At 50.3% G+C, this 132682-nt stretch overlaps 5 protein-coding genes, 3 non-coding genes and 1 pseudogene across 10 annotated transcripts; 3 read left to right on the top strand and 6 right to left on the bottom strand.

Moving 5' to 3' along the window:
• Nucleotides 1–1148: 1148 nt before the first annotated feature.
• Nucleotides 1149–1972, bottom strand: LOC129674181 (60S ribosomal protein L7a-like; annotated as a pseudogene).
• Nucleotides 1973–7617: 5645 nt separating this feature from the next.
• On the bottom strand, nt 7618–23893 carry Duox2 (dual oxidase 2). Of its 2 annotated transcripts, XM_055603682.1 has the most exons (33): nt 23824–23893; nt 23467–23556; nt 23069–23233; nt 22420–22607; nt 22039–22240; nt 21730–21896; nt 21344–21404; nt 21127–21223; nt 20651–20741; nt 20119–20221; nt 19554–19717; nt 18886–19061; nt 18570–18688; nt 18202–18339; nt 17808–17921; nt 17462–17664; nt 16995–17180; nt 15948–16173; nt 15775–15868; nt 14032–14219; nt 13427–13496; nt 13008–13091; nt 12208–12386; nt 11836–12066; nt 11668–11767; nt 10962–11011; nt 10589–10716; nt 10191–10344; nt 9057–9289; nt 8740–8898; nt 8292–8447; nt 8064–8192; nt 7618–7816 (listed from the first exon to the last, which is right to left on the bottom strand). In XM_055603682.1, exons 1-33 carry the CDS (start codon nt 23891–23893, stop codon nt 7694–7696), a joined length of 4638 nt encoding a protein of 1545 aa, XP_055459657.1. In that variant the 3' UTR covers nt 7618–7693. The 2 variants fall into 2 exon arrangements, with proteins under 2 accessions (XP_055459657.1, XP_055459664.1); XM_055603689.1 differs by lacking the exon at nt 13008–13091.
• An 874-nt stretch (nt 23894–24767) lies between these two features.
• On the top strand, nt 24768–28121 carry Duoxa2 (dual oxidase maturation factor 2). The gene is made up of 6 exons (XM_055603457.1): nt 24768–24914; nt 25929–25986; nt 26219–26452; nt 26933–27146; nt 27282–27496; nt 27781–28121. Exons 1-6 carry the CDS (start codon nt 24768–24770, stop codon nt 27960–27962), a joined length of 1050 nt encoding a protein of 349 aa, XP_055459432.1. The 3' UTR covers nt 27963–28121.
• A 1103-nt stretch (nt 28122–29224) lies between these two features.
• Nucleotides 29225–38596, bottom strand: Duoxa1 (dual oxidase maturation factor 1). Its single transcript, XM_055603668.1, has 7 exons — nt 38368–38596; nt 32456–32631; nt 32098–32155; nt 31350–31484; nt 30855–31068; nt 30379–30596; nt 29225–29727 (listed from the first exon to the last, which is right to left on the bottom strand). The coding sequence occupies exons 2-7, from the start codon at nt 32600–32602 to the stop codon at nt 29474–29476; spliced, it is 1026 nt and encodes a 341-aa protein (XP_055459643.1). The 5' UTR covers nt 32603–32631; nt 38368–38596; the 3' UTR covers nt 29225–29473.
• A 2496-nt stretch (nt 38597–41092) lies between these two features.
• On the top strand, nt 41093–72620 carry Duox1 (dual oxidase 1). The gene is made up of 33 exons (XM_055623345.1): nt 41093–41150; nt 43286–43369; nt 43777–43941; nt 44696–44883; nt 45063–45264; nt 45407–45573; nt 45872–45932; nt 46032–46128; nt 47933–48023; nt 48720–48822; nt 49051–49223; nt 50970–51145; nt 51424–51542; nt 52060–52197; nt 52818–52931; nt 53590–53789; nt 54347–54532; nt 58212–58437; nt 58617–58710; nt 58957–59132; nt 61126–61195; nt 61575–61700; nt 62451–62629; nt 62804–63034; nt 63551–63650; nt 63857–63906; nt 65265–65392; nt 69236–69389; nt 69753–69985; nt 70247–70405; nt 71438–71593; nt 71693–71821; nt 72383–72620. The coding sequence occupies exons 1-33, from the start codon at nt 41093–41095 to the stop codon at nt 72503–72505; spliced, it is 4656 nt and encodes a 1551-aa protein (XP_055479320.1). The 3' UTR covers nt 72506–72620.
• A 181-nt stretch (nt 72621–72801) lies between these two features.
• On the bottom strand, nt 72802–92678 carry Shf (Src homology 2 domain containing F). Of its 2 annotated transcripts, XM_055623469.1 has the most exons (7): nt 92184–92678; nt 82969–83110; nt 80489–80695; nt 78930–79070; nt 77459–77630; nt 77196–77315; nt 72802–74489 (listed from the first exon to the last, which is right to left on the bottom strand). In XM_055623469.1, exons 1-7 carry the CDS (start codon nt 92676–92678, stop codon nt 74303–74305), a joined length of 1464 nt encoding a protein of 487 aa, XP_055479444.1. In that variant the 3' UTR covers nt 72802–74302. The 2 variants fall into 2 exon arrangements, with proteins under 2 accessions (XP_055479444.1, XP_055479524.1); XM_055623549.1 differs by lacking the exon at nt 78930–79070.
• A 5683-nt stretch (nt 92679–98361) lies between these two features.
• On the bottom strand, nt 98362–98433 carry Trnah-gug (transfer RNA histidin (anticodon GUG)). Its single transcript has one exon. It is a non-coding gene; the product is annotated as a tRNA-His (tRNA).
• A 430-nt stretch (nt 98434–98863) lies between these two features.
• Trnah-gug (transfer RNA histidin (anticodon GUG)) lies at nt 98864–98935 on the bottom strand. The gene has a single exon. It is a non-coding gene; the product is annotated as a tRNA-His (tRNA).
• Nucleotides 98936–99271: 336 nt separating this feature from the next.
• Nucleotides 99272–99343, top strand: Trnah-gug (transfer RNA histidin (anticodon GUG)). Its single transcript has one exon. It is a non-coding gene; the product is annotated as a tRNA-His (tRNA).
• Nucleotides 99344–132682: the final 33339 nt, after the last annotated feature.

Raw genomic sequence — 132682 nt, 5'->3', positions numbered from 1 at the left:
CTATCTATCTATCTATCTATCTATCTATCTATCTATCTATCTATCTACATACATACACTATGCCACACAAATCTGCATATATACATACATAGAGATATAATTTTCAATGTGGTTATATCTCGGGTATATATATTTCTGTTTAAGTACATATAGATCATATTTATTTTTTTTAATGATAATGCGCTATTGTCACACTCGCTGAACGGGGGACAGGTAAGAAGCTCCCCTGCGAGTACTGTTCCTTGTATGCTCATGCTGTGCACCGTTATCTACATATGTGCGTAGATACACATTTACATTTTTGATAGTGTGGAATCAGAAGTTTCCCTTGCACACGGATCTTCTTACTTAAGTGCAAGTATTTTCTGCAGGATTCTCAGAAGTCGGCTCCTGTGCCTAAGACTATTAACACTATCAACCAGCATCGGACAAGCTCCCTCAGGGGAGTGTAGGAAATGCTGCCCTCCTTTCTCTCAAGATGAGGCCGGCCAGCGAATCAGCTGAGCTGTGATTCCTCAGGGCTCCTCTGATTGCTTCTTCCTTCTCAGTTCATTTTAATCTTTCCCTTTAAAAGCTATTATTATTGTTATTATGTGATTATTATTATCATTATTGTGTGTGTGTGTGTGTGTGTGTGTGTGTACACACGTGTGCGCACACCTACGCATAACCAGTGCATGTCTGCCACCGCAGACCTATGAAAGTCGGAGATCAGCTTCACATCACCAGGAGGGCAGCGTCGGGCTTTTTATGTGTGTTGCAGGGGCTGGACTCGGCTTCCTTGGCCAGCTCTTTTGCTAACTGAGCCATCCTGTCAGCCCGGTTTTTCCCTTTGGTGGTAGAACGTTGATTTTTAAAATTTCATTTGGAGCTGAGAGGTGGCGGTGCTCCCCTTTGATCCCAGCATGTGGGAGGCAGAGGCAGGAAGGTCCCCGTGAGTTCATGCAAGGCCAGCCTGGTCTACAAAGAGTCCAGGAGAGCCAGCCCTAGCTACACAGGGAAATCTTGCCTCAAAAACAAACAAACAAACAAACAAACAAACAACCAAAAAAACTAACAACAACAACAAAAAACCACTCAAAACACTAAAAAAATAAATTTTAATTTTTGTAATTATATTTCTGTACAGGAAACTTAGCAGTGTACATTTAACCCAGTTTAGTGGCGAATTCTTTAGCCTCTTTGCCTTTTCCAGCTTGGGAATGCCAGCCACAGATTTAGGAAGTAGGACGTCGCCTCCTCGGTGGCGGCGATGGCGGGGATTCTCATCGTATCTGTCACTAGAATGGGCCCTAATAGCCTCCACCAGCTCAGCCAGCGCACCCTTCCTTGTGGGAAGGCCACAGTGGTGCCAGTCTTCCTGTGGACCAGCCGCCCCAGCCTGGCCTTTTCCTGATGGTGCAGTAGAGGACCCCCATCTTTCCACACAGGGCAGGTAGGAAAACCACCAGCTCAGTGGGGTCCACGTCTTGGGCAATCACCAGCCGCTGAGCCTTCTTGTTCTCCGCCAAGGTGGTGACTGTACTGACCCCTGCTGGAAGGACGGGTGGTCTCTTAGTTGGGACATCTCCTTTCCCAGCGGCTTTCTCCTCAGCACGGGCCAGTAGCCTCTGCTTCCTCTCCTGCTTTGTCTCAGGCCTGAACTTGTGGGCAGGCTTAAGCAGCTGGGTAACTGTTTGCCCGGTCCAGGCCTGGGTGAATGACAGGAAGTACTTTGAGCAATTCATAGAGGATGGCCCTTTGCCACTGCAGCCTAATGTAGCGGGGCCATTTGACGAAGCGTGGGGAGATCTCTTTGAGGCTGGATATCCTGCTCAGGGCGGAAGTTCTTGGGCCTTTTCTCAAACAAAGAATTGACTACTTTTTTGGCCTCCTGTTTCATGACGGGGGAGGGGAAGATTGGGGTAGAGTGGAGGGGGGTGTGTGGGGGCTGGGCCACCTTTATCCCCTTAGCCTTCTTTCCTTTGGGCATCTTGCTGGGCTAGAAGAGAGCTAGTATACCTGCACCTATTAACATTTGTCTGGATTTCTGATTTTCCCCCTCATAAGTTCTCACTAGAGGAATTAATGGAAAAGAAGGCTAAAACGTTTTTTAAGATCCTGTAGGTGTCTTGCCTGACTTACTGGACGTGAGACGTCACCTAATGACTTCTACTGATAATGGATGTATAATATTCCACTTGATCAAAAGTTTCCTTAACTCCTCTCTTGCTGTTGGATTTCAAACCATCCATGTGTGCCTTCTAGAGCTCCTGAGGAGATTAAATGACAGAGCATAATAAGGACACTTGGGCCTGCCTTAAATAGGCTTTTTGTTGCCTTTCTTGTTCAGGTCCACCAGGTAGTAAAATTCCATTTCTCCAGAAAAGTCAGCCCTAGCAGCCTCTTGCCCCATGCAGGGACCTCTCCAGCACCATTCCCCAAGGCCATGCCTTTCTGACGGTGTCCTGAATCCTGGGTAGATGGCAAAGTGAGGGCTGGGAATGCCTTATGCACAGCACCTGTTCAATAAATGTCATCAGAATCATTGGAGAGCAAATAACAAAAATACTGCCTCCTCCCCTTTAGAAGCAGGGGGATGGAAAGAACCAGGTTTGGTGTGGTAGGCCTGCTTTCAAACTTTGATTTTGCCTGTTCCGAGCTGGATGCATTGTAGGTATTTGATGCTCTGACTCTCATTTGCCTCCTTGACTCTAAATGGGGATAACAATGCCTTTCCCAATCCCTTATTGTGAGGAGCAGAGAGGGAAATTATGTTAATAAGTTACAGATTTAATACCCAGTATACCTCCCCGAAGATCATTTAATCTTAGATAAGAGGCAGAGGAAGCTGTTTTCAAAAAAAATAGAGTTTCTGTTTACTTGAGACAATGAGTTCTGGGAAATGAAAGGTTAGGTTTGAAGGGGCTCCAGCTTAATTCCTTCTGTCTCATTTTTACATTTTATTTATTTTATTACATATGTGGCGACAGGTGCTTGCCACGGTGCACGTGTGTATGTCAGGGATCGCTTTGTAGAGTCCCCTCCTTCTGCCATGAGGGTTTCTGGGATTGAGGTCAGGTCCTCAGGCTTGGTGGCAGGTGTCTTTATGCACTAAACCATCTCTCTGGTCATCTCTCTCTCTCTTTATTTCTTCCTTTTTTCTCATTGAGAAATTTGACACTCAGAGAACTCAGGTGACCTCCCTTAGGTCACACAGTAATTTCATGAGCAGAAGTGGAGACAAAGCCTGGGCTGCTTAAGTGCAGCACTAAGCATCCGTCAGGAAGCCTCTCTAGAAGCCCAGAGTTAGCTTCTCAGAGGAGAGAGTGCCTTCATGGTATACTTCACCTGACGTCACTAGCCAGGAGACATAAGGATTCCTGATAAGTCAGATGGGGAAATTCCCAGCCCTTTAATGGCATCCTGTAATCTTGACAGGGAGCCAAAATTCTCACTATGTCACCTTCTGTTTCAGGCCAGACCAGGGTGGAGTGACTTACCAATAATGGGTGGAGGGAAGTCCTCAGAGGGCAAGGATCTCATTTCTCGAGATCCTGGAGGAACACAGAGGATTAGTAAGAACCCTGGGAGACGAGAAGGGAGGATCAGATAAGGCACGGATATGGTCTAAGAACAAGTCATTTCACACACTCAGTCCCACACTCAATTCCTTGGAATACAGAACTTTGATTTCAAACCTTTGGCCTCAATCACTAATAATGATGGTAACTGAAATCTTACTAGATGTCAGACATGAGCAAAATCCTGATTTTGAGAGGCTACAGTAAGAGTTAAGGGTATGGTCTCTGTTCAAATCACTTACAAATCTTGGGTAATTCTGAGCATGTTTAAGCCCTTCTGTATTCCAGTTTCTGTAGCTCCAAATGGAAATAATGAAACTAACTATTTTTGTAGCTCATTCTAAGGGACTAAGTGAGCACTGGACGCATAGCAAGAGCTACATGCATAGGTTGTTACAACCTTACTTTCTTCTTAGGGCTTTTTTCATTTGTTTTACCTAAAGAGAAGAGGAATCTCCAGTCCCCTCCAGTTACACACTTTTATTTTATTGTCTTCAAATCCTTTACCAGCTGGAATCTTCTTCTCCCTCTAAATTGCTTGCTTTTTGTTTGTTTCCTATGTAAATGCGGTTGGTGCTAGGCCTGAGTCTGAGACATAACAGGGCCTTCGCCTACTTATTAAGTTGGATTCTGTCGTTAGACCTTGCTAACTCCTCTGGAGAAAATACTCAAGGCACTATCATTTTGTGGAGGAGAAAGCCGGGGCACCAAAGTTCTCTGTATTTACTCCAAGGATAGGGTGCAAACACAATCTCACTCAAGAGCTGATCACTGTAAGAATCAAGCTGGACTGGATCCTCTCCCTCAAAAGCTGGTACCCAGAGCCCGAAGGATGTTATACCTTGTCAACTTTCTTCTCTTTCAGTTGGACTTAAATGTTGGGGAAAGAGGCAATAGTTAGGCCTTTCTTCTTTAGGTAGAGAGCTCAGTCCCAGAACCTCCTGCCTTCATCCACCACCTTCCCACCTGGCCCCAAAGCCATCCCCTCCCAACTCATCCTCACCCTTCCATCCCTGTCCTTAGTCCCATCACCCTCCATCCCACCTAATGCTTCTTCTTTATCCCTCTTTCAGGCTCATTCTCCTTCCTATTTCTGTGTGTCTGTCTGTGTGTGAGGGGGAACATGGAGGTGGGTGCTTGGGATGAGGTTGGTCCCAGGGATGAACATCAGCATTGGTAATATGGACCAGAAAAAGATTGCTTTCTTTTGTACTGTCAACATAAGAGTTCCGGGTAGTTTCTTCTGAACCATCTTCCTCCAGTCTTCTTTCTCTGGGTCATCTCTGCAGTGTCTTTTGTTTACAGAGTGTAACTTCTGTGCACACACTTACAAGGTCAGTGAACTCATTTTCTCAACCTGAGTAGTCATTGCCTGATTACCTGCCTGATTTCACCTTCTCGCCACTGCCCAAGAAGAGTCTATCAAAAGGCAGACAGGATGATTAGGGTCCGGCTGAAGATAAAGTAACTTTCTTGTTAAGTTTTTGACTTTTATTCCAGTCATTTCTGCAGCTATCTGGAAATCTGTCCAAGATTAGGCAGAATAGTCACATCACATAAATGTCTGCCTAGAGCCAACATCTAGAGCCTGGCTTGGGTGTGGACTCAGACTTTGGCCAGGCAGGCTGGATGCTACTCAGGATTCTCAAGATCATCACAGCGTGTCCCTCTGTCCAGCTGGACATGCACTTAGCATTAACAACTAGTTACTCTCTATCTTAAAGAGAGGCATCTCTGAGGTCACAGACTCCTCAAGAGACTGTCACTTCCCCTAGCATGGAGGAGGGGGAAAGAGGAGGAGAAGGAGGGGACAATGGACTAGGGATAACCCTGGTAGCCATGTTAATGCCATTTTGAAGTCCGGCAAGGATGAGTGGGTTAAGATAAGATAGAAAAATATCTTTGAAAGAAAGAGCAGGAAAGTGCTGATGGGTCAGACCTGGGAATAAAGCTGACATCTGAGAGGCTGGAGTTCAGGACTGAAGACTGTGGGACTCGGTGATTACCAGGAGGTCTGGAGGATGGGGTACACAGAATACCATTCTTAAATACGTTCACTGTTTGTTTGTTTATTTACTTAAAAAAAACCACACTTAGTGGAATTTTAAAAAACTAAGCAGGGAGACTAAAACTTAGCACACTAACTGTAAAATACATTCGTGTATGGGTTTTCTCATCTATATAATTTGTCTGGGACACACTGCCATCTCACCTCCTAATACCTTCACAAGCTGCTGCTGGATAGATATAGAAACTGGCTTCTCCTTTTTAGTGTTTACACTTAGAATTGGTGCCAGACTCCCAGGCCTCTTGAGCCCTGGCCTGGTATGTCCAGCTTTGTCAGAGATGGACTCACTGTAGATATTTGGCTTCTTTTTATTTTTCATTCATTAATTCAATTTACATCTTGGTCATAGGCCCCTCCCCCTCTCCTCCCAGCCCCACCCTCCCTCTCACATCCCCTCTCCTCTATTCCTCAGAATAGGGGAGCCCCCTATCCAGACACCCCAGCTCATCTATTCACATGAGGGTTGAGTTTATCTGTCTCCCCTGTGACCTTGTAGGGAAGTCCATCAGGGGGTAGTGATTAAAAAAAAAAAAAGCCAGTCAAGGTAGTTCATGTCAGAGATATCCCTTACTCCCCTAGCTAGTGGGCCCACATGAAGCCTAAAATGCCCATTGGGGTTATCTTCTTGGGGTCTGTGCATTGTAGTATGTCTAGCCTGGACTGTATGACTAAAATCTGCTTATAAGTGGATATATACCATGTGTGTCTGATATTTGGCTTCTAATAAATCCATCAAGGAAAGGACCCTGACTCAGGGAGGTGGAGTCAGCCTGAAACTCTCCTTGCTACAAACTCCACCAGCTAGAGACCATCGTGACCCAGCAATTCCACTCTTAGATACATGCCATATCCAGAGAAATGAATGTATTATATTCAACAACAACAACAACAAAAAACAACAGAAATGCAAATGTTAATAGCAACTTTATTCACAAGCAGCCAAACCCAGAAACAACCCAACTGTCTACCAGAAGAATGGCTAAACAAACTGTGACACATCTCTATAATGGAATGCTACTCAGCAATTAAAACAAAACAAAACAAAACAAAACTACCAACAGGCACAACGGCAAGAGCGAATCACAAAAGCACGGTATGAGAAAGAGGCCAGGATTGAAAGTGCATTCAGTGTGACCCAAACTTCAGTGACAGAAACCACGTTAGTTGTGGCTTTTAGATGAGGGAGGGTCACTGGAGAAACTGGGTGGCTGACCCAGGTGGTAGACACTTTAAAGATTTATACACTTTATGCAAGAATACCTCAACCGTACATACGTTGCAACTCAGCTTTTTAGTAAAATCCCAGGTGAAACGAAAAAGGGTCTTAAAGGGTGGAGGTGATATTGTTTATTGCAAATGGGTGGCCTCATTCCCCTAGTGTAAGAGGCTTCCAGTGCCAAAATTACACAAACTGGGAAAGCTGTTCTGCTTCTCCTGGGAAGGGGGCTGGGAGGTTTGGGGTGTCTTGCTCCTGGAGCCCAGGGAATGCTCTCCAGGCTCACTGAAGGACTCACTGAAGGGTCAGGACAGCAGACACTGCTGGATGACCTTCGGAACTCAGGGCTAGGGGGGCATCTGTTCTCTGGTGGCCTTATGGCTTGGTGCTCTCTGAGCAGGAAGGTATGGAGCTGAAGCTGAGGGGAGAGGCCCAGGGCCTGAGTTGAGGCAGGTGGGCTCTGCAGTATGTGGCTTCTGAGATGGACTCAGAGAAGATTCTCACTCTCTCCTTAGATGATTCCCCCAAGAAAAGCCCCCAGCAATACACCAGTTTTATGAAGGCAAAGCAGAGAAACAGAAACCTATCAGAGGTGACCCACAGTTGAACTCTCTCCATCTATAGTTGTCAGAAACTGGACTGTCCTCTCCTCACTCTCCATCCCATAACCCACTACAACATGAGGCAGGTATTAGAGAGGCCCTGTCTGTCTGTCCAGAACATGAGATATATAAGGCAATTAGGCGGTGGGGTGGGGCTTCCAGTTCCCTGGCTGTCGTCTCAAGTGACGGAAGCTCTGAAGTTCATGAAGGGGAGCAGACTAGACAGGAACCGAGGAGGTCAGGCTCAGAAGTTCTCATAATGATGCACAAAGTGGGCCTGGTCCTGCCTGTTGATGAGCTGGCAGGACTTCTCCACGTTCTTGGTCATCCCTGGAGGACCACAGCTGAAGACTCCAATCTTACGTACCTGTCCACAGAAAGGCATGTGCCCTGGGGCCTCCAAACGCCCACTGCCTAAGGAGGTCAGCACCTCCAGCATGACCACAGCAGTCAGAGATCTGCCCTGGACCCTGGGAAGAGGCTAGGGCTGGGGGTGGCAATAATGAATCTGGGGTCAGAGTGGGAATTCTCTGCTTGGGTTTGAGCTGCATGGAGCTTGAGGGCCAAGATGAGAGAATTAAATAAGGTTCTGGGGTGGGAGGTGATGGACCTACCTGGGGGTGGACTTCCTGCAGAGAGTTGAAGAAGAGCTCGAAGGGAGGGCGGCCAAAGTGGGTGACAGAGCGTAATCCCGTGAACAAACTCCGGTTCAGCACCTTCTGGAAGTGCCGCTCACAGATGTACTGGGGAATGGAATGGGGGTAGGGGAGAAGGTCATCGCTAGGACCAGCCCTTGGTCCTGACGGTGGCCCACCTGCCCTGCCTGGCTGGCCCTGCCCTACCAGCATGGTGGTCCTGAGGTCAAACTTCTCAGCCAGCTGGGTAATGTAGATGTGCACAGACACCAGGTCCTGGCGGTCATTCTCCTCCACCTCCCGGATGATGTCAGCCAGCCACTCAAACTGCCGCTGGGTCCTTGTCACCCAGATGAAGTAGATCTGAGGACACACACTGGGGCTCAGGGCCAGTTTAGGTCTGGATCCTTACATTCTGAGATGCTACAAAGTCTCGGATGTCCCGTATAGAGCAATACTCTGATCTTGGTTTCCAGGGAACACATGCTAGGGGATCTGTCTTATCTCTTATCTGCCCTCAAGGTTTGACACCTGAACTTCCAGGTGTAATGGTCCCCACAGACCCTGTGGTTGGATGCCAGGATTGCTCTGCTGTGATGCCAGGACTCCCGTCAGGCCACACATTTCCCATGCAGGGTGGAGAAAGGATACTCACCTTCTTACAGAGCATCTGGCTGCCCAAGGACGATTTGAAGACCAGGTCTTTAAGGATGGAGGCAAACGGGGTGACTCCAATGCCCCCTCCTACCAGCACTGACACCTCAAATTTATGCCACTCCTGGTGTCCTTCTCCAAAAGGTCCATCAAGGTACAGCTGCAGAGAGAAGTAAAATGAACCTGGCCCTGCCCCAACTCTTGAGATGACCAGAAATGGGGAAGATTAACAGAAGTTGGGGATAGAGCACCTCAGCAGCCTCTCAGACTAGCTTGTATCAGGGCAGAGGGGCCAGGGGCATTCTCAGGGATGGGCACCTTTGGGTATCTGGCACAGGTGTCACCCGTCGGGGATGAGTAGATCTCCCTGAGGCGGGTGGTCCAGGGTCCCACAGCCCGGATGTGCAGGCTGAGAGTGTCCTCGTGGGGTGCAGAGGTCAGCGTGAAGGGGTGGTACTCATTGGTCCCCAGACCAAGGCAGGCAATCCGCACCCACTGCCCTGATTTGTACTCAAAGCCCTGGGGCCTCTGGAACCGAAGGTGGGTCACTCCTGAGGGGGTCGTAGGTTAGAGAAGAGCCTACATCAGAAACTGGGCCTGAAGACTGACAGGTGCCTGTCCTTTCTCCACTGCTGCGGCCCATAGGGTCCCACACAGTCACATGGTCTAGGCAGATGGTACCCTGGTGCTGAGAGTAGTTGAGTCTCCTGGGTAACACAAGAGTTGGGCATCTCTGACCTAGCCTGGTGTCTCTCCTTCCTCACCCCACAGAGGGTGTAGCACTGCTAGAATAACAGCCTACAGGGTGAAGGGCTCTTCAGATCCCAAAGTCGCCACTTGGGTGTGACTTTCATCATAGGAAATGTCCTCACACCATAGGACCAGCACACTTTGTTACCAAATCTTAGTTGGATGTTGTTTGTTGCCTGACCACAGCTGAGCCTTGGGCTTACTTCTGTTTGTTGAAAAAAAAGGTGAGCAAGATTTGGAGAGTACGGAAGGCTACTTTAACTTTATCCTTAAGCAATCTTAATTGAAGTGAAGCTGAAATGAAATGAAATTCTCTGCGGGTCTTTTTCTCTTTTTAAATATTTGTTTTTTAATGAAGTTTATATGTTTGTCTGTGTGTAGCTATATGCACATGTGAGTGCAGGTGCCTGTGAAGGACAGAAGAGGGCACTGTAGTCCCTGGAGCTGGTGTGAGCTGCCTGACATGGGTGCTGGGAACTGACCTCAGGTCCTTTGGAAGAGCAGAAAGTTTTCTCGACGGCTGTGCTATCTCCTTCGCTCCTTGTCTGCAAATCTTGTGAGGAACTAAGTATAACCTTCCTTAGGATGCTATTTCTATCAGAGAATCTTCAGAGCCCGGGGGTCCTCAAGAGGATGTCAGAGGTAGGGGTCAAGTAATCTGACAAGCTCTACCACATCTGCCCAGGTCAGACCAGGCCTTACCTGAAGGCAGCAGCTCAGCCTTCACCACGCTGATCTCCACCTTCTTCCGGCTCAGGCTCACCAGCTTGTCCCCTCCATAGATAATTGCCGGGACCAGGAAGTAGATGTGGAAACTGGGCAATTGGATGAGGGCATAGCTGCCATGGATGATGAGCTGGAAACATGGCCAGTTAGTATAGCACCACTCAGCCAGGCTCGGAGCTGCTGGCACTTGTCAAGTATGACCCACCGGGCACTGGGTCTGGTCTTGGTAGATGGGCTGGCATAGACCACAGTGTGGGGTGTCAGATCTCAGAATCACAGTCCTTTGGTCTAATTCTTCCTTTTTCCTCTCTTGCCCTCCCTTCTTTCCAAGCTTCCCCCTCCAAAGGCCCAACCCTGCCCAGAGAAGGCCTCACCAGGGCATAAAGCACAACATAGAGGTGATGGGTCAGCCAGAAGCCCCGGAAGCTGCGGCGGCGGAAGTGGTGGGAGGCGAAGACGTACATGATGGCCAGGACCAGGAGCAGGAGGACGCCTGTCATACCTGGGGGCAGGAGGACAGGGTCAGTGTGGATCCTCAGAACCTCATCCTGAGCTGACAGTACAACCCCTTCTACCCAGCTCCTGCTCTGTTCCTTCAGGGCTCCAGAACACCGTATCTATAGGATGCTGGAGCCGAGGCTGGTCCGTAAGAAAGGGGCCTATGGCTATTACAGACCGGTGAGTCTTCAGGAGGAGACAAAGGAGTTGGTACTCGGTTCAGATCCCGCACACAGCCCCACTTCTTACCTGGAACTGTCTCAAAGAACCACCAGTAGTACTTTGGGGGAAGCTTGGACCTGTGGGGTGAAGGCACAGTGAGTCTCTGGCTGCGGCGGAGCCAGGGTATTTCCCACCGCCACACCACAGCCTGATGCTGCCCCTGACTCCTGAGGACACCAGGCCTGCACCGAGATGGCTAAGGGACCCTTCCCAGGAACACGGTGCCCACTGTCAGTTCTACTTCTGCACCAGGGCAGCGTTTCCTGCTGCTCTGTCCCACATTCTCCCCCTGAAGTCAACCCTTGCCTCCCGGAGCACTTGGTCCATTATCCTGTGAGATGAGCGAGGGCAGGGGCTTGTGTTCTGTGTACAGCAATGCCTAGTGCACAGCAGAAGCGTTGAACAACCTCACCTATCTGGAACAACCATGCTCTCTGGCACTTGAATGAAACACCCAGCGTGTGAAGTATAAACATTTGTCCAATGAGTGAGTTGGATACATATACATATATACATATATATATATATGGAAGAGACAATGATGTCATCTCCTAAGGTTCTTTCCTGGCCAATCACAGACAGCTTCCTTTCTGGAGGGCAGGGAGCTTTCCCCACGAGGGGCAGCTTTGCACCTTCATGCACTGAGGAGCTGTGCTTCTATGACCCATCTATTTATTTTCTGTTACGCCCGTAGGCCCACCCACAGGACCCTAAGGGTGTCCCCTGAACTAACCCGTCATTCACAAAGACGTTAGGGAAGACGCAGGCCATCAGGCTGAGGGGACTGACCGAGAAGATGTATATATTGACCGCATGGCCAGCGCTGTGCAGAACTGAAAGAGACATCACATCAGAGATCTTAACTGGGACCAATTCCACGTCCATCCCAGGAACCACATACCAGCCAGGACAACTGCAGCCATAGCAACCCAGCGATGGAAGTCTACCGCGGCGTCAAAGGGGATGTAGCGGTTGAGGAAGGTCTCCCGCAGGAAGGTGATGAGGTTTCGGCACATGGTGAGCAGGATGTAGGAGAACATGAAAGAGATGCTGGCCGCCGTGCCCCTGGACAGGATGATGCCCACGTAGGTGGTTTCCTCAATGTCCGTGGGTGGGGAGGCAAAGGCATAGTCTGGGGGCCAGAGTTGAGGCAGATCAGACAGGGTCCTGAGCCTGAGTCAGCGTACCTGGGCTCTGCCATCCAGACCCTGAGGTACTCCCCATTAAGGTATGGCGTGTTCCCTGCCCACTGCCTGCAGGCTGGCACTCTTACAGTAGGCGCGGTCTGCAAACAGGCCCATGCAGATGGCTGAGAAGATGGCGACACACACGATGTGGCGCCGATAGTTCTCCACAAATCGCTTGAACTGCCTTAGCTTCTGGGCCAGGAAGCCCCGCTGTATTTTCTCCTTCAGCGCCTCTGTGTACAGCCGGGGAGAGGTCCCCACTACCCTGAGCAGTGATAAGACAGGGCGCTGGTAAGGAAGGGGTTCCTTGGCCTTCCCTCAGTGCCACCGTGAATGAAGATCTGGTCGCCATGAAGGACTGGTCATAACAGTGGAAGGACAAACAGCCCCCACTCCCTCAGACCTTTACTCCCATTCTTACTTGTCTCAGACACCTCTCTCTCTTCCTCTCTCTGCACCCCCCATCCTTTGCTTTCTACCCTGACCAACTTCTGCACCCAAGGCAACAGGAGCCAGCAGAACTCTTACTGCCACTACGGTGGTGCTTTGAGCTAGGTGTCTTTCCTGAAGACAAGTTTAGAGGCTGAGTGACACTCCAGCTCTTCATGAGTGGCCCTGAGGAAGGTGGAGGAGCCACTTCCTCCCTAGTGCCCTGTATCTCCTGCTACAGGGCAGTGGTTCCCTCCCTGACGGTACACTACACAGGAGAAGATGCAGCGGGTTTCCTGGCCTAGAAGCGACAGCAGTTCAAGTGTTTCATGGAGAACTACCAGTGTGGCATCGTGTGTGTTGAAGAGAAGGAGATGTGAGGTGGTGTATCAGGGTTCAGAGACCCTGAGACTTCTTTCCAAGAATCCTTGTACTCAGGAATCTAGGAAATACTCACTTTTTGCCAAACCTCTTCTTTAGGACAGTGCTTCCCAGCTCTGGGGTTTCTAATTCAGGGAGTGTCAGTTCCCGGGGGCAGGAGCTGAAAAATAAAACAAACATGGAACCATTTTCTTTTGATTGCTGCAGCTGGGAAAAGAACTTCCATGTCAAGGTTGGGACCGAGTCCAGGGAAGGACCCCAAGGTCAGGTAGGGACAAAGCAGAATGGGTAGCTACATTCTGCCCATCTGTCCTTAGGATGACTCAGGCCCGCAGTGGTAGGGAGGGAGCCACGCTTTTGAACAACTCAGGCTGTAGGACACAATCTGAGCTGACACCGACCTTGTGATGTGGGCAAATATCTGATCAGCGGCTGATCAGCTAGCTCTACCTCCTACATGGATCTAGCCAAGGAGACCACCCGCTCCCTACACACCGGTTCCCAGGAGTCCGGGTGATGAATGAGACTCTAGAGCCGCTGCTGTGTTTAAAGATGTCCCCAGCATCTGGAAATGAGAACGAGAGCCTGGATTGGCTTCTCTGGAAGGGCAGAGGGTGGGGTGGGAGAACCGTCCTCTTCTCCTAGGCCCTGGAAAGTCTGCCTCAGCATTTGGTAGTGACTTAACCATGTCCAGATCTCTGGCTCCAGCCCATTTTCCTCCCTGTACACATGGAGGACCCATCGTACACTGCGCAGACGGTGTGGTGACTGTGCAAGGAGAAAGGGGCCACCCTCAGGGAGACAGAACTCTACAAGTCCTTTGCAAAAAGCAAACAAGGCTACCTCCTCTGGCCAGATACACCCCAGGATAATGCCCATGGCTTGTCCCTTGGCCTCAGTAAGCAACTTTGTGTAATACACAACTTGTCTCTGAATATCCATGCTGAGCCCAGTACTAAACACCAAGGTGCTGAGCTCAGTCCTAAGCACCGAGGACTCAGAGGAAAGAAAATAAGACCCGGGTTGTGTCTACTGGAAACTCCGCTTGAAGACTCATCATCATCTTCCTGACCCTGAGTGTTCCTTCCACACTCACACACCTCCAGCTCCGCCTTTGACACAGAGCTTTGTGAATCGGAGATCGCTGTCGTGGTCCCGCAGCATGAAATGGAAGTCCTCCCAGGTTAGCTCCTCCTTGTCCTGGAAGCCCGACTCCCGGAACATGGACTCCACCACCTCAGCCAGCTGGGCCTTGGACAGGCAGTTGTTGGAGATCTCGATGAAGGACCTGGAGGAGGATAGAAACAGAGGGGCCACCATCCAGCAAGGTCAGGCTTGGGCAGATGTCTAGATTCCCTAATGTGGTTACCGGCAACCTGGGCAATGGGGCTGGGAGGTGTCCATTCAGCCTGAAGCTGACACTAAAGTCTTGTGAGGTTTTGGCCGCAGGCTCAAAGGACCTTGACTGCTTAGAAAAAACACCCCTTCCCCTAAGAAAGGAAAACAACTGCCAATGGGAAGGAATAACACCTGCTGCAGAGATGGCCTAGGCTAGACCGTGTTCCGCTCTTGTGATGGGCTCGCTGCTGACTCCCGAGGAAGCCCACCCACACCCATCCGCCCCTGAGACCCCACTTCTGCCATCCAAAGAGGTGTTCCCACACCCCCCACTACAGCGTGGGAGGGGAGAAGCCACACGGCGGCTGCCTCCTTATGCCAATACCCTAGGGCGTGTGGAGTACCCCCTCAGGCCCAAGTCTGATGGCACCCACAATGCCAGCTGCAGTTGTGCTTTGGGACAAAAAGCATGTGTGCGCAAGGCCAGGCAAGCACTGTCACCATGCCACAAAGCACCATGCCACCGAGGCAAAGCAACACACACACACACACACACACACACACACACACACACACACACTCTCTCTTAATTATAGGATGAAAAAATGGGAGCTGCCATTGATGATGGGACCTCCTCCTGGATGCCCTAAAACACAGCCAGGACTGGACCTGCGGTGACATGCTGATGAGGTAAGGTCTGTAGTCATTTTTACTCTAAGTCTATGTTGGGGACTGAAAAGGTGGCTCAGCAGTTAATGCGCTGGCTGTTCTTCCAGAGGACTCAGGTTGAATTCCCAGCACCCACATGGCAGCTCACAGCTGTCTGTGACTCCAGTTCCGGTGGACCTGACACCCTCACATAGACATACATGCAGGCAAAAGAGCAATGCACATAAGATAAAAAGAAATAAATGAAACCTCTAAAAGAAGGAGAGGAAGAGGAGGAAGAAAGGAGAGGTGGAGAAAGAGAAGGAGGAGGAGGAGAGATGGTCTGTATTGGGAGAGTCAGGAAAAGGGAATGCTAAAAGCAATGGGAAGACATAAAAGGATAGACACACTAAAAGAATCCGGGCTGCCGTGCTCTGTCTATTTGCTCTTGATATTTCACTTTGTCTTTTTCAGTGAACTATGTGCCAAATGCCTACCTGTTAATCTCAGCATGGGAAAAGCAGATTCAAGAATAAAAGAAGAGATATGTCTTGTGGTGCTGGAGAGAGGTTGTTGCTATGGTTCTGTCCTTGGGAAGGAGCAGTTGTAGATTCTCACAGTTAGTCTTTATTGGCGTTTTTAAACTAGGGTGATGTTTCTGGCAGTTTTAGACAGTGGTGATATGGATCCTGCTAGGGGCAGGGACCTGCGTAGGTGACCTTTTGAAGCTGGGTGTCCTGAGAATCCAGGATGCAGTGAATACTACTCAACATGAATGCCCACTCAGCCACTTGTCTGCCCTGCTCTGACCCGAATTGCTTTTTTGTTTAAAATATCAAGCTATTTCAGGATTGTACCGCATCATGGTGAAGAACTCGTCCTTGGAGAGGAAGCCATTTGCATCCAGGTCATACATGGTAAACATCAGGCGGGACTTATCCTCTGGAGAACCTGAGAGAGAAAGGGGATCCAGGCAGCGTCCTTGCTATCAAACTTGTTCCTCAGACTCTCTGCTAACCCCGGCCCATACCTTTCATGAAGACTACCAGGATGTCCAGGAACTCCCGGAAGGAGAGGTAGCCATTGCCATCCTTGTCGGCCAGAGAAAACATGGACTCCACAAACATATCCTGGGGCTTGAGGCCCAGGGAGTCTGCAAACTCAGCTCTGCTCAGCTCACAGGTCAGGGCCTCGCGCACTTGCTGGGATGAGTTCAGGGGAAGAGTCCCCGCGTCTGCCTGATTGATGTCTAACACCTGCATTTAGACAGCCACAGAGAGGGAGAGAAGGAGGTAAGGCCTGGGATGGAAGCAATTCAATGACCTCATATCTTCCCAGCGTGCAGTTCAGAAAACCTACTAATGCTTAGACGCACTGATTTGGGCCTCTACTGTCCTATAGTAGGGGTCAACTGAATCTCTGCAAGCTTTCTGATTTTTCTCTGGACCCAAGCGCTGAAAGCAAAAGTACTGAAAGGGAAAGTAAGTGGCAGGGAGCAAAGTTGGGAAATGAGCAAAGTTAGGGAATGAAAAGAGAAAGAGCCTGTCCAAGAAGCAGCAGATAGCAGCTCTAACGTGACAGTAAAGGGCCGAGCTCATGCGAATTCGGATAGGACTGCCATGCACCTAGAATCTGAACCCCGTTGATGTACAGAGAACTTAAAACCAACACGTCACTGCCATTTGTTTAAGTCCATAACGTACCAGGTGCTTAGGCTAAGCACCGTCTATAGAATAATGTTTTTCAAACTCAAGTCTGTATCAACATCACCTAGAAAGACTTGTTACAATGAAGCATTTGGGGGCTCACCCCAGAAAGAGCTCTTTATTCAGTCTGTTTGGAGAGGATCCTAGGAACCAGCATTTCTAATAGTTTCCAAGAGAGTTGGCACTGCTGGTCCAGAGGTTCCATTAGATGATGAAGTGGGGAATACAGATACAAGAACACACGACGTGCCTAAGGACCTAACAGAGGCTGTCTGTCTCTAGCCTACAGTGTGAGATCTTAGTTCACCGACGTGAGAACCCATCCAGTTAAAGTTGGCTCCACCCTCTGTGCCACGTGTAAGTCATGGCACCTGAGCAAAAAGGTGTCTGAAGAAGATCTCCAAGATGCCTGCCCGCTGCTGCTTGGTCACAGCCTTCCTGAATAGCTCCGTCTCGTCCATCTCGGCCACGCGGAGACGTGGAGCCCAGCCGACACAGTGGTCCTGCAGTAGCTGTACAAAGACACCTCTCTCCTCTTCAGAGTTAAAGAGCAGCACCTGTGTGGGAAAGAAGCCCCCATCGGGTCTGGAGCTGGCTCTTCTGATCCAGTCTTGCTTTGAAGGACCTCAAGATGAGGGGAGAAGAGAAGAAGGCTCTTCCTTGACCAACCAGGCTGTGGCCAGAGAGTGGCCTCAGGGGGCCGAGTGAGTCTGGGAGCTCCTGAAAGGCCCCTTCTCCAGCACCAGCCTTCCCAGGGACGCAGAGCCGAGATGGCTCACTTATGAGAGAGGGGATAGGTATGACAACAGGCCACAAAGGGAAGCAGGATGAGCTGTACCAGGTCGTACTCCTTGGGGATCTTCAGCAGCAGGGTGCGGCGGCCACGGTTGCTGGACAGGATGAGGTTGACCTGCTGTGGGGGCTGCAGCTGGATGGTACGGAGCACGGAGAGCCGTCTGTCGAGGACCCGCAGACACCTCTCTGGGAACAGCTGGAGGGTGACAGGATAGCTTCCCTCCTTGGGGCCTGGCCACTCCATCGCTGAGGAAAGGACAGTTGTGCCTGGGGGCTCTGCAGAGGCCTTCCAGCCCACATCCTTCTCTGATCTGAGCAGTTCTGCTGAGCCTGGCTTCCATCAGGCCCCACATTCCTTTCCCTCCTCCCATTCCTCAGGTCCCCCTCACCTGGTATTCCATCGCTGGCTGGCTCCTTCCTCAGACTCTCTTTGCTTTTCTTGTGTAGTTTCTTGCGCTCTTGGTTCCGGAAATGAGCCACCACCCCGGCAACAAACAGACTCACTGAAGAGGACAGAAGAGACCAGGGAGAGGGAGGGAGAACCCTTCGCCTTTGGCTTCGGGAGGAGCTTCAGATACTGCTCCTCAGTCCCCAAGGCTCCCTGAGCTCAAGCTATACAAAGGAACTAGCCCTTCAAGCCAGCAAGTAATGGGGTGGCAGGGACTGTGTGTGTGTGTGTGTGTGTGTGTGTGTGTGTGTGTGTGTGTGTTGGGGAAGGTCTGGGCCAGTCTGTGAAGAGGACAAGGCCTTAAGAAGAGAGATGGGGTGAGATAAAGCACTTACCTAATGGGAAGCAGCAGAGAACCACGATGAGGATGCCATAGCCAGCACCACTGCCCTCAAAGTAATCAATCACGGAAAGGGGCACGCACTCGGGCAAGCCTTCAGTTGTGAGTTGCTGAGGCTGCGGGCAGGGCGCACCTGAGGGAGTCACAGAAGTCTGAGTCCAAGCAACCTACTCCTTGGGTAAGCCCCTTCCCCTGTCTCAGGAAGGACCAAGTATCTTCTCCCATTCCCAGGCCTCCCTCTCTGGAACCTGTTCCCCTCAAAAGACCTCTTCTCTATCTCATTCTCAGCATCCATCCCAGCTCGATTGCTAGAGATAGCCCACGTGCCAGCCCAAACTATAGTACAGGAAGCAGTTTACTCACCTTCCTGCCAGAAGAAAACGTTGGGCTGCAAGGCACTGGGGTCCACGTTGGAGACAGCTACCAGTACATCCCGCAAAGTGGTGTTTCTGATTTCTGCAATCTCCTCCTCAGAGAACAGCCTAAATGGGAGAAAGGCCATCACTGGGTAAGGGAGGCGCTTTCAGTCCTCCAATGACCTCAGGGCCAAGGACTCACTGAAGAACGAGACTGGAGCGAATGGAAGGGTTCTAGGCCCCTGGGGCGATCTAGGGTCAGGCAGAAGGTCTGGGACCCCAGGCCAAGGTGAATCCTGCAGCAGGGCCCAACCAGGCCTTACCCATTTCTGGTGTTCTCAAACCAGTAACGGTCACCATCCCGTAGCCTCACAAACTGGTCAAGGACGATGGTGCTGAATAGAGGTCCGGGGTCCCCGTGGCTCTCCAGGAGTCCACCCAGGAGTAGTTCCAGCTGGGATAGGTCCTGGTTGTACAGAGAAGCTGTGGCCTCCAGCACCTGGAGCACCACGGGAGGTAACAGATGTGTGTGTGGACTCACCAACAATGTCGTCAGTAACATGGCAACACTGAGGATGACCACTTTATACATTTTTACGTAGATCAAGTGAGTTCGTCTGCGTAGAGTAATTGAAACAGCACTACCATAGAGAGTTTTAGCTGCTGTTATCTTGTGTATGTGTGTGTGTGGGGGAGGGATATTTCATGTTTTTGCACTTAGATGACAGAGGTTGACAGTGGGTTTCTTCCCACTTTATTCTTTGAGACAGGGTCTCTCCCTAAACCTGGATTGAAGGAAATGGCTGACTAGTAGGGTTCAGGGTTACTCCTGTCTCTAGAACTGGTATCACAAGACCATCTCAGACGGTTTATGTGGGCGTTGAAGATCTAAATTCAGGTCCTCAAGCTTCTGTGATAAGCCTGTGAACACCTGAGCCACCTCCCCACCCCCGGCTACAGTTATTATTGTGTTGTTGTTGTTGTTATTGACCTGAGGTTCTACTTTAGGGTTGAGAGCACTCCAGTTCTTAGGAGGCTCCAGTCCCAAGGCCAGCAGAGCCTGGCTGTAGCTGGGCAGCCCCATGTCTCGGCCGCGTTGGATGCTACTAGCCACATAGTCTGTACGAGAGAATCTGTCTGGGCCGGGCCAGTAATCTGAAAAGAGACCAGACTTTGAGTCAGTCACCCCAGCCCTTCGTTGCACTGCAGCCTAATTCCAGCTGTCTAGAACTCTCCCTAGCCCCAGTCCCCAGCACTCCTCTACATGACATCAGTGACCTCGTCTAGCGTGGAACCAGTGTCACCAAACACCAGAGATGGTGTTCACTTGTTTCACTTCCACGCCCACCATCTTGGGGCATAATCGACTTAAAATAAAAGCAACATAAAACTACACACTGAGGTGGGGGAGCTCAAATTTCAATGTCTTCTGACATCTGTTTGAAGTCTCTGAGCATATCCCTGTGTGTCTGTGTCATGGGTACCCTAGGGCTTCCTGGTGACTAACCCAGAAGGATCCTCCGTCTTCCAGCCCTGACTCCCCACTCTCAGCTCACCTCTCAGGTCTTCAGTCACTATCCTGTCCTCCAGCTCCGAAATCTGGGAGGCCATTCCCAGGAGCAGCTGATCCACTTCCTGGGCACTCTTCAGATTGGGGTTCTGGAAGGAAACATTATCAAGATTTGAACCCTGGACTATCCCCGCAGGACAAAAGGCCCTTAGTTACTCTCAGACTTACATCCATATTCTCTCTCTCTCTCTCTCTCTTTGTGTTTCTTTCTTCCCCTTCTCCTCCTTCCCCTTCTCCCTGTCTCCTACTTCCTTTCCTTTCCCCTCTCTGTCTCAGTAGATTGCTTCTGTCTTGAACACCTGGATTCCAGCAGTTGTCCTGCCCCAGCTGGGACAGCATGCACACTACCCTGTGCCCAGGCATTTCCTGACTGTCTCGAACGATACTCCGCAGATGGTTCCCCCTGCCTTTTACTCCCTACTTGGAGCACCACTGCTCAAGAACCAAATCGCTAACTTTTCCAAGCATTTGCGAGCACTGACTTTGACCCTATATCCTGACCCTGATCCCATGCTAACCTCCCGAATCCAGTAGCTGTTGCAGACCCTGAGAGCTGGAGAGCTGCCAGAGCCTTCCTTGGGGAACTTCCGGAAATGACAGCTGGAGTTTCTGAAATGGAGTGCCAAAAGCACAACAGGGGAATTCAGGGTAGGCACTAAGACGGTGAGTTAAGTGAGTGTTTCAGTAGTTAGACAACAGTGAAGGAAGACCCATGAGCTTTCTTGAACATTGCTGGGGGTTTCAGCGTGATCTCTATGGTCTCTGGGCGGTAGGAGGTAAGACCAGCCGCCAGACACAGCCCAGACTCAGCAACGAAAACTCTGCTGTTAGGGCAGCTGGGAGATTTCCCATGGAGCCCGAACCTCCCACCCCAGGGTCCTGTTTCTGCTTCCTTTCTGGATAAAACCGTGGAGGGATGTGCAAGCCCCAAGCCCCGAGCCCCAAGCCCACCTACCTCATCTAACACCTACCTCCAATATCAGGCAGCCCTTACCTCATGTAGACCCCAGGGGGCACCATGGTGGAGAAGAACTGCTCAGAGGCCACCACAAACTCTGGGGAGATGCTGGGGTCCACGAAAGGGTTGTACCCTGAGAGGAGACAGGTGCCTCACCTCACACCCTGGCGTCACACAACCTAACAGTTTTACTTTTATGGATCTTTAGCTTAGGTGTACCCCCAGCCCCCCATCCACAACTCCTTTCCCTTACCCGAATACTCTGGGGGTGTCTTCTGCAGGAAGCTGGGCAGCCATTGGTATAGAGCAATATTCTGAGGGTTAGAGGAGGGAAAGGAAAGGTTAGACTGAGCCTTTAGGGAAGAAAGACTTGGGTGCAGGGATGAGGACCAGGCAAGGCCAGCTGTGGGGGAAGAAGGAGCAGGTAACTAAATTATAATCACAAGCAAAAATCACCATATAAACATTTGCAGGGGCTTTTCATATATTGAATATATTCATATCTACTCATATAATATATATATTCAAAATATGAATATATACATACACACACTTATGGGCATTTAGGGAAGAGGCGTTGTCCAAGAGTCTCCCCGGACCCTGCACACAGGTGGACAAGGGGCAGGCGGCACCACTCACCTGGTAGGTGGCAATGACCCTCTTGCGGGCATGCTGGAACAGCTCCTCATCCCCCCAGTGAGGGTGTTCCTGAGCCAGCCTCCTGGCACACAGGTTGTGGTAGCGAAACCACAGCAGGCCCAGCGCCTGCAGGAAGGGGTCCCTGTTCCCGCGCTGGGCCCCGAAGGCTGCACGCACGGGAGGGGGGGGGACAGGACAGAAGATGGACAACAGCATGAGCCAGGGGAGCCCAGACCCACAGGCAGACCCCGCCCCCAGCAGCCTGGGGCCTCCAGCCGTGCCCCTCCTGCTAGGACCCCGCATTCTCACCATACAGCCCCTGCGGCCCGCCCTGGCCCGTGGCGGGGTCCGGTGCCATCCACATGAGCAGAGAGTTCTGCGAGTCCCGCGGGAAAGCGGGGTCGGGCCCGGAGGCCAGCTGTCCTCCAGAGAAGTTCCTGAGTGCGTCGCTCCAGGAGTGAGAGGAGCCATAGATGGCGCTGCCGTCCAGCCAGCCGGTCACCTGGTTGGTCTGTGGGGACATGCATGCGGGTGAGCAGGGTCAGGGGGGCCAGGCAGGGGCCAGCTGATGGGAGAGAGCCTAACCCTGCCTGGCCCTTCCAGCCAGACCCCAGGCCACCAGCGGGTCCAGCTGCAGACGGCCTCCTCTCCCTCCTCCCTGCCCTCCTGCCTTTGACGTCCTGGCCTCACCAGGTCCCGGGGGTTGCTGGGGCTCTGTCCGGTCTTGGGATCCCAGCGGCTCCTCTGAACGGGCAGCACCACATTCCCGCGCTTGTCAGGGTCGAACACGGGGTCCCCGCGAGGGATGTGGATGTTGAGGAACTCGGCTGGGCAGCCTGGCTTTTCCACGCTCACCAGGTCCGAGAGCACGTGATAGCCTGGGTTAAGAGAGCGAAGAGTTCAGCAAATCCTCCGGTCCTGCTCTGCTTGGGGCCGGAAAGGCCGCTGCGTTATCAGGGCGCAGAGGTCAGAGCACAAGCCTCGATCTGGCGTGCAAAAAGCACGTAGCATCATCCCCTTGTGAACACGCCAACGCCGTGGCGAAAAGCAAAACCTCACCTCCGTGTGGCAATTGTCAGGCTTGAGGGGAGCAGTGACAGGGCACCCAGTTCCTAACAGTTCTGGGGGGACCCAATGACACTTACTGGCTTGGAGTAAGGTGTAAGAGAAAGACAACCTCCCCCCGCCCCCATCACACCCAAGTCTTCAAAGATGACGGCAGAGGCGCTTCTTGGAAAGTTTTTCTTTCCTGTGAGTCGCGGTGGGGCTCCCAGGGTCCTTCCCCTGGGCGCTCAGCGAGCTCCCGGAGGGCCCCCTGCTCTCCACTTTCTACACTCACCAAAGAAGACCCCCAGCACGGTGCGATTGTGGAGCGACGCGAGCCCTGCTCTGCCTTGAGTGACTGCGTCGCTTAGCCGGCGAGGGTTGGGCAGCAGCGGCTCCTCCAGGGCCTGATAAACGCCGTCGGCGTAATTGGCAGGCAAGAGGCGCTGCAGTCGAGAGCCTGGAGGAGGCGGAGAGCTGAGCTCGGTGGAGGCTTCTGGTTCTCCCCCCCCCCCCCCAGAAGCCCCAAGCCGGACCAGCCTCAACTCTCAAGCCCAGGGCTTTCATTGAAAGGATCTCCCCAATCCTACCCCTGCCCCCCACCCCTCCAAGTGGTGTGAAAGCCACCTACCTGGCTCTTCTTCTCCCCTCCTCCCAACCCTTACCTTCCCGAGAGCGGACCCCAGGACTTACCAGCCGCGCCTAGCCTGTGGTACTTGAGGTTGTTGAACCAGCCGTCATAGCGCTGCACTTCCCAGGGCAGCGAGGACTCGCCCTGTCCACCTGTGGGAGAGAGAGAGAGAGAGAGAGAGAGAGAGAGAGAGAGAGAGAGAGAGCCTTCCACTAAGCGCTAAGCTCCCGGAGACCCCTCCATAACCGATGGCCTAGCATCCTTCCCCAGCCCTCCCAACCAACTCCATTTCCAAGGCAGTCGGGACTCTTTCGTCTCACTTCCCCCATCAGAGATGGATCAGTCCTTCAACTGCCTGCGTGTCTCCCTTTCCACGCTTCCACGGGACATCGCTGACCCCTTTCGGCCCTTCCACCTACCTGCTAGACCCAGGGGTCCAGTCAGCAGCGCGGCCAGGAGCGCTAGCGTCCCGGGGCTGGCCGGAAGCATGCTGTCCCTGCAGCTTGGAGACGTGGCTGTGTGTGGACACACGCTCCCCCAGCTGGCACTGGAAGGGGAGCGTGGAGGTACGACTCAGGTCCCATACCTTCACGACGCGCTTTCAGGGACAGCCCCGAGCGGTACTGAGGCTCGTCCCCGCTCCCCCAACCCTGCCCGGTGCTGACTTCAGTTACGTGAACATCCCGGGCAGGGGTCCTTTGGGGCGTCTGATCTCTACCAGGATGGCCTTAGCCTCCCGGGGGCTTCGTTCCCAAATCGACTCCTCGCATCCCAGGTTCCCACCTACTGCTTCTCCGGGGGGGGGAGGGGAGATTGAAAGGGGGGCCTGAGAACCAGGGTCCCGCAGCCAACCTCCTTCTCACCCGCGGTCGACGTGCGTGCCAAAGGGCTAAGAGACCCAGCCTCCGGCGTGAGGCCCCGATCTGGCTCCAAAGTCTTCCGTGTTCTGGGGAGCTTTGGTTCCTTTGCTTCCCGCCCGCAGCTCCTAGTATCCTCCCTCCCCTCTCCTGGATGCGCTTCTGCCCTTCTCTCTGCGTCCCGTCTCCAAGGTGTCAGCTCCGAGCCGGGGCTGCAGGTGTGAAGGAGCGGTCCAGGCGCTCGGCCTCTAATCAAGCAGCCGGGCGGCCGTCATTTGCATGTCCCCGCCCCCTCGTTTGCATGTCCCCGCCGGACGGGACCCTTACACCTCCCGCTGGCGGCCCACGCTCCTATAAAAGAGAGGGTCTGCGTCTCTCCGAGAGCGCGCCCCGGAGCCCCGGAGGCGGGAGAGCGAGCCTCAGGGCGCCCCTCTGCTGCGCGTCTCCGGAGAGCCTCGACGCTCAGACGCTCCCCTGCTCGCTCGCCTCAGCTCCCGCGTGGCAGGATGACTGCGTGGGACGGGGTGCTGCCCTTCTACCCCCAGCCCAGGCGCGCCGCCGGCTTCAGCGTCCCGCTGCTCATTGTCATCCTGGTATTCTTGTCCTTAGTCGTTAGCTTCCTGCTCATCTTGCCGGGGATCCGCGGCCGTTCGGTATGGGATGGAAGCGGGGGGGTGGGGGGGAGGGGGGGGGGGGGGGGGGAGGCTACTCTCAGCTCTCCTTAGATGGGATCTAGAAGCTCGTGTCGTGGGGTCAGGGGACGACATGGAGAGCATTTTTCGGAGACTGGGACAGACAGGACCCAGGAAGAGCAGGAGGACCGGCAGGGGCAAATTTACGAGTCCAGGGCAGTGAGTGGCTCTTCCCAGGGAGAAGGACAGACAGCCTCTGGTCTGGGGCATGCCGGGAGGAGACTCCAGTTGTCTTATTTTGGAGGCTGCTGCAGAAAGTGGGCGCCAGCCCAGTAGAACCCAGGATTGGGTCTAGGCTTCAGGGTGCTACCAGGACACCCCCATCTCCCTCTGAATACCCCAGCACCCCTGTCCTGGGCTTTGGACCTTCTTGCCAAGAGGATGGCCTGCTGGGTTTTCCTTACTGGGTTGAGATAAAGATTTAGAGGCTTCCACAGAGAGTTCAAACGTGCAGCAAGCAGGAGCAATTCCCTCAAACCCTCCCAGCCCCCGGATCCTCAACTGCACACTGCTTCAAGCCTGAGACCTTTAGTCTTTTCGTGTTGATCTTTGTTGGTCTGGGGGAACTGGTAGGTCTAGAAATAGCTGCAGTTCCTCGCCTTTAATTGACTAACCAGGCCCTGGGGCCTCCCTCTTCTGGGAGAGGTGAACCCCTGCCTGCCTGGCACTTCTGAACTCACTGAGCCTCACCAAGCAGTGATTGAATCAGAGGTGGGGGAGAGGCGCCACACAGCTGGGGGTATAAAGGTCGCCAGGCAGGGTAGACCTGGAAACAGGGTAGGGGAAATTTTCGGTCATGGAAGCCCATGGCCAGAAAATATCAGAAACGTCATTGGCTTAGAGGAAATTGAAGGAAAAAGCGTGCATGACATCAGCCTCAAAAGCAGTGGAGTGGGGTCAAGGGGGGGGGGGGGGGTCCTCCAGGATGGGCTGGGCGGTACCCAAGCCTGACCCGGTGTCTGTCTTTTTCTACAGCGCTGGTTCTGGTTGGTGAGAGTTCTTCTTAGCCTGTTCATAGGTGCAGAGATTGTGGGTGAGTGTGTGGAGGGGAGTTGGAGTAGGGAAAGGAGTGGCTCCGAGAAACGGGGTTTCCTGGTTCCACTTTGCACGTTGCTAGCAACCCTCGCTGTTCTTTTGCTGTGGGTTCCCCCCCCCCCCCCCGTTTGTTTTGGGACAGGCTCTCACTCTGCAGCCCAAGCTGACGCTGAGGAGCTGAGGAGTGCTCCCTGCCGCTTTTACTAACGCCCTCTGTTCTGCCTCACCAGGCTCCCAAGCCTTCTTCTTTCCGTCCCATCATCAGGCCCCTAGTCCCATCCGCCCGCCCCCACCCTCACCCACGCGTCACTGTGTGAATCTCCCCGTAGCTGTGCACTTCAGCGGAGACTGGTTCGTGGGGAGAGTGTGGACCAATACATCCTACAAAGCCTTCAGTACGGCCCGGGTTCAAGTCCACGTCGGTCTGCACGTGGGACTGGTGGGCGTTAATATTACTCTCAGAGGTGAGGAGATGACAGGATCAAGAGCTGAGGGCCAAGGGAGGTTAAGCAGCGCTTCTCCACCGGTGGGTCGCGACCCCCACGCCTCTCTCACAGGTGCCGCCTAAGGCCGTCGGAAGACACAGATATTTTATTTACATTCCGATTCCCAACAGTAGCCAAATCCTAGTTATGCAGTAGCAACGGAAATCACTATGTGGTTGGGCGGGGGGCGGAGGGGGGGTCACCATAACCTGTCGAACTGTATCAAAGGGTCGCCACGTTAGGAAGGTCGAGGATGACGTTGAGAAAGGCTCCTTTCACGTCCCTGGGGCTCGGGGAGGCCTGATTCAATCGCGTCCGGGTCTCTCCGCATCACCACCCTAAACGCTTTTTCCCTCCAGCCGCCCCACCCCCTCGTTTCCATCTGGAAGTGGGTAGTTTCCGGGCCCCCCCCCCCCCCGGCCTTGCCCGGGGTCGATGACCCCACGGCTCCCCCCGCAGGAACGCCAGTGCAGCAGCTCAACGAGACCATCGACTACAACGAGCGATTCACCTGGCGCCTGGACGAGGACTACACCGAGGAGTACATGGACGCGCTGGAGAAGGGACTGCCCGACCCGGTGCTGTACCTGGCCGAGAAGTTCACCCCCAGCAGCCCCTGCGGCCTGTACCACCAGTACCACCTGGCGGGCCACTACGCCGGGGCCACGCTGTGGTGAGCCGGCGATGGGGCCCGGGACCCGGGGGGGGGGAGGGGCGCGGCGGGGGGTCCCCCTGCACCCCACCCCACCCGCCGACCCGGCCCGGGCGATCATCCCCGCTCGGGGCGCGCCGCCTCGGTCCCCCGCAGGGTGGCGTTCTGCTTCTGGATCGTCGCCAACGCGCTGCTCTCCACGCCCGCCCCGCTCTACGGGGGCCTGGCCCTGCTCGCCACCGGCGCCTTCACGCTCTTCGGCGTCTTCGCCTTCGCCTCGGTGTCCGCCGTGCCGCTCTGCCGCTTCCGCCTGGGCCCCGAGGCCCTCACGCCTCGCTACGGCGCCTCCTTCTGGGTCACGCTGGCCACCGGTGAGTCCCCCGGGGATGTTCGCTCGCGCGTTCGCTCGGGAGGGGGGGGGGCGGTGTTCGAGCCAGGGCAGGCCGGAGGAGGGGCGAGCGCTGTCTGCCCCTCCCGCCGTGCAGCGGAGACGGGCGGGCGGGGAAGGGTTCGCTAGCTCGACCCGTTTAGCGCGGGAAGTCGAGCCGTGCCGTGTAGCAGTGTGTGCAGGGAATCCCGGGGAGGGGGGCAAGGAGCGCCCGCGCCCCTGGCGCACTCCCCTCCTCCCCGACCCTCTCTCCGCCTCCCGCCGCAGGCATCCTGAGCCTCCTCCTCGGAGGCGCCGTGGTGATTCTCCACCACGCTCGGCCCGGCGCTCTCCGCTCCTTTCTGGATCAGGGCAGCGGCCAGACGAAGGCGAACCCGCCCCTCGTCCTCGACAACCCGCGGCACCAGCAGTGTGGGGGCCCGGACTCGAATATTACCACTGTCCTGTGACGAGAACTAACTCCGCGGGTTGCCAGCTCCCCCGCCCCCGGGGATGCCGCAGAGCTGAAGCCCGCCGGGAGCGCGGCTGAGTCTGGGGGATGGCGCGTCCCCGCAGCAGGGCAAGGGGGCGCCCGGGAGAACGCATTTCTCGGGAGAGTTGTAAATAAACTTTTTGTTCTGTTTCGTTCTTTTTTCAAATTTCTCCTGCCCCTCAGTTTCCTTGGCTTCTCTCGGTCCCTGGAGCTAGGCAACCCCGAGAAAGTTCGCTAGGCTCGGGAGAGCCTTGCAGCGTGCTTTCCGGTGTTGGGAAACCGGAGAAAACACCGAGGGCTCTGGGGGAGGCGCGCCCTCTAGGGAGGCCTCAGAGGAACTGCAGGCACCGTAGTCACTTTCTGCCCGAATCTCTACCAGCCAAACGCAAAGTACTGGGAACGATTAGGATTTCGGCATTGATTCACCAATTCTTTCATGTTTGTGCCTGAGAGCTTAGAGAGCGGTCAACAAGGGATAATATATATATATATATCCTCGGGGTCTGGAGAGATGGTTCAATGGTAGAACAGTGGTTACTCTGTTCTTATTTTTTTAAGATTTATTTTATGAACATGAGTGCTCTGACTGCGTGTACACCTGCTCGCCAGAAAAGGGCATCAGATCCCAGTATAGATGGTTGCCGGGAATTGAACTCAGGACCTCAGGACAGTGCTCTTAAACACCGAGCCATCTCTCCAGCCCACAGTGGCTACTCTTCCAGGGCATTGGGGTTGGAGTTCTTTTACACATTTCGGCGACTAACTTCGGCCTGTAACTCCAGTCAAGGGGATTCTGCAGCGTCCTCTCCTGGTCTCCTCAGACACTGCGTGCAAGTGGTGACCGACATACATGCAGGCAAAATACTCAGACACATTATATATGCCCTGGGATATTTTTAAAGTTTTTCTTTCCCCCAAGTCCTATAACCTTGCATAGCATCTTTGGAAACTGAAGGTCAGAGAGAATGTGGCACAACCATTTAATGTCAGGACTGGAACAAGATGCTTGTTCTCCTGTCGGTGCAGACCCAGAAGTCACACAAGCTGTGAAGGCAGCAGAGAAAGAAAAGAAAGGGGCCCAGATGACCCACCCCCCAAAGTGAGAGATGGGCGCTGAGGGCACTCGATGCCCAGCATGTTTGTCGTTGAGAGGGAGGCCGGCACCTTGAAGAGGTGAAACATGCAAGAAAGTGATCGCTGTGCAGAGATAAGAGCCACCTATGTTGTTCTCACCATAACGGCAGAGTTTATGGGCATGCCCGACACCTCTTCAGAACCCTGGGACTTTTGCTCCTTTATTTATTTTATTTTGCATTAGTAGGTTGTGTCTCCTTATTCCGTTACATCTGCAAGTTGGAGCCGGGCATCTGATACAACCCCAAAACCCACTTCCAGGGCAGCTCTGGTCTTATGAGAGCTTCAGCGAAGTCTGGAACCAGTCCCTGGAGCCAGTCTGAAAACTCAGGTGTGGCCACCAGCGGGGGAGTACTACAGGGTACAGTCTGACTCTTTGAGGTGCTCTTCCTTAAAACATGTCTCAGAGGAAGCCTCTGACATGGGAATGTCCTGGGTCTCGGGACTCTCTGCCATGGACCGGTAGCGGGGGCTCAAGAATCCCCCTTCCTCAGAACCCCACTCCATCACTGGGTCCTCTGAACTCTGGTTGAAGAAAGCCTTCAGTCTGTGAGGTTGCATCCTGTGGGCCACCGCCATCACCAGGCCGAGCAGAATACACAGCAGTCCTGAGGATGGAGGTGACACGTGCCTTGCCTTAGTTCTAGCAAGTCATGCCAAGATCATCTAAGAGCACCAGAAGAACTCTGCAGGAGGCCTCTGGGTCCCCACTTAGAGTAACTGGAATTCAGAGAGCTGACTGAACGTCCTGGGGTCTATATTGCTGACAGGGATCTTCTGTTCTGAACTTTCACGCTCCAAACCGAGGGCGAGGAAGAGAAAGAAGAAGACACTCTAGGAGAAGGACAGATGGGGATGAAGGGAGACATGAAGACAGCATGGTTGGTAGGAGAGTGAGACAGTAAGGCAGGTTGGTTTAGGGCGTTTGGGGTAGTGGGAAGTGAGGACATGCATGAGCAAAAAAGACATGAGAATGTGGTTAGGAGGTGAAGGAGGGGACACGCAAATGGAAGATTTGGAGGACTTGTTTAAAGAGAGTTAGGGGATAATGGATGTGATGGAGAAGGTACAGGGAAGTGAGCACAGATGAGGAGGGGAAATGGCATTGGAGAGAGAAAGCCAGAAGATGAGGGGTTAGGAAGTACAGGGCTCTAAAAGAAGCACAGACCGCTTCACCTCCAGAAGCAGACCCTCCGCCCCACCGACGTGATAACCCCTCACCTCCATCCTGAGCCCTTATCTTTAGGAGAGGGCCTCACCTGTGGCCAACGTGATCCAGAAAGCAGGCCCACGGTGAGTGGACAGCACAGCAGTGCCCAGCCGCAGGGGACAGGGGGCTAGGAGTGATGTGGTCATGGAGAAGAACAACAGTGCCATCAGCTGGAAGAGGCCGGTGGCCAGCAGCATGTGGCCACCATAAACCAGTACAGGCATGGACAGCAACACATTGGCCAGCAGCCAGCAGAGGAAAGCCACCCTAGAGAGAGCCAAGACGCAGGGAGGGCTGGCTCAGGAACCCCTGCCTGCTGGAGAGCACTGGAGGGCCCAGCGAGAGGGTTTCCCAAATTTGTGAAGGGGGCACTCTTGCTCATGGGTTTCCCAAACAAGAACTAAGGGTACTGATGCCAGCTCCTCCCAGTTGGGATTTTCCTTCGAGTAGAAACCAGGTGGCTAGAAAAGTCTGTTTCTGAATTTAGGCCAGTAGGGGCCTGTCTCCTCCCATAGCCATGCTCACCACAGCATGGCTGAGGCGTAGTGTCCCGCCAGGCGGTACTGGTCGTACAGGCCGCATGGGCTTCGAGGGGTGAACTTCTCTGCCAGGTACAGCACGGGGTCTGGAAGGCCCTTCTCCAGCGCCTTTGTGTACTCGTCTGCGTAGCTCTCCCCCAGGCGCCACATGAACGCCTCGTTGTAGTCGATGGTTTCATTCAGCTGCTGCACTGGGGTCCCTGAAGAACAGGGCAGCTGAGCTTACCAGGAAGCCAGGGGCTGGACTGGGCCATTCACCTTGGGTAGGGGTTGAAGACCCCTTGGCTTGGCAGAAGACCAATAGCTGGCAGGGAACACAGTTCTGAATTTCCCTTCCCAACACTCCCTCAGCACCTACACTTCCTCCAAGCTCCAGGACAAGGCACCCTGTAGTTCTGTGCCCACCCCCCCCCCAAACACACACCACATACATCTCACGGACACGGCGGGGCCTTCCCTCCCCCACACGTAAGAACCTCACCTGTGAGCGTGATGTTGACCCCTCCGAGCCCAATCTGCAGCCCCACGTCCACGCTGACCCACGTGGGACTGAACGCTTTGTAGGTCGTGTTGGTGTGGACTCGGCCCACAGACCACTCAGAACTGAAATTCACAGCTGGGGTTGGGGAGCGGCCACTCAGGACGGTCTGCGCGTTACTGGGTTAGTCAGAGGGAGCGCTACAAGGGCCCCATGTCTGAACTTGTCATAATTGTACAATACGCATTCACTAGCCCGTGTCTGGCTTTCACTAAGCCTGCCAACCCACTACTGTGGGATGAAGAAAAGGGTCAGGATCTAAAAAGTTTCCACGTTTGCGCTCTGCTCAGCCCTTCCAGTCCATTTAGGGACAGCCACTGGCTCAGCTGGGTAAGGAAACCATGATGGGCAAACACAGACAACTTCAGTAAAAAGTCAGTTTTCCCTAGCGAACCGAGCAACAATCCCCTTCCCCCAAGTCCTCCTTCCCAGCCCCCACGACCCCCCTCCCCACCTGCATCCATTTTGACCCAAATAAAAATGTTAGGAAGATTTCGCAGATGCATCCTTCAGGGCTTCCCTGGCCCACGCATCCAGGGGCAAGGGTGGGAGTACGGAACTAAAACCATGTGGAGTGAGGGGTGTGGGCTGGATGTGGAAGCCACCCTGAGTCGGTGGCCACCACAAAAAGAGAGGCAGGCCCCCAGACAGAGGCAGCTGCCTGCGCCTGTGGCTGGCCCTTGGCACTCACCTAGGATCACAGCCCCGATGAACAAGCTGGTCACCACCCGAAGCAGCCAGAACAGTCTCTGAGTCAGAGTGGGTGGGTTTAGTCAGCACAGCCCTCCTTCCAAGCTCACCCCTCCTTTTCCTACAATGGGGGAGGGGCAGGGGCGCTACAGCTGAGCCTCCTTGGCCAGTGGCGATCAGAGCTTCTGGCACAGTCGGCTCAGTGAGTGGGGGAACACTGCCTTGGGGATGGTGACGAGGCTTTCTCAGCGCTGGGGTTCCTTCCCTGAGTCCACGTCTAGACAGAGTCTGGACCCCTCACTCTTGAAGCCGAGGTCTCTCTGGGGCTAGAGTCTGCTCGATTGGGGGTTGTTTCTTACCGTCTTCCCACGGATGCCGGGCAGGATGATGATGAAGGTAACCAGGGCAGTCAGGAAGATGGTGATGATAACAGCCAAAGTAGTGTCCATGGAAAAGGTTGGCTTGGGGCCAGTGTAGAAGGGCAGTGTGTGTCCAAAGGCAGCCATTTCGGTGGGGGTGTGCAGGGATTCGGATGCTGCAACGATAGGTGTCCATTGAGAGGCCCCTCTGAGTACCAAGCATGACCATGATGTTGGGGATGCTTCAAAGGATCAAGCTAGTCTGTCATTTTTGAAGCCCGTTCTGTTGGGGCTTTCGGATCTTCACTGCCTTTACAGCTATTCCACTGCCTTTCAATCTGTCCATCATCTTTTGGCTGTGACAGATTCGGGGTCTTGGCAATCATCTCTGCTGCCCCGTGCTCCCTCCCTAACCACTCAGTCCTCAAAATCAGTGCTGTCATTACCCTTGGGCCTTTTTTTTTTGCTTCTTCTGGGAATATCCGAAGCAAAAGAACTCTCTTTTATTTCCCCCAGGCTCTAGCAAAGGCAGGTCACCAGAACATAAAAAGAGCTGTATTTACCATCAAACAAAGCCAATACGGGTAGATGGTACAGATTATGAAAAGGAACAAAGGTCAAATAGCTGCTAAGTGGACAGTTCAACTACATCAACAGGGGGCTGATTCCTAGACCCAACACTGCCCGGCCTGCTTAGGCACCCTGGCTCCCACGACAGGTGTTTCCAGACGTCCTACTGTTCCAGGCACTGTCCACATAGGCCCTTTTCTTCCACTCACATCCCCACCGGGCATTCCAACTCAAACACCGGCTTTGAACTCCTCTGCCTGTCGCCTGATTGATCTAAGCGCTTGTTTGACTCTTGTCTGCTCCTTCAGACCCAGGATGTTAGGACAATGATACGTGGCCATTTCATCAGTTTTTGGACAGAGTTAATTGCAAGACACACTACTGTTTCATAGATCATGGAGGAAGAAAGTACTGCCGATTAAACAGTAATAGCCGTCGTGGTAAAATGCAGTAAACCTTCAGAGATATCAAAATCGGGGGTGAAACCCTAGAATCACTGTCCCAGTTCTGTTCCTTCTTCTAAGTGTGATCTGTACTGTGGTCTCGGATTACCCAGGAGAACCTCTGATTTAATCTGAGCAGGGGGGAGTCTTGTTAAGTGGGAAAGTAAAACAGCCCCATAGGGTTTGAATTCTGACTCTGTCTTTTGCAACGTTACCTCTATCTTGTTTCACTGGAAAACAGAAATAATGTCTACTTCAGAGGGTCATTATGAGGCTGGAATGAGACTGATCATGGAAAATACAAAGAATCCGGTTGGAAACAATATGGCATTGGGCAAAGAGACAGGGAGACATACAGCTCAGCTTTTAATCTTGTCTTTTTGGGCAAGTCATATGACCACAGCCTCGGTTTTTAATGTGAAAGTTTGGTTTTCTTCTTAAGTGTTCAACTCTTCCATCCCAGAGAAATACCCATCTGTTCTTCGGCTCCACGGATCCTCCGGGACTCTCCCCACCACTGCCTTCTCCACAGCCGCCTAACCGTCAGTCACCCTCACGGCCTCACAGCCTGTCATTCTCTGCTGGACCCCTTTCCCAAGGGTAGATTCAGGTTTCTCCCAGCCAAGATCACAAAAGAAAGAAGCCTTCTTGACCTCCACACTCTCACTGTCCAGTCCCACTCTTTTCTTTTCACAGCCAGGGTTTTTACAGAATAATCTGTGTTGGTGGTTTCCATATCCTTATTGATTTCTTGTCTCCTTGACCCATTGTAGCCTAACTTTTCTGAATCCTTATCTTTAGCATCACCTCACTACATAACCTAAAGGGAAAACCTCACTTAAAAAAAAACAACAACAAACTTTTAAACTTTGGTGTTTGACCCTTCAGAGCACGTATCTTCTATCTTGAAACTTACTTTGGTTCCACAACACCATGTTTTCCTGGGTCTCCTACCATAGGCCACCCAGTGTAGGCTCCTCCTTCCTCCTCTCTACCAAACATTTAAGCTGCTCAAGATTCTATCTTGACTCTCTTTCGTTAGTGTCACTGAAGATTTCTCTGGCTAGCCAGTCATGATGGTGCACCCTGTAATCCCATCACTGAAAAGGTTGAAGCAAGAGGACTGAGAGTTCCAGGCTAGCCCGAGCGATGTGATAAGACCCTCTTTCAAAAAACAAAACAAAAACTTAGGTAATATACTAAGGCATATCAGTACATGAGATAATATTTAGGTAATCTCCTCTGTTACCATGGCTTATAGTTCTCAGATGTCTCCCTGAGCTCCAAACTCAAAAGAACCTCATGAATCTTTCTACTTGGAGGTAGAAAGGCTCTACATTCTAACAGGCTCCAAATGGAATTCTCTGCTACTCTATCTTCATTCTATTTTTTTTTCTTTTTAGCCTCACCACTACCCATTAATCAAAGATGCCAGAACCAAAACCATCTTACATTCCCCTTCTGTATTTCTTGAAGTTATTTATTGGTAGCCTTCTCTACTGCCTCTGCCCATTTTAGTCTCATTCTCTCTTCTTGCCTGGTGCAAGAGTAGTTTTTCTAATTAATAAATACAGTCATTTCACTTATCTCCCCTGGATAAAATCTGATTTCCTTACTCTCACATAGAAAGTGTTCTGTGAGCTGTGTCTCTTCTTCCCCTCTCCGTGACTAACATGCTTCTTCAAGCCTTCTGCCTTTGTATGTGCTATTTCCTCTCTCTGGACTCTTCTGCCCTTGGCAAATGCCTTTTCTCACTCCCAGTCTCAGCTAATTTTACCTTCTTTGTGAAGTTCCCTCTAATGCCATTAGGCCAGTGGGAAGGTTTCCCTTCTACCATTTTCACCATGCTTTGGGCATATCTCCACAATCACAATAATTACTGTACTTCATCTCTTTGAACATTTGACAGAGTCTTTTAGACAGAGTCTCCTTGAGGGCAGAGATTTAATTTTCCCATCTTTGCATCATCTGCATGTAGCATATTCTAATCAAACTCTGGATCGAATTAATGAATATAAATGAGTTCTTTCTATGGGTATCTCTTTCTGAGTCTTCACACAAGAGGGAGCTATGGCCCCTCACTACATACACATTCACATGAGCCAATACAAGGCTAAAAGCTTAAAAAAAAAAAAGTCTGGAAAACCTTTTCCAATAGCTTGTATTTAGCTGAACAGAAGTATGCTTACTTCTTAAGCCTGTCTGAAAATGTGTAGCTAAAGGTCTGTTATTTTGAGGGGCTGGAAAGCTGTCTCAGAGGTTAGCTCAGAGCACTGGCTGCTCTTGCAGAGGACCTGGGTTCAATTCCGACAAGTGGCTCACAACTGCCAGTAACTACAGTTCCAAGGGGATCTAAAGCCCTCTTCTGACCTCTGCTGGCACCAGTCATGTACTTGGTACACTGACATATATGCCTGCAGAGCACTCACACGTAATTTTTTTTTTAATTAAAAAGAAACTGGTTTTTAAAATAAAATAATTAATAGCAACATTTTATTTTTAAATGTTTATATTGACTTGTGCATTTGTCTGCTCATGTGTGTGTGCACGTGGGGAGGCATGCGTGTGTGCATGCGTGTGTGCATGTGTGTGCGTGTGTGAGTGAGTGTGTGTGTGTGTGTGTTCTTCTTATGGTATGCATGTGGACAAAGAGGACATCTTTGTGGAGCTGGTTCTCTCCTCCCATCTTTATGCGGGTTCTGAGGCTTGAACTCAGGTTGTCAGGCGTGGGCAGCAAGTTCCTCTTCCACATGTGCTGTCCTCCTGGCCTAGTGACATTTATTATAAAGCGTAAGCTTTCTGTTATAGTGCATTTTTATTTATGACACCAAGACTGAAGCCATTATATTTCTAAGAACGTCCAGCTAGGAAGAAAGGCTGTATACAATGTAGAACGCCTTAGGTCTTAGTTAAGACAGCCCAGCACTTGGGAGGCAAAGGCAGGCCTTTGAGTTGGAGGCTAGCATGATCTCCCCAGTGAGTTACAGGCAATGCAAGGTTATATCATCACCATCATCATCATTATCATCACACATAACACACACATGCACACACCAAATCAATGTGAAAAAATGAAAGAAGAACCCATATCATATGTTTGAATTCCAGCAACAGGTATTTGCAGTGTAAGCAGATATTACCTAACTTAGAGCATCTCGGTAGGGACCACAGATTCCTAGTATTCCTGTGCCTATTTTAATGAGAGGTTATAAAAAGTTTTGTGAGCATGTCTCATCTCTGTTAACATGATGCGTCAAAAAAAACCAACAAAAGGCCTTTCTGTATCTCGAGTACATAGAGGAGGACATTGTTAGCTTATTTCCAGTTCTCCAAAACAGGTATTAAAGATGACTAGAGCAAATGATAGTTGGTCAATACAATTTGTCTTTCTTGGTCTCCTCCATTCAGTTCAATTCCACAACTTAGATATTCCTTACCCTGCCCTGCCTGATGGAGCAGAGCTGAATTTTCATGACTGATCCTAATTTGGTTTCATTATGATGCTAGCAGGGCTTCAGCATGAAGGAGTGGACTGAAATAAAAGGGCTGCGGGAACACTGCTTCTCCAACAAAGCCTGTGTTTCTCCTGGGACCATCTTCCTCTCTCAGGCTTGACAAGTGGATTCTGACGGTAGACTTGGCTCTAATCCAGCAAAATCTCACATCGATATTAACGTTACTTCCTGGTCCCTTAGCTATACCAGCGCCATGACTGGTGTATATAACCATTTTATACTCATGACTGTAGGCAGGCACAAGGCAGCTGAACACAGGCCTACAAACTTAAAGACAGAGGAAGAAGGGAGCGCCCCGACTTTGTCACGCTCAGTAACACAGACACCTATTAGCTTTTCGTGGGGACCCCTGCGGCAAGCTGGGGCTTTCTCATTGAGAAGGGGCCAATTCTTCCACTTCGGGGTTCTCTTTTCTTACTTGGCCTGGAGGGCAGCCTTTAAAGCCTAAAGGCTTTCCCCTGTGATTGGTAGTATTTCAGATTCAGTTACCTAGTCCTTACCTACAAGACGGAAAGGATTTTCAGGGTTTATCTGACTAGCGTCAACAGTCTTGAGGAAAACCCTGCCGAGAACAAGCTCCGGTTCCATCACTCAAAGTCATGTGTTTGGTGGGTGATCTGGAACCTCAAAGCTTGACACGATTTTCTTCCTAAGGCCTTCCTCTGCCCTCACACCCACCTATAGACTTCGCAGAGTAAAGACAGCTAGCTCCCCATAAAGGCAGCTTAGGTGACATGGCTAACACTGTCCAGCACTCTGATGGGCAGTGCCTGGCTACCAGAATGTGACAGTTTATTTCTCTGACTGAAGTAAAAGCCCATTAAAAGTTTACAGCTCTGTGTGGCTGAAGAGAGTCCTTTTCAGGAACACCTAACCTAGTCCTCCTTCCTAAGGAAGGTAGGAATGTGTGTGTGTGTGTGTGTGTGTGTGTGTGTGTGTGTGTGTGGTGGGGGGCAGTGGAGGAGGGGGAGGGGGAGAGAGAGAGGTGGGGGGTTTCCCAGTGATGGGTGATAATGGGCTCAGGGATGGGGAACCCAGCCATCCAACCTACTAAGACTTCAGTTAAGAGAAATACAGATTCAGTGTAGAAAAATCTTGTGACTTTTATAGTCCTAAGGACCCCACCTTGGTGTTGGAGAGGTGGCTCAGAGGTTAAGAACACGGGCTGTTCTTCCTAAAGGTCCTGAGTTCAATTTCCACCAACCACACGGTGGCTCTAAACCATCTACAGTGAAATAACCCTCTATAGTGAGATCTGGTGCCCTCTTCTGGTGTGCAGGCAGAATGCCGTATACATAATAAATAAATATATCTTACATATAAAAAAAAAAAAGAACTCCACCTTGTGTTAATTTGTCAGACTTTCTCCTTCACAAACCCCCACCTGATCTGAATCGGTCCGCTGTAGAGTCAAGAAATGCGCCCCTAGGGGCCGGTACCGGAGCGGCACTTCGAGGTCTGATCGCGTCCGAACGGCGTAGTCTGTAGCAGGCACCGATGGCTCCCCACCTTCCTCTCTCCCAGGTACTGTGTGCGAGGCACCTGACGCCGCTCGTCTCTTCCTCCGGGAACTCACGACGCTCCCGGTCGTGGGGACAGGACGGACAACCGGGTTCGGGTGTTGACGTTCTGTCACCAAACACCACGAACGTGGTCAGGCCCGACTCCCCATTCTTCCAACTCAATTGCCAGCCCGGTTGTGACCCCACAAACCCGGCCCGGTGTCTTCCCCGCTTTCCATTCCGAGTCGTTTTCCGCCTTCCCGGCCCTGGCGCGCTAGGACCGTGCTCTAGCTCCTGTGCTCTCTGCATCCACCGGTGAAACCCTCCATTGACCCTACCCACGCCTGCATCCCGGGCAGGGAGGGCGGCGAGACTTGGAAGGTCCCACTAGAGGCCCTGGTTACCCACACCTACAGGTTTGGGGAACAGATGGATCCCTTGCTTTGGGGCCAGGGCTGATCTGTGGGTGGGTGTTGGATTTAGAGCCCCGACCCCGTGTGGCGAGGATTTGGGGTCAGCTTTCCTGCCCCGCACCCCCTCTCCAACTCGCCCTCCCCACCTCCCAGACGGCCACACCGCCCCAACCCTCTGCCCCCGCAGCCCTGCATCCTCCACGGCCTCACCTTTCGCGCTCCGGTCCCCTGCGAGCGTCCCGGCGGCGACGGGTCCCCGCGCCGGCCTCTATCCCGCCCTTCGGTGCCCGCCCCGCCCTAGAGCTGGGACGCGCTGTCGGCTCCTCACCCCTGAGCCCCGCCCGCCCCGACTCAGAGCTGGAGAGGCAGCCAGAACCGAGCCGGCCACAGCGAACCTGGAGCCAGGCCGGAACCAATCCGCAGGCCCAGGCTGGGGCGGCCGGGGACTAAGGTCAGATCCCAGAGCGTCTGTCCCGGAGGGAGGGGGCTCTGGGGGCGGGGGCGGCGGGGGAAAAGGGCACCGGTGGGCCTCCTGTTCTGCGGAACAGAAACCAGCCTCCTGTAGCTCCAATCTTTCCCGGGGGCTGAAAGGGAACCTGCTAAAGCATGGGCTCAGCACACGAGGTTTTGAAAATCCAGGGTCGTCTGGTCCTTAGAATGTTGAGTGGCCTAGTTTGTTCGGGCCTAGAGGGCTTCTTGGCACCATCCCATCATGCCAAAGAGAGACTTTGTTGGTCTTCAGTATACAGGCGTTACTCTCTGCTCTTTAGGTTGGAATCTCTGTGGCCTTAACTCATCTTCCTCTCATTCCCACCTCGGGGGGCCAACAAAATCACTGTTCTAAGACTTTTCATCTGGAAAAGCGGCCGTGTGGGGCAAGGACCAGGCAGGCTTGTACGCTCCCTAATTTTGCCACTGCCCGGGGCTTCATTGCCCAGGAGTCGTGCCTTCATTTCCAGATTGCTTGGGAAGCTACCACACCCAAATGTCTGTGTAAACTGTTAAGGGCTACCTACCCAAAGAGAGGTTATTTGCATGGCCACTCTCCTTTCTAGCTGGTCACCACAGTCTGGCCTGTAGGCCCACGGGCTTTTAGAGATGGATGTATCTACGCTTGGGGTCAGGGGGTGAAACTGAATTAGGGAAGCTCAGCCATGGCCCACCACTCCACCGTAGCCAATGCAACAGCCTCAACTGCTCAGAGACCAGCTCGTCAAACATTCATTCCCTGGAGAACCTCTAGAGAGATGGAATAGTGAGCTGGGGGCTGTGGCAGGGTCTAGGTTTTCCCCCTTGTTTAGTAGGAGGTGGAGAGGGGGTGAGGTCAGTTGCTGGGCTCTCTCCTTTGACCAGCTAGCCTTTCCAGAGCCCTGGCTGAAGCGAAGGCTTTCCTTGAGCACGTGGCTTTCACCTCCAGTCTTCAGGTTGCCTCTAGAACATCTTCAGTGACATTTTGCTGGGGGAGTCCTGGCTTGAGTTTCCTGCTGCCTCGGTTTCCCTGTTGTCCTGTATGGTTTGTTGATCTGTGGAAGGAAAGCAGGACAGACATGTAAGCCAGCCGCCTCTTGAGTCTTCTCACAGGGGTCATGTTTCAGCCTCTGTCAAGTTTGCGTTCCATCCGGCAGTCTGTTGGGTAGGCTTCAGCCTGATCCTCACACCAGACTGCAGCCATCACGCCGGGGAGTGAACAGTTCAGGCACGTCTGCCATCAAGGCTAGAGGAGGGCGGCGAGGGTTGGACCAGATAAGGGGTTCGCCCCAGATCCCGCAGAGGATCCAGCAGCAGACCTGAGACTTCAGCGGGGTCTCTCTGCTCCCTCTTCCCGAGCCAGGCTCTGGCTGTGGTGCCGACTGTGTGGGCAGCTGGGCCAAAGCAAGGGTGGTCAAATACTCAGAAACTAGAGTTCACAAGGGCAAGGGCAGCTGTGTTTTGTTCTTCACTTACTCTCCAGAGCCTAGGTCAGTTCTGTACAAAGTGTGTGCTCATCAGTTATTTGATGAACGAATGAGACACCTTCGGAGAGAAAGGGTGGCTCTTGCTTTTTTGCTACCTAAGCAGTGTGGGCCAGCTTCTAAGCCTTGATTCATAGGGCTCCTACAAAGACCTTATCCTTATTCTCTTAAGTAGCTGGGGCTCATTCTTCCATCCTCTGTCTTTCTAGGTCTCTGTTTTGAAGTATTCCAACATACTCATCATGGGCTTTCACCTAGCTCCGGCCTGGATCCTCCTGGTTGGGACATTGGCCTCTTTGGGTGAGTACAGGTTGGAGGAGAAGCTTGCATGGGACCAGAGGTACCAATATCCTCTGGGCTTCTCTAAAGATGTGCCATATCATTTCTGTATCCTCCAAAAGATATAATACCCTGTATTTGTCAAATGCTTGTTTCTAGCTGTTGAATACATGGTTAGGTAATAGAATGAAAATGACTTCCTATAGGGCTCTTTCTCTCCCCTCAGTCCGCTATTCTTTTTCATCAGGTAAGTTCTCCTGGCTTGAAATGTGAAAGATTGACTAGACACATAAGACAAGAAAGCATCTTGGGGTAAAAGTGGACACAAAGCTAAAAAGGACTCGCCAGTGTTTTAAAAATAAAATGGTCTTGGGCTGGAGATATAATTCAGGGTAGTATTTATGAGGCCCTGGGTTTCATCCCCAGTGCTGAAAAAAAGAAAAAACAAAACCCAAAATAAGATAATAACATCAGAACATAATATGGCCCATAGAAATTCCAGCTTTGGAAGTCCGAGAGCTTTAGAATCAGGGGCTGTTCCCTGTAGTGCTGGGCTCTGAAGAGGACAGTGGATTCATGACACTGCAAGTTAGCCTTAAAAAACGGTCCCGGTGTGGTGGCACCTGCCTGCCATGCCAGCACTTTGGAGGTAGAGGCAAGAGGATAAACAATTTAAGGTCATCCTGGGCTACTTGAGGCAAGCAAGAGCAAATCTTGAAGTCTTTTGCGTCATGGGAGAAGATAAATAAAATGAGCCCCCTAGCCATCAAAGGCAAGATATCAACATGGGCCGTACAGTTCTGCCTGTTCACATTTGAGTTCTTTCCAGAACTCTCCTTGCCTGGGGCTTCACTTTCTCTCCAGGTCTGTGACTCTTATCCCTAAGAAACACTCTCTCCCAAAGGCCCCTTCCTTGGCCTACCACCAGTTCATCTTATTTTAGAGGTCCTGTATGTGTGTCTGTCCTACTGTCCTAGGTCCTTAGCCAGGTTCAGATATCAGAGTTCAAGTTGTTTTCCTTCCTGGTGAGTGTGTCTGTATGCGCAAGTGTGCAAGTGAGCACAGCACCCATAGCTTGAAAACCATCTTTGGTCTAAGGTCAATCAGAAGAATGGGGTTTCCTCTTGCCGTTAGAGGCCTTTCTTCTGTTCTCCCAGGTGAACAGAGAAGAAGTCTTCTAGTTGTTGTTGTTGTTGTTGTTTTGGGGGGGGTGTCTGGCTAGTCACCTGATCTACTGACCAAGAAGATTCTAGACCCTGTCTTCTTGTCCTGCTTCCTCAGCTCCTCCCTCGACAGCTGAGTGTTCCTTCCTAGACTGTGGGTTTTTACAGTAGCATCATAAACAGGACTTAGGGTTGGAGAGGAGGCTCAGCAGTCAAGAGCACTGGCTGTCCAGAGGATCTGGGTTCAAGTCCCGCTATTGACATTGCAGCTCACAACTATCCATAAGTCAGTCCCAATGGATCAGCCGCCTTCTTCTGGCCCCGGTGGACATCAGGCACTCACATGGCACACAGAAATACATTCGGGCAAAACATCAGTGCACATAAAATAAGTAAAGCTTAAAAAGAACAGGAATGAAATGAGGGACAAGATGTTCCAAAGGAGGAAGGAACAAGGCCATTCACAGGATCGGTCCTTGGGCTCACCCAAGAAACTGGGAAAAGGACCAGAGTAGCAGTAACACACCCCTGCCTTGGGGCTCTGAGCTCAGTGGGAAAGAGCCAAGCCCCTCTTCACATTTCCCTGGCCAACGATGGTCACAGAATGACTTGTCCTTCCCAGGTACAGGGTGTGGCTGGCTCTCATTCGGTATGCTATCTGAGGGCTGGGGATGATTTTCATCTTGGTGTGTCTCCCAAGGACTTGAGGTGTGAGGGGGGTCCGGGCTTGTGCGTCCACTTCTGGATTGCCCACCCCGTCCCTCTTCTCTTAGGTCAGCAGGCGCTGCAGGCCGATGCACACTTTGCACACTCTCGTAGTCTCGTCTTCCTCACTGAGTAGGCTTGAGTTCAGAAAACACGTAGCCCTTTTCTCTCCTTCTGAGCCATGCTTCCTCCTCCTGCTGCCCTGTCAGGTGTCAGAATCACAGGACTTGTTCCCTCGTGGCCTGCTTGGTCTCTCTTGCATGCCTCTTTCCCTTTATTTCCACACAGGAGCCCAGAACTCCATTTCTTGGGAGGTCCAGCGATTTGATGGATGGTATAACAACCTCATGGAGCACCGATGGGGCAGCAAAGGTAGGTGAGGGCAAAGTTAGCTCGAGGGCCAGGGTGGTGCCCGCCAGTGGAGAGTCAGGGGTGGCAGGTATCGGGAAAGGCTATCTCATGTGTCAGCAAAAGCTGCCGGTGTCTAACATTTTAGGATTTGAGGTATGGAGGGAAGCCAGAGAGAAGAGGTCAAGAATGCTCCCTGGAGTAGAGCGATTGCTAAGTGCTTAAGAGTACTTGCCGCTCTTACAGAAGACCTGAGTTCAGACCCCAGCATCTCATAACCACTTGTAACTCAGGGTCTGGGGGTTCTGATGCCTCTGGTTCTCTGCAGACACATGCGCTCACATTCACACACACACACACACACGCACACACACACACACACACACACACACACTTAAAACCCACCCTCGTCTTTACCTCTCTTATGCCAGGCTCTCGGCTGCAGCGCCTGGTTCCAGCCAGCTATGCAGATGGTGTGTACCAGCCCTTGAGAGAACCCCACCTGCCTAACCCCCGGCACCTTAGCAACATGGTCATGAGCGGACCCGCAGGGCAGCCCTCTCTTCGGAACCGTACAGCCCTGGGTGTCTTCTTTGGTGAGAACCTCAGCCCCTGGAGGAGGAGCATTGCCAGTGGGGGTCAGCCGGACACCTCGGTGCCTAAGGAGTCAGGGCATGAGAAAAGAGTGGATGGCGGATCAAAGGTGGGGGGTGAGCGATGGAAAAGGAAGCCACTTAAATGGTTGGAATAAAGCAGATGCAGGGAGGACCCACGCTGAAGTGAAATCTGGCAGGGGAGTGAATCTTCCTTGGGCTGGAAGAGGTTATGGAGGAAAGGAGAAGGGCAGCCTTCCATTTGGGGTGAAGGTTGGGGTACAGACTGTGATAGGCCGTCCCTGGGACCCTGCTGCTCCGAGAACAGGCTGGGTTTTCTGGCTGCAGCAGAGGGGGCAATATGAGCTCAGTGACGGGGTCTGCTCCTGCTGGCCATGTTGGATGCCCGTGCTGGCTCCCATGTGCCTTCCTGCTTGGCTGCAGGCCTCCAGGGAGGCTCCCAGCTGCGTGTCGGAGCTGGTGCCGACAACCCTGTCTGATGAGGCATCATCTCGGAACACCTCCCAGTTACCAAGGAGAATGCCAAACTGACAATGACAACATCTTAGAGCAGGTGCCGGCACAGGCAGGCCAGGGGAGACAGAACCGGGAGGGAATGTGGAGGTCAAGGCTTGGACTTGCCCATAATAGGAGTTGACAGTTTTGAAGCTTCAAGCAGGGTGGAGGACTCCGTACCTGAGGCAGGGAACAGCATGGCCTTGGGCTAGCCCAGAAATCCTTCCTGCATCGTGGGCAGGTTACCACGTGCTCTCGGACCTGGTGAGCGTGGAAAAGCCAGGCTGCCCCGCCGAGTTCCTCAACATCCACATCCCTCGCGGGGACCCGGTGTTCGACCCTGACAAGCGCGGGAATGTGGTGCTGCCCTTTCAGAGGAGCCGCTGGGATCCCAAGACCGGACAGAGCCCCAGCAACCCCCGGGACCTGGTGAGGCCAGGACGTCAAAGGCAGGAGGGCAGGGAGGAGGGAGAGGAGGACGTCTGCAGCTGGACCCGCTGGTGGCCTGGGGTCTGGCTGGAAGGGCCAGGCAGGGTTAGGCTCTCTCCCATCAGCTGGCCCCTGCCTGGTCCCCCTGACCCTGCTCACCCTCATGCATGTCTCCACAGACCAACCAGGTGACCGGCTGGCTGGACGGCAGCGCCATCTATGGCTCCTCTCACTCCTGGAGCGACGCGCTCAGGAGCTTCTCTGGAGGACAGCTGGCTTCCGGGCCCGACCCCGCTTTCCCGCGGGACTCGCAGAACTCTCTGCTCATGTGGATGGCACCGGACCCCGCCACGGGGCAGGGCGGGCCGCAGGGGCTGTATGGTGAGAATGCGGGGTCCTAGCAGGAGGGGCACGGCTGGAGGCCCCAGGCTGCTGGGGGCGGGGTCTGCCTGTGGGTCTGGGCTCCCCTGGCTCATGCTGTTGTCCATCTTCTGTCCTGTCCCCCCCCCTCCCGTGCGTGCAGCCTTCGGGGCCCAGCGCGGGAACAGGGACCCCTTCCTGCAGGCGCTGGGCCTGCTGTGGTTTCGCTACCACAACCTGTGTGCCAGGAGGCTGGCTCAGGAGCACCCTCACTGGGGGGATGAGGAGCTGTTCCAGCATGCCCGCAAGAGGGTCATTGCCACCTACCAGGTGAGTGGTGCCGCCTGCCCCTTGTCCACCTGTGTGCAGGGTCCGGGGAGACTCTTGGACAATGCCTCTTCCTTATATGCCCCTTTCTAGGAGGACCTTTCTTCCGGAAGGGCTAATGTCTAGGAAAAACTACTACTGTCCACGATAGAGGCAAAGCTCTGTTTATGTCAGATGAAGTTGGGTTTTAACTCTTTTCTCCCATGATAGGCCTTGATGGTTCTCCTGTTATACATAAGAGTTACATTCCCTTCCTGGCCCAGTCCTACACAGGTGTCTTTCTTTATCTCTTTATCCTCAGAACATTGCAATGTATGAGTGGTTGCCCAGCTTCCTGAAGAGAACTCCCCCAGAGTATTCAGGTGAGGGGATGGGGAGATTACGAAGCACCTTTTGGAGGAAAGGCAGTAGTAGTCTTGTAGTGATTTAAAGCCTTAATGTGTCCGTTTCTCTTCTCTCAGGGTACCGTCCATTTCTGGACCCCAGCATCTCCCCAGAGTTTGTGGTGGCCTCTGAGCAGTTCTTCTCCACCATGGTGCCCCCTGGGGTCTACATGAGGTAGGAAAGGACGCTCACATAGTTGTGTCTTGGACCCATTATTGATAAAAATCTGCCTGTAGGAGCCTACGGGACAGGATTATATCAGTTTGGAGTGGCAAGTTTCTAGAGAGAATGTTGAAAATGGAAGAAAAAGAAAAGTGTGTGTGTGTGTGTGTGTGTGTGTGTGTGTGTGTGTGTTTAATAGACCATTGTACATGATGTCAGTTGTTCTGTAGTCCACGATCATGTGTTCTATTTGCATGTGTTTGGTTATGGCTTATCAAGACAGGACTATGAGGTCCTGGCTGGCCAGGAGCTTGCCAATATCCTCCTGCTTTTGCCTCCCATGTGGCTTGATTACAAAAGTACACACTTGACTGATAAAAAGAAAAATGGTTATGTTCTTTAAAAATGTGCACACAGCAGGCTGGTGGTAGCTCATACTTTTAATCCCAGCACTTGGGAGGCAGAGGCAGGTGGATCTCTAATTTTGAGGCCAGACTAGTCTACAGAGAGAGATCCAGGACAGCCAGAGCTACACAGATAAACCCTGCCTCAAAAACAAACAAACAAACAAAAAACCAAAACAACAACAAAAAATGTGTGTGTATACTTGGTTGCAGTAGCTCATGTCTCTTAAATAGTCCCACCTGCTTGGGAGGCTGATGTGGGAGAATTACTTGAGCTCAGAAGTCCAGTGTAAGCAAAATGGAAAAATTTAAGAAGAAAAAGAAAAAGGAGGAGGGGAAGAAGGAGGAGGAGGAAGAAGAAGAGGAATAGAAGAAGAAAGAGGAGGAGGAAGAGGAGAAAGAGGAGGAGAAGTGCAAGTTTATAGTCTCTAATCCCAGCACTTAAGAGATGGAGTCAGGAGGAGCAGGAGTTCAAGGCTATCCTCTACTAACAGAGAATGCAAGGCCAGCCTGGGCTACTTGAGACCCTTTCTCAAAAAGAAAGCACACATACATAGAAATAAAACTATATATAGATGATATGTATATATATACTGTGTGTGTGTGTGTGTGTGCGCGCGCTCTACACAGTGTAAGCCCTTAAATGTCAGGCTCCCTATCTACTCAATCAACCTCAGATTTTAAGTATCTGGAAAATTCCTTCTGCACTGAAAGTGGAGATGTTTTCAGGCCATTCTTCCTGAAATAAAAAAACAAAATCTAACAATGATTTAGATAGCATTTGTGTAACAGTGAGTGTATGCGAATGTAGGGCTTGGGGAGCTATCTCAAGGATATCTAGTTCAAGAGTTCAGTCTCCAGAATCCTGTGCAAAGACAGACCTAGTGGCCCAGGCTTGTGATTAGTGCTTAGAAGGCAGAGACAGGTAGATTCCAAACCAGCCCAGCCTAATGGTCAAGTCCCAGATCCCAGTGTGAGAGACCCTCAAAACAAACAAACAAACAAGCAAACAAGCAAACAAGCAAACAAAGCAAGGTGGACAACTTCCAAGGACTGACACGCAACGATAATTTTGGACTCCATATGCGTTCATACACACATACATACATACATACATACATACATACATACATACATACTACACACCCAAACACAAGCATCTGCATCCATACCACTTATCTACACAGAAAGGATGTGGATTAAATGCTTTTATGGCTGAACTTTCAGACATTTGCTCAGACAGGAAGTAGGAACCTTCCAAAAGTCAGATTGCTCCGTAGCTACCAAGGTCAGATGCCTTGATTACACAGCAAACAAGGAAGGCTATGGCCTGGGACTCCTGGCTAAGGTCTTGCAGACCAAGGCTGACATTAGGTGTTCTCAGTAACCAACTCTTGCTGCTTGCATTTTAGGAATGCCAGCTGCCATTTCCAGGGGATTGCCAATCATAACTCAAGTTTCTCCAGAGCTCTCCGGGTCTGCAACAGCTACTGGAATCGAAAGGTCAGGGTTGGAGACGCTACACACACACACACACACACACACACACAATGCTGTGTATGTATACGTCTGAGTGCGTAATGAAGGTGGTCATTGGGGCTAAAATAGGCAGCTTGGATAGGTTGGGTGAAGAGAGCAGCTTGGGGGCATGTCCAGTACCTTATCCTCACCTAAGGGCTATACGTGAGCGATGGAGGGGAGAGGGAGCTATGTGCTCACTGACTGCTGTTTCCCCTAGATATCTCCTCTCCCTCGACAATTCTGGGTCCCTGGAGGCTTTGAGGCACTCGGCCATGCCTCTCCTAGACAATTTTATTTTTGCCAGACCCTGGGGTTTAATACCCCTAGCCTGGGTCTCTCTTCTAGCAAAAGGAGAATGGCAGGTTCAGACAGGCCCTAGGAGTTTCCCAGGATCACACAACTGCTTAATGGGAGAGCAAAGACGAGCATCTAGATGCTCTAATACTGTCAGATCTCCTAAGACAGAATAAAAGTTTAAAAACCTCTCTGTGCTCCAACATACCGGCTTTGGGTGGGAATGTCATTTACCCTGAGCGAGGAACTAACCTGAGGTTGAGAAATGCCCCCTTGGAGCAGAGAACATGACAGGCTCAAGGCTGCGGCCGATGTGGCCGAGGCAACCGGGATGTCCAACCTCTGGCCCCATCGGCCGTACCTCTCTTCCCTCCACTCCTTAAGCACCCCAACCTACAAAGCGCTAAAGATGTGGACGCGCTGCTGCTGGGCATGGCCTCTCAGATCGCTGAGAGAGAGGACCACGTGGTGGTTGAGGATGTCAGAGGTGAGCCTGAAGCTGTCCCTGCAGCTGTGAACTTCTGACCTTTGGGAGGAGATCCAGCTAGACTGGCAGAGGCGGGCAGGAAGTTCTCGGGGCTGAGAGACTTTCTGATCCGCTCACCATGGTTCCTTCTCCATGGCTTACATGTTGGTGGGTTGGTTGGAGTGGTCTGGGCTGGGGTTGCAATGGTGGCCCTCAGCTTCCTCCAACCCCTTAGTCTTTCTTTTTCAGATTTCTGGCCGGGGCCACTGAAGTTTTCCCGTACAGATTACCTGGCCAGCTGCCTGCAGAGGGGTCGGGATCTAGGCCTGCCTTCTTACACCAAAGCCAGGGAGGCACTGGGGCTGTCTCCCGTTTCCCACTGGCAGGACATCAACCCTTCACTCTCAAGGAGCAATAACACTGTGAGGAAGGGTCAGGACCCAGAGGGCTGAGTGGGAGGGCCTGGGCACACTGACCCCAAACGGGAAGGATGGATGGTAAAACATGGGTACCAGAGGCTAACAGTGGGGGAGAGGGCAAAATTCCCATGGGGCATTTTCTAATCTTGTACACCAAGTTAAGAGAGTTCAAGTCCATCAGGATCTGACTCTTGACTCTAAGGGCCCAGGCCCAACAAATATGTATTGACTATCTGTCGCTTGCCACACACTTACTTGGTAGACATTGTTTTTGTTACTCTTAACAATGCTAGAGCGGATATTGCAGGTCCTCGACTTGGGAACAAGCTATGTTTCTATGCATTTATAGTTTAGCTGCCTTCACCCTAAGCTATCTGTGACACCCTGAGCTGTCAGCTCTGGGCAAACGGCATTGCCTACTCATCAATAGAGCAAGTTCGATTGCCTGACCATTTTGGGCCCAGTCATCCTAGCACACTCACTCAGGCACAGAGATGTGTCCACAATAGTGTGCCCCGGCGCACTGAATTTTGCCCTTACTGGAGAGTTACTAAACAGAATCAGAAGACTTATTATAAGGAAATGCTATGTCCAGCCTGGTGTCTCATGCCTACAATTCCAGGAGTTGGAAGACAAAGGCAGGAGGTTGAGGAGTTCAAGGCCAGCAAGTTCCAGGCTGGCTCTGGCTACAGGAAGCCCTTTCTCAAGAAATACTCTCCTCACCCCTCCCTAAAAGTAACAGGCACAAAGTCACAAACTTTGTAAAATCTACACCAAAAAAAAAAAAAAATAGGAATCATGAGACAAATCAGAAGTGACAAGTCTTTGGCTTCAGCTAGGTGTCTTTGGAATGAATCTGGTCAGGTACTTAGAACACAAGTGAAGAACAGGAGCTTGAAAGCTTGCTTGGCTGCTAAAGGCACTTGAGTTTGGTCCCCAGGAACTTCATGGTGGAAGGAGTAAACCAAGTCCTGAAAGTTGTCCTCTGCTCTCTACGTGTGCATCATCATAGCACAGTCACACACGCACACACACACACACACACCACACACCTTACACATCCATACCTTACACACACACACACACTCCTTACACACCCATACCTTACACACACAAACGCACATACATACACAAATAAATGCAACAATGAAACCCTGGTACTGGGAGGAATGGCACATACCTACATCCCAGCACTTGAGAGACAGAGGCTGGAGTCTTAGTTCCAGACTCTGTTTCAAAACAAACAGCAGGGGATAGTCAGATTTTTTTTTTTTTTTCCTAACACTCAAACTTGGATGCATGGTGATCCCCCTGCCTCGGTCTCTCAGTGCTGGGATTACAAGGTGTGTGCGACAGTGACCACAAATTGCTTGGGATTTTAACTGTTTAAAGCTTTTCTTTTTAACTCTAAGGATAGAAGCCCTTTATAATAGCGTTCAGACATTCAGTTTTTCCCACCCCGATTTGTTTCTCAGGTCCCAGGCCTTCTTAAGAAATTATGTAGAGGAGTACCTGTCGGTTTTATTCCCATTTCATGGAACGGGAAGTTGAATGTCTGGAAAGCTTCCAGTAAATGGGTTAACTTGTGTAAAGCGCTCGGAGCAATGCCTGGAGTACATAAGTTCTCTCTATGAATGAGCTGCTGTTAAGGTCATTTGTTGTTATTGGCCCTGGGTCTAAGGCCTGGGAGCTCTCTCTGCCCGAGGCTGAGGCCTGTAGCCGAGTCCTCACAAACACTCTCTGCTCCAGGTGCTGGAGGTCACAGCTGCCCTATACAATCAGGATCTGTCTCGGCTGGAGCTCCTCCCCGGAGGGCTTCTGGAGAGCCACGGGGACCCTGGACCTCTTTTCAGCACCATTGTCCTCGACCAATTTGTCAGGCTGCGAGATGGGGACCGCTACTGGTTTGAAAACGGCAGGAATGGGTAAGGCTAGCCTGGGCTGTGTCTCTGAATCCACAGTGGCCTGGTCCACAGGGCCTCGGCTTAGCCCCACACAGCCCCCACAGGCCTCAGTTCCAGCCCCTCCGAGTCTGTCAAGTGAGGATTTGTCTCTGACACTTCATTTGGCTCACAGGCTGACAGGCTCCTACAAACAGGGATGGCCCAGGGACTCTTTGTCCATGAGACATTGACTGTGAGGTCCTAAATCTCCCCTTAACCGTGACATCCCCCCCAACCCCCACTGCCTCTCTTTTGCCCAGACTGTTCTCTCAGGAAGAGATTGCAGAGATCCGAAACACTTCCCTAAGGGACATTCTAGTGGCTGTCACCAACGTGGACCCCAGCGCCCTGCAGCCCAGTGTCTTCTTCTGGCTTGCAGGTAAGTGACCTGGGAGGTGGCTGGAGGGGTGTGGCTCTGCAGTCTTGTCCTTCCTGGACCAGTAGGCTTGGTTGGATTTGGCCACTCCAAGTGAGGTGTGAGCCAGGGTTCTGCCCTTGAGGGGCTTGGTGCCTAGCTGAGTAGGTGCTGAGTTGGGGGCAGAAAGAGCAGGAGTGGACTCTGACATTCAGATGGAACGGGATGGGGGCTGTGAGCGACATTAGGAGGGCCAAATGGGGGTAAAAGGTATTATACGCCACAGTCATGGTGTGTATGCAGGGTGTGTGTGTGTGTGTGTGTGTGTGTGTGTGTGCACGTGTAGGTGACAGAGATGGGGGGTAGAGATTTTGAAGTTCATGCTGGGACCCGTTTGCTGCTCACATAGTCTTGCTACAGTGACAGGGTAAACATCCCCTTCCTCTCTGGTTCCTCTAGTACCCTTGCCTCTTCAGTTAACACCCTCCTCAGACCGTGGCCCAGCACCGAGTGTTCTGACTTCCTCTGCTCCCCCCCACAGGAGACCCCTGCCCACAGTCAAGTCAGCTCAGCACCAAGGGCCTGCCGGCCTGTGCCCCTCTCTTTATTCGGGATTACTTCAAGGGCAGTGGATTTGGCTTCGGACTCACCATTGGGACCCTTTGCTGCTTCCCCTTAGGTAGGAGAATGATGAGTAGGCACGGCAGGGCTATTGAAAGGTGCAACCCAGGGAGTGAGGTGGGGTTGCTAATACAGAGGACTGTCCCTCTGGGTGGTGAGAAAACCATAAGGGGAAGGGAGGGTGTTTAGCTGCAGGTAAGTGAGCTCCAGGGAGATTTGCCTCCCGGACCTTCTGGGATGCCCCAGGCCCAGCTTGGTCAAGAGCCTATAAGCCTGCCAGAGAGCTGTCAGAGACAACTGCTCAGTTGAGAAGCAGAGCTGGGGCAGACACGGTTTTTGGAACGGGAGCATGGTGAGGCTGTGTGGGTGGGTGGCCCAGCAGCCTTGTATGGCGCGTCTAGCTTGTGGCTGGAGGAATCTGGACTCAGTCCCTGGCTGGGAAGGGACCTGAGTGATGAACGCGGTGGTGACAAGACTGATACTCTAGACACTACCCAGAGCTTCCCTTGGGATGCAATGTACTCCTTCCATGGAGCCTCACAATTTGAAAGCTGGGCAGTGGGTGAGTCAGAAGGAAGGATGGTAGAAACTCTTCTTGAGAAAAGGACTTGAGAGGGAAGCGGCCTGTCTCCTATGACCCTCACTTTCCCTGAACACCCTGCCCCACTCTCACATCAGTCAGCCTGCTCAGCGCCTGGATTGTTGCCCGGCTTCGGATGAGGAATTACAAGAGGCTCCAGAGACAGGACCGCCAGAGCATCATGTCCGAGAAGCTTGTCGGGGGAGTGGAAGGTAGGCCTGGGGGTAGCCAGGGTGGCGATGGGAAGGATATGGTCTAGAAGCCTGTGGAAAAGGCTCTTCTTTCTTAGGGGTATAGGTAAAGCCTGGATAGGTGGGGGGAAGCCACCATGAGCATTGGAGCTGCAGTTTTCCAAGCTTCAAAGCTCCTCCCGATGATCCTGAATAAATGGAATGTGATAGAGTAGTGGAAGAGTCCTAAGACCCCGCCTTCATCTCAAAGGGCGATGACTCACAAGCCCTGGGTGGCTTTGCGACATCTTTCGCTGGAATCGCAGGCCCCGGGAGTAATTAATGAAGTTCTGGAGTCAAGCAGGAATCTTGGTTCCGCCGCTCTGGACCGGCTGTTGGACCTCAGGCAGATCTTGTTTTCAGTCTCTCTAACCCTGTCCCTTCCCATTTGTAAAGCAGGGATCCTAATGGTGGCCTGCACCTTAGGCTGTGAAGCAATGTGATAACTAATTCAAATCGCTGCAAGGCACATCCAGCAAACACTCAGAAAAGAGTGGTCCTTATTCTGCTGCTGGGTTGGAGGAACAGCAGAACTGTTGAGGACAGACTGACCCTCAGAGCCCTGCCCTGGCCCTCTCTCCCCCGATACACTTTGCTACACGAAACCCCAGCTGACCCAGCCCCATCTCTTGCCCTCCAGCTTTGGAGTGGCAGGGCCGCAAGGAACCCTGCAGGCCCGTGCTTGTGCACCTGCAGCCCGGACAGATCCGCGTAGTAGACGGCAGGCTCTCCGTGCTCCGCACCGTCCAGCTGCGGCCCCCACAGCAGGTCAACCTCATCCTGTCCAGCAACCGCGGGCGCCGCACCCTGCTACTGAAGATCCCCAAGGAGTACGACCTGGTATGGCCCAGCCGGTTCCCATCACAGATAAGAAGGTTAAGAGGAAGGGAAGGAACACTGAGTCAGGAGGCCGGGTTTCTAACTTCTAGTGGCCAGATGTGGTACTCGATAAAGAGATGAACTGGAACATCTCTGTCCCATTCTGGATCTGCTGGTTGACATGGTTTCCTCATACTCTGGCAGCCTCCTTCTTTGCTAAGGATGTTCTTGTAAGTCCTAGCTATGAGTCCCTGGAAGAAGGTCGGTCCCCTTCCCTATTCCCTTACTTCAGTCTGTAGCGGATTTTCAGGGGCCTGGAGGGGAGTTAAATAGGAGGCTGACCATGGCTTATGACTACCTGGTTCACAGTCCACCCCACCCTCCACCCTCCTCCCCACCTCGGGCTTTTCTCCAGTATGGAGTAACTAGCTCACTTAAGCTCATCTGCTCTTTTCTAAATGGAAAGACTGTATCTTTGTGGCAAGGCCATACCAGCGAGCCCTCCAGTGAGTGATCGGTGTCAAACACCTGTCTTTGAGAGACCCTGATGCATTTGCCTCTTCCTGCTCCCTCTGTAGGTGCTGTTGTTTAACATGGAGGAGGAGAGGCAGGCGCTGGTGGAAAACATCAGAGGGGCTCTGAAGGAGAATGGGCTGAGCTTCCAGGAGTGGGAGCTGCGGGAGCAGGAGCTGATGAGGGCCGCAGTGACGAGGGAACAACGGGGTCACCTCCTGGAGACTTTTTTCAGGCACCTTTTCTCCCAGGTGTGTACATGGGAACAGCTCTGGTGTGTGTGTGTGTGTGTGAGAGAGAGAGAGAGAGAGAGAGCGCACACATTCATGCACCTGTGGTGGCATCTTTTCCTTCATGAGGCCACAGGTGTGATCATTCAATTCTCAAGGCTCAAATTCTCAGCTGATAAGTCTATCATGATTTAGGTCAAGTCACCAGTCTCTTATGGTACTGGAGTCCTAGGCCAGAGGCCAAATCTGGAGGGGAAGGGGTGTGTTTCAATAGATCAGGTTCAGCTGCTTGTCCTATAAACCAAAGTGCTGGTGGCCAGTCAGGGAAGGAATCCAATCAACACGGCCATGTTGGGAAGTCAGAGATGGAACATCTTAATGCTGTCTTTCTGGGTACTGACAAGTTGGGGGTACTGTCATATACATCCAGAGTACATAGGGAACGGGCAGAGGAGGGGTCCTAGGGGCATGCATAGTCAACCTGAGTAGTCAAACTGCGGCCTTGTTGATTAGTAGCTCGGTTTCAGTTCTGCAAGTTGGCTCCAGAGAGCATGTAACTCCTTGCCGTTTGGGGGTGTTGCAGCCTGCTATTTGACACAAAGCTGGAGTCATCCCTTTATATTCAGCTTCCATTTGGTTTCTAAGGTGAAATTAAGTTCAAAATTTTAAACTTTTCAACTCTGTTTCCTGGAAGCGGTTGTTCCTAGCTGACCTTATTCAGTAGTATCATAACTCAATACTTTGCTGTCTAGTCACTTGGCTACCCTCTGGTTGCACTCTTCCTGTCTACATGCCTGGTGACACTCTGGGTGTACTCTAGAAGATCCTAAGACTTGCCTCACTTACCTCACTTAGGACCAACCTAAAGGTTAGCCAAAATGTGTTACTGCCCTCCCCATGTCTTTTGCGTTGGATTCTTTGTATAAAAGCCCTGCGGTGAAGACTGCTGTCACAGTTAGGTTCCCAAGTCTTTACTGCGGCCCTGATTGATCAGCTTGGAAAAGGTGTTCCAATAAACCATCCCTATCTGAGACTGGAAGCTGAAAGGTTTGTGTGGCTATTCTTGTGCTAGAACAGGGGAACATTCTGGTTCCCATAAGATGATTTACTGTGCTTAGGTAGGCAGCCTCATTCCCCATCATGGAGTACCTGCTTCTGTTTAGGGAGGACACTCTTCATGGGGTGATCTGCCTGCAGGTTCTACTTGCTGTTCCTGAAGACCAAGGTGACTGCTGGTTGATGGCAGTAACTAGAGATTTTCAGGGGTCTGGAGCAGAGTGTAAAATCCCTTTGTTACTCTCAGCTTCAAGTCTTCAGCCTTGAAAGGGGATGTGATAGGTTAGCTAGATTTAGGGATAGTCACTCCAGTACCATCAGGTAGTTTTTTTGTCCGTTTGTTTTTAAGGATTGATTTTTAATTATGTCCATGGGGATGAGGGACAAATGAGTGTGGGTGCCCACAGGGGTCAGAGGCATCACATCTCTCTGGAACTCGAGCGACAAGCAAGCAGATGTGAACCTCCTAAACCACCTAACACAGGTGCTGAGAACTGAACCTCTGGAGAGAAACATGTGCTCGTAACCCCAGGACTTCTCTCCAGCCCATGGTATCAGGTCTTAGAGAGACGCTCTATGTTAACTCTAATGTGAAGTGATTAACAGGCCTCTGTGCCTGAGCTGAGCAGGAGACCAAAGCCCAGGGGCAATACACAAAATAAAGACACAGATGCCAAGATCTATTCTTGGAGTCTGTGGGCCCACATGAAGAGCTGGTACTTATCTGCAAAAGTACTCTCTAAGTTCTTTTCATATTAGTATGAGGATGTCCCTTCCCGTCTCGATCCTGTCTCCTGATGTAGACTCCAGGGAGATGATGCTCAGGGACGAGGCAGGGTAAGCCAGCACTGTGGGGGCCCTGCGAGCCACAGTCCATCTCTTCTTCAGGGAGTGCACCATGGGGCATTAATATCTACCACATGGACTTCTGAGAACCACTGGGAAGATGTGGAAACACTAGACAAAAGGGAAAATCCCAAGACCGATGTACCACACTGGTACCACATTGTACCAATGTCCACTTCTGGTAGAAAAATAACAATAACCTGAGTAGAACAGCTAAGTGGAGGTAGGAGATTAAATGTTGAAAGCATGGTGGTGCACACCTGTAAGCCTAGAACTGTGGGGGGAGAAACAGGAAGATTCAGAGTTCAAGTCCAGCCTGGGCTACTGTCTCAGAACCAAGGGTGTCTATGGACATAGTTCAGTGGTAAAGTGCTTGCTGGGATGTGCAAGACTTGGGTTCTCTCCCCAGCATGGGTGCTCAGGGATAGACATAAATGCAGTCTGTGTCCCATACCTAAGAAGTTAATCACTCTATCGGGACAGTGATGCTCTTCACACAAAAGACTGGTAAGGGATGAAGATTATGAAAGTGATCCAGGAAAAACATGATCTAAGACATAAGAGAAGAAAAGCTTTCAGTGTGGTCTAAGATCATGATGGACGTAAGATTGGCAAGGGCACAACGTTGGGAAAGTTTTGGCCCACGAAAAAGAAGGGAATAGGACTAAGCACTGTAGAAGGGAGAAAATTAATGTCTGAGAAGCAGCAAGCAAGGTGGCTAGCTGGGAGAGAATTTATACGGGGGATTGTCATTTAAGGAGCATGTGTTATATGGACACTGGGCCAGATTTAACCCTCCAAGTAATTGAATGTGGGCTTTGCCCAAGAACCAGGGGATCCTCGGCTGGTGGGGTGGGGCTCCTTGCTGGGGCACAAGCAGGATCTGGGCACCTGCACTCAATTCGGATTTCATCAGGATGAAGGGAAGACCTTGTTCTGTGTGTTAACCCCATAGCTAGTTCACCCCATAGCTGTCCGGTACTTTCCACTTTTAAACCATTCCCAGCACAGCCTCTCTTGTTGATTTCCATAATAACCTGTCAGATAAGTAGGGCAGGTGAGGAAATGAACCCCAGACAACCAAAGGGATGTGCCCGAGGTTATGTAGCGCACAGGTGGCAGAGTTGGGACATGAACCCAGCTCTCTTGCCTCCAGCCCCAGGCTCTCTCCACTAAGCCACCTTGTTTGAAGCTACAGTGCTTGCCTTATGAAAACACAGCCAGGCTTGGACTGAGCAGCTGTTGATAGGCAGGAAAAACAGGTCTTTTAGCCTGTGGCCTACCTGCTTCCCTCACTGTCTATTCTCTTGCTGGGGAAGTCCCTGGGTAAGATGGAGATGGCCCCACAATAAGAATTTTCCTCTCCCAAACCCTCTAGACATAAGGCAGACATGAAGGATTCAGATAGTCTCAGGAACCCCAAGGGCAGGACTTCAGCTTGGCTTGGAAAGATCTGGGAGAGAAAGCTGTCAGCAAACAAGACCTGTCTTTGATCACCTCTTCTTTCTCTCGGACTTTGTCTCCCTGCATCTCTGAACACATCACACTCACATCAGAGCATGTCTGGGACCTCTTGTCTAACTCCAGATACCCAAGTTGGGTCAAATGTGCATGCTTGGTTCAGTCAGCTAAGTCAGAGGGTCAGGACTCTGTAGTATAACATATAACTACTCACAGGTCTGGGCTGCTTATGGGGGCGCATGCTAGATAGACGCCTCAGAAAGTGTCCACACCAACTTGCAAGTGAAGGGATGCCTCCTCTTCTTTTCCTTCCGCCTGTGTGGCTGTCTAAATGCAGGTGTTAGACATCAATCAGGCAGACGCGGGGACTCTGCCTCTGGACTCTTCAACGAAAGTGCGCGAGGCCCTGACCTGTGAGCTGAGCAGAGCTGAGTTTGCGGACTCCCTGGGCCTCAAGCCCCAGGATATGTTTGTGGAGTCCATGTTTTCTCTGGCCGACAAGGATGGCAATGGCTACCTCTCCTTCCGGGAGTTCCTGGACATCCTGGTAGTCTTCATGAAAGGTAAGGAAGGAGAAAAGAACTGTCCAGACGGAGGTGGGGTGCTGACGCTGAAGTGCGGCTGACCTGTTGGAGACGGAGAGCGCTGAGGCTAGGCATTTAACTATGGCAGGTGCCTGACAGTCTAGTAAACGTTTCTAGAGGTTGGGTAGGCTCTCGTCACAGAACCCTCCTTCTTCCAGGCTCCCCCGAGGAGAAGTCTCGCCTTATGTTCCGGATGTACGACTTTGATGGGAATGGTCTCATTTCCAAAGACGAATTCATTAGGATGCTAAGGTTGGTTCTCTCCAACAGCCAGGAGAGTAAGTCAGGGCAGGGACTGCCAGGAGGAGAAGGGTCCGTCAAGGGGGTAGCAGAAGTTTAAAGGAGAAGTAGAGGCATCCTCTTTATCTTTGTAACCAGAACCTTCTAGACTAGTAGGGGGACCTGGGGTTCAGCTAGCTGGGACCCTTTATAGGAGGCCCTGAAAGGAATGGTCAGTGAGCCTTTGTGTTTGGGCTTGGTGCCTATTTCCAACCTTAGGTCCTTCATCGAGATCTCCAACAACTGCCTGTCCAAGGCCCAGCTGGCTGAGGTGGTGGAGTCCATGTTCCGGGAGTCGGGCTTCCAGGACAAGGAGGAGCTGACCTGGGAGGACTTCCATTTCATGCTGCGGGACCACAACAGCGATCTCCGATTCACACAGCTCTGTGTCAAAGGTGGGGCTACCTGGCCAGCAGGGCTGACTTATGTGTCAGGCAAAACTCCTGTGTACTTTCAGGAGCCCACAGAAATACTTTCTTTAAAAGCAAGAAGAAAAATCAATATGATAATGAATATATAGTATAGCCAGTGTGGGTTATATTTTCTTTTATACCCATGTTAGCTATCGAATATCATTGCTAATTTATTTTTATTTGTATGGAGAAAGGGGCTCAAGAAGATAAAAGTTCTGTGGCTCATGAATGTATTCTGGTTGCTGCAGTGGGTGGGGTAAGAATGGGGTGGGAGACTTTGTTTGTTTGTTTGTTTGTTTGTTTCATTGTTTGATTGATTGATTGAGACAGAGTCTTGCTATGTGCATGGTGGGTGGCCTGCAACTTGCTATGTAGACCAGGATGGCCTTGAACTTGTGGCAGCTCTCCTGCTTCTACCTCCTAAGTGCTGAGATAGCTAAGTTTGTGGTAGGAGATGTTAACTGGAACCCTGCTTCTTCCGGTGCTCTGCCAAAGACACGCTACCCTTGCACCTCTCAGCGTGGAACTGGGAAGGAACAGTATCCCGTTACCACACTCTACTAGGGACAGGCTATGTTCTCCTCAACTGGGTTGTACGGTTCTGGTTCATTTGGGGTTTGATCCCCCAACTCACATCCTATCTCCTGGCTGAGTGCTCAGAAAATGTTAGCTGAGCACATCAAGGCCCAATTCCCTTGTCCTTCCCTCTGCTTCCTTCCCCGATCTGTGTCTGACCCGAGCGGGCGGAAGCCAGGGTCTGATCGAGGGCAAGGTCAGGCAACAAGCAGGGGTCTGTGTGTGGTCTGTTCTGAGCTGTCACAATGTCTCTGTGAGTCTCCTTGGGGCATGTTGAGACCAAAGCCAGCCCTTCCCAGATTATGAGAAAAGTGGGGGCTGGCAGCATTGCTGAGGGACCAGAGCGAGTTGGGCAAGGTGTGGCTGAACTTCTGCGGAAGGGAAGGCTTCCTCTGACCTGAAGGCAAGGGGAGCTGGTGAGGAGGAAAGCTGATTCAGTAGCTTTCTGTTTTCCTTAGGAAGCCAAGGCAATGGGTACTTGGACCTTAGGGCAGAGGCCAGGGAGGCTCCTGGCAAGGGAGCCAGGCTACAGTGGGATGTGCAACTCCGGGATGACTGGCAGGGGACTGAGGATTAAGCAGAAGATTAACAATGCCTGGTGTCTTGTTTCACTTTTAATCACCACTGTTGTTTCCTTCTGATCTTATTTGAAAGAATTGGTGTGACAGAAAAAGGCGCAAGAGTATTATGAACAGCCCTTCCCTTTCACCAAGATTTGCTCTTGATTGCTATTTTGCCACATCTGCTGTTTGCTGAACAGCTGGAGAGTATGGTTATCTGTACGTGGTTCTAAACACTTGATTTTGGAGCTGAAGAGATGGCTCAGTGGTTAAGAGCACTTGATGCTCTTGCAGAGGACCCAGGTTCAGTTCCCAATACCCACATGGCAGCTCACACCATTTGTTAGCCAAGTTCCAGGGGCTCAGCTGTCCTCTTCTGGCCTCCCTCAGGCATCAGGCATGCATGTGACACACATGAATACATAGATACAAACACGCATAAACGTACACTTGAAACAAGCAAATCATCAAACATGTGGATTTCACATAGCTCAGTTTGCCATATGCTATGACATCTTCAGGGTTGGTTCAGACCTTTGAAACCCACTGGAGGCTGCAGGCCTCCTGGAGGAACTTGGATTTGCAGCTTAGCCTTGCTTTGTTCTTAGCGTTTAGCCCTGACAGGAACAATGAGGTAAAATTCCCAGTATTTTATTATAAATATTTTTAAACACAGAAAAGAAAGACTTTTGAGTGACCTCCCTTAGAGCTGTCTATGTGAGCCCAGCTCCCAGGGGGGCCAAGAACGGGGGGCTGGGGTACCCAGAGGCAGGACCTTCTTTTGAGCCAGGCTCTCCTAGACTTTGGGCTCTGAGCTGGTCCCTATCTCTGCATTGCAGGGGTGGAAGTGCCTGAAGTCATCAAGAACCTCTGCCGCCGAGCCTCCTACATCAGCCAAGAGAAGATCTGGTACGCTCCCATCGTTTTGCTGCCTAGAATGGCTGAGGTTGCCCACCTCCCCCCAACTACCCCATGTTGCATCTTCATGCAAATAGAAGAAGGGCCCACTTCCTCCAAGCGGATAGACACACCCTGCATCAGGATGAGGAGAAAGCCTGCATCAGGATGAGGAGTTTCAGCAAAGCTCACTTCCTGCCTTAGCCAAGAATCCTTGTAGATGAGAGTTATATCTGAGGCCTCAGCGGGGACTCATTTTCTCAGTGTGCCTGCTTCTCTGGGGATCCTGCTGCTCTGAATGGAGAGTTTCCATCTTTCCTGGACAGAGCTGGTTTGGAGGCAGAGCAGGGCAGCAGGGGCTCGGATGCTACCTCTCGCCTTTCCTTCCTAGCCCTTCGCCCAGAATGGGCGCCCACTGTGCCCGCAGCAACGTCAAGACTGAGTCATCACCACAGAGACTGCAGTACTCCATGGACACAGACCCTCCTCAGGAGATTCGGAGGCGCTTTGGCAAGAAGTATGCCTGCTTTGCCCCTGAAGTCTACGCATCCCCTAAGCAGTCCGTTATTCAGGGCGCTCTGCTTTGTTGGCAGATAAATACTCTCTGCCCCCAGAGAGCTTTGGTGCTGTGAGATTGGTGCACCTATCACTACAGCTCCCTGCTGATGAATGCCAGGATGGCAGGAAGGGCAAGGGATGTTCAGAAGCCAGGGATCTTTTCTCGCCTCTGTCTGGGAAGTCATGGGGGAGGCCTTCATAGAGGCCCAGCCCTGGTTAGCTTTTTGTCCCTGGGATAAAACCATGACCAAAAAACAACTTGGGGAGAAAGGGGCTTCTTTGGCCCCCAGGTCACAATATAGAGAGAGGCCAAGGCAGGAGCTTAAAGCAGAAACCTCTGTGGCACTGCCCACAGTGGGCTGGGTCTGCCAGCATCAATTAACAAAACAAGTGCTCCAAAAACAAGCCAATCTGATGGAGGTAATCGCTCAGCTGCCGTTCCTTCTCTCCGGGTGTGTCAAGTTGGTAACTAAAGCTAACCATGACAGGTCCCTTGAACCTTGTGAAGGTTCACTGTGGGGGCCTGGTAGGAACTACAGACAGGGAGGGGAGGGGGCTGTCTGCAAATGGATCCCAGAGATGAAATACCGCTTGGAGGTTAGCCCTCACTGAGACCAAGGGGCTGGCCCTCAGAGGCCCTCCTTGGGGTGGAGGGTTTCCACTGGAACCGGTCCCCACAGGCCAAAGGCTAAGGCTTCCCGTCTCCCAGGGTAACTTCGTTCCAGCCCTTGCTGTTCACCGAGGCACACCGAGAGAAGTTTCAACGCAGCCGCCGCCACCAAACGGTGCAGCAATTCAAGCGCTTCATTGAGAACTACCGGCGCCACATCGGCTGCGTGGCGGTGTTCTATGCCATCACCGGGGCGCTCTTCCTGGAGAGAGCCTACTGTGAGTGTGACATCATGTACCTGGAGACCGGGGCCTGCTGTGAGCGACACCCATCCCGTGTGTGTGTGTGTGTGTGTGTGTGTGTGTGTGTGTGTGTGGCTCGGGGTGGGGGTGAGGCAGGCTGCAGAGAGCGACAATAGCGTCATCCGCCAATGCGCTGTCTCCCCTCCACAGACTATGCTTTCGCGGCCCACCACAGCGGCATCACCGATACCACCCGCGTGGGCATCATCCTGTCCAGGGGCACGGCGGCCAGCATCTCTTTCATGTTCTCCTACATCCTGCTCACCATGTGCCGAAACCTCATCACCTTCCTGCGGGAGACCTTCCTCAACCGCTACATCCCCTTCGACGCTGCGGTGGACTTCCATCGCCTGATCGCCTCCACAGCCATCGTCCTCACAGGCAGGGGGGGCTGCTGCTCTGGGGATCCCTTGGTGCCCTTTGCCCTTGCTGGCTTCCCCTCCTCTGACACGCCTCCCCCATTTGCATTTAACTTTAATGTCGATCTTGGGTGTCCTTCTCCATAAGGATGGAGTTAGCTGGGCCTGTGGGACGAAATTAAGCGCAGGAGCCCACCCTGCCCTGAATGGCTTCTCCTACACTTTCAAGGGCAACCCCTACCCCCGCCCCCAACTTCTGACAATGTACCAAGACTCCTGCACAAGGGTACAAGATATTGCTCTCCGGGGTTTTATGCTTTAAAACAGATCTGTGAAAGAAACCAAAGGAATGAGCCTCTAATGGTATAATTTCAGACTCGGGCGGTTGTGTTCGTGGGTGGGGTGGGGGAGGAGCGGGAGGTTGAGTGTGAGTCAGCAGGCCGGCCCCCACAGGTGCTGCTTCAGCCCTCCCTGTTTAGCGCTCGAGCACCCCCACTTGGCTGTCCCCGGGCTCACCGCCCTCTCTGGCCTCTCTCAGTCTTGCACAGTGCTGGCCACGTTGTGAACGTGTACCTGTTCTCCATCAGCCCCCTCAGTGTCCTCTCTTGCCTCTTCCCTGGCCTCTTCCATGATGATGGGTAAGTGTGTGTCAGGAATGAACTTCTTGAAGGTAGAGGATAAGGCTTCTTGGCCCAGAGGGCAGTGTTACCTTCTGGGAGGACCTGAGCCATTGGGAGACGGAGAGACTGGTGTCTAGGTTGTGCTGCCATTCTGGGACCTCTAGGAGGGGTCCTAGGGAAGTTATCTCATGCATGCCTCCTCTTTGCTGTGGCCTTCTCCACAGGTCAGAGTTTCCTCAGAAGTATTACTGGTGGTTCTTCCAGACCGTACCAGGTGAGAACTCTCCCCTTCTATCAGTGTCTAGGCTTGACTGTAAACCCCAGGCTCTGAGCAGCCAAACTCACTGAACTCTATGGTGAGCCAAAGGACACTCCTGGGCAGTAGAAGACTTGGGCGACTGCATTACAACTTCCCCCAGCCTCTATTCTGCTCTAGTTGTCATGGGATTGGGAGTAGGCCCCTCTTCATAATACACATACCTACCACGGCAGTTGCTTTGAGCAATGGTGTACCCCAGCTGCATGGGAGAAGGACCAGGCTTTCTAGGCAGGCCAGACACAAGCCCTTATCCACACTATAAGACGTCTTGACAAAGGTCACAGGGTGGGGAGGCATATCACTAGCTTCCTACAATCGATTTCCGAGCTAATGGCTGTGAATCTATTAAGACGTGTCCTAAACCTGTTTATATTTTCAGTCTCTTCCCACCCTCCTCGGGGTAGTGTGTTTTCCATGCTCGCTCTTTTCTCTCTTCTGTGAAATACGGCAGGGTTTTTTTTTTTTTCCCTACTGCTTTGAAGTTCAGAGGGCGCTTGCTGACTTCTGCACCCTGGGATTTGGCGGATAAGACTGTATTTATGCTCTTCTCTCTGTTCACGACTTTACAGGCTGTGGTTCAATCCCTTCTTAACCTTTGCTTTTCCACACATCGGGGCTCTAATCTTCCTAATTACTGCCTCTCTCCTCCTTGATCACTGGAGGGTATTCTGTGTTTCCACACCTCCATCCTGGCTCCCCTATTACTCTCTCTCTCTCTCTCTCTCTCTCTCTCTCTGTACCCCTGGCATGGGATCCTCCATGAAAAATGGGGCTCTCAACCAACTCAGGAACTATTGAAATTTGCTGGCTTAGTATGGTCCCATGCACAAATTGGTCCAGAGTTCATGTTATGTCCTATGATAACCAATTGGAGTGGTGCAGTTTTGACTGCAGGGGGACAGAGCCTGATGTTCCCCATGTCTCATCCAGAGATTTGTGTGCATGCATTCATTCAGCACACATTTATACAAAGCCTGCAGCATGCCAGGCCTTGCAACAAGATCAGGGTGAGACAGCCTAGTGTGGTCCTTGTTCTTGAGGACCCGAGGGTGGGAAAAAGGACTGACATTAAAAAGCAACATGATGACACAGGTAGAAAGGACCACAGCCATAAAGGATGAAAGGGTCTGTTGAAATGAAAGGTACCTATGATCTGGGGTGTGAAGGGGAGGGAAAAGAGGCTCCTAAGTCTAAGACCATTTGTCACCCCTCCAGTTTAGACAGAGTGGAGAGGGGCTCTGATTGGATACCTCAGAACACACCCTCCTCAGAGCACTGCCCTTTAGTCTTCTGCCCTTCTGTTTTCTTCACAGGCCTCACCGGGGTCCTGCTGCTCCTGGCCCTGGCCATCATGTACGTCTTCGCCTCCCACCACTTCCGCCGCCGCAGCTTCCGGGGCTTCTGGCTGACCCACCACCTCTACATTTTTCTCTACGTCCTGGTGAGGGTTTCGGCTGTGATGCAGGCCTGTGGGGCATGGGCAAGACGTTCTTAGGGAGGGAGGGCTGGGACACTGATTTTCCATCCCCTTAGTTATTTCAAGTATTCATTTCTCCACATCATCCCTCTACAAATGGAAATTATAGCGTGGGGCTCTCCAGTAGGCTGACCCCATTACACAGCTCTCGGAAGATCCCTCCCTGCTGTGGGTTTTTCTCAGTAGCAGCCCTGCCAGGCTCATCCACATTCCTCACAGACTTCCCCACACCATTTGTTGGCAGTTCTTCTCCACCTTCGGGTGGCTGTTTTGGTTTCAGGGTGGACTTCTTTCGCCTTGAAGAAGAACTGGCCTTTTGGAGAAAATTTAAAGGGCTCTATTTTTTTTTTCTGATCGCATCTGAGAACATTATTAGCTGTGCCATCCAGCGATGCGCCACCTGTAAAGTTAATATGGTCGCTCAAAATACCAGCCACACTGCTGATAAGATCGACCTTAAGACTCCATCTTGTTAGGCATTGAATGGAGCAAGTGGTTCAAGAGGATGCCGAGATGGATTACTGGAGAATAAGGAGTTTATTCAACATGGTATTAACACCATGGGCAGACAGACAGAGGTGCAGATGGACTGACCTAAAAAGGACCAAGGAGAGCTCAGGCCTCAGCACCAGAGACAGAACGGCTAGGTCTTTGAGGACAGTCAGAGCCTGGGTGAACAAGGAAGGGATGTTAGACCTTTTGAGGATGAGGGAGGTTCACGGCAAGAGCCTGCAGCTGGGAGGAGGCAGGGAAGCATGTAGAGCACAGAATGTGGCATCCATTGATACAGACTTGACACTAGCCAGTCAGCTAAGCCAGGACTCAAGAGACAATGCTTACCAGTGTCTGGGCCCGAGCAGAGGCTGGCTTCTAACTTTACTATTCTTACACACCTACACTGTTTCCTCCTCACCCCCGGCTCCATGTCTTCTTTCCATTGCATTCCCTCTCTCTTCCTGTTCCCTTCACCCTCCACTGTGTTGTCATCAGCTAATTCAACTGAGCCCCTGAGTGGACTCCGACTCAGGATGCTTCACCATCTTCCTCAGGTGCACAGTATTCCCCAAAGGGGACCACTGGATGACTGAGAAGTTAAACCAGGTCCTGAGGCCTTCAGTGTCCCCACCTGTTGATTGAGGGCTGCTAGCATTCAAAGAGCTCAAAGCCTATGACTAGCATTTTTATCTCCTAGCAGAAAGGTATACAGGGATCCCCTCTGTTCTGAAATGGAGAATGCACCACTGCCTGGCTTCTCTCCTCTCAGAGGCAGCTCTGTCCTCCTGGATAGCTCGGACATCTTGCCTGTGGCTCAGCATTTCCTGATTTTGAAATAACTATCTGCCTTGGCTTAGGGTATTCTCTAGAACTGCTGAGGTTTGTTTCCAAAGAATCTCTCCCTCCTTTGGGAGCTATGGTTAACTGATTTCCTCCCTCCCCACCTACCTATCAGATAATGGGTGGGGCCCTAGCCTGCAGTCTAGTGCTTGCTTGTACTATAAAAATGTTGTTCCTTGTTCCCAGTGATGAAACTAGTGGGAAGAGGCATTAGATTGGTTAGCTTGATTTGCTTCGTCCAAGACTGCTTTCTGATTCATTGCTGCTTGTAGGCATCCCAGAGTTTCTGGGCAGCCCTAACCTGGCAGATTGAGAGCCTTTTTTAACTGGGTCGGGAGATCAGGGCTAAAGCAACTTCTTGCTCATCACAGGCGGTGGAGGGAGGCATGTGGCTCTGGGCAGAGAGGAAAGTTATAAGTAAAGAACCCCAGCATAGAGCAGACCCTGAGAAGGAATGTCTAAGCTGACAACTCAGAACTGAACTGCACCACCGCCTGTGGGGAAAGATTAAAAAATGTGGAACCCTCAACTGGGGAAGGAATTCTTCAACTAGAGAATTCAATTAAATAGCCAGCAACCAAAGGTCTCTTCTGTCTTAGCTCTACGGAAAGTCCAACAAAGGTGGCAACTCTAAATCCTGCCCTTAGGAAATAGAAGATTTGTTGCAGAGACCAGAGCCACATGCACACCAAACAGAAGGGACTATTGAGCAGAATGTCCCAACAGTAAGCCACAGAAAATCATGAAGAAGAGTTTTACTCATGCTGAACTGGTTAGGGCAACTTTGAGAGAAAATGGGACTCCAGCCACAACTTTAGAAGAGATAGCTAAACAGCGACAAGGCTGAGTGGAAACTGAAGAGCAATCCAGGCAGCAGGATCTAGGTAGAAGGGCATGCACACAGATGGATTGTGGGAGTGGTGATAGGCTATTTAGGGGGCAGAGGAGACAGGCCTGGGTAGCAGCAGGACATACTGGCGACATGTGGGGGTGGCTGATGAGACAGGGTGGTTATGGTTCATCAGAGAGGCCATGCTACATGGTGGAGCACAGAAAGAAAAGAGCAGTGGGTGAGGAAACTAAGCTCAGACCACACCCATGATTGGGGCTGGTAGATGGAATAGGGCCAGCACAGGAGCAGGAGAATGAGTGGCCAGGGTGGCTGAGGCAGAAATCTGTTGATGAAGTAGCAGATGAGACAGAAAGATGAAGAAGGGGTCGCTAGTGCCACAGGTTGCAGAGAGGGAGCAGGCATGTCCTTAAAGACCTTGCAGTAGGGCCTGGTAGCACGTGCTGATAGTCCCAGCTACCTGGGAGATAGAAGTAGGAGGATTGAAAGTTCAGAGCCTGCCTGCTCTACAGAGTGAGTTTAAGGCCAGTCTAGACAAATCATTAAGACGGCCTCAAAATAACATGTAAGAAAAGGGCTGGGGTATAGCTCTATGGTAGAACACTGATCTAGAATGCTTGAGTCTCCAGATTTAATCTCTGGAGAACTAAAGAAGAAAGGGAGGGAGGGAAGAAGAGAGTCCTGGGTGGGGTGGTTATAGTCTGTGAGGTTATTCCATTGAAAAGCTAGGCTAGTTAGGTGCCCTTAGCCACGAAAAGGTGGCACAAATAGGACATCCCCTGCCCTGGCTGTTACTAGTGCCAAACGTTACCCAGCAGGCACTATGAAGATCCTAAACAATGCTAACAGCCCCTGACTCCTCAGACCATTCAGGAAAACACACACGTGAATGAGCAAAGGCTGATTATGGGTGATGTCAGATTAGGTTAACAGGGAGACATGACATGACTGACATAAGACTGAGGAGGTGCCATTTCTGCTGAGACTGGGAAAAGAGAATGGAAGCAGCCATGGGAAGAGCTAGGGATGGCCCAGGCTTCCCCTTACCCTTGCAAGTGCGAAGATTCTGTACCCAAAACGACTTGTGTCTGGAGAGCATGGAGGAAGAACCAGCTCATAAGGGTCTAGAGGTCCAAGTGCTGTAAGGCCTGAGGGTTCAATGAGCAGCTCACTAAAGCTTTTTAGACCGAGGACATGATGAGAAACACTTCATAAAGTCATGAGGGTGGGTGTGTTGATGCAGGCTGTAAACCCTGTACTCAGACGGCCAAGGCAGGAAGATCACCACAAGTTCAAGGCCAGCCTGGGCTACATCTGAGATTCATATTCTCTCTCTCCCTCCCTCCCTCTCCCTTTCTCTCACACACACATACACATCCCACATCCCACTGGGTATCTTATAGAGTCCAGGTAGGAGTCAATTTGGCTATGTCTGGAATGGTAATGTTTCTTTGGAGGAACATTCCTTTGGAGGAGGGAGGTGGTGGTGAGTGGTGGTTGTTTCAGGACCCAGAAGGAACTGATAAATGGTCAGGTGGGGAATGGTCATGGGGTCTAAAAGATGGCCCCACAGTTCGTTGTGTGTAGCCCTGCATCTGAGCTGTGTTCCTTTCTGCGTGCAGCTCATCATCCATGGCAGCTTTGCTCTGATCCAGATGCCCCGATTCCACATCTTCTTCCTGGTCCCAGCAATTATCTACGTGGGGGACAAGCTGGTGAGCCTAAGCCGGAAGAAGGTGGAGATCAGCGTGGTGAAGGCTGAGCTGCTGCCTTCAGGTACAAGCCTGGAGGTTGTGAGGGTACCAGCTTGGTTACTAAGGCAACTGATGGCGCAAACAGTGCCTAGACCACTCCAGTTTACTGGCCTGGCCCAATAGAGGTAGAAGGGACCTGGGGTCATTGGGAGGAATAATCTGATGAGGAATGTTCTTTGCTAGAAGATTGGGCCCTGCTTAAGGCAGAGAGTGGGGGAGCCTAGGCTTCCCCTTGCCCTGCGCACCCCCCAGCTCCTCCTCAAGGCGAGGCTCTCATAGAACGTCTACCTTGTCATCAGAGCTGAGACTGTAGTTGGAGGAGCTCTCCGGAAGCCATGCTGTTGCTGGGGTCAAGGCAACAGTCTCTTGCATCATCCCTTCCCAGGAGTGACCCACCTTCGGTTCCAGAGGCCCCAGGGCTTTGAGTATAAGTCAGGGCAGTGGGTGCGGATTGCATGCCTGGCTTTGGGAACCACTGAGTACCACCCCTTCACGCTGACCTCTGCACCCCACGAGGATACACTCAGCCTGCACATCCGGGTAGCTGGACCCTGGACCACCCGCCTCAGGGAGATCTACTCACCCCCGACGGGTGACACCTGTGCCAGATACCCAAAGGTGCCCAGACTTCAGGCCGGCTATCCACATACTCCTGTCTCCCCTCCCCGCCCCCACCCACCCAGTACCACCAGGCTCCCCACTATGCTGCCCCCCTCCTTCAGTTCAGAGACCGGTTGTCCCTGAAAACATCACAAAGCAGACCAAGCTCCACCCTGTACCTTTCCTGATGCCATGTAACCCTTTCCCTGGCCACCGTTTCCATTTCTGGCTTCGGAATGATGGCCAAGCTGAATCTAAAAACCACTGCACCTCCTACAGCTCTACCTCGATGGACCTTTTGGAGAGGGCCACCAGGAGTGGCATAAGTTTGAGGTGTCGGTGCTGGTGGGAGCTGGAATCGGGGTCACCCCTTTCGCCTCCATCCTCAAAGACCTGGTTTTCAAGTCAGCAGTCAGCTGCCAAGTGTTCTGTAAGAAGGTGAGTGCTAGACCACACTAGCACTAGTCCCCTAGCACTGCCTGTGTCCCCCGCCGCTGCTCTCCTCTCTCACATCCATGCAACAGCTAGTTGGTCTGGAACCTGAAGAGATGCCAGGGTGTCCTGACAGGCAGAATCGATGTACCGATGTCTGCAGGTGACCCGCCCAGTTTCCAAGAGCTCCTTCACTCAGCCATGGGGCACTCCACAACAGCCTTGCTTGTGGGAGTCTCTCCAGGGAGGGCTGAAGGGAGGCAAAACAAAACAAGCAACCAACGAAACTGCATTCTCTCATCCAGAAGAGGCCAGCCCTTGGAGCCCTGGCTGGGAGAGGGAAGGGCACCCTTGGGGTGGGGCACAAGTAAAACTGGCTCAGGTCTCAGGATCCAGGGGAGGTGCCAAGGTAGGACTTGCAGGTAGGTTGGCCCTAGCAGCACAGCTGAGCCTTCGCCGCCCCCCCCCCAGGCCCGTTTTTTTCTATAGTTGGGACCCAACGGCAGGCCGCTGCTTGTCTCTCTGGGCCTGGCAGGTGAATCAGGTGTGCTGGTATGCAGCGGGCAGAGGCCCAGCCTACATGCTGTCAGCACTCAGAGAGTGACAGCTCCTTCCCTGCCCTGGCCCAGCTCTCCTCTGCTCCTTCACTTGCAGCACCTGGCTTTTTCTCTTGAAAGTTGACCTTGGCTCCCCAACCCTGGGAGAGGGGGCCTCCCTTTTACAATTCGGGCAGCTGGAAGAAGGCAGAGGTGGCCAGCCTCCTGCCCTAGTGGTGCCCACTGAAGGAAGCGCTGGGCTCAGCTTGGCCCGAGGAAGCTGCCTGGGGCCCAACAGACCTTCAGCTCAGTTGTGGTCTAGTACCAGGCTGCCTCTCACTCCTAGGGCGATTCATCTCTAGCCTTAGAACCTTTTCTATTTCCCATTCTATTCCCCAGGCGGTCTGGGGTCAGGCACAGACCACCTGGGTTGGAATTCTGTGTTGAGATCATGGAGGGAAGCCTAGCTGAGCCGGCCCTGAGCCCCAGTGTGTGTCCTCAGATCTACTTCATCTGGGTGACAAGGACCCAGCGGCAGTTTGAGTGGCTGGCTGACATCATCCGGGAGGTGGAGGAGAATGACCGCCAGGACCTGGTGTCTGTGCACATCTACATTACCCAGCTGGCTGAGAAGTTTGACCTCAGGACCACCATGCTGGTAGGGCAGGGCCAGCCAGGCAGAGCAGGTGGGCCACCGTCAGGACCAAGGGCTGGTCCTAGCGATGACCTTCTCCCCTACCCCCATTCCGTTCCCCAGTACATCTGTGAGCGGCACTTCCAGAAGGTGCTGAACCGGAGTTTGTTCACGGGATTACGCTCTGTCACCCACTTTGGCCGCCCTCCCTTCGAGCCCTTCTTCAACTCTCTGCAGGAAGTCCACCCCCAGGTGAGTCTCGGCTCTCTTCTCCTTTTATCATCTGAGCAAAGCTCTCAGACCTGCTCTAGCAGGGAAAGAATTGGTCAGTGCTGAGAATCCATGCCTTGGGAGTTTGGTAGGTTACAGACTGGAAAAGCACAGATGGAGGGCCACCTGAAAGTGGGAAGGAAGGATGAAGGGAACAGAGATTTGCCAGCTCTGAAGCCTGAACTCACCCACCAATCGGAAGAGCTCAGTAACAGAAATATTCCTTACTACACACCAGTATACTGAGTCAGACCTTTCCCTGGATGTGGAACTAATTTTCACCATGAACAGTGAGTGGGCTGGCCACAGATCTCATATACACCAAGTTGGCCCTTTCACAGTGATGTAGCACTTACAAAATTGAGCTGGGCTTACAGCGAGCTTGCCCTCACCATGCATGGTACAAAATAAAACCTCAGTGGGAACCCTGGATGATCTTTCATAGGACCAAAGAGCTAGCCTGCATGAACCTTGCGGTTTTTTCAGTACTGACCCAGCTCTGCCAGTAAATTTGTTCACCTTTGGCTCTTCCTCCTGCAACAGGTTCGAAAGATTGGAGTATTTAGCTGCGGTCCCCCTGGCATGACCAAGAATGTGGAGAAGGCCTGTCAGCTCATCAACAGGCAGGACAGGACTCATTTCTCTCACCATTACGAGAACTTCTAGGCCTCCTGCCCAGCAACTCTACCCATTACTGCCCGGCAGAACAGGTCTTTGGCCAGCACCCTAATCCAGTACTCCTCATTTCTGGCTGCCTTGGCCTTGGCCCCCTTTCCTACCTGCCAATATGATCCAGGTAGCCAGGCTCAGGCATCATGTGTGGGTTCAGGAATCTCTAGGGCCAGAATGTGTCTGAGCTTGGAGAAGGGCCAGTATTTAAGAACTGAAGGTTCAGAAGTAGGGGAGCTTTCAGGTTGGGACAAAGCAAGGATTCTTTCAAGGAAAACAAAACAAAACAAAACTCAGTTGACAAGCTATCGTTTGTGTAGGTAGTCTGAAGATGAAGTTGGTGGTACAGATGCAGGCATCTTTGAGCCCTCTACACTCTGCAACTCTTCTCTCTTCCAGTTCCCCACTTTGAACATGGCTGGGAGATGTCTTAGAGTAGGTAGAGCAAACATACAGAAACCTCAGGACCAGCCTAACTGGACAACTGACCTTTTGAGTTTTAAAATGCAGTCAGACCTTTCCGTGCCTACTAGCCGCCTGGAGCAGTGCCCCTCTGCCCTATTTTCCCAGTTCCAGTGGTCTCTTTTGCAAATAAACTGCGTTTCCACCTTTGGGGTTCTTTTTTTTCCTTTCTGTCTCAGGTCAGGGTAAGGCTAAGGAAATTATCCATCCACTGGGCTTGCCACGGTGGTCCATACGTCTTGCCAGACCGAGTAAAAGCAGCAAAGGCGGAGTACCCCAATGGGGGTCCCTTCTGTCCTCCTGAAGGGTACCCTAGCCACTTTGGCCAGTTAGGCTGATGGCACTCAGGAAGGGCAGAGAAGAGTCTCCAGGGAGCTGCTGGCCTGAGACAAGGTCTTCCAGGCAGAGAGGAGACAGAAGTCTCCTAGCCCCTCTAGGGCGATTCACGGCATACATTAGCGCCCGGGGGTTGGGTTGAGGTAAGGGGCCTCAGGTCGTCCCGTCTTCCCCCAATGAACTTGCTCTTGGGGCAGCGGGGAGAACCCGGGCCACGGGCGTCGGCGGAGGCGCCCTGAGCACCCGGCCAGCAGAGGGCGCTAAGGGAGAGCGCCGCCGCTCGCAGGGCCGGTGGACCAGCGGGGGCGGTGGGGGAAGGCTTCCGCCCGCGCGCACCTCCCTCGTGGCGGCGCCGCCCCTTTGTCTCTCCGCGCCTGCCAGACACACGGCTGCCGGCGGGAAGCGGGGCTCGCAGGGCAGCCGTGGTGGGAGCGACGCGGCCCGGGACGGCCCCTGCCCGGCGCCAGCGGCGGGGCGCGCCTTGACGTTTGCTCAAAGGAAGGAACCGGATGCACGGAGAGTGCTTTCCGCAGGCGGCCGGCGGCAGCTCCAGCGCGGGTTTATCGACAGAGTCTGCGCTCGCTCCCCGTCCCCTCCCGTCAGCCTCTGGGCGGCGCCTGCAGCCGTGCCTGGTCGAGCCTCTGGCCCCGAGCCCGGCCAGGCCCTCTGGGAACAGGGGCTGGGAAGATGGAGAGGGAGGAGCGGAGGAAGGTGCTGGGAGTGGGGGTAGCCACTTCCTCCCTAGGGTCTGACAGGGGCTGGAGTCCCCTTCCTCCTCCGGCTTTCCTCTGTTCCCAGCCCCACACAGCCCCTTTATTCCAGAGCCCAGGATTCTCTCCCCTTTGTAATAAATTAAGGTATCTTCAGCGCCTACTAGATCCTAGGACAAGGGACAGCCAGGTCTGTGACATCATGTCCTTGGCAAGAAAGAACCACAGCCCTAGGGCAGGTGACAAGGGCTTCGTCCAGGTCTATCGTAGTGCCCTGGTCTCACATCTACAGAGTCCTGATGGCCACTGGGTAGAGCAGGGACATGTGCTCCGCCCCCTTAATGGGCAGCTTGCGGCTGGCATAGTGGTGCACGATTTCAGGGACGCTGCTGAAGGGTGGGCTGTTCTGGCCCAACACATACTTGTGTTCCTTGGTCCGGGACAGCTTCATATGCATGAAGCCCTGGCTGCTCCTGGGAAGAGAAAGAGATGAGATTAACAACCAGTTCTTCCCAGTCCCCTGTTTCTAACTCCTCCCCTCAACCCCGAGTAAACATGGTTCCAAAGCCAGCTTCAAATGGGAGGTGAACAGGAATGGGATGGTGGGGCCGAGTTGAGTAGGTAGCATGAGACACCAGCTTTGTGGTGAGGACACTGGGTGTGTCAAGAATGTGTGTATGGTGAGTGTCCAGGGTGTGTGCTGAAAAGAGCGGCCACCAGCACCCTGCAGATCTGTAGTCCTAGCCCATCACCCTGTGGCCAAGGCCAGTTTAGCCTTCCCTTGATTTGTTTTTTGAGACGGACTCATGTAGTTTGGGCTAGCCTCAAATTTGCTATTCAGCCAGAGGGACCTCAGACCTGTGATCCTCCGTAATCTACCTCTTGATTACCAGTGTGTGCCAGTTTATGGAGTGCTGGGGACTGAACCCAGGGCTGACAGGGTAGGCAAGCGCTTTACCAGCCGAACTACAGCCCCAGCCCTATGCTCGGCTCACCCTTCTTGAGTTACATACACTGCAGCAGCCGTGAGGGGGTCCCGGTAACTAGGGAGCCACAGATGGCCCTGGCAGGAGGGAGCTAATATTTGGTTGGAGCTCGCTGCAAAGTCTGAGGAAGCACTAATCTGGAAACTCTTCCAGTATGGGGCTTCTCAACTGCCTCCTGGAGACATCCTTTCACCCTCTTCCTGTTAGGTCGAAGTATATCTATCCAGCTCTTAGGCCTAGAGCGACATAACCTGTGAGCCAAGGGTGTGGGCAATGGGGGGGGGGCAGGAAGCATCGGCCCCCGTGTGCTGTGGGAGGCAGTGTGGCCCCTGTCTTCTCTCACCTCACAATTTGAGAGCAACCCCTTCCCACAGTCCACTTGGGACTGCTGGTGTCAAACTGCACTGAGTGTTTTTTCAAGGAACAGACTCAGTAGGAAGGGTAACTTGGCCTCCATCGGCATTACCAACTTCGGGAGGAGGGGTGGCTGTGCTTTTCAACCTCCAGGGACTAGTGCTAAGGGTCCATTAAGACACAGCAAGGTCCTTGCCAGACCCTCAGGGGGTTGGGTGGGACTAGCCAGGCCACTGGGTCTAGGGCTGGCAAGGCTTTTTGAGGAAGCTGTTTAATTACCAGTGAAAGCCCTTCCATTAGGGAGAGAAGAGAAACCATAATTGTATTTCAGAGAAGCCATTTATATGCAAACGAGACCCTGGCAGACAGCCCACGGGGCCAGATCAGCTAGAGCTGTAGCGGATGTCCAGGCCTGCCTTTTTATATCCCACACTAAGGCAGTCTCTCAGCCCTAGTTGCCCAGTCCCACCCCGAGGACCCACACCTTGGCAGGGTCTCCCTTGAGCTGGATAGTACTAGATTTCCAGCTTCCGGCATCTGCTGAGGGGTGGAACCCCGTCACTCAAGTGTGGCTCCTGAAGTCAGACTGAGCTAGGCCCTGTGTTTGTGGATTGTGAAACAGTCTCCGGCTGTGTTCTCAGGGCTGGCCTCAGCTTCCTGAAAAAAGTGAGGCTGCAGGTACTATCACCATATCCAGCTTGGAGACGGAATTATTAGCTGGTGACCTTGAGTTAGTAACAAAGCTCCTTGAATATATTTTATCTGGATGAGAAAAAGATTTATCAGCACAGTGGTCGTTGAGTTGGTATATATGTTAGGTGGTACGTGCCAAGGATTTCAATTATAATCTTAATAATGATATGCCACCTAAAGCTGCGTAAATCAGATTTCTGACAAATGAGTTTTTCCAAAATCCCCTTTTTGATTTTATAGCTTGTGGAAGAAAGCCGTGGTGTCAGCAGGAGAGAACCTGAGGCTCAGAAAAGTTAGATGCTTTGTCTGTGGTCACACAGCTAGTTGTATCAAACCCCAGGACAGAGCTGAGGCCACTTAACTCTCTTTGGTAACTTTTTCATATTTAGTAAAGATGAATAGTCAGCTCTTAAATGCGTGCAACTGTAACCCTTCCATTTGTTTGGGGGCGGAGGGGGTGCATATGCCCTGAGGTATCTGAGGTGGGGGATGGGGAAAGTAAATGGACACCTCACTCCAGCTGGCCACCTTACGTGGGTGACAGTCTACCCTGGGTAGCCAAGAGGAGCACTGGAGAGCTGCTCCCAAGGAACAAGCTGCTGGGAGAGGAGAGCCCCATCCTGGCCATCTCTTCCTGTCCCCTCACACACAGAGTTCCTCGTGCAGTGGAATGGCTTTGCATCCTCTGCTCTGTCCTCCTCCCAAGACCTAGCGCCCCACCTCACGCTGCTGATGACCTCAGGTAAAGCTCCTAGATCTTCTTGCAGGTGCTGCTGCATGTTAGGGTTTAACAACGGTGATGATAATAATTTATTAAGCACTCTTCCTGGTGCTTAAAAACACGTGCGGTGCTGAGACACTAGGTCAAGTGCTATTATTTCGCCTATTCCTTCCCAATAAAATGGATCTTATCCAATGTTATCATAAAGAAACAAAGGCCTGGAGAGGGTGAACGGCGTGACAGAAACCTGAAATACAGGGCCTGAGGAGTCTCAGACATTTCAGCTTCCCCAGTGCCAGGGTAGAGCCAGCATCTGTTCACACGGCTTGCCCAGTCTGGCTGGGCTGGAAGAGAATATTGGAATCCTCTTCTGCCCTGCAGGTAAGGGAATCCCCCCCCCCCCCCCCCCCGCCATCCCCACTCACTTGAGGGAGAGAGAGAAGTCATTCTTGCTGGTCTCACTGTTGCGTACCAGGTAGCTGGCTTCCTTGCACAGCCGGAGCAGGTTCTCGGCGTCTGTTCGGCTGATGGCCCCGTGGTACCAGCTGAGGATGAGAGAGGGGAAGGGAGCGTCTCTGCTGGGCCCCTTGCCATCCAGGCCCACCCATTCTGGGTGTCCCCTACAGGGAAGCCAGTTCCAGGAGGGGAGGAAAAAGGGAGGAAGCCTCCGCTGGACACAGACACTCACACCTGGTTTTCCAGAGGCAGTGCTGGATCTGTCCACTCCCCCAGGGGGCTGCTGGGTTCCACGACTAGGGGCTTGGCTGACTTGGGGTTTCCAGCAGAGAGCCGAGGAGGTAGCCGGCCCTTCTCCTCCCGGCCAGGTGACAGGCAGTTCTTCTCCGATCCTTCAAACTGGGCTGTAAGGAACACATTGGTCATGGACTCTGAGGTCCGTGGAGGCAGAGCCCTCTCACACAGCCAGTCCTCTGCCCTACTTCCTCCAAGTCCCCACAAAGGCCAAAGGCCTGTTCTGGGAGGGCATCCTTATAGGCCTTGCCTGCCTGAATCCTGGGACGGAATCCTGGCCCACTCTGGGGGAGGGGTAGAGTCTCTGAGCCACAGCAAGCCTCATGGGGCCTCCCAGTACACACAGGCAGGCAGGGAGGGAGGACAACATGAAAAACCACTTAGGCTTGCTCCCTCAGCGGACTGCCTTCCCTTCCATCCCCCTCAGGGTGGCTTCGGTGCTGATAATATTGTTTCTTTCTCCTCTTCAGAGTTCATTACCGTTTTCCAAATCGGCCTGCCAAGCCGTTCTGTAGAAATGACTTATTGATCTAAGAACAATTATCTGATTCCCCTTGGTGCCATCCTGACAGGCTAATCCTGTCCAAAGCCGCCAGACTGCCGGCCCTCTCCACCCAAAGGTTGCTGCCCTGTGTTTTCCCTGCCCCATCCACAAAAGCCCAGGGGGTAGCTCTGTGTCTTCAGAGCCGGGCAGCCCAAGAGCTGAGACAGCACAAGGACAATACCCCAGGGGGGTCACATGGCCACAGGTACACATGCCTTAAATACCCACAAATTCTCATGCACCCACCGTGTGGGACAGATGCTCACGCCTGTACACAGCACCAACACCCTCCCCCCACCCCTGGGCATTCCTTCCGAACAGCGATGGATATAGAGGAAGAAGTTGATATCTTCTGGTTTTTCTCCCCCAACTGGAACTCGTCCTCCTTGTAGCTTTTGAATGAGCATCTTATCATCCTTCAGTCACCTGATGTGAGGATCTCCTCAGCCAGCACTTCCCCATACCTCACCTCACCAACATCTGCCTTGGCAGGCAAATCTCCACCCAAAGAGAGCTTAAGTTTTAAAACAGTGGATTTTTCTTTGTTTTCGACATAGTTCTACTCTATTGCCCAGACGGTTCTGGGCATAGCAGCTCAACGTGGCCTCAAACTCATGGTGGTCCTCCTGACTCAGCTTCCTAAGTGTTGGAATTATAGCTGACAACTGGATTTTTGTGGCATGGTGCAGAAGATACTAGGAAAGGGCCTTTGTTAAGAGACCCCACACACAGCTCTGGGGAGGTGGGGATGTACACTGTCTCTTCCTTCTCCCTCCAGAACAAGGGGCATTTTTCCAACGCAAGGCCACAGGGCCTAAGAGGCAAAGGACCTATCACCCTGGCCATAAGTCCCCAAAGGACCCACCGCTGCTGTCTTCCAGGCTGGGCTCAGGGAGGGGTGAAGCTGGACCGGAGATGTCCCTGTCCCCATCAGGCAGGGAGGGGCTGCTGTCCAGCTGTCCCACAGGCGGAGGCCAAGGTAGGTCTTTGATGACCTTTATGTCAACTGGAGCCAGCAGCAGAAAGGAGAAGAGAAAGAGACAGTGACAGAGACAGAGAAAGGCAGAGGTTGAGACACCAAAACGCAGAGCTAAGGTACATAGCCGCCTAGAAAGAAGGGGCAGAGGCAGAGGCAAGGGCAGCACTGGAGGAGGAAACAGGACTACCCAGGGAGCAGGGCAGGTACTACCCACACCAGTCTGGCTCAGTGAGGAAAAGGTGGGAGTCTCGAGTGGCAAACAGGAAGGCATGGGATCTTGCTCTGTCAGCCCTGTGAGTTCCCTAATCGTCCACCCCCTCATAGCTTCCAGGAACCAAGAGGACCAGGAGAGTACAACTCGGGAACAGGAGCTGCCCACGACTCCCAGAACCACACCTGGTCCCCTCACACCCTTTTGTCCCATTATCTCTTCTAGCCTCCAGCCTGGGGGCTGGCAGACCCCAAGACTGCTATGAAGCCTGGGGGTATCTGGAATACTCAGACTTGGGGCAGAGGGATTTTTTTTTTTTTTTTTGAAACTGAATCCTCCTCTTCCCAGTCCTGAGTGACGACACTGGTGGCTTCAGGGCCACTGACGAGGTTTCCTAATGATGAGAATAGATTTCCCCATTAAGCAATCAAAACAGTATTGATTCTCCAAGGAGACTTCTGGAGATAAATGGCCCGTCCTTGACGGGTGTGTGCTTTCCAGGAAGCAGAGCAGAAACCTGTGGTTTCCCAGTCTGGCTGCCAGGATGGGGCTAGATGTAAGAGAGGCTGTCGTGTGTGTGTGTGTGTGTGTGTGTGTGTGTGTGTGTATGTGTGTGTGTAGGGACGTGGAGGCAGGAATGAAATCTAATGGCACTAAGTCCTCAAGATTCAGGAATGACGGCACTCGGCTCCACCCACCTCAGACTGCCAATATGCACGTTTCCATGGTGGACTTGGGCCTGGGACACAGTGGTGTGGTTGGGACAGGAGAAACCTGATCTTCATGCAACCTCACAGCCTCCATCTGCAGCCCAGAAATGCCCTTGGGGCCAGATACCCCTGGTATGGCAGGGCCTACCGCTAGAGACACAGGCCCGGAATCCAGGTTATACATACATGTATTCATTTGAAGTGTTATACTCTCTTTGTCAAAAATATTCAACATAGGCCACAACTTTCATAATTCGGTATTGCAATTTCTTTATTTTCATTCATGGTTATAGCTTAAGCCTCCCGGAAGAGGTGAGAAAGTGTCCTCACTCTTTCTGGGCCCACGTTCTGCACACAGCGCTGTTTCCACTCCCACCCCACCCCACGGTACAGAGCTCACTCATCCTGCCCTAGACCTCCACTCCTGGACCTTGCTTGGTTCTGAGGGCCCGCTCCTTCCACTCTCCTGAGCCTGGGGGGTGCTCAGAGGCCCCAGTAGAGCTGCCCTCCACAGCCAGACTCACCAGCGAAGGCTTTGGAAATCCGTTCCTTCTTCCACTCCCAGGGCTGGTCATACTCCTCCGGAGGCCTCTCGTCGTCCTCAGGCAGACGGGACTCCCTGAGCCAGGGAGTGCCCTCTCCTTCTGGGCTGACCCCCTCATCCTCTGGCTCATAAGGTGTGTCATAGAGAGGTAGGGGCTGAACTGCTGTCTCCTTAGAACCCCGGATCTCTGCCGGGTCAAAGAGGAGAGAGGTGTAAGGAATAAGCTCAACCCAGAGCTGATGCCCTAGCTCTAGGGAAACTCAGCATCCACAGATCCCGAGTCCTTCACTTTTGAGATGTTTCCAGGGCGCCAAGAGCATGCTCTTGCAAGTGACAAAGTAAAAGACAGAAGGATCCCGGCTGGCCAGCAAGAGCTGGGAAGCTGAAGCAGGCAATTTGAGGAAACCTCGTCCATCTGTTCCTCAGTGTCCAGCTCTGTTTACTTATTCATTCATTTCCACTTACGTTCTAGTTCAAATATCTTCACTATCAGGAAATCCTCTGTTGCTCAGACACTGGGCCCCTTTTCTTAAACCTTTTCCTTTGACAAGTTAATTTTTTCCACTGTCTTCTCTCCTCCCCACAGATCTTTTCTCTGGGATCCTCTCTTGGTCTCTGTTCCCAAGCTCAGGCTGTGCTCCTAAGCCATCTGCCCAGACTTACAGCACCACTACATCTGGAGTTCAGGATGCTTCATTTTGACATCAGCTCCCTTTAGACTCACTACCTTCTCCAGAGCTATGAAATCTTTGTGGGATCACTGACCCAAATCTGAGAAAAGCCCCAGAGCTAACTTGTTACAAAATGTATATTTTAGACTGTGACTGCATCTCAGTGGTAGAACACCCGTTTAGCATGCATGAGGCCTCGGTTTAATCCCCAGAGTACAATCCTCGACTCCAGTCCCCCAAACAAAAACGAACGTTTAAAGCATTTACATTTTCACATACGATTCCAGGACATCCACGGCCCACATTGTCTCTCACACCTAAACAGGGTAGTCCTTCTCACTTTCTCCACTTCTAACCCGACCCTGCATTCTTTAAATCTCACCTGCTGTTTCCAATACCTCATGACTTTTTTTTTTTTTCTTAGACACTGTTTCTCTGTGTAGCCTTGGTTGTCCTGGAACTCACTCTGTAGGCCAGTCTGGCCTCGAACTTAGAGATCTGCCTCCCTCTGCCTCCCTGAGTGCTGGGATTAAAGGCATCTCTGCATATCTAGACTTTTACTAGGACAAACCTCCATTACAGGCTCCTTGAAATAATCCTCCTGTGATGACACTCTTTCCCTTCACCCACAGCAGCTTATCTGACTGGCCAGTGAGTGCTCACTTTCTTTCTCAGAAATACAGTAGTTCTGGTTCTTTCTCTTCCACAGCTACCTGTGCTGCCAAGCCTGAGTGGCATGTTCAAGTCTCTTGAAAAGTATTAAAAACAAACAAACAAACAAACAAACAAACACCCATTGTGTTAACATTGATAAATGATACTCTTTGAGCAACTTTATCAATAATAAAGTTGAAATTTTAATCTTCAGTAACCCTTTCTTATATCTTACTTCTTAGTTATTTCTAAGCTGAGGAGAGAAAGAAGGAATTTTTAATTACCGGCTCTTTAGAGCCCTGACAACTGGGCTGGGCATGGGGCATATGCTTGAAATCCTAGGTAAGGTCAGGAGGACTACTGTAAATCTGAGGCCGGCCGGGGTTAGATAACAAAGTTCCTGGCCAGGCTGGACGGCATATGGAGACCATGTCTTATATAAACAAAAATGCCACCAGCAAGAAGCAACAAGTCCTACCATTTCTGAAACAGTGTACCAACTCACCGTGCTGACAGGCAACTCTTCCAGTCCATTCTGGATGCAGCGGCCTCAGAAATCCCCATCAATGCCACCTTCATCTCATCTCTTCCTTCTCGCACAAGTCCACTTCGGCTTCTGCCCCTCTTGGTCTCTGCCATCTCAGAGCCTGAACCAGCATTTCTCTTGGGCTGTCCTTGTCCTCTCTCTTCACCCTGATTGACTGACTCTTTCCCTCAGTCATCTCCTGGCCTCTGTTTCCCCAAGGACAGGTCTGATTCAGTTCTTTTCACTCACTCACCCCACTCCATGGCAACTAATGCATCTACATTTTCAATCGCTGTTAGTATTTCTCTTCCATAACGTCAGTACAAACTTATCACACTTCCAAAGGCTACTGACTACTCTCTTCTGGGGATGTTTGACTCACCCCAAACAACCATCCTGCCCTTCCTATGCCCAGTGCCCACTGGACATTTGGTTACATGGCCTCCTTTATGGCTTCAGGTTATACTTTCTCTTCCAACTACCTTGAAGGCCTTGACCACACTGCTGAAGACCTGGCACATGCTTTCTCCCTAGGTAACACTGGACCAGTCCTTAGATGTGTGCAGAGCCAAGGCCTCAGGGAGCTTCTCACTCATCCCCAGTACTTACCAGCCATCATCTTCTGGGCCTCATAAGGCTCCATGTAGCCATCATTTTCAGGGACCTTTTCTGAAGCTCCTGAAGCGCCTCCTGAGCCTTCACCAGTCTCCTGAACGTCAAATGGGTCCGCATAGTCCTCTAGGATTGCCAACTGTGGAAGAAGGCAAAGAAAATGAGGCTAAGACAAGGACAGAGGTGAGGCTCCTTTCTTTCCTGCTTATTTTCTGCCTTGTGGTCATGTCTGAGGTTAAACAGCCAGGAAGAAGCTACGGGGCCTAAAAGTTTATCCCGGGGTCGGAGCTGGACAGCAGCCTAGACAGTGGCTCAACGGAGAAAACTCAAAAGCAGTGGTCACAGATGTGTGGCAAGAATTGTGCTGAAGAGCAGAAGAGCGAGGCAGCTCAGAGATTAGCACAGTGTAGCCGGCCACACTTCAGATGTTCAACAAAGGAACAGCCAGTGACCTTGAGGAAACTAAAGCAGATGTCGTAGCACAGGCCTTCAATCCCAGAACAGCACTCAGAAGACAAGAGGCGGTGGCGCTCTGGGAGTTCAAGGCTATTCCAGGCCAACCAAAGTTATGTGGTAAGATCCTGTCTCAGACAGAGAGAGAGAGAGAGAGAGAGAGAGAGAGAGAGAGAGAGATCACTGTGTCACCATTAGGTAGCTTGTCCTTATCAGGTCCTTGTTATACGGGTATTATAAACTCTCTTTGAAGAAACTGGACAACAGGCAGTTAGGAAACATACCCCAAACCATTCTGCATCAATGGAAAAATCCGATTTGGAACCCATTCTATTTGTGTATAGTGTTATTAACCTGTAACCAGCAGGCCTCTCAGCCTCCTGAGAGATATATACGTTAGGGCACCCTGAGACACTACTGAAACCCCCTGAGTTCCCAGTGGCCAGGGACCAGAAAGCCAGTCTTAGCTTTCCATTCCCCCTGTTGTCTGTCCCTTTCTCAGCCATCAACCGTCTTGCTCCGTGAAGGAAGAGGAACCTGACGCTCTCAGGGCAGGCAGGGCTGAGGACAATAGAGTCTTTCTCCCACTGGGCAGGAGAAGGTGGGACTCACCAAGCCAGACCCTGGAGCACTGTGCCACTCACTAGGTCACAGTTGGCATCAGAGGTGGCTCTGGGGCCCGTGGCACAGGGAGAAACCACGCCTGCATTTCACCAAACTGAAGCCTAGACTTCAGATCTGAGGGGGCCAGCTGAGCCAGGTGTCCACCCTGCCCTCAGTGAGAGGAGCTGGGAATGGAGACCCCCTGGCAGGACGAGATGGAGAAAGAAACAACCTGACCTCACACACCCCTTTGGCTCTTCCTTTGACCCCATGTGGTCCATCTGCAGGCTTCTGAGGTTGTCCCAAAGGCTGCCTCTACCTCTTCCTCAGGTGTTTGGCTCCCACCTTAGCTACTTCCCCTCACACGTGCCTGCCCCAGGTACCTCACATCGGCACACCGGTTCCCCATGTCATCTGCTAGCCTACATTTTGTCTCCCCAGCTCCAGGAAGCAACTGACAGAGGCACAAGAAAAACCCCTCAGTTCTATGAGCACCATCACTCTAGCGCTAGGTCCTCCTTTCTCCAGGAAAGATGTAGAGTGTGTACATCACACACGGTCTCCCTACCCCCGGCCCTTTTCTCCCAGGCCAGTGGCACCCGCAGCACCCCCCACTGCCCACTGCCGACAGCTCTGCACGTCAGCCCACAGCGTCAACCCAGGTGTGGCGGCTGTGCAACAGTGTCTGAGCCGCCTGACACCTTACCCGTACCCCTTAAAAAATGTATAGATCTCCAGTGTTTTGAGGGAAAGGTTCAAGGTTACAGAACGCTAAGATTCCGTCTTCCTCTTTGGACCGTGGCTCTGAAAGCACTGTGGTCATTTTACTCAACGGTTTCCTCTCCGCCTGGATCACCTTCCCGTCCTGGCCAATCCTTACTCACGTTTCTTCTCTCAGAAGCCCTCCCATGCTTCTCCCGGCCCCGTGAGGTAACTCTGTCTTGGGCATTGATCGCTTTGTGTGGCCAAGTGCTTGTTTTACTGAGTGTGTTCAGGCAGATGAGGCACTTCCTGGGGGCAGGGCTCACATTTACAGCTAAATACCCAGGAACTGACAGCTCTCCTGAGTGGCCAGTAAATTATGTTAAATCCATCGCACAGAAAGAGAGGAATGGATGAAAGCACTCTCCCCATTGATTTAGAAGAGGGAGGAGACATGAACCTAGGTGGAGTAGGGTCCTAACGGAAGGCCCGGTCTTTCCAAACAAGACTAGGTTCCAAGAAGCTTCTCATTGAGGTCAGGCCGTCAACCCCCCTCCTGCAGCCCCACTTCAGGGCCCTTCCAGGCTTCCCCTCAGCAAGCCTGGTTAGAGTTGCACACAGTTGCTTCTCCCTGGAGTCCTGACCCCTCCCAGGCTGGCGTGGGCCTCCCCAGCGCCAGTCGACAGTGCCTGTGGGCAACCAGGTGGCAGTTGGGCACCCAGCTCAATGGCTCCTCTGTTCCACTCCTGGCTCCACGCCCTGCACCACGAAGCCCCAGACCCCCACCCTGGGCTGGGGCATCCAGAGAGCTACCCACAAGGCCCAGAACAGGAGTGACAGCACAGTCACCAGCTGGGAAGGCTGGCAGGACCTGTACACAGTCTGGGCACAGAAAATCCCAGTCAGGCCCCAGGCCTGCATACCCAGAGCTTCTGTGTCTACGGGGGAATAAACCGCTTACAGGGAAACTGTCCCTGTGGAGTACATTTGGCCTACTCCAATCTGTCATTTGTGGCCCCTTGAAACCCCCCTCTGATGTGCCCACTGCCCTACCCAGCACCCGTCACAGAGAAAATGCTGAATGCATACTTACTGGATGTCTAAAGGAGCTCCCACCCAGGCTTTTATCCTTGAAGTGACACCAGTGCCACCCCCCCAACCTAGTCACTGTGATCTTTGAGTGACCTGAGTGGCCAGTGGCAGTGGGAGGATCAGGCTCACTGGAGAATCCACTTTTGGACAGGGATCAAAGTGTCTGGCTCCAGGAAGAATGGGAGAACTGCCAGCTAGAGAATTGGGAAGGCGCCTAGCAAAAGGGTGATACTTAGGCACAACCTCTCTCCTGTCCTCTCTGCCGGACACGGGTGACAGGTGCCAGCATACTGCAAAAATGCTGAACTATTTCCCAACAAGGAGGTAAAGCAGCAGCCACTCAAAAGGCCCCGTGCCACACCCTGTTTTCTCTTCTGTCATGCTGGAGACTGTCTCTAGGACCCTTCCACTCATCAACTGGGCAGTGCCCCTCCCAGAGCAGCTGTCAGCCTTTGAATCTCCTTCCTGCCCACGCCTCTCCCAAGGTAGCTGTCAGGACTACCATCTGCTTCCACTCTGCAGTTGGTCCAAAACATGTTCCCGACATTACCCATGGCTCTGGGGCTTGCAGAACAGGTACTTCGTGGGTTTCCGAGTTCCCAAACTCTCACACTCTCTCATTGCGTATTTCCTCCACTACTTTACCTTTACAAGTGTCTGTAAGCCTAACTCCCCTCCCCCCACCCGTTTTTTGTTTGTTTGTTTGTTTGTTTGTTTGTTTTTCTGTAGCAGGAGAAAGGTACTTGGAGGAAAGGGTAAGGAATAAATAGCAGGAAGGAGCTCTAACATCCTTAGCTGGAATGTTAACAGGGGTGACTGGTCAATAAATGTTAGCTCTTTGGGCTGGAGAGATGGCTCAGCAGTTAGGAGCACTGGCTGCTCTTCCAGAGGACCTGTGCTCAATTCCCAGCACCCACATGGTGGCTCACGACCATGATAACTCCAGTTCCAGGGGGAATCACCCGATGTCTTCTTCTGGTGTCCACAGGCACCACATGCACCTGGTACGAAGACACACAACGCAGACAAATCCCCGTAAACATAAGAATATTAAAAAGAAAATAAGTGGTAGTTCTTGTAACATTTTATAGTCATAATATTTCACGTTTGAGTCCTCAGAGTCCAGATGTGCCTGCTAGCATCAGAGTTTGTAGCTTGTCGGTGGCAGAGGCATGACTGAGACCCAACTCTCCTAAACGCCCAGTGCCTTTTCGTAAATGTTTCCAGATTTTTCTTTCCTCAAATTTTAGGTTCATATTTTAGTTTAGAGGCTGGGGACACAGCTCCATGACAGGAGCATTTGCCTAGCATTGCAAGACTACTCCCACACCCAGGTTCAATCGTTAGCACTAGAGAAAAAAAAAAAAAGATTATTTGAGCGCTGACAGTCTGATTCTGTTTAATTTAGTATTCCCCCAAAATAGTCAACCCTTTGTCACGGAAAACCTATGACCTGATCAGCGTAGTTAAGAGCACAGTACTTTTCTGATGTCAGACATCTGTCCCTGGTGCTCCTACTTACTGTAACAATGTCTGCTATTGTATCCGCCTGGGAAACTCCAACGTGAAACAAATACGTTATTCCCCATTTTCTAATTATAAAAGCAACACCATATTTAACAGAACACTCAAACATCACAGACAGGTGGCTGATGCCACCAACCCCTGTAAGGCCCTTGGGTATGACACTGTTTGTGTTCACTTCAAGCCAGTCTCACAGGCGGTAGGCCCCAGGACCCAAGAAATGGCGAATTCCGCACAGGACACCCCCTACACCATCCCTCCTAAGAGTCTCTCACTGCTAGTTTGCAAATGCTGCATGAATGCTGCCTCTCCTCTGGACACTGGTGACAGGTGCTGAGGGCCTAGGTGTGGTGCTCAGTCATGCTGCCTGGGCGGTAAGGTTCGGCTTACTTCTTGCTAGCGGAGACTGAGCGGGCCTCAGCATCGCTGTGCATCATTCAGGGCCCCGTATACAACCCAGGCATAGACTTTCTTAGAGGGCTGCCGTAAACACTGACCGGTCCAGTACACACGAGCTTCGGTCGCAGGCACAAGACATGTGCTCAGTCAATGCTCAGAGAGCCAATTTTGGGGTTCCCCCAGAGGCTCATACTGACAGATACATCATAAGCTCAAGGAGAGTAAAGCTCCTCAAGTCCATGCTATGCAGGAGTTGAATCCCATCTTTGCTCTTACACAATGCCATGCTGGCTTTGGGATGAGGACAAGTAGTATATAGCAGAGGTACCCCCCTAAATACTCAGCCCCAGCCAGGACCTGCTCAGCCTAGTCAGCTTTCTTCTCCCATCCATGAGCACCAGGGTCTGTCTCAGCTGCTGCCAGCTTTCAAAAGGCAGAGTACAAGGGCCAAGTTGTTGACCAAGTCACTCACTGGCCAAGCCATTACAGCTGTCTCTGAGACATCTGGTTTCAGACTGTGGTAGTGAAATGTGAGGGGGCAGGAGCTAACAGAGGGAACAGGGAGCCACACAACCAAGCAACAGTCCCAGCCTTGGAGCGCCAATGATAACACAGATAACCAGCCCAGGGCTGGTCCAACTGGGCCACACCAGCCATCCCCCTGGCCTCCTCCCTTTCCCCCTTTAGCTCCAGCAGTGAATAGCACAAGATAAGCTAACCAGACTTCCACATTCAGTGAAGGCACAAGAAGGCAAACTTAAGAAAAAAAAAAAAAAAAAAAGGGAAAAAAAGAAAAGCCTCAAAACACAAACACACAGTGAACAACAAGGAATGGGTGTCCTTCTCAGCACCTTCTCCAGCATCACAAAAGGACACGCGACACTCTGTGAACACTGGCTGAGAGTGATCCTAACTTCGACAGCCTCTAAACGAACAGCGGGACAGGAACGTCCTGATGGAATACAGACACCGTAACCTCTTGCCTCACTTTGCTCTTCCTGTTTGCCCACTCCTTTCTAAAAGGGGCCTGGATAAATGCATGCCTATGTGGCACATCTGTGATAGATCTGTTTTTGTTTGTTTCTTTCTTTCTTAAGTTCTGAATCCTGGGGCTAGGAAGCTGGCTCTGTGGGTAAAGGTTCTTGCCAAGAAGCCTGTCTCAGTTTGATCCCTAGAACCCACATGGTGGAAGGAGAGAACTGGCTCCCACAAGTTCCTTCCCACCTGTGACCTCCCATTGTGTGTAAGCACACAGACAACATACAAAGGTTTTCGGTATAGGGCTAGAGACGTCGTGCGGCGGTTACGAGCACATACTCCTCTTGAAAAAGCCCTGAGTTTGGTTCCCAGCATCAACATCAGGCACCTCACATCCTCCTCTAACCACAGCTGCAGGGGATCTGATGCCCCCTTCTGGTCTCTAAGGGCACTGCAGTCACACACACAAAGCCATATACAGATAGATACACACACAAACATACATACCTACTACTTAAAATTGTTAACAAAATCTTTTTAAAATTTTCAATACTATTTTGAGGGGCTATAAACACCTGCAAGAATTTGAGAGCTATGAGCCTCTCCCCATAAAAATGGGAAACAGCTCCACATAATATCTGGGTGCTCATGAGCCCTAGGATCTCCCCCTTGAGTTAGGAGTAGGAGGCCTGGTTTCAGTATGGGGTGCCTGTCTTATTACCCATGTCAGATCTTGCCTTCATACTGGCACAACAGAGGACACACTGCAGATGTGATAGGCATCCCAGTCTTCACTTAATCACAGCCTCGTTCCCTTTTCCTAATTAGATCACCTTCGTTTAGGCTTGGAAGACAGCAAACGCATGAACAGGAGGCCCAGCATCACGGACCTTCCGCCAGAGCAAAGCCTGGAAGTGGGACAAGGGCCGAGCACCAGAGGGAGTTCTTCTTTGGGGGCCATCTGGCCAGGCCCTAGCTGCCGGTTGCAGGATGTCGCTCTTGCTGTTCCCACACCTGCCCTGCCAGGCCTGCCCAGATGGTCAGCTCTGTGTCTTCTGCCAATTACACCAGTGGGTTTCAGAGTGGGCTGACAGCCAGAGAGCTCTGCATAGGAAGAAGGCTAATGAACCTCCAGGACCTCAGGGCCTTGTCCAGATCCTCATTCCCTCCCTCCTCCTCGCCCTATGGGCTCCTCGGCATCTGTAGCTTAGCACAGAAGCACTTCTACCCGTTCCGTACAACCTCAGGATGCAGGCCCTCTTGGGGTGCTCTGGCACCTCTTCCTGCCCATGAAGGAACTCTGCAGAGCTGAGAAGAGGGAGGAAGCAGCCCCACAGTACAGGAACAGTAGCTCAGTGGGAGTGGTGGTCCCGAGGCAGTACTGTACACTCAGCAGATGCTGGGGTGGGGGTGGGGTGCCTGGCTACCCGGGTTTAGAGTAAAAGCTCAGACACCTTGTCTGGCTTAGCTCTTCCTAGGGTAGGACTCTGGGATCCCCCCAATTCTGTTCCTAGGTGGCAGGGAGTTGGTTGATCTCTGAATAATGAGAAGCCCTGGGTCAGCTCACAGGACAGCTTAGATGGTACCTCCTGGTTCCTTTTATCATACCCACCAAAGAAAGCGCGGATTGTGTGGCTCCTGGGAGAGCCTGTTGGATTTCATTCCTGTCTCCGTGGCTGGCTGGCAAGAGAGCCAGGCACCTCTTGCGCACCCCCTCCCCCAGGCCTGAAAAACCCACAGCTCAGAGCTGACCCAACTGAAGCATGGGTAGTCTTGGCAAGCAGAGTCTAAGGGTCTGTGTGTATGGCTCCAACCTCTCCCTTGGAGGTTTCTGGGAGTAAGTGGAAGGAGAGCTGTGTCTCGGAAGTCCTGGACACTTAGGCCATCCTGATAATGGACAGACACCATTTTAGGACACTGTGTCAGATAGTCTGGAGACAAGAGAGAGGAAAGGGGAAAAAAATGGACGTTTTCCTAGAGAAACCCACAGCCTCGTGGGTAGCCTGTTAGGTCATTTTAAGCCACTACAGAAAGGAGAATAGCCAAGGACAGCTTAGGCCATGGGCCAACAGCCAGTGACCAGAGAGGAGGAGACTAGCTGATCAGTGGGCAGGACAGGGCTTCGATATTCCCCTCTGCCTCGCTGCCATGCCACCATCACCTCATATGATAGCAGCAGCAGGAAAGAGACCATACACAGTGCCCTTCAACCTTCCTTTGCAGCTCACGGATGCTGGGCCGGGATGGGCAGCCATGCTCTATGGCAAGGACTACGGGGGAAATGATTCACCCATCTGGGGCCCTTGTTCCAACCCTGACACATCTCTCTTATCCAGAAAGCCTGGCAGGACAGTAGACTCTTGGCTAAAAACCCCAGTTCTAAAACCTGAGGATTTAGACATGAACGGTTCTCTAATCAGATTTAAAAAAAAAAAATCTCCTCTACTGAAGAGAGGTGAATAAGCCCCAGAGAAGATGAGTTCTTAGCAGGGTAGCTCATAAAGTCACCATCCTCCAATTGAGGGATGGGGGAGGTCAAAAATGGCTTTCAGCTGTCTATCTTCCAGGACAGGATAAAACTGGAATTAAGAAGGAAACGAACTGCTGGGAGTTTTTCTCTTTTTCTCCCTGTCTGCAGACCCATGAAAAGCTCCAGTCTCCCTCAGAATGGCCTGAGAACGAGGGCAGCGAAGAGGAGATGCTGAATGAGCCTAGCTGCTCAGCCTTAACTGGGCAACAGGTCCTGGCCACGAAGTGTCCTTACACTTGGGGGAACACCGGAAGGAGTACGCTGGTACCCCAGTGGTGAGTTTTTTCAGTAAAGGCTGCACAATGCTCTTCCTGTCATCTGTCAGGAATACAACAGCCCAACCCCTCTAACCCCACTGGGAAAGGCAAAAGCCAGCGCTGGCTGTGCTCACTGAAGAAATCTCAGTTTTCAGCTCCCTTCTGGGGCTTCAGACCAGCAAAGACGCCTGGACTCCAGGACAGGACAGAGTGGGAGGAAGGAGAAAGAGGAGAGGAGAGACAGAGGAAAGCTTTGTGCGGGTTCTGCCTTGGAGGGAAGAGTCAAGAGATCAAAGGGCAGAGGAGCATGGAGAGAGGGCACAAAGGCCATAAACCAGCAAAGGGGAGGGAGGGGTTCGTAATGCCCGTTAGAAAAAAGGCTCCAGGATTTGGACCTTGCAAAGCTGAGAGCAGAACCCACGAGGGAGGTCATCACCCGTCCTGGGGCCCTAACAAGAAACAGGGGCAGAGTTTGGGGCTCAGATTAGTCGGCGAAGAATCTAACAAAGGGGTTAAAATCTGAGCCCCCATGTCAGGGTTCTAAGCTCGTGTCAACCAGAAATCCTGACAGCTAAAAGACGGAGCCCCAGCCAAGCCACCTTTGTCCCTCTCTTAAATCTCCAGACCTCAGACCACCACCCCTCCCGGCCACCCACGCCCGGCGCCGCACTCACCCTGTCGCCGCTGGCAGGGGGTCCGGAGATCCGCTCCTCCGGAGGGGGCGCCGGGGGGCCGGGGGTCTCGACCCGAATGAGGCGATGCGGGGGTGAGCCGTGGCGCGGGGGCGGAGTAGGGCCAGGGGCGGCGGGGGTGGAAAGGGCGGCGGACGCGGACGGGCCCCCGGTGTAGGGGTCCTCGAAGTCGCGGTCCCGCTGCAGCCGGTAGGCGGCCAGGATGTCCGGGGGCGGCGCAGGGGGCGCGGCCGGGCAGGGCGCTGGGGGGCGGTAGTCGGGCTCCGGAGGGGCGGGCTTGGCGCCCCCTCCGCCGCCGCCCCCGCGAAAGCCCAGATGCTCCCGCAGCCACTTGGCCACTCCGCCGCTGCCGCCCCCTCCCGGGCCGGTCCCCGCGCCCCCGGCCCCGCGGCGGGACCCCCCGGGGCCGCCTCCCGCGTTGCCCTGCGCCCGCGGCCCGGGGCCGGAGCCCGGAGGAGGAGCTCCGCTCAGTAGCATGGGGCCCTCCCAACTGAGCAGCCGACCGCGGGCGGCGGGGGCGGGGCGGGAGGGGGCGGAGCTGCGCCGGCGGGAGGGGCGGGGCTCGCCGGTGACTAGAGGGGCGGGGCCCGCTGCCTAACGGGGCCCGGAGGACCGGAGGGAAGTGGGTGGGAGACGGCGGGGCGCGACGGCTGCGCCGGGGGCGGTGGTGAGTCCTCCACGTGTCGTTACGCGTGCTCCTGTGCGGCGCTCGCTGGTCCCATCTGCTCCTCGTCTTCTTCTTCAGCTCCCTGTTTGCGTCAGACGCGGGGAGATGAGCCCCCCAGGCACATCCCGCTCGTCTTACTCCTTTCCCCAAGCCCAGAGACTCGGAAACAACCTTCCAGAAGGAGCTGTTCTTTACGAGCGCCCTCACCTTAGGAGTCCCGCCTAGCTCCTTCCATCCCTCAGCTCACACCCAAACGCAGGTTGCCTTTCCATCCAGGCAAACTTCTCACAGCTCATGCAATCAGATTCCCGGAGACACCCATTGCTCTGATGTTTCCACACAACACCCACCAGCTTCAGATGCCAACAACCCTCGTGCAGACAGTTCCTGTCCACGGCTCCACCTGTCCCGCTCCCCCAGCAGGCCCACGAAGCCCTGATGACTACCCTGCTTTCTTGTGGAAATCCCTCTAGCTATAATCCTGGGTTTGTCAATCAGGTTAGTGACAGAATAGAAACAGACAGTTAAGAAACAGGTTAAGAAACAGGTCCGGTGTTGCCTGTCTCCAGCCCCTTACCCTCTCAGGGCGCCGATGAAGCTCTGGTGCCCAGGTGCCTGGCGTTTTATCTTAGAAACAAGCAGATTGCTCACCAGAAGCCCTGAAGCTAAGGCCAACATTTTTCTCTGCTGGGGAAATGATCTGCTTTACTTCACCATAGTTCTGGCTCTGGGAACTGCCTCTGCCCCTCCCCGCCCTCTTGTAGTTGCTTATGGCTGTTTTTGAGATAGGGCTCCATACTGTAGCCTGCTAGGCGCAACCTGTAAAACCTCAGTCTCTACCCTAGTGATGCTCTGCCCCAGTCTCCAGAGAGGGTTGACTTGACCGGCATGCACCACCGTTTGTATGAGCAGAGAGAATCAGGTGAGCCTTCAAAGAAGGGGAGTTCAAAGCTGAGGGAGGGGGGTGTGATTGGAAAACAGCAAATTTATTATTCCTATGATTCTAGATTTCAAATATGTTACATTTCTGCAAATTCTAATGTCGTATGTATTCTCGCACAGTAATGTGACCCCCCCCCCCCGCTCCCGATCTCCTGGGGTTTGTGTGTCTTGTTATATTACAGATTATCATTCTTGCAGGTTTATTTGGGGAACTCCCAGGTGGTACAAATGCTGTTGGATCCAACCACACATTGGGTATCGCGCCTGTAAAGGACACCGAAAACCTTCACTCCATAAGGTGTAATACAGAAAGTGAGAGGCTTACATTCCGGAATGCACAGTTCAAAATGCTAACTAATGATGCAAAGCTGAACAAAAAGAGGGGTGACAGGTGCCGATGGTACCCGATGGTATTCTAGTTAATCCATATGAGAAGTTCTCCACTCCACTCCACATGGAAGAATGGAAGTCATTGGCCAGGAGTCAACACCTGTAGGATGGAGACAGCTCTTCCGCCAAGACAATGCCCCGGTCCTACCCTAGAAAGGGTAATAGTGGTTTTTGGTATGAACATTAAGGGTGATGAATGATGTGAGCTAGCTTGTTTGTGACAGGCCCTTGCTATGTGTGGCCCTGGCTAGCCTGGTAGGCGCTTTGCAATCAGGCCTGCCCTCAGGCTGTTGTTTCAACAACAGCTGCAATCCTGTTGTTTCAAGCATTCCCAAGTTCTGGGGTTCCAGGGGTGAGCCACCACACTAGTTGTATTTGCTTCAAAAAAATTTATAATATGATGATTGTGGGGGCATGGCCATCTGTGTTGGTTTGTATGAGAACGGTGCCCACAGACACGTTTGTTGGGAAGGATTGGGGGGGGGTGTGGCCTTGTGGAGGAGGTGTGTCACTGAGGGAGTTTCAAAAGCCCACAGCAAGCTCTCCACCCACCCACTCTTGGTGTGGATCAGGATGTAAAGCTCTGAGCTACTTCCATCTTCAGCAACATGTCTGCCTGACTGCCTGCCACCGTGCGCTTTGCCATGATGGACTAACCCTCTGAAACCATAAGTAAATGCTCAATTAAATGCTTTCTTCTATGAGTTGCCTTGGTCATGGTGTCTCTTCATCTAAACAGAACAGTGACTAAATGAGCTGCACACCCATAATCCCAGTACTTGGAAGGTTGTAGCCACGGGGTCAGGAGTTCAGGGACGCCATCTTGATAAGGAGTTTGAGACCAGCCTAAGCCGGGGGCTGCCTGAAACCCTGTCCCAGCAGCTACATAGGGCAATTCCAACTCCAGGGCATCCCCCATCCTTTCTGAGCTTCTGTGAACACCTGTGCGTGTGTGTGCTTGTGCGCGCATGTGCGTGCACACACACACACACACACACAGAAAGGCAAAAATACCCATACATATAAAAGTAAATAAATCTTTTTAAAAACAATATTTTAACATAAACTTAAAAATAAATGTTAAAAGAAAGAGAAACCGCCAGTAGAAAAGTAAGAAACGAAACCATTGGTGTATGCTTCTCAAAGAAAAGCTGAGGAGGCAAGACATCCGCCAGTGTGGGTACAGGCTCCTGCAAGCTCCTCAGGGGTCGGGGTCATTGCTTTTTGTAGGTTTTATTTTTTACAATAATCATACACATGGTTTTGGAGGGGTTTGAAGTTACCATATTCGCAGACTTGCTAAGAGACCCAAATGAGGCCACAAGGTGCATCCTCTGGGCTCCCTGACAAGACTCTAATTGATCAGGTAAAGTCTTCCTTACAGGACTACAAGAATGTAGGATCATCTATGAAAAGCAAAGCCAGCAGTCCTGTTAGGATTCTTTGGAGATGTGTGGGGAAATGAATGAGGGCTGTCCCGACCACAGACATTCAGGACCTAAACCTGTTGTTAAGAGCATCAGCTACTCTCCCTGGGAACTTGGGTTCAGTTCCCAGCACCCACTTGGAAGCTTATGACCCTTTGTGACTCTAGTTCCAGGGGATCTGGCGCCCTCTTCTGGCCTCCACAGGTACCAGGCTTTCACAGAGGGCAGAGGCATAGCAGTGACACACTGTATGGCTCTACAGTCCTGTCTTCCAGAGGACTTTGACCCCCAATACCAGTGTCTGGAGGCCCACAAGCTATTTGTATCTCCAGCTCCAGGGGATTGGACACTGTCTTCTGGCCTCCATAGACAACTGCACATATGTGGCATACACACACACACACACACACACACACATCAAACAATAAAAAATATTTTAAAAATAAAAATTTTCAGTGTGCTATAATCTACTGCAATCATTATACCATAATTCCTTTTGATACTCAAACTGTCCCGATTTGGCCAATGAAAGCCTTCTCAAGCTTTGTGCCTTTTACTTGGTCTCATCATTCTTCTTATCAATCTTTTTTTTTTTCTTCTCTCTCCTCGAGTCAGGGTATCTCTGTGTCATGTGCCTGGCTGTCCTGGACTCACTTTGTAGACCAGGCTCCCATTGAACTCACAGAGATCTGCCTGCCTCTGCCTCCTGAGTGCTGGGCTTAAAGGTGTGTGTCGCTATGCCTGGTCTCTCTTCTCTGGTCCCTCCTCTGAAGACTGAAGCTGAATGTAGTGCCACACACCTATGATCCCAGAGAAACCCTGTCTCAAAAAACAAATAAAGCAAGCAAGCAAGCAAGCAAGCAAACAAAAAAACCAAAACACAACCCTAAACCAAAAAACTGAGATTGGGCTCCATGTGTGGCATTTTTTTCAACAACACGTATGGTGTTTTGCCTACTTGTATGTCTATGTAGCACTTGTACGTCAGAAGAGGATATTGGATCCAGTTACAGATGGTTGTGAACCATTGTGTGGGTGCTGGGAATAGGACCCAGATCCCACTGTTCTAAGTCACAGAACTATTCTTCCTCATTGTACCAGTTTCTGTTTGGCCTACATAGTTTTGGTCAACCCACCATTAAAGATGTTAAGTCAGCTTCCAGTGTTTACAGTAATGGGACATTTTGTGCAAAAATCCAAGTTCCTGGCTCCTCCTAAAACAGCAGAAAGTCTGGCTTGTGTCTCTATCAGAAACAGCTGGCAGAAGATGAGCAGCCAGGGTGCCTTCAACTGAATTCACATTGTCAGAGACTGTCTTAGGATTTCACGGAAGCTCCAAGCTTTTACAACCAACTTTCACATCCTTCCTTACTGTCATGTCCCTTTGAAGGCTGGGAAAAAACCGAAAGGGAGAAAGGGAGAGAGCGAAGAAAGGAAGGGAAGGAGAAAAGAGAATGTGTACAGAGGGCTTTGTGTTACTGGAAAAACAGGAGAGCAGGAGGCACCGTTTTTTGTTTCTGTTTTGTTTTTTGGGTAGAATCAAATTATCTCTTTAATATGAAAATAATGTGATTCTATACTGAAAGAACATAACAGAAGACAGAATTCTGCAATTATAAAGCAAACCTTGCCACTCATTTATAGACTATAAGAAATCCCCCAAAGCCAGGCACACTGTGCGTCTGTAATCTCAACTCTAGAGGCTAGACTGACTTTGAGACTAGCCTAGTCAGGGAACAAGCAAGATCCCGGCAGAAGGGGCAGACAACAACCAAAGAGCCCCCTGCTCAAAAATCTATTATGGAGCTAGGTGTGGTAGAATGAACACGCCTGTAATCTCAGTATCTGGGAGGTTGGGGCAGGAGAATCCAGAGTCAACTTTGACAACAAAGGGAGTTCAAGGCCAGCCTCACCTACACGAGCCTCTTCCTCAAAACAACCAGCAAAACATCTAGGCAGTGCTTGTGTGTGTTTGGAGCACAATCACGGTGTTTTAGAACGCCCAAAAGGTGGCGAGCATCCTAGCCCTGGGAAGGCTGAAGGGTCTGGAGAGATGGCTCAGGGGTTAAGAGATCTAGCTGCTCTTGCAGAGGGCCCAAGTTCAATCCTGGCACCCCATCTCCAGGGGCTCTGGCGCCTTCTTTTGTTCTCCCTGGGTATGCCCTATATATGTAGGCAAAAATACTAATACATATAAGATAAATATTTTGAAAAAGATCTGTAAAAAGCCAGGTATGGTGGTGCACGCCTGTAATCCCAGCACTCTGGGAGGCAGAGGCAAGGCGGATCCCTGTGAACTGGAGGCCAGCCTGGGCTGTAAAGTGAGTCTAGGACCGCCAAGGCTACACAGAGAAACCCTGTCTCAGGAAAAAAAAAAAAAAAAAAAAAAAAGAGTCGGAATCCTGCCCGAAATGCACTGTGTCTGTTAGGCTGGGACTATGATGACAAAATAACAGCCCCGGGAAATGGCAATAGTTGGTGGATGGCGTGAAGAACGAGGAGGAACCTTTCGGTTAGGCTCGGCCACAGGCCGTCTGTAATCACACACGAACGACGCAGTTTTTAAAAAACACAGCCGGGGTGAGTGTGTGCGCGCGCGGGATGGCCTCGCAAGGCCGCGAGGCGCTGTCTCCAACCGAAGCTCCGTTTCCAAGGGAGACAGACCAACAGGGGTTGTTCCCAGAAACCCCAAAAAAAAGGCGGGACCCCCTTGCCGTGCCATTGTCGCCGACAATGCCGTGACTCGGATTCGAACCGAGGTTGCTGCGGCCACAACGCAGAGTACTAACCACTATACGATCACGGCGAGCTACCGGGGACCTGTAGGATCGCGCTCCTGAACGCTCTCTTCAATCCTCATAGGCCTTCCCACGCCCTGCGTCACCAGAGGACCCGTCGACTGGGCGGGGCCCGGCCGCGCGCAGGCGCATTGCGCTCCTCCGCCGACTCGGCCGCGCTCCGGCTGCCTGAGTCCGGGTCGGCAGTGTAGACGGGGCTCGCTTGAACGCGGGCCGGCCTCCCCCGCGCCCTCCTCCGCGGACCCTTGTAAAAAGACAAGGAGGTACAGGGGGACACACGCGCGTGAATTCCCCGCGGCTGGCGCACAACCCCGCGCGCAGCGGTGCAAACGCGTCGCCCGGAGCCGGAGCCGCGTCTTCCGGGCCTGTTCGGTCGGAATTAAAATGGAGCCGAAGAACAAAACGCGGCCCCCTCTGCCGTGCCATTGTCGCCGACAATGCCGTGACTCGGATTCGAACCGAGGTTGCTGCGGCCACAACGCAGAGTACTAACCACTATACGATCACGGCGAGCTACCGGGAACCCGGGGTCAGCGCGCCTCCCTTGAGCTCTTCTCTACTCAATGTCCCGCCCCCTTCTGACGTCAGCGGCCTGTTGGCGTTTCTCTCCGCCTATCGCTAACGGCGGGGCGCGCGGCTGTGCGCAGGCGCCGTGGTTTCCCTGGCGCGGGCGGGATGGATCCCTCCGCTTCGCGGCGGACGGCTGAGCCGAGCAGGAGCCCGGGAAGGCCGTAGCTCCTGGTGGTCGTCGGCTAGGGGCACCAGCGTAAAGATGGCCGGACGTTGGCCCTCCCGGTCTCAAGGACCGCCCTGGGCCGGCGCCGCCGCGTGGCGTCCCGGTAGCTCGCCGTGATCGTATAGTGGTTAGTACTCTGCGTTGTGGCCGCAGCAACCTCGGTTCGAATCCGAGTCACGGCATTGTCGGCGACAATGGCACGGCAAGGGCCCCTTTTTAGTGCACCCAGCCCTCGAAACGCCCAGTTAATTCTCACCCGCCCCGCGCTAAGTTGTAGATTATTAAACGTTAATTCTCTGAAGCGTTAGGTCGGGACTGTGACGTTTACAGCTTTCCCCGGTCAGTCGTTCCGTCGTCCTTTTGGATGTGTCTCCGCGAGGTTCTTTTTCCTCACCCGAGGGTTAAGCCACGTCCTTTAAAAGCCTCACACGACTTAAACCTTCATCACGGGTGGCCTAGGAATTATAGGAACAGAGCGAAAACTGGGGGTTGGAGTGGGGTAGGAAGGGAAACATAGGAGCCGTTTTTGGGTTTCAGATCATGTGACGAATGAAATACTACCGCGGTATAGAGGGACTAGTGCTTGGGGCCACTTTGGAGTTCTAAGATTGCCTGGTGGATGTCAGTGTTTTCCCCTGGAGCCTCCTCTTCCCAGTCTACCTCAGGTTAAAGGGAAATACATTAATTTATCACTGTGCTCTTAAAACAAAAAACAAACAAACAAAAAACCCAGGCTTGACAAGGTCAGGTCTGTTATTTGGCATTAGGCCAAATGGAAGTGAATTTTGGAGCTGGCTCTTAGGCAAGTGATGATGGCTGTGTGACTGTAAGGAAAAGAATGAAAGGGCCCAGAGAGGAAGGAGTTTCTCCATCTCCTCCCAGGGGGTCTGGAGTGGCAAAGCAAGATAGGAAACATTCCTGGGAAAGAGGGACATTGTAATGGGGTTGTGGTCCTTTTACCCACAACCCATCAGGAACTGCTTACTGAACAGGGGCATAAAATCAAGACTTCATTGAAATCCCCACTCCCCACCCCCACCCCAAACAAAACAAAACAAAACCCATCCTTGCATGCTGTAATTTTCCTGGGTTCCCCAGCAGTTTATTGGTGAGTTTAAAGCCACGGAACAGGAAAGGTTGTACCTTGAGAGTGTTCTGAACACTCTCAGATGAGTACATGAGTAGATGAGTAGGAGAAGGTGAAGCTGAAAACCCTTCAGGCTTTTCAGTAAAGGTTTTGTATCTAGGAAGTCAGGGTCACCAACAGAAAGTGAGCCAGTCACTAGGACTGCTTTGACTGGTCCTTAGCTGGCTCTGCGAGCACTGTTCTTAAGAGTGTTCTAAGAGCTGCATCCAGAATGGTGGTCGAGAGTGGTGCAAGCATTACGCCCTTGGGGTGACGTAAACCGTGTCTCCCTCCTCCTCCTTCTAAGGTCCCAGTCACAAACCAAAGTACAGTTGGAGCAAAGGTCCCTCCGGGGAACCAGGAGGTTGTTGGTTACAACTCACAGAGTATGAGGAGGGGTTACCCGGGACCTGTAAAGCAGCCACATTAGAAAGTCTTCACCCCCCATGACTTCTTCCCGAGGTCGCATAGAGGGAGCCCCCTTCAGTCAGCCTCCCCCAAGCGTGTAAGCTGTATCGGTTCTGGAGACCCAAGATCACATGCGGAATGTGGGTGTCCAGGAAGAGTGGCTGGAATCTCAGGGAGAGTGACCCTTCCTGCCCCTTCCTTCTTTGAGAGAGCAGCAGCAGTGCCCTGGCTCGGTCATGACGGCTTCTTGCAAGCAGGCACAGATGATCTGGTCAAGACAGAGGCTCTTTTGCTTGAATGACCGAGGAGGAGGGAGTGGCACCCTGATAGTATCTAGGGGTGCAGGAATCAGTGCATTCCATCAGTCAATTAAGTCAAAGGCAGGAAAAGCTTGAAAGTGAAGCAAAGACAAATTTCATTCAAAGTGGACGATTTCATTAGAGTTTAAAAAGTTTTTTAAAAAAAACTTGTCAACCTTAGAAGCTCACCAGAGGAGGAGAGTGGACACGAGAAAGGGAAAAGCCCATGCCATTTGAGTTAAGCCAGCAAGGAGGGGTGGGTTAGAGAAAGAGAGAGGAAGCTCAAAGTACTGGGGGGTGGGGAGAGCAGACACAGGAAAGAAATAGCCAGAAAAGAAGAGAAAATAGTTACACATTTTTTTAGTCATTAAGGTCAGCAGACCAGCAGAATCTCATAGCAGCTTCTAGGGACTGTACTGGGGATGGAAATTTTGGGAAGCCAAGGAATAATACTTTGTTAAAGGGACAATTATCCCCTCTATCTCTTTAGCATGGTTTCAGGTGAACCTTCCTAGGGGTGGTCCTTTGGGAAGATGATTGACTGGCCAAATGTTACGAAATCTTATGCTTTGGGTAACTAGAGATGCTATAGGTCTACACCCAGGCAAGAGATTTTATCCTCTGGATGGAAGGAACTAGTTTTTGTTTGTTTGTTTGTTTGTTTGTTTGCTTTTTAATGGGCTTTTTTGTTGCTGTGTCAGCTCTATGAGCACCACAGGTGAAAGAGTCAAGAAAACACAACTCAGAAACTCCTGGCACCTAAGGTTACCCACTGGTTACCCACATCTATGGCCAGGAATGCAGAAGGAAGGTAAATGAATGTGTGGTGACCCAGGTGGAGGAGAGTCTGGGGGTGGGTGGGCAGGGTGGGGCACAGGAGGATGCTCTGGCCTGCAGCTGTTCTTCCTGACACGGATGTTGCCATGCTGGAGGTGTGTCAACCCAGCCTCTTTTAAGGCTACTCTGCCAGTTTCCCTTGCTCTGACTTCAAGGCTAATAATGTGATTTGCCTGCCCGTTAGACGTGGCCTGCAGGAAGGAGCAAACATCACTGTGGGCGAGCCACTGAATGGTTGGCTTGTAAAACCTTACTGTGGTTTTACAGTTTAGATGCCTGGCTATGGCTGGTGTGATTCATTTCCCCTGCTTATCTCGGGTGATGAGGTCTCAGGGCTGGCAAGGCTGAGAGGGAGAGCCCCTGAGAGCCTGGCCTGTGATGACTTCGCTGTGACCTGGTTGGCATATTCAGCAGCTGCCCGGCACCCTCCTTCCCTGCTCTCACTTTTTAAGACTATTTTGTATTTATTTATTTTTTTAATTATAGAAAATGTCATCACCACACCCCAAATTTCCTAGGTTTGAGCACCAGTGAAGAAGCAGGCTGTGTTAAGAGCTCCTTCATCATACATCCCAGCTTCAGCCCTTTCTATTTTGGTTGGATTTCTTCAGGTTTCTCGTGACCTCTTACTTTTTCCAGCAGCTGACCTAGGTCTCCACCAGGAGGCGCTGCATCCTAAGAGTCAATTAATTTGGGAGGCATGTCTGACTTAATTGAGCCAACCCTCGGGATACTCTGGAAATTCCATATTCAAGTTCATCCTTCCCTCTCGCCTTTCCTTCGTCTCCTCCTTCCGTCATTCATCAAACAAGACTCATTTTGCTCTTAAAATACCAGGTATGATAGGAGCTACAAAGCGCTCTAAGATGCTCTTGGCCCTGAGTGGTTGATTTTCTTTGTCACCTAAGAGAAACTAGATCTTTCCACGCTCATAAAGAGAGGGCATAGGAGTTCCTGTGGGGCTTGATTCCTGTCCCAAGACCTTTTTCCTGAGCCCGGAAGATGGCAGGGAGTGGTTTCCAGACATTATTCTAGAACTGACAGATTCGAAGGAATTTCCTGTCAGAGTAAGAAAAAGAAGGTCAGTGTAGTAAAGCTACATGTTATGGATTCATAACCCTCTAATCAAAATGTCCACTATCAGGAATGCGATCGACAAATGCTGGTGTGATGTGATAAAAGGGGAACTTTTAAACACTGTTGCTGGGTGCACCCGCTTTGTAAATCAGTGTGGAGGCTTCTCAAAGAGCTAGAACTAGGACTGCCACATGACCAGCTATGCCACTCCTGTCCACACACGCCGTGGACTTCACTTCCTACTACAGAAACGCTCACACATCCGTGTTTCTTGCTGCTCTATTCGGAATAGCCAGGATACGGAATCAACTCAGATGTCCATCAACAGAAGAATGGCTAAGAAAAATGTGGCTCATATACGCGATGGAACATTAAGCTGCTCTAAAGAAAGACAAAACAATGGCATTTGCAGGGAAACGGATGGAACTAGAGGAAGTCAGTTCTTAGGCCCTGAAGGAAAATGTCCCATGCTCTCTCTAATGTGTGGGTCCTCGTGTCAAGCTTCTTGTGTTTAGCTTGGAGCACAAATGTGAGCCAGGAAGGGACATTTTGGGAAGCACATTAGGGGACAGGGTAGGAAATTACAGGTAAACGAAGGGAGAGAGGTGGAAAGCAGACGGTTGGAATGCTAAGCCCTATGGAAGCCTCGCAACCCAGTTAAATTAAAATATGATTAGAGGGAGAGTAGAACACACTTGATACGGAAGAAGGATTAAAGGAGTAAGTGAGGGTGGTGTACGGATTCATGAGAGGAGGGAGAGTGAGCAGGTTAACCTAAGGGTTCATGGAAAAGCCTAAAAGAAACTCCCGAAATTAGCAAGCTAAGTTTCAAACTATGACTTCAAAAGTAGCTTTATCAGAATTATCCTGTGTGGGTAGGCAAGGCTACTCCCAGGCTACATGGGTCATTAAGTGGAAATTGCAGGGTAAGACGTGGGAGTTATTGGTCAGAGAGGCCCCAGAGGTCTCCAACCCCTCTTGGTTAGCCACCGTGGTGAGACCGTGTGCTAAGGCCCCGTGGCTGAAGTGTGTGGACACTTTGGCAGCAGAACATAGGGAGAAAAAAAAATCCATCTCAAACCTACCTGGAGACTTCCTCCCTGTTGGTCAGCTTTCACAGTGCTAGAAGGTGCAAGGCAGACGACCGAGGGAGAAAGGCTTTGGTGGGCCCTCCTAGTGCCAGAGCTTGCGTACCACAACACAGGCCTGCCAGGCAAGTTGTGCCTAGCGGAGCACAACTGTTACGGAGTAACGACCAGTTTCTGATTGGGATGAGGCCTGTTCCACAAGGGGACTTCCATGCCTTGTACTGCAATCTTGGTCAAAATCCCGTGACCAGGAGGCCACAGGCCCTAGAACAGAACCTGTTGTTATTTTCCTAACTGGTCCTGTCAAACTGCCTTCTAAATATTTAGGTTTTACGTAGATTACTGCTGCCCTTAACCTTGGCCGGAGAAGATTCTTTTTGCAGGGGCAGCAGTCCACGCAGAGCTTTTTAGCCAAAGTGTTGAGGAAAAGAGGCCCAACGCACAGCCTTAAACGGGACATCATTATCAACCCTGCCAAGCTGTAGGGGACACCTCGGAAGAGGAGAAGGGGAGGACGGAAGAGCTGCGAAATGGGAGGCGTGCTGTAAGATGCTGCCTCCAGGACACAGTATGATCTACCCCGCTCATGAGCTCAGAAGCCGTGGCCACCCGCACAGTACCAAACCAGCCAAATTCCCAGCATGGAAGGGGGAGATGCTTCCCAGGCCCCACAGCTTACCACAGACGGGGCTTTTGATGGCGAGCTATGTGTTGGATCTCCTACCCTGGCATCCATCAGTTGAGTGATGTGAGCTGGGAGCTGTGAATTGATTCCTTTGGATGCACAAGCCCTGGATCAGGTCGTGAAGAAGGGAACAATCACACTGCCAGATGTCTCAGTTTAGGAGACATTTGCCCCAGGTTTGTGATCTTGCTGACGCTGCCCTCGAAGCGTTGGGATCTCAGACCGGAAAGTCACCAGACAGAAGGCACCGGGGGCGAGTGCCTCAAAGGAGAGACAGTCCTGGAGGCTACAAGTCAAGATCAGAGCGGTCTCATGCCAGCATTTCTTGCCCTGGCTTGGAGGTGGTGGCCTTCCCGCTCTGCTCTCATACAGCCTTCCTTCTGAGTGTGCACGGCCATGCTATCTCTTCCGATAGAACATCCTTTTATAAGGGCTTCTGCTGGACCTACTAGACCAATCCTCATTGCTCTCATTTTAACACCTTTAGACCCTTCCACATATCTTACAGTCCGAAGCATGAGTTTTAGGAGTTTAATGACTTTTGAATTTTAGAGGGACCCGATTCATTCTGTAAAAGGAAGGGATTGTGGGCTAAGTAAAAAAAAAAAAATGGAATGAGGCTAAATTTACACACACTGGATAAAACTGCTTTTTTGACACTTAGTAAGCCATTCAGTTGGACCCTAATTTATCATCTAACTATAGAAATAACATTCCCTGTCCCAAAATTGCTATAAGGAAACATATATAGAACAACTGACATCGATTCTCATTCATAGCCGTAAAAGTCATATTGAATGTGGGTTTTACCCGAATGTGTGATGTGTATTGTATCTGAATGTGTAAAGGATACTGAATGTGTAACCTGTAGTGTGCGTATTTTCACATCCCAAGATGAAGGGGATAATATGAGAAAAAGGCTGAGGCCAAACTTAAGTGTCTTGTCTTAGTCTGTCTTGTATTTTTGTGATGGACACCATGTCCAAAAGCAGCTTGGTGAGGAAAGGAGTTATTTTGTCTTACCTAATCTTGATCATAGTTGTCTCTCTCTGCCTCCTTGCTGTAAGGACGCTTGGCCCTTTAATTTAGGGTCCATATGAACCCTGGATGACCCATCATGATCATACTTGGAAAAAGACACGTTTCCAACTAAGACTGTGATGGACATTTCAGGAATTATTAGTTAGAAATAGCTTTTTAAAAACTGTGTAGCCCTGGCTGGTCTGGAACTTGCAGACCAGGCTGTCTCTGGTAGATACAGAGATCTATCTGTTCTTGCCTCTCAAGTGCTGGAATCAAAGGCCTGTACCACCGGTGTGTCCAGTAGAATTTTTTTTAATTAAAAAATTAATTTTTGTTTCATTTATATGTAAGTGTGTGTTTGGATGAACATTTACCACAGGCATACAAGTCCCTGAAGAGGCCAGAAGGGGGTGACAGATCTGGAACTGAAGTTACAAGTGGTTATGAGACACCCTTTGGTGCTGTTGAAAATCAAACCCAGGTCTCTGACGTTAAACTCCCACTCCCTGGAAGGGCAGGGAGGCTCTTCGCCTGTGGTCTCTCCAGCCCAGTGAGTAGAAGCATCTTCTAATTATGGGAGATAGCTGGCGTCTGCATTATTTCTGGTGGCTTAACACCACGATGCAGAGAGGCTCCAGAACTACTCACCTTTGCACTGCTGCGGGCTGGGTACTTAGGAAGCTGAAACTGAGTGACAGTGTTTTTCTGCTTGAACAGCTCACAGCCACAGACTCCCAAGGAAATACAGGTCTCTGACTCTTCAACAAGAGTATTTGCACATATTGCAAAGAACATCATTGTACTTTCTTTAACTGTAGGGCCCCAGAAGGCCATAGGGCAGTTTTGCTTTTTGTTTGTTTGTTTTTTGGGACAGGGTCTCTCTGTTGTTGTCCTGGCTGTCCCAGAACTCATTATGTAGACCAATCAGGCTGTCCTTGAACTCACAGAGATCCTCCTGCCTCTGCCTCTTGCATGCTGGGATTAAAAGCATACTACACCACACCCGGCTCGTAGGGCAGGCTTCATGAATGCTGAAAAGGATTTTTTGAATACTTTGTTTACATATAAATAATATTTCTAAATTATTCATATATATGGCTATTTTTAGCAGGGAAAATACCAGCATTTTTCAATGGGCTTCAAAGAAAAGGTTACTGAGCCTGTGCTGAGTAATGTAGGGCTTCCTTTCTTGGAAATCCAAGAAATGCAAGAAAGGAAAGCTCAGGCCACAGACATGTCTTGTACTACAGAGCACAACAGAGGTGGCCATTTCTAACGGCCTAACATTCTAATGAGGCAGAAGGTTAAGACGAGACTGTACAAATAATAAATGATGTAACAGTTGAAAAAGTACCGTTATGTTACAAATAGACTCTTTATGGCTTCCCCTCCCAGGCAGTTGGTTGTGTACCAGAGTAAAATTGTCTCTGTGGTGACTGGCTCCATGGCCACCCCAAAGCATGGCACTGATAAGCACACAGTTGTCAGCTGAGTTAGTGGCTCGTGCCCCTGGAGGCTCACAGTTCCCCAATCCTGTCTGCCCAGCCAGTTCACTGGGCAGGCTTCCTTGCTCCGCAGGTTCATGCCCCTCCCCTTATAGTGTCCCTTCCTCACACTCATTAACTTAAGAGGTAATCACAGTTTAATTTCATATCTCAGGCATTATAACTGCTTATTAACCTTTGCTGAGGTTTGCGCTGTTCTAACACCAAGTACTTTATTGTTTTCTATCTTCTGGGAGACCTGCAGAAATTTGCCTAGTCAGCAAATTGTTTAGCTGATTTCAGATTTGTAGTGTGCTTATAGAGACCAGCTCTGATCCCTAATACTTCCTCATGAGGCTTTTGAACATTCTTTCCCATCTCCCTTCCCATGGAACCAGCTGACCTGATACAGTTGAAGGATACTAACTTGTCCTCCCACCTCAAACTACCACAATCATTCCAATAGTAGTCCCTCAAGTCAGCTTCTTTCACAGGAGACTGAAAAGAAGACACGTTCTCTGGTACTGCCGGGACTCCTTGGCGTAAACGGAGTTTTTAAGACCCTTTGACTTGAATCTATGTCTTCCATGATTGGCAAAGCAGCAACATGGGAAAATTCCCCCATAGGCCCTGGCGTTTGGCCACTTGGTTAGCAGTCAGTGGTGCTGTTCAGGCGGTGCAACCATCCTTGCTAGAGGAAGACTGTCACTGGGGACTTTTAAGAGTGACATGCCTTTCCTACGTTCAGTCTCTGCTTCGTGCTTGCTGTTGAGGACGTGATCTCTCAGCTTCCTGCTCTTCCCACCGTGCCCGCTTCTTACTGCCACGCCCTCCTGCTGGGATGGGCTCTCATCCCTCTTGAAGGGTGAGCTCAGATAAACTCTTCCATGAGTTGTCTGGGTCACAGCAACAGAAAGGAAAGTGATGTATCACCTATACATTAAGTAGAACAGACCTAACGGGGCCTAGCAAGATGACCCAGTGGTGAAAACTCTTGCCACCCAAGCCTGGCGACCCGAGTTGAGTGCCTGGAACCCATGTAAGGTGGAAAGAGAACAGACCAAGGGCACAGAGTTGTTCTGTGATCTCCACACACGTGCTGTAGCATGTTCCCCACCCCATGCACCATACACACACACACACACACACACACACACACACACACACACTAATAATAATAATGATTAGTAACAACAATAAGATGAATTTTGTAGAGAGAATAAACAACAGGAGCTCTTCGTCCTCTTTGAGGCCATTGAGGCCTGCTGAGAACAGATCGTCTACAAGTCACACGTGTCTAGGGGGCTGTGGGACAAGGACATTTTTGCCGATTATGAGCATCTCCAGAATGAAAGAGAGCACCGCTTAAACTGAAAGTGGTTTCGCTGGAGATGAAGCCAGACTTTGCACGGGCAAGAGATGTGCTCGTGTGCACAAAGCAAAAGCAACACAGCGACCCCTGGTGGCAAACCAAGCAGAAGCAGAGTCATTTGGGGGTAAAAAAGATAACTTAGGCCAATGGAAACCGCCGCATGCTTTGTGGCAAATTCCAAAGGAACCCTTTTGCCCAGGACATTGGATTCATAATCTGCACAATACTGTACCCCTTAAGGAGTTATGCTCCTGTGTTTTATTTAGGTCATTTAAATTGTTTTTTTAGTCCTAGGGGACAGCATGAGTGCAGTTCCCCACTGTCAACAATTATGCGGTTGTGGAGAAACCGTAGGAGTCAGTCCATCTCGAGTGCAGTGGACGGGCCTCACCTTGATCATGGTCTTTCTGCTGCCTGGTAAGTGTGTTCTTGTCTGTTAGTTTTATTTAATTTATTTATTTGTTTGCTAATCTATCTATCTATCTATCTATCTATCTATCTATCTAACTAACTAATTATCACTGTCTATCAATCGATCGATCTATCTTTTAAAAATAAGGTCTCAGTCTCACCAGGACCATATGTGGTAGCCTGAAACTCACTTGGTTGGTGCTGAACTTGCAGAGGCCCATCCTGCCTTGATTTCCCAAGCTGCTAGGGTTTCAGGCTAGCAGCTTGGGAAATCAAGGCAGAAATAAAAGACAACAGCAGTCCAGGCATGGTGGTGCATAGTCTTTGGTTTGAGTGTGTCTTATTTATTTGAGCCTCTGAATGTAATTTTTAAAACAATTAATTAGCTTGTTTATTTATTCATGGCGCTGGGGTCCAGCTCACGGCCCCAGGCATGGTATCGTGGTAACGTATGCTTGCAGACCAGTGTAGATCTTAAAGCATTAAACAGCAGGCAGGTGTCTTACTCTGCTCAGGCTGCAGCAGCAAAACACCACGGGTTTGGTGGCCACTTCCTTAATTCACTTATTTGCTTATGTAGAGTTATCTCTTCGCTATCATGCGTGACTGAATCATTTCACTCAGAGGCTTAAAGGTGGGTGAGGGCCGAAGGGGTCAAGGGGAACTTCTGTCCTCAGCAGGGCAGGTCTTTCTTCACCCAGTGGCATAAACAAAGAGATGTTTGCTTCTTCGCAGTTCCTTGAGGTTGGAAGCCTAGGGTCAAGGTACCAGGTGACTCAGTTTCTGCTGGTCAGCTGTTTCTGGCCTGCAGACCGTCACATATCACTCATAACCTTGGCAAAACAGACTGGCACAAATCACATGTCACCCTGTCCCCGTGTGACAAAGGGTGAGCAAGCTGCTATGTCTTCTCAGAAGGACACTAATCGCGTCACGCAAGGATCCCACCCTTATGACTTACCTTAATTGTAATTTGGGGAAACACAAAGGAGGGAAAACTTAATGCCCACACGTGCTGTGTGGCTCAGGAGTATGGGAATATTCTTCAATATTCCAGTCAGCATCCTGGTGCCCTGCAACCCCAGTGGGAAGAAGAGCTCACACGTCAGGGAGAGGAGCTGTGAGGTCTCCTGAGACCCAGGAGGATGCAGTATCTCATGTTCATTTTCTTTCCTGTTCACTCTCAGGTCTCAGTCCTCTGCAGGAATGAAATCTTTTACCACATGAAGTCCCTGTGCTTAGTAGCTTGCTCTGACACCTGTGGGCCACAGGCAGCTCACAGGCAGACGTGAGAGGGTCCCTGAAGAGAACAGGTCCTAAGAGGCCTCAATAAGTCAAACAGAGTCTTTGTTAACCCGAAGTGGGACTGTCCCAAGCTGCCTCCGCCTCCGCCTCCGGCTGGAGTTTTTAAAGGGCAAAAACCTGCAGTTGTGACATAGACAGCAAGGCGTCTCTGGACACCTATAGCAAAGAGTTGTTTCTGGAAGTGGAGGGGAGAGTTAAATGTTAAGGCAGCTCACCTGTACCTCAGGGTCACATTGTATGGGAGTCTGTGGCTGCTCTAAGTGTCCAGAGACGAGTTTCAGCACTTAAATTATTCTGAAGTTCTGGAGCCCACTGCACAGCCTTCCTGTACACACTCAGACCACAGGGGTTATGATTTTACGTTCCTGACAAGGGCTCACTGACTCCCCAAATTCTCTTATCTACACATTTAAGGAGCCAGACACTGATGGGGGTGTTGGAGAAATAATCTTGATCTAGGCTACCCCCTCACAGATTTCAAACACTGCTCCCCCCCCCCCTCCTTGAGGACAGAGGACACAGAGGTATTGTGACCCGGGGTTCTGGCAAAGGCACTGATTTCAGATCATTTCTTGAGGATAGTTTTAGAGGAGCCGGAGACGGCTGCAGGTGGATATGATTTCAGAGGGCTTGCCTAGGATGCCTGGGGGCCCTAGGCAGTTCTCCCCAGCACTGCATACCACAAAGCTCACCTTGACCGCACCCGAGAGTGGAAGTCAGAGGATGGGCAAAAGGACACTGTGCGAGGGAGCTTACACCCTCAGGACTCCACTGGTTTCCCATTAACGGCTGCTGCCTTCCTCAAATACAAAGCCTGCCTCAGCCAGAACTCTCCACTCTTACATGTTGACTCTTCCAGAAAGTGATTTCCTGCAGTGAGATGGGGGTGGAGTAGGGTAGGAGTACGAGCAATAAAAGATCACGGCAGGCATTCCATTCTGACTTTCTCCCTGGCAGCTTTCTGGCCTTCAGTGGGTCAACAAGATGTCACACTGAAAAGTTGGGGAGACCCCAGCCTCTGGACCGAATCACGGATGATGCCTGCAGATTTTCTAGCTGGCTGGTGTCAGTCCCCTTCTCCACTATTACCGACACCCCCATTGTTTCGTGAGGATATCAGTTAGGCTTGTCTTAGTTGCAAGGCTGTTTGAGGAATGTGTTGCTGGAACTGGAACAACTTGTAATCAGTCCTTATCTGTCAGGACTTAGCTCTCAGCCTCCTAAGTGCCAGAGGTCCTATTTGCAACTGCTTATTCAGAGCTGCTAACTCAGGGTGAATGCTCAGTTATCTTGACCTCTGAAAATTTCTGTTCAATAGCAGTTGAGCACATGGCTTCGCCTCTCAAAGTGCCATCTTTGTAAGTAGGGATTTGAAAAAGATAGAGGCTATTACTTTGGGAAGATTCAGAAAGACAACACATGAACGATGCCATTTTGTCCTCTGCCAAGTTCTCTTGAGCCTAGTTAGTGTTATGACACAGAGCTGTGCGTCAGTGAGCCTCATGCTCTGGGCTAGCCCCACAGTGCACAGGGGCCCCAGGCTCAGGCTCAGGCGCCCAGGCAGGCAGCATTCAGCTTGCCATGCCATGGAGTATTTCCACTGTAACTCATGCTATCTAGCATATCCTTCTTATATTCTGTGGTGTTCTGATGATGATGACAATATGCAAAGAACTATTATATGCTGTTGAAAAAAAATTGAAGGGAAATTGTCATAGAGACACCCTCACCCTCAGTTTCTCTTTTCTCTACAGGCCTTCTGTCCTTTTCTCCTTGCTTTCCTCAGGTCTGATCTCCATCCTCTTAACTCTCTGCACCCCCTCTGCTACCTTGTTTCTTCTCTTCAGCCATTACCTCTGTCTATTCTATCTCTTCTTCCAAGTGAGATTTATGCATCAACCAAGGACCCACATGAGGCCTAAGCTGCCCATCTGCTACATCTTTGTAGGGAGGCTGGTCCAGTTCGTTCATGGTCCTTGGTTGATGCTTCAGTCTCAGAAAAGCCCCTCTGGGCACTGCTTAGCTGGCTCTGTTGGTCTTCTTGTGGAGCTCCTGTCACCTCCAGGTCCTTTTCTCTTTCTTCCCACTTTTCCACAAGACTCCCTATTCATCACCCAATGTTAGGCTGTGAGTCTTGGCATCTGTTTTGAAGCACTGCTGGGAAGTTCTCAGAGGACAACTCTGTCAGGCTCCTGTCTGCAAGTTTAGCAGAGCATCATTCATAGTGTCTGGGGATGGTACTCTCTGATAGGGTGGGTGTTTCATTGGGCCAGGCATTTTCACAGTCTCTGCTCTGCTCTATCTTTATCCCTGCACATCTCGTAGGCAGGGTAAATTTTGGGTTGAAGTTTTTGTGGATGGGTTGGTGTTTCCCTCCCTTTGCTAGGAGACTAGTCTAGTAAGTGGGTGTCCGCTTCTGTCTTTATGACCTCTGCTACTAGGAGTCTCTGCTTGAGTTCCCCTCATATCCTTCCAGAAGCTTACCCTGACTTAGGTCTCCAGCTTGTCACAGAGATACCCTCTCCCTCAGTTTCTCTTTTCTCTACAGGCCTCTGTCCTTTTCTCCCTCACTCTCCTCAGGTCTGATCTCCACCCTCTCAACTCTTGCACCCCGTTCCCTACATTGTTTCTTCTCTTCAGCCATTACCTCTGACTATTCTTCCAAGTGAGATTTATGCTTCCTCCCTTGTATCCTCTGTGTTACTTATCTTCGTTGGGTCTGTGCTTCATGGTATGCTTATCCTGTACTGCATGGCTAAAATCCACCTATAAGTGAGTACATACTATGTATGACTTTCTGGGTCTGGGTTACCTCACTCAGGATGATCTTTTCTAGTTCCATCCATTTGCCTGCAAACTTCATGATGTCCTTGTTTTTAATAGCTGAGTAGTAGTCCATTGAGTGATTGTAGCACGTCCTGCCCATCAGTCACATCTGTGTCATCGGCCTAGGTCCAGTCCATGCATGCTTTTTGGTTGGTGCCTCAGTCTCTATAAGTTCATATGGGCCCAGCCTAGTTGACACTGTTGGTCTTCCTTAGGGGTTCTTTTTCCCTCCAGGACCTCCTATCCTTCTCCACACTCCTCCATAAGACTCCCCTAGTTCTGTCCAATGTTCAGCCGTGAGTCTCAGCATCCGTTTCGTTCCTCTGCTGGGTGGAGCCTCTCAGAGGACAGTCATGCTAGGCTCCTGTTTGCAAGCACAGCAGGGTAACATTAATAGTGTCAGGGTTTGGCCCACTCCTTTGGGGTAGGTCTCAGGTTGAGTCTGTCATTGGTTGGACGTTCCCCATTCTCTGCTCCATCTTTATCCCCGCACAACCTGGAGGGCAGGGTAAATTTTGGGTGGAAGGTTTTGTGGGTGGGTTGGTGTCCCCCTGCCTCCACTGGAAGTCGTGTCTAGGTAGGAGGTGACCACTTTTAGTCTCCATGTTCCCCACAGCTAGGAGTCTCAGCTAGAGTCACCCTCATATCCTCCCAGGAGCCACCTCTGTCTTAGGTCTCCAGTTCATCTCACAGATGTCCTCCTTACCCACTCCTCACCATTTTTCTTCTCTCTCCCAGGTTCTCTCTCAGGACCTCTGATCACCACCCTTATTCCCCTCCCCCCACACTGTCCCATTCTAATCCCAACCAAAACAGAAAATTCTATTTTCTGTTTTGGTTGGGATTCAAGTTTCTTCCCTTGGGTACTCCTTTTTACTTAGCTTCTTTGGGTCTGTGGCTTATAGTATGTTTATCCTGTTTTATATGTCTAATATACACTTATAAGTGAGTACATACCATGTGTGTCTTTCTGGGTCTGGATTACTTCACTTAGGATGATCTCTTCTAGTTCCATCCATTTGCCTGAAAATTTCATCATTTTCTTGTTTTTAATAGCTGAGTAGTATTCCATTGTATAAATGTACCACAATTTCTGCATCTATTCAGTTGAGGAACATCTGGGTTGTTTCCAGTTTCTGGCTAATAAGAATAAAGCTGCTATGAACATAGTTGAGCAAGTGTCCTTGTGGTATGGTGGAATATCTTTTGGGTATATGCCCAGGAGTGGTATAGCTGGGTCTTGAGGTAGAACTATTTCCAATTTTCTAAGAAAGCACCAGGCTGATTTCCAAAGTGGTTGTGAAAGTTTGCACTCCCACCAGCAATAGAGGAGGGTTTCCCTTGCTCCACATCTTCACCAGCATGTGCTGTCACTTGAGTTTTTGAATGATGAAATTTGTTTACAAGTTCTTCATTCCTCCCTATAGTTTTAAAGCTTGTGCACAGTAAAACCACTATTTCATTTCTTTCTTTTTAAAGATTTATTTATTTATCACGTACACCTGCACGCCAGCTGAGGACACAGATTCCATTATCGATGGCTATAAGCCACCATCTAGTTCACTGGAAATTGAACTCAGGACCTTTGGAAGAGCAGTCAGTGCTCTTAACCTCTGAGTCATCTCTCCAGCCCATCACTTGAGTTTTTGATCTTAGCTATTCGACTGGTGTAAGATGGAATCTCAGAGTCATTTTAATTTGCATTTCCCTGATGACTAAGGGTGTTGAACATTTCTTTAAGTGCTTCTCAGCCATTAGAGTTTCCTCTGTTGAGAATTCTCTGTTTAGCTCTGTACCCCATTTTTACTGGGTTATTTGTTTTGTTGGTGTTTAATTTCTTGAGTTTTTAATATATTTTGGATATTAGCCCTCTCTCAGGTATAGGGTTTGGTGAAGATCTTTTCCCAATCTGTAGCCTGCCATTTTGTTCTATTGACAGTGTCCTTTGACTTACAGAAGCTTTTCAGTTTCGTGAGGTACTATTCATTAATTGTTGATCTTAGAGGCTGAGCTATTGGTGTTCTGTTCAGGAAGTTGTCTCCGATGCTAATGAGTCCCAGACTTTCCCCCACTTTCTCTTCTAATAGATTTAGTGTATCCAGTCTATGTTGAGGTCTTTGATCCACTTGGACCTGAGTTTTGTGAAGGGTGATAAATGCGGATCTATTTGCATACTTTTGCATGCAGACATCCAGTTGGACCAGCATCATTTATAGGAGATTTTGTTTTTTTCATTGTATGGTTTTGGCTTCTTTGTCAAAAATCAGGTAGGTGTTTATAGGTGTGTGGGTTCATTTCTGGATCTTTGATTTGATTCCATTGACCAACCTGTCTGTTTTTATGCCAATACCATGCAGTTTTTATTACTGTTTCTCTGCAGTACAGCTTGAAATCAGGGATGGTGATATCTCTTTTATTGTACAGAATTGTTTCAGCTATCCTGTTTATATATATATATATATATATATATATAAAGTTGAGGATCACTATTTCAAGGCCTGTAAAGAATTGTGTTGGAGCTGGGCACGGTGGTGCATACCTGTATCCCAGCACTCAGGGAGGTAGAGGCAGGCTGATCTCTGTGAGTTCAAGGCCAACCTGGTTTACAAAGTGAATTCTGGGACAATCAAGGCTATACAGAAAAACTCTGTCTCAAAACAACAACAACAACAACAACAAATTTTGGAATTTTTAATGGGAATTGCATTGAATCTGTAGATTGCTTTTGGAAAGATAGGCATTTTTACTATGTTAATCCTACTGATCCATGAGCATGGGAGATCTTTCCATCTTCTGATATCTTCTTCATGTCGTTCTTAAAAGACTTGAAGTTATTGTCATACAAGTCTTTCACTTGCTTGGTTAGAGTTATATCAAGATATTTTATATTATTTGTGGCTATTGTGAAGGGTGTTGTTTCCCTAATTTTTTTCTCAGCCCATTTAACTCTTGTATAAAGGAGGGCTACTGATATTTTTTTTTAGTTAATTTTGTATCCAGCCACTTTGCTGAAGATGTTTATAAGTTGTAGGAGGTCTCTGGTAGAATTTATGGGATTACTTATGTACAGTATCATAGCAAAGCTATACTTTGACTTTTTCCTTTCCAATTTGAATCCTTGATCTCCTTTAGTTATCTTATTGCTCTAACTAGGACTTCAAGCGCTATATTGAAGAAATAGAAAGACAGTGAGCAGCCTTGTCTTGTCCCTGATTTTAGTGGAATTGTTTAAGTTTCTCTCCATTTAATTTGATATTGGATATTGGCTTGCTGTATATTGCCTTTATTTTGTTTAGGTATGCGCTTTGTGTCCCTGATCTCTCCAAGACTTTTGGCATTTTTTTTTATTTTGTCAAAGGCTTTTTCAGTATTGAATGAGATGATCATGTTTGTTTGTTTTTTTCTTTCAATTTGTTTATATGGTGGGTTACATTGATTAATTTTCATATGTTGAACGATCCCTGCATCCCTAGGATGAAGCCTACTTGATCTTGGTGGATGATGTTTTTGATGTGTTCTTGGATTCGGTTTGCAAATATTTTATTGAGTATTTTTGCATCAATGTTCATAAGGGAGATTGGTCTGAAATTCTCTTTCTTTGTTGAGTCTTTGTGTGATTTAGGTATCAGGGTAATTGTGGCCTCAGAGAATGAGTTTGGTAATGTTCCTTTTGTTTCTATTTTGTGAAATAGTTTGCGAAATATTGGAATTAGCTCTTCTTTGAAAGTCTGGTAGAATTCTGTGCTAAAGCCATCAGGTCTAGGGCTTTTTTGTTTTGTTTTGTTTTGTTTTCTGGTTAGGAGACTTTTAATGACAGCCACTATTTAAATTATTTACCTGATTTTGATTTAATGTTGGTAAGTTGTATCTATCAAGAAAATCACCCATTTCATTTAGATTTTCCAATTACAGTTCTTGAAGAAAGACCTAATGATTCTTTGGATTTTATCAGTTACTGTTGTTATGTTGTTTGATTTTGTTAATTTGGATATCATCTCTCTGCCTTTTGGTTAGCTTGGCTAAGGGTTTGTCTATATTGTTGATTCTCTCAAAGAACCATCTCTTGGTTTTGTTGACTCTTTGTATTGTCCTCTTTGTTTCTAACTTATTGATTTTAGCCCTGAGATTTTTTTGCTGTCTACTCCTCCTGGGTGTTTTTGCTTCTTTTTGCTCTAGAGCTTTTAGGTGTGCTTTTAAATTGCTAGTACAAGATCTCTCCAATTTCTTTTTCTCTTTTTTTTTGGGGGGAGGAGGTTGTTTCAAGACAGGGTTTCTCTGTGTAGCCTTGGCTGTCCTGGACTCACTTTGTAGACCATGTTGGCCTCAAACTTACAGAGATCTGCCTGCCTCTTCCTCACTGAGTGCTGGGATTAGAGGCGTGCACCACCACTGCCTGGCTCCGATTTCTTTATCAAGACACTTAGTGTTATGAACTTTCCTCTTAGTACTGCTTTCATTGTGTCCTGTAAGTTTGTGTACATTGTGATTTCATTTTCATTTAGTTCTATTTCTTCCCTCACCCAATGGTCGTTGACTAGAAAGTTGTTCAGTTTCCATGAGTTTGTAGGTTTTCTGTTGTTCTTAAGTCCAGCTTTAACCCATGGTGGTCTGATAAAATACAAGGTGTTATTTCCATTATTTTCTATCTTTTGAGGCTTTCTTTGTGACCCACTATGTGGTCAATTTTGGAGAAGGTTCTGTGAGGTGCTGAGAAGAAGGTATATTTTGGGGGGGTTGGGTGGAATGTTCTGTAGATATCTGTTCGGTCCATTTGATTCATAATGTCGGTTAGTTTTATTATTTCTCTGTTTAGTTTCTGTCTCAATGACCTGTCCATCAGTGAAAGAGGGCTGTTGAGGTTGAAGTCCCAGATTTCTTGTATGTTTTGTGTAAGGAACTTTTAGATTTAACATTTTCTTTGGCCAATGTATCGATTTCTTCAATTGTACCTTCAATTGTGCCTTAGATTCTCTCTTCCATCTCTTGTATTCTGTTGGTAATGCTTGCATCTGTAGTTCCTGTTCTCTTCCCTAGGTTTTCCATCTCCAGGATTCCCTCAGTTTATGTTTTCTTTATTGATTCTATTTTTAGGTCGTGAGCAATTTTATTTATTTCTTTTTATTGTTTGATTTTATTTTCCTGTATTTCTTTAAGGAATTTATTCATTTTCTCTTTAAAGGTCTCTATCATCTTTCTAAGATTGGATTTAAGGTCATCTTCTTGTGCTTAGGTTATGTTAGGATATTCAGGGCTTGCTGTAGTAGCATAGCTGGATTCTGGTGGTGCCACATTGCCCAGGCTCTTGTTGATTGTGCTCTGATGCTGGCCTTTAGTCATGTGGTTGTATGAAACAGCTTTCCCATTGCTGCATGGGCAGGCTCCTTCTTAGTTTTAGTTTTTAGACTCTATGCCTTAGTTTCTCCAGAAAACCTTGAGGCCTCATGGAATTAGGGCTTATTTGCATACAACCAGCTGGGAGGAGTGACTGGATACTCAGGTGAAGGGTCAATGTCCTTCCCTGTCATCTCCTTTTTTGAAGAAATCCTAACTTTTTAACAAACTCAGTTCTGATCATTTTAAGCAGATGTATCTGGAGTTGTTTATGAGAGATTTTTAGACAGGAGGTTTTATTTTATTCCATAACCAGTTTGTGTGTGTCTGCAGACAACCTGAAAAACTTTGCAAGTATTTTTTTCTTGTAAAGTCATTAAGTTGCAGAGTAATATAAGTCTCTGTAACCTAGAAGCCATTAAATAGAAAACTATGAAAAACTAGACATCTATGGAAACTCAGAAAATGTTGGCTGTTGGCATCAGCTTTATTATTATTATTATTATTATTATTATTATTATTATTATTATTACAGATTTTTAATTTATCCAGTCAGCTTACAGATCTTAAGGTACAGAAATTTTATACAACTATTGTTCTGCTCTCCTGGGGTCTCTGCTCTCATGGCATTTCATAACCAAAGAGCCAGTTAAGACAATTGACCATATGTGTGTGTGGGGTGTGTGTGTGTGTGTGTGTGTGTGTGTATGTGTGTGTGTTTGAGGCTGGTCTGAACATCAGCATGTAGTGCAAGGTAACCTTACACTCATGGTGATCCCCTTGCTGTAGCCTCTTGAATGCTGAGGTTACAGGTATGTGCCAATGTAAAGACAATTTTAAAGCTATTTTAAGTGTTCAACAAAATTTATTTGCAGTTACAAAATTAACCAAAACTTCCATTCTGTAAGAATAAGTGTTCCCCCTATACTTTTGCTTTTTCTGACGTTAGGGATCACCCTGGGAGCCTTGAGCACACTAAGTGCTCTGTCGCTGAGCCTCATCCCTGCTCTGTATCGTTTCTCCCTTTCCTTTAAAGCAGTGTCCTCATTTGCTCTCTACTGCTGCAATAAAGCACATGACCAAAAGCAACTTGAGGAGGAAAAGGTTTGTTTATTATTTCAGCGTACAGTCTGTCATGAAGGGAAGACAGAACAGGAACCTGGAAGCAGGAACTAAAACAGAGGCCATGCAGGGACACTGCTTCCTGGCTTGCTTTCATGGCTCCCTCAGCTTACTCTCTTATGCAGTTAAGAACTACTTACCCAGGAGTGTTACCAAACACCTTGGGCTGAAGCATCCCACATCAGTCATCGGGGCCAAGAAAGTGACTCACAGACTTTCCTGTAGGCCAAGCCAATGGCGGCATTTGTGCAACCGAGGTTCCTCTTCCCACATGACCCGAGGTCATTTCAAGTTGACAAAAAACTAAAATAAACAATAAACTTTTTTTTTTTCTTCTAGGTATAGTATGAGAACAAGACAAGGCTAGAAAGAAATACAAACAACACCACGTGCCAGTTGCTTGGATGGCTCAGGCAGCAGAAGATGACAGTGAGATTATGACGAGGGTACTGGGCAGCAGTCCAAAGATCCAGATGAAGTCAGGGAAAGGGAGAATCAGATAAGTGATGTTGGAACAGGAAGGGAAGAGATGGGCAGGGGTGGCTGAGTCAGGATGGGCAGTGAGGTCTTGGTTAACAGTGAGGACTCTGGGATAAAATAGTATTGTCCTTTGCTCCCTGGATGACTTTGGTTCTTCTCTTGGCTTGAGCTGGAAAACTGCCAGAATGATAGGTACCTTCCTCAAAAGTTTGTGGTTGGGAGTAAGTGAGGAAACACAAGTGAAATGAAGGGAGCGATGCCGGAAATGTAACAGAACAATATAGCTTAATTTAAAAGGGAGAAGAAAGTGATCATTATTAACATCTTTATTCTTAAAGGGGCATTAAAGTAATGTTTTTGGAATGACTTTTCACATTTGTTATTTCTTTAATTTTTGTTGTAATTTAATGTCTCCAATAAACTTTTAAAAAAATTGTGTGTGTGTGTAAGTCAGAGGACAATTTGTGGCAGTGTGTTCTTTCTTTAAACTAGGTGAGTTATGGGGATTGAACTCAGGTCCTCCGGCTTGGTGGCAAGAACCTTTAACCACTGAGTCAACTTGCCTGCCTGTCTCCAGTAGCCTTACAGGCATGTGTGGTGACCATTACTTGCATTTTACAGAAGTAAAGATGGAGGCTCAAGGAATTTAAACAGTCTCCCTATGGTTATCAGGCCATTTTGCCCACACAGCTTCCAAACTCAAATCTCTGCATTGGTGTCTTAATAGTAAAACAACAAACCGAATGAACCCAAGAGGGCTCAAGCTCTGAAACACTTAAGAGCAGATAGTTTGGCCAAGGATTATTTCCTGATAACTTGTCTTTCAAACGTAGCTAGATTTTGTTTTGTTTTTTTGAGACGGGGTTTCTCTGTGCAGCCCTGGTTGTCCTGAAACTTGCTCTGTAGATTGGGCTGGCCTCAAACTCAAATTCACCTGCCACCCAAGTGCTGGGTTTAAAGGCCACCCCACTTGGATCTTATTTTCATTCTTTATATATATATTTTGAAGAGCAGAAGTTTCTAACTTTTGTGAAACCCAGTTTTTTAGTTTTCTGTATGCATTGTGCTATTTGTGTTGTATTTAAAATAATTTTTGTGTACATAAAAATTTTCTCCCTTCTTCCTGTCCTCACTCCCAGGCTGCCCTGAGCTCCTAGAGTCAAAACAATTCTCCTATCTCAGAGGCTTTCCAAAAAGCTGGGATTATAGGCCATGTACCCAGTCATGTTTGAATTTAGGTCTATGATAAATTTTGAGTTACTTTTAAAGTACAGCGTAAGTAATAAAGGTCATGTCTTTGCTTTTAGTCTTGTGTGTAGTTATCAGATATTCCAGTGTCATTTCATGAAAATATTATCTTTCTCACATGAAGTTGCTTTTATAACCCTGTGGGAAATCAATTGACCTCATCTGTGTGGGTCTATTTCTGTATATTCTTGAAAGACCCCATATCACCCTGAGTTGAACAGAGTTAAACATAGCTAATGCCATGCCATTTTGCAGTGTACCACAGTTCTGGGAAAAATAGTAAAGGCCGGATGGGAACTAAAAATTACTCTGAGAAAATCCAGCTAAGTCACCCCCCTCAAGATATCTGCGGTCAAGGCTGCCCCAACTGAGCCAAAAACAACTTTGTCCTGACCACCCTCATGGGATATCTGACAGGTGGCCCGGCTGAGATAGGAGTCCTGGGAAAAGCAACATATGGCGACACTAGTCAAGGTCGTCATAATTGTTATGACCACCCAGTTCCTGGAATTCTGGTGTCCCTGCCAACCTGATTCATGTTATGGTTTCATGTGAAAGAGCAAATCAGCTCCCTGTAACTATGCTTCTCGCTTCTGTATCAGTGCTTCTGCTCTAACCCTATAAAAAACCCAGCTTTCTACCCAGTAGGGCGCGTAAAGTCATCTGAGTGGCTTTCCGCCCGGGTACCCGTGTATCCAATAAAGCCTCTTGCTGTTTACATCCGAACGCCTGGACTCGCTGATCTTTGGGAGGGGGTCTCTCAGACGAAAGATACCCTCAGGGGGGTCTTTCATGTGGGGGCTCGTCCGGGATTGAGACCCCCACCCAGGGACCACCGATCCACCCTCGGGAGGTAAGCTGGCCAGCCGTCTTTTCTGTTGTGTGTAGCTGTCATTTTGTCGTGCGTTTCTGTGTCTGTTTAGTGTGCAATCTGAGACTTGATCAGGTCATCTGAATCAGGCGGAAATCAGAAGGAGCTGACGGGCTCAAAACTTCTCTTCCACAACCTTTGGGAGACGTCCCAGAGGTGTCTGAGAGAGTTGAGTGGGTTCGGTCCCACCAACTCTCATCTGAGTGGGGGCCAGTTTGGCTCCCCGTCTGACTGGAAGTACGAGCCAACTCGGGCTTTTTGGGGCTTCGCCCCTGACCGAGGGCTACGTGCTCCATTTGGGAGAAGGAGAAACCGGATCTCCAACACAGTCTCCATCTAAATTTTTGCTTTCAGTTTTGCGCCGATCTCGTGCCGCGCGGCTTGTGTTGTGTTTTGTCTGTCTAATTTTTGTTATAAATATAATAAGTGTTTTCTATCTAGCTAAAAACATGAGACAAACTGTCACCACCCCCAAAAGTTTAACTTTACAGCATTTCAAGGAAGTCCGTGATATCGCCCACAACCTCTTGGTAGATGTGCGAAAAGGGAAATGGGACACCTTCTGTTCATCGGAATGGCCCACCTTTGACGTGGGCTGGCCACGAGATGGCACTTTTAACTTAGAAGTTATTTTACAGGTTAAAGTCAAAGTCATAGATCCAGGACCCCATGGACATCCTGACCAGATTCCCTATATCATCACATGGGAATCTCTGGTCAGGAATCCCCCACCATGAGTAAAGCCTTTCCTTCCCCCTTGGCCGAGGTCCACCCCGTCCGCCCCTTTTCTTTCTCCTCCACTAGTTCCAGCCCCGGCTAACTCTACACTTTTTCCGGTTCGTATGAAGTCGGATCCAAAGGAGACCTCTGGGCAAAAGAAGACACCCCCAGTGCTGCCGGTAGATGATGGTCCCCTTCTGGACCTCCTAACTGAACAATCTCCTCCATACGGAAACCCAGACCCTGTACCTGTGGAGGAACCAGAGGGGGCGGCTACAAGACGGGAACCCCAAGAAAACCCCCCCTCGTCCCCGATAGCAGGGCGACTGAGGGGGCATCGGGAAATAACTCCTGATCCCTCCTCTCAGACATTTCCGTTGCGGACGGGGCCAGACCGCCAACTCCAATACTGACCCTTCTCCGCGTCTGACCTATATAATTAAAAAAATAACAATCCCCCTTTTTCAAAGGACCCTTCTAGGTTAACAGCCCTTATCGAGTCCATTCTAGTGACCCACCAGCCTACCTGGGATGATTGCCAACAGCTGCTCCAGGCGCTGCTGACCACAGAGGAGAAACAGCGAGTCATCTTAGAGGCCCACAAAAATGTTCCAGGAGATGATAGACAACCTACCCAACTACCCGACCGGATTGACGCTGCCGTTCCCTTGGAACGTCCCAACTGAGATTTCTCCACCGAACGCGGTAGGAAACACCTACGTCTCTACCGCCAGTTGCTTATAGCGGGTCTCCGAGGGGCTACAAGGCGCCCTACCAATTTGGCCCAGGTTAAGTTGGTGACCCAGATGTCTGAGGAGTCCCCTTCAGCTTTCTTAGAGCGACTTAAAGAGACATACCGTATGTACACTCCCTATGATCCAGAGAGCCCAGATCAGGCGACTAACGTGGCCATGTCTTTCATCTGACAATCTGCCCCAGATATCAAAAAAAAGTTAGAGAGACTAAAAAACTTGAGAGAGTGTTCAGTACAGGATTTGCTGAAGGAGGCAGAACGGATTTTTAACAAGAGAGAGACACAGAAAGAGAGAGATGAGAGACTAAAGAAAGAAGCAGAGGAGAGAAAAAATATAAAAAAACATAAAAAAAACAGGGAATTCAGTAAGTTGTTGGCCACCGTAGTGACAGGTCAGAGACAGAATAGACAGGACCTGGGAGGTCAAAGAAACTTCCCACTAGATAAAGATCAATGTGCTTACTATAAAAAAAAAGGTCATTGGGTCCAAAACTGTCCAAAAAAAGCCAAAGGGGCCACACAAACTCCGGCCTCAAACTGCCCTACTCAATCTTAAAGATTAGGGAGGTCGGGGTCAGGAGCCCCCCCCTAAACCCAGGATAACCCTTAACGTGGGGGGCCAACCCGTCACCTTCTTGGTGGACACCGGAGCTCAACACTCAGTGCTCACCACGTCTCCAAGACCCCTGTCTGATAAGTCAACATGGGTTCAGGGAGCTACTAGAGGAAAAAAGTGCCGCTAGACCACCAAAAAAAAGGTACTGCTTGCTACTGGTAAGGTGACCCATTCCTTTCTACATGCACCTGATTGCCCTTACCCTTTGCTTAAAAGAGACCTATTAATAAAACTTAAAACACAGATTCATTTTAAAGAGACTAAAGCCCATATTACAGGGCCGCAGAGACAGCCATTACATGTCCTGACCATTAACCTAGAAGATAAATATCGGTTACATGAGCCTGAGAGGCCCCCTGAGGGGCCTCCGGCTGAGGACATATCTGACTGGTTGGACAACTTCCCATCTGCCTGGGCAGAAACAGGGGAAATGGGACTGGCTACCCAACAGCCACCTCTAGTTATACCCCTCAAAGCAACCACAACTCCGGTCTCCATCAGACAATACCCTATGTCTCGAGAGGCCTACCAAGAAATCCGGCCCCACATAAGGAGGCTTTTAAAACAGGAAATCTTGACCCCTTGCCAGTCTCTCTGAAATACTCCCCTCCTTCCGGTCAAAAAACCAGACACAGGCGATTATCGCCCCGTTCAGGACCTAAGAGAGGTCAATAAGAAGATAGAGGATATACACCCAACAGTCCCTAATCCATACAGTTTGCTGACCGGATTACCACCGGCCTATATTTAGTATACAGTCCTGGACCTCAAAGATACATTCTTTTGCCTAAGGCTCCATCCTCAGAGCCAGTCTATTTTTGCCTTTAAATGAAAAAACCCAGAGTTGGGGTTATCAAGACAACTCACTTAGACTAGGCTCCCCCAAGGGTTCAAAAATAGCCCTACCCTGTTTGACAAGACATTACATCGAGACCTGGCTAACTTTAGGGTATTACACCCAGCCCTAATCTTACTCCAATACGTAGATGATCTCCTCCTGGCTACAAAAACTAAAAAACAATAAAAAAAAAAAAAAAACAAACAAAGGCCCTCTTGAGGGCTTTGGGAACTCTGGGGTATAGGGCCTCAGCTAAAAAGGCCCAAATATGTCAGAGACAAGTCACCTACCTAGGCTATCAGATCAGGGATGGTCAAAGATGGCTGACAAAAACACAAAAACAAACAATCCTAAATATTCCAGTGCCTAAAAGCCCAAAGCAGTTGAGGGAGTTCTTAGAAACGGTGGGGTTTTGTCGGCTCTGGATTCCAGGATTTGCCGAAATGGCTACACCGCTCTACCCACTCACCAAACCAGGTACCCTTTTCACCTGGGGGAATGAACAACAAACGGCCTTCACAGCCATTAAAAAAGCCTTAATAACCTCCCCCACATTGGGACTTCCTGACTTAAATAAGCCCTTTGAGCTATTTGTTGATGAGAAACAAGGCTATGCTAAAGGAGTCCTGACTCAAAGACTGGGGCCATGGAGGCGCCCGATTGCCTATCTGTCCAAGAAACTTGACCCGGTGGCTTCAGGGTGGCCTCCCTGTTTGAAGATGGTTACGACAATTGCCCTCCTAACCAAAGACTCAAGTAAGCTAACAATGGGACAACCGATAACAATTTTGGCTCCTCATGCAGTGAAAGCCCTGGTCAAACAACCTCCGGGCCAATGGCTTTCAAATGCCCACATGACCCACTATCAGTCTCTACTACTAGACACGGACCGCGTACGTTTTGGCTCTGTGGTAACACTCAACCCAACATCACTACTTCCCCTACCGGAGAGTCCAAAAACTCATGACTGTCTCCAGATACTTACAGAGGTACATGGTACCCGGCCTGATTTGACCGATCAGCCCCTCCCTGACGCCGACTTCACCTGATACACAGACGGGAGCAGTAGTTTTTTAGACAACGGAAAACGAAGAGCAGGGGCTGCGGTCACCACTGAGACTAAGATAATTTGGGCTAGGGCCTTACCACCTGGTACCTCGACACAACGGGCTAAACTCATCGCCCTGACTCAAGCCCTCCAGATGACAGAAGGTAAAAAGCTTAACGTCTATACCGATAGCCGCTATACATTTGCCACGGCCCATATTCATGGGAAAATATACCAAAAAAAGAGACTGTTGACCTCAGAGAAAAAAAAAATCAAAAACAAGGCTGAAATACTAGCCTTGCTCGAGGCGTTATTCCTACCCTTAAAGTTAAACATCATTCACTGTCCGGGCCACCAAAAAGAGAACAGCCCTGAGGCTCGAGATAACCGCCTGACAGATAAAACTGCCCGCAGGGTGGCTCAACAGGAAAGCCCTACTGTTTCTCAAGTCCTGACAATAAAAAAAACAATCATAGACTCCCCTACACGAGATCAAGGGCCTGTTTTTCAATATAGCCAGGAAGACCAAAACCTACTAAAAGAAATGGGGGCTACCTACCACCCTAAAACACAAAAATAAACATTAGAGAAAAAACTAGTGTGGCCCCAGCGTTTGACCTATTACTTGGTTGATTATCTCCATAAACTGACCCACCTGAGTTACAGAAAAATAAAAGCCCTTCTTAAAAAAGAAAAAAACACCTACCATCTGCTGGGAAAAGACAAGATTCTACGACAAGTGACAGAAAGGTACACCGTGTGTACACAAGTAAATGCTGGACACAGTAAGGTGGGTCCTGGGGCCAGAGTCCGGGGACACCGACCCGAAACCCATTAAAAAGTTGATTTCACAAAAGTCAAGCCTAGACTATATAGATACCGATATCTGCTGGTGTTCGTGGACACTTTCTCTAGATAGATAAAAGCCTACCCTACCAAACATAAAACTGCCAGAGTCATCACCAAAAAGCTTTAAAAAAAATCTTCCCCAGGTACGGTATGCCACAAACACTGGGCTCTGACAACGGCCCTACATTCATCTCCCAGGTAAGTCAGTCGGTGGCCACACTACTAGAGATTGATTAAAAATTACATTGTGCTTATCGTCCCCAAAGCTCAAGACAGGTAAAACGAATAAATAAAACTATCAAGGAGACTTTAACTAAATTAACGCTTGCAACTGGCGTTAGGGATTGGGTGACCCTCCTCCCCTTAACACTATATAGGGCCCAAAATACACCTGGCCCTCATAGACTCACTCCTTTTAAAATCCTTTATGGTGCCCCACCGCCAGCTGCCCACTTCCTCGACCCTGACATAGCCTCTTTCTCTCGACCTTCTCTCCAAGCTCATTTACAGACACTACAAATCGTACAATGGGAGGTCTGGAAACCACTGACAGCTACATACCAAAAACAGCTAAATCAACCTGTGATACCCCACCAATTCCAGATCGGGGACGTGGTCTGGGTGCGACGACATCAGACCAAGAACCTAGAGCCGCGCTGGAAGGGACCCTACACTGTACTACTAACGACACCCACGGCCCTAAAGATAGACGACATCACAGCCTGGGTCCACGCCTCCCACGTCAAAGCCGCCGATTCCGAACTCCAACCCGACCACCCGGAGTCAAAAGCCAGATAAAAACTTCACCACACCCAAAATCCCTTAAAGATAAGATTGACTCGTAGAGAGCCCTAATAAGCTTGTGTCTAATTTTAAGTCTAAAAATAACTTATGCTTCCCCTCATCAGGTTTACAATTATACTTGGGTCATCAAAAACCAAGCGGGGGATATAGTCATGACAAGCTCCTCTATTGGGGCCCAGCCCCATTGGCCAGATTTAGATCTCTGTGCCCTTGCCCTTAGAACAGATACCGACTAGACAGTTCCTGATATTTTTTGGCCTCCACCTGGGGGCCGAGCGCCTAAACGGATAACCCCAGGACGGGCCACTAAACCAAGCTACATCAATTCGGTTGGGAGGGCCCTTCTGCGAGGCCCTCCCGGCAGTGAGATATGGGGTATTTATGTCTGTCCCGGTACACATCAAAATAGAGCTCTCCATCATAAATGTAGATAGACAGATCAATATTTTTGTGCCTCATGGGGATATAAAACCTCAAGAGACACTCACTGGAAGCCCTCCTCCTCCTGAGACTATATTACAATAAAAAAAAAAAAATCCCACATCCGTCCCTCTTAATACACCTCTCCAACAAACCACGTTGGGGGTATATAATCCCCAGGACAAAACTAAGAGATGGTACAATCCCCTGTTGATTCAATTTACTTCACAAGCCAAACACCAGATTTAGACCTCACAAAGATTTAGATAGGGCCTCCGGGTTTATAAAGATCAAAAAGACATAGGCCTCACCTTTCAGATTAGGCTTAAAAAGGCCTTACCTATTACTAGGTCTGTGGGCCCCAACCCGGTCTTGTCAGATCAAAAAAGACCCTCTCAGCCAAAACATCCACCCCTATGGCCCACGGTCCCAAATGCTTCTGTTTCTTCCCCTAGCCCGACTGTCATAGACCCTACTACACAGCCTCCCCAGAGGCCTAGATCAAGAGATAGACTTCTAGATCTAATAACAAGAGCTTATCAGGTGCTAAACCACTCCAATCCCGATCAGACCCAAAAATGTTGGTTATGCCTGGTTTCAACTCCACCCTATTATAAAAGATTGGCCATAATGAGTAACTTTTCTAACCATACAAGCCCTCCAGCGAGCTGCTACCCCTCTGCCCAACATAGATTGACTCTGTCTAAAGTGTCCAGACAGGGGCTTTGTGTCGGAAAGATACCTGTGGCTTATCAACAACTTTGTGATTCTACTGCCAATATTGATACCGAATATTACTACCTAAATGGTCCCAATGGTACCTATTAGACATGTAATACCGGCCTAACCCCCTACATATCAGCTATAGGCTGGAATACTGGTTCTGACTTTTGTGTCCTTATTAAATTATAGCCTAAGATAGTCTATCACAAACCGGACTATATCTACAGACACTTTAAAAAAAAAATTCGATATCATAGAAAACCCGTATCTTTAACTTTGACAATAATGCTAAGAGGGCTAACAATAAGAGACATTGCTGCCGAAATTAAAACTGGGGCCACCGCCTTGACAACAACTAATCAATTCCAACAGCTACAACAGGCTATACATACCGACTTACAGACATTAAAAAAATCAATAAGTGCCCTAAAAAAATCCTTAACCTCTCTGTCAGAAGTGGTCTTACAAAATCAAAGGGGGCTAGATATCCTCTTCTTACAAAAAGAAAGATTATATACAGCCTTAAAAAAAAAATGTTACTTCTATGCCGACCATACCGGCTTAATAAGAAATAATATGGCCAAGCTCAGAAAAAGACTTAGCCAGAGAAAAAAACTCTTCAAAGAGAGACAGAGTTGATATAAAAGTTGGTTCAATAAAGCCCCTTGGTTCACCACCCTCGTTTCCTCCCTCATGGGCCCCCTGATCATAATTCTCTTGATTCTGTTATTTGGGCCTTATATTCTAAATCGGCTGGTCCAGTTCATAAAAGATCGGCTCTCTGTCATACAAGCTTTGATACTGACCCAACAGTATCATCAACTCTGACAGCGGGAAACAGAAAATACTTGCCCCTAGGCCCTAAAATAAAAGATTCCATTCTAAGTTAACAAAGAAATGGGGGAATGAAAGACCCCATATCACCCTGAGTTGAACAGAGTTAAACATAGCTAATGCCATGCCATTTTGCAGTGTACCACAGTTCTGGGAAAAATAGTAAAGGCCGGATGGGAACTAAAAATTACTCTGAGAAAATCCAGCTAAGTCACCCCCCTCAAGATATCTGAGGTCAAGGCTGCCCCAACTGAGCCAAAAACAACTTTGTCCTGACCACCCTCATGGGATATCTGACAGGTGGTCCGGCTGAGATAGGAGTCCTGGGAAAAGCAACATATGGCGACACTAGTCAAGGTCGTCATAATTGTTATGACCACCCAGTTCCTGGAATTCTGGTGTCCCTGCCAACCTGATTCATGTTATGGTTTCATGTGAAAGAGCCAATCAGCTCCCTGTAACTATGCTTCTCGCTTCTGTATCAGTGCTTCTGCTCTAACCCTATAAAAAACCCAGCTTTCTACCCGGTAGGGCGCATAAAGTCATCTGAGTGGCTTTCCGCCCGGGTACCCGTGTATCCAATAAAGCCTCTTGCTGTTTACATCCAAACGCCTGGACTCGCTGATCTTTGGGAGGGGGTCTCTCAGACGAAAGATACCCTCAGGGGGGTCTTTCATTCTATTCTGTTCAATTGAAGTTAGTCAATTTTTGTGTGATATCATATTCTGGGCCACGTCCTAACCACCAAAGTGATTGTGTTGGGAAGGAGACCCTCAGAAGACCATGAAACCATGAGAATGGAGCCTTCGTGATTTAAGTTCATGTCTTTAAAAAAGGGGTACCAGAGCTCTCTGGTCCTTTGTTGACAGTGAGTACATGAGGGAAAAGAAAATGCAGCCTGTAACCCAGAAGTAAGCCCTCATCAAAACCACCCACAATGCACCAGTGAGCTCAAAACCCAGTGTTTACAGGAATCTTTCACAAAGATTCTGGGCAGCATTCGGGGAATTGGGAAGTGCTGCCCAGGGGCGAGGCCAGCATCTGCAACTGGAGCATTGAAGGAACACAGAGATGTGACCAGCATCTGAGATGTTGCCTGTGAAGCATGGTTCATGGGCTGGACCAGGTCTTTAACTCACCCATTCAAAGGAGGCCAGGATCTCCCACCAAGAGAAGCTCCAGGGATGAGAAAGGGATGCCAAGACACCCAAGACTAAATCCAACCAATCAAGGCAGCCAGTTTTCATATCCTATATCCTCACCCATCTCCATCTCTCTCACCCCACTGTATCTATTCCTCCTTTATTTAATACCCAATGCCAATTTAGTAGGCAAGATATGCTCTGCTATGTATAGTTCTTTTTCCTCCTCGTCTCCTTCTCCTCCTCTTCCTCTTCTGCCTTACTCTTTCCTTTTGAATTTCTCAATTTTCCTCTTCCAGAGAACTTAGAGAAGCTTGGTGTGCAGGGTCTCTGTGGCTCAGCCTTCTGAGGAGTTGGACTGTCCCATGCTATCTGATAGCACACTTTTCCTCTCTCTTTTCAATCTATGCTTAGCCAAGCCTTTCATATGCCTCCCCTTTCTTCTATTAGTGACCCCATCTCTGCTTTCTCCCTATTAACCCAGTACTAGCCACTAGACCCACTCTGGTTTTCTTCTCCTTTCTTATTCTTTCCACTCATAGTCACAGTAACTAATATGTTAATACACACAGTATTACCAGCCTTCCTTTATTCCCTAAAATGTTGGTGCTTAAGAGATGACTGATTTTTAATTTAGTATTTATCAGTTTTCTATCCCTGAGAGTGACTATTGCTGCAGATAGCACTCTACCCTGAGGAAGTGTTAAGGTTAGATCCTGGTGTCCTGAACAACCAGAGGCAAATGACACTCCAGGCTCACTAAAGCCTAGTCTCCCCTAGGCACTGCAAACACATCCACTGGAAAAGGGAAGGTGACTCAAATTTTTAAAAGTTAAAAAAAAAAATCGATCAATGTGCAAATCCCAATTTGAAAACTTAAGTAACATGAGAGGACAAGGCAAAGTATCTTCTCCCAAAGCTACAAAATGACAGTAATGGCCCCAATAAAAGTGATTTAAATGAAATTCCAGACAAAGAATTCTAAAGAATGATTATGAACATGTTCAGAGAAATAAAGGACACAAATAAGCTCTTTAATAAGTTCCCAAGGGAACAAAACGTCCAAAATAAATAAGGAAGTCAATATGAAATGTGAAAATGGAAGAATTAAAAAAAAATAGAAATACTGAATAGAAACCAAAATGAAATCCTAGAAGTGAAAATTTCACCCCATAAGATAAAAAGCTCACCGGGTAGCCTCACCAGAAGAGTGGACCGTGAAGAACACAGAATAGCATGGCTTAAGGGCAAGGTAGAGGAATGGGAGCATTTAGCCAGGAACATCAGCAAAGTAAAACAAAAAATTAACGAAGCATGCGGGATCTCTGGTTACTATTAAAAAAAATCCATTACTTATGGTCATGAACAAAGGAGAAGGATTCCATGACAAAGGCATAGGGAACTTTTTTTTAAAATTTATTTTACACATGGTAATTTACTTTCATTGTATCCCATGAGGATCATCAAAATAAAATAACTACAGAGATTAGAATCTTCAATTCCCAACATAAAGGTCACTTCTGATAACATATTTCTAGGACGTGGTTGAGTATATATATGAAATAGAGTTTAAAACATATTTATAAATCAGGTCTTTATCCTATTTACTGAAATTTGTTTTTCCCTTCCTTCCTTCCTTCCTTCCTTCCTTCCTTCCTTCCTTCCTTCCTTCCTTCCTTCCTTCCTTCCTTCCTTCCTTCTTCCCTCCCTCCCTCCTTCCCTCCCTCCCTCCCTCTTTCTTTCTTTCTTTCTTTCTTTCTTTCTTTCTTTCTTTCTTTCT

Source organism: Psammomys obesus, unplaced genomic scaffold (genome assembly GCF_907164565.1).
Source record: "Psammomys obesus unplaced genomic scaffold, mPsaObe1.curated_primary_1811, whole genome shotgun sequence".
Taxonomy (NCBI): Eukaryota; Metazoa; Chordata; class Mammalia; order Rodentia; family Muridae; genus Psammomys; species Psammomys obesus.
The sequence above is the reverse complement of the archived record's forward strand: the minus strand, read 5'-3'. Positions and strand labels throughout refer to the sequence as shown.

Coding starts and splice junctions, on each gene's coding strand:
- Duox2 (XM_055603682.1), bottom strand. CDS start 23,893: ATGCTTCCGGCCAGCCCCGGGACGCTAGCGCTCCTGGCCGCGCTGCTG. Junction 15,869..15,947: donor CCTGGTAGTCTTCATGAAAG/GTATGGGCCGGG, acceptor TTTCTCTCTCAG/GTTCTCCAGAGGATAAGTCC. Junction 13,092..13,426: donor ACCCGGACTCCTGGGAACCG/GTGTGTAGGGAG, acceptor TTTATTTTTCAG/CTCCTGCCCCCGGGAACTGA.
- Duoxa2 (XM_055603457.1), top strand. CDS start 24,768: ATGACTGCGTGGGACGGGGTGCTGCCCTTCTACCCCCAGCCCAGGCGC. Junction 24,915..25,928: donor CGGGGATCCGCGGCCGTTCG/GTATGGGATGGA, acceptor CTTTTTCTACAG/CGCTGGTTCTGGTTGGTGAG. Junction 27,147..27,281: donor TACGCCGGGGCCACGCTGTG/GTGAGCCGGCGA, acceptor GGTCCCCCGCAG/GGTGGCGTTCTGCTTCTGGA.
- Shf (XM_055623469.1), bottom strand. CDS start 92,678: ATGCTACTGAGCGGAGCTCCTCCTCCGGGCTCCGGCCCCGGGCCGCGG. Junction 83,111..92,183: donor CCCCTGCCAGCGGCGACAGG/GTGAGTGCGGCG, acceptor CTTCTTCCACAG/TTGGCAATCCTAGAGGACTA. Junction 77,316..77,458: donor CTGCCTCTGGAAAACCAGGT/GTGAGTGTCTGT, acceptor TCTCATCCTCAG/CTGGTACCACGGGGCCATCA.
- Duox1 (XM_055623345.1), top strand. CDS start 41,093: ATGGGCTTTCACCTAGCTCCGGCCTGGATCCTCCTGGTTGGGACATTG. Junction 52,198..52,817: donor CCTTTGCTGCTTCCCCTTAG/GTAGGAGAATGA, acceptor CTCTCACATCAG/TCAGCCTGCTCAGCGCCTGG. Junction 63,651..63,856: donor GGCCTCTTCCATGATGATGG/GTAAGTGTGTGT, acceptor CCTTCTCCACAG/GTCAGAGTTTCCTCAGAAGT.
- Duoxa1 (XM_055603668.1), bottom strand. CDS start 32,602: ATGGCTGCCTTTGGACACACACTGCCCTTCTACACTGGCCCCAAGCCA. Junction 32,156..32,455: donor CCGGCATCCGTGGGAAGACG/GTAAGAAACAAC, acceptor ACTCTGACTCAG/AGACTGTTCTGGCTGCTTCG. Junction 29,728..30,378: donor CTGGATCACGTTGGCCACAG/GTGAGGCCCTCT, acceptor CTCCATCCTCAG/GACTGCTGTGTATTCTGCTC.